We start from the raw sequence: 144179 nt of genomic DNA on the forward strand, positions 1-144179 counted from the left end.
TATATTACTTCATACAGTATAATGGGCACCATATATAATGTCATACAGCATAATGGTCCCCATATGTGACTTCATACAGTATAATGGGCACCATATATTACTTCATACAGTATAATTGGCACCATATATTACTTCATACAGCATAATGGGCCCCATATATTACTTCATACAGTATAATGGGCACTATATATTACTTCATACAGTATAATGGGCCCCATATATTGCTCCATACAGTATAATGGGCCCCATATATTACTTCATACAGTATAATGGGCCCCATATATTACTTCATACAGTATAATGGGCACCATATATTACTTCATACAGCATAATGGGCCCCATATATTACTTCATACAGTATAATGAGCCCCATATATTGCTCCATACAGTATAATGGGCCCCAGGGAGCTAGTCTGATTGCCGTATGTGGAGTCGGGAAGGAATTTTTTTCCCCAATGTGAAGCTTACTGATTGCCACATGGGTTTTTTTTGCCTTCCTCTGGATCAACATGTTAGGGCAAGTTAGGATAGGATATGGGTTGAACTAGATGGACTTAAAGTCTCCCTTCAACCTTAATAACTATGTTACTATGTTACTATGTCACTATATATTACTTCATACAGTATAATGGGCCCCATATATTACTTCATACAGTATAATGGGCACCATATATTACTTCATACAGTATAATGGCACCATATATTACTTCATAGAGCATAATGAGCCCCATATAATTCTTCTCCCCATACCACGCTGCTCTGGTCTCCTCAGTGTATTCTGATCCTCCGCACTGCTTGGCACAGGGACATCATTAACTTTACATTTATAATTGTCCACTTGTACTGATAATAATAGTGATTTGCTTGTACCCTGTTGTATGGGGTTGGTCCACTTTATGGGGGTGCTCAGGGCATATGATTATACACCAGTAAAAAGTATGAGAGGCACAATGTGACCAGTGTCACCTAGTTTCCAACCCCTCTTATTCTCGTCCTGTTGTTGTAGTTTGTGGCTATTTATACCCATACCTTTTGTATGTGAGTAATTGAATAATAAAGACTTTTGTATATTTTTATACTTACATTGTCAATTTTATGTACTATTTTCTTTCTGTTGATCTATGTGCTCCTGTTCTCCATTTTGTAGGATATGCTCACTGTACATTATGTAGGTCATACTGCTACGACTCTATAAATATTATATAGGCGATACTGCACAGTATTTCCTATGTATCGTATATACAGGAGTATCACCCATATATTGTATATACAGCATTCTGTACACATTATATAGGTGATACTACAATTATACAAAGCAGTTGCTGTAACATAGATAGACTGCTGTGTATAATTGCAGTGTCACCTACATGACATATATACAATAGTCACAGTATCACCTATATAATGTGTATACACCAATCTATATACATTATATAGGTGACACTGCTGTATATACATTATATAAGTGATTCTGCGACTACACACAGCATTTGCAGTATCATCTAAATAATGTATATGCAGTAGTCTCAATGTGATATATATTCAGCACATGCAGTGTCTTCTATCACATTCAGACTGCTGTATACACATTACATAGGTGATACTGCAACTGCTGTGTATAGTCTCAGTATCACTTATATAATGTATATACAGCAGTATCACCTATATAATGTATATAAATTGGTGTATATACATTATATAGGTGATACTGTGACTGCTGTATATATGTTATACAAGCAAACGAAAGAAGGCCTAGCTATTAGTGGCACTTCCACAATTAAACATATACCTACAAACGTACGGAAGCAAATGCCAAATATTTTTTTAAAATAAATAGATCTTTATTGAATAAAAAATTACAAAAAATGTAAAATTTCAATGGGAAACAAGTTACAAAACGGATCTGCAAAAGCAGGGGTAGCTATACCTAAAGTATATGGTATGTTAGGTATCACCTTTAGAAGTAATTAAAATTCTTTGTATATAAAGGATGAAAAGGTGGTAAAAATGATCAAAAAAGTACTTCCCTTGTGTGAATTTAACCCATATTCATTACATCAAGAAAAGAGGTTAGACTCTCTCAGGACATATATTTGCACGGTTAGTGCTTGTGAGAGTCAACTTGCAAAAACCAAGTCCCGTAGTCCTGTATCAAGAGTATACATAGTGCTAAGGTGCATGGTGCCACTATAAGTGCTAGCCGGTTAGGTAGATGGTAAGGGAGAGGAAAGCTCTTAGAAACAAAAGGTATACATGACCTGGTTGCATAGTAGCACCCTGATGCGAGTTTCGCGCTGGCTTCTTCCTTTGGGGGTCAGTGGTTGTGACCATGCACCTTAGCACTATGTATACTCTTGATACTATGGGACTCATCCCAGATACTATTTGCTGCCATTAACTTCATTTGGAAGCTTTGAGCATTCTAAATTATACCTTGTAGTATACTTTATCTATTGGATCTATAAGGTCTGTGTGCATTATTTTCAGTGAGGAGTAGGTTGCTCTGTACATCAACTTTATGAACACTAACCGTCATATCAAATATGTCTGATTGAATACCCATTTTTATTTCCTGGTGCTGAATTTCACACTAGTGTCCTCTCTAAATTAGACCTCCGCATTATTGCACTCAATTTGTGTCCATTTGGATATATACTAACTGCTGTTCAACATACAGCAATCTTTGGACTTCCAATGACTGCTATTAGGCCTTAAAAATTTCATCTGATCATATCAGAAAATCTCTTTTTTCTAGTACTTGGTTTTTGTACGTTGACTTTTTTGCTCATTTTTTACCACCTTTTCATCCTTTATATAAAAAGGATTTCAATTACTTCTAAAAAGTGATACCAAACATGCCATATATTTTAGGTATAGCTACCCCTGTGTTTGCAGATCTGTTTTGTAACTTGTTCTTCACATTGAAATTTTAAATTTTATGCAATTTTTTGTTCAATAAAGATTTATTGACTTTTTAAAAAAATATTTGTCATTTGCATCCGTATGTTTGTAGGTATATGTTATGTAGGTGACACTGCAATTAAACACAGCAGTCCATCTATATTACAGCAACTGCTGTGTATAATTGCAGTATCACCTATATAATGTGCCCAGAATGCTGTATATACAATGTGTAGGAAATACTGTGCAGTATCACCTATATAATGTATATAGAACAGTATTACCTACATAATGTATAGAGAGCAGTTTGTATACATCACATAGGTGATACTGCAACTGTTATTTATACAAAATATAGAGGATAGTGCAATTACATAAATCAGGAGCAGTATCATCTACATATTGTATATACACTGTTGCATATGCACTAGCAGTATTGCATATAGTATGTACATGGACACATTGATCTTGGCTGGGACTTAGGGTCCCGTCACACACAGCGATCTCGCTAGCGAGACCGCTGATTTAGTGACACATCAGTGATCTCGCCAGCGAGATCACTGTGTGTGACGGGGATCAGCGACCGGTCCCCCTGCCGGTTATCGCTGATCGTGCTCGAGCGGCCTGGGCCGTTTTTCGATCGCTGGTCTCCCGCTGCCCAGCACACATTGCTTCGTGTGGCAGCGAGAGACCAGCGATCAGCGACGCTGGACGCTGGTTTCTAATGTAAACGTCGGGTATCCAGAAGCAGCACGACTCCTGGATACCCGCTGTTTACTTAGAAAACATGCGTACACGCTGGTTTCCAAGGTAAATGTCGGGTATCCAGGAGTCGCGCTGCTCCTGGATACCCGAAGTTTACATTAGAAACCAGCATCCAGCGTCACTTGTCCTGATCGCTGGGGCTGTCTAACGATGTCCCAGCGATCCCATCATGTCGAATCATTGATGGGATCGCTGGGACATTGTTTAGTGTAACGGGGGCTTTACCCAGATCCTTGTGTTGAGGGGGAAAGCGATAAGGAGCTGCAGCACGTGCAGTGTCAGACATGCAAAGGAGAGGAGGCAGGAGGGGATCCTGAATTTTGCCGGTGACAGTGATCAGGGAAAAAATTTTTTACATAAAGCCACTGTGTGCGCTGTCCTAGCTGAGTGCCGTGGCATCACGGCCGCTGTGCACGCGTCACAACAAGTGCTGCCACAGTTGCCGTGTGTGTCATCAACAGAGGCCGCCTTGGCCGCTGTGCACGCTTTAGGGAGGGTCGGCACACGGCCTTGTCAGCGCGTGCACAAGAGACAGTGCACGCTGACCGGCTTCTTCAAAAGTTTTCAAGGGCCCGTGGCGAATTTGCAATTCAGAGCCGCCGGCCCACCGGGCAAATGCCCTCCTGGGCAGATTATCAATCCGGGCCTGGGCGACTATCCTTGAACGCTATGTGGTATGAATCGGGGATCACCAGCACCACACCTAAAAAGCGCTCTTCCTTTCCAGCTAACACACACCGAAGCGATTCAAGTATATCGCTCTCCAGTTAGTATATCTCACAGATGGCAGCGCACACTGAAAGCACTCACCTCTCTGACTTCACATGTCCCATTTCAACATCCAACAGGGTCGCAAGCAACACGCACCAGCTAAATTGTAGGTGCTGCGGGTAGCGTGCAGAGGCTAAATTCTAGTTGCTGCGGGTAGCGTGCAGAGGCTAAATTGTAGGTGCTGTGGATAGCGTGCTGAGGCTAAATTGTAGGTGCTACGGGTAGCGTGCAGAGGCTAAATTGTAGGTGCTGCTGGTATCAGAGCGTATATGCGGTCTCCTGTGCACAGCTGCCGCCTGCCGCCTAAGGCAACAGGCTCAACTTGCCTCATTATAGGTGTGCCCCTGGATGTACTCAATGGGAGACAAGTCCGGAGACATTGCAGTCATGGGAGCACGTTTAGGCCACGCATGCTGCTCACTGTAACACAAGTAACATGACGCCTTGCGTTATGGTGGATAACAGCTTCTGGAACACTTTGGAGAAATGGCCATAACACTGATTCCATTAATAAATCAATTTAATGCTCACCTCTTTTAATTGTTTCACATATGTGTATACTGGGACAATATAAAAAAGTTATAAATGTCAAGATTGTTTCTAAATTGACAAATTTGAAAAATTTGCAGAAAAGTTGGTTTATTATCCAAAGAGATTTTTAAAAATAGTGAAAATATTGGTGTAAATTTCTGAGGACTTGATCTCATTTATTTAACCCCTCTACCCCCAAGGGTGGTTTGCACGTTACTGAACTGGCCAATTTTTACATTTCTGACCACTGTCCCTTTATAAGGCGAATCTGGAAGTTATAAGGGTTAAAAGTTGACCAGCGATTTCTCATTTTTGCAACAAAATTTACAAAACCATTTTTTTGGGACCACCTCACATTTGAAGTCACTTTGAGGGGTCTATATTTCAGAAAATACCTAAAAGCGACACCATTCTAAAAACTGCACCCGTCAAGCTGATCAAAACCACATTCAAGAAGTTTATTAACCCTTCAGGCGTTTCACAGGAGCAGAAGCAACGCGGAAGAAAAAAATGAACATTTAACTTTTTATTTACAAAAATGATCTTTTAGCAACATTTTTTTCATTTTTCCAAGTGTAAAAGGAGAAAATTGACCCCAAAAGTTATTGTGCAATTTGTCCTGAGTATGCTGATACCCCATATGTGGGGGGGACCACTGTTTGCATGCACGGCAGGGCTCAGAAGGGAAGGAGCGCTGTTTGACTTTTTCAAACTAAAATTGGCTGGAATTGAGATCGGACACCATGTCGCATTTAGCGAGCCCCTGATGTGCCTAAATAGTGGAAACCCGCCACAAGTAACCCCATTTTGGAAACTAGACCCCCTAATGAACTTATCTAGAAGTGTGGTGAGCACTTTGAACCCCCAAGTGTTTCGCTACAGTTTATAATAAGCATTTTTTTCCACAAAAATTATTTCTTAGTCCCCAATTTTTAATTTTCCCAAGGGTAACAGGAGAAATTGGACCCCAAAAGTTATTGTCCAATTTGTCCTGAGTACAGGGTGCACTGGTTCAGCTTTGGGAATGGTGGGCGCTGCCTTATCTTCTGCCCTGGGGTGTTTGTGTGATGGCTCCGCAGGACCCGAGAAGGAAGATGAGGAGGAAGAGGAAGAGGATGAAGAATCCGAAAAGTGCAGAAATGTGGGATCCTCTCCCTTACTATCAGTGTCGGAGGCAAGGAAAGAATATGCCTCCTCCATGGAATAGTGCTGTTGGAACGAATTGACAAGCTGGAGAATTTTGGCGTGAATATGGTACTTTGTGTGTACTTTATTGATAACTATATGTGTATGTGTGGAAGGAGATAGTGATTGGTGTAACTATTCTGAAAGAAGAAGCTAAAAGAAAAAAAATGCCTGTGGAAAAAAAGTTTAAAACAGGAGGTCTTAGCTCTGAGAAGTGAACTTATCAAAATTCGGCGGCTGCTGGATGTGCGCACGGGGATGGCCAAAATAAAAGTGTCTAAAACAGCCAGCATGAGCTCTGATAAGTGAACTGTTTCACTTATCAAAGTTTGGCGGCAGCTGTATGTTCACACGGGGGTGGCAAAAGGGGGGTGAGGAAAAAAGGAAAACAGCAGTCACAAATTCTGGTAAGTGAACTTTGTCACTTATCAAATTTTGGCGGCTGTGGGATGTGTGTATGGAGTTGGCGCAAAGGGGGCTGAGAAAAAGCGAGTTCAAGTGTTGATTGGTGAACTGCGTCACCAATCAACGCTCGGTGGCTTCGCAAAGGGGGTAGGAGGGGGGTAATAAGAGAGGGAAGGGGGATGGGAGGATTGGGGTGGATAAGAGAGATCGGTCAAGGATCAGGGATCAACAGTTAGGTTTGTAGTCAGGTGGTGAAAGGGGGGGTGAAAAAAATGGAAAAAGGCAGGCACAAGCTCTGATAAGTGAATTGCGTCACTTATCAAAGTTTGGCGGCTGCAGGATGTGTGTACGGAGTTGGCGCATGCAAAGGGGGCTGAGAAAAAAGTGAGCACGATTGTTGATTGGTGAACTGCGTCACCAATCAACGTTCGGCGGCTGCGCAAAGGGGGTTGGAGGAGGGTAGGAAAAGGGGGATGGGGGATGAAGAGAGATCAGACAGAGATCAGGGACCAACAGTTAGGGTTGTAGCGAGGTGGCGCAAAGGAGGGGTGGAAAAAATGGAAAATGTGCACAAAGAGAGGTGGAGGGGTAAAAAGAGGTGGAAGGGGGATTGGGGGATGAAGATAGATTGGGCAGGGATCAGGGATCAGGTAACACTTACAGTTGTAGTGTCTTTTTTCTGTCTTCTTTCTTCAGCAGGTATTGTGGTGCTACAGGCTGTTGTAGCACCACAAAACCCAGCACAGGAGCTCATGCTGTGTGTGACCGCTCTGCAGGAATCCTCAGGTAGAGTGAGGGCCCTTGCAGAGAAGTCAGACACATCGATCCCACCAATCACTGCTGGCCCTGGTGACCATGGCAACTGCCTAGGTTCGGAGCTCATAGCTCCAGTTCCTAGGCAGGTCACAGCCAGTTCACGAGCAGGGCACAGAGCGGTCACAGCATGATCGCAGCTGTGCCCTGTGATTGGAGTGATCGACAATGACATCAATCACGCCAACCAGCTCCTGCAGGCCCTGCTGGGCCTGTCCTAGGCTCTGACCTAGAATCAGTGCTATTAAAGCACCGATCCAGTCTGGTACCGGCAGGGCACAGTGCGGTAATACTGCCGCTGTGCCCTGCAAATGGCGCAATCTATGCGATCGGCGATTGCGCCAATCTGGGGGGTTTTCATCGGTGCTCGATCCTAGCCTGGGACCTTATTGTTTCAGCCAATCTGATTGGCTGAAACAATGAGAGAGGCTGCGATTGGCTGTTTAGAATTGAACAGCCAATAACAGTGCTCAAGAGGCCGGGAGGGCAAAATCGGAGCCCGGGAGGTGGACCCCATCTTCCGTAAGGTAAGATGTTGTCGTAATTTTAATGCGATCACCAGTTGCGGTATCGCATTAAAGGGCATGACATACTATCCGGTCCATCGTCATACGGGCCCGGGTCACCTGGCCTGGATAGTACGTCAAATGTCAGAAAGGGGTTAAAGTACGGAGAAGAAAAACGCCGAGAGAAGTAAAATCGAATAACTCACTTATAAAACAGATAAAATGATATGGGGCTGCCTTTCTTTGCCCTCTCGCCCATTTATTTATTTTACAGTTCCTGTTAAACAGGTCGGGCACTGGTGCGCTGATCTCTTATGGAACAAGTACCACCCACCACTGTACAAGTTGTGATAAATAGCCCATGTGGAATTAGAAAAAAAATAGCTTGATCTTGGATGCTTTAACAGTGTGGAAAATGGTGCTATACGAGTTTTCTTTTTTCCTTTTTTCTACTTTATTTTATTTTGTAAACTGTGAATTGAATCTTAAAGTGTTTGAGAAACTGCAAATTTCAGAAAAATTGACTCAAACTTGAAACTCCATTTATCTCTAATCACCATATTTGTAAAGACTTTCTTGCGGCCAGGGCAGTTTTATTCCTCAATGAATGCCGTACAAAACCCCAAAAAATACGGAAGAATAGAAATTTGTTCGCGTTTTTTACCACTTATAAAAATAAGTCCCTTATTAGTTTTGTGTGTAAAGGAAGATAAAATGTTATTGCTCCAAGAATGAGGTGAGAAAGCGAGAAAGAAAAGAAAGTAGAAAAAATAAAAAATGGCCAAGTCTGCAAGGGTTAAGAGTTTTCAGATACAGTAGATAACAGGAATATAATTTACACATCAGTTGTGCAAGTATTTAATATATTATTTTGCTGCCTGTCTGGAACTTTAGGATGTTCACCTAAGGCTCTTTCTAGCCTGGAGGGGATAGATCTGAAGAAACCTTGGTGGAAATTTTGTACCATGAAAGCATAAATGAATGGATTGATGCAACTGTTAAGGTAAGCCAGACTGGTAATAATAGTGTGTACAATAGGGTATAGAAGGATAGAGTCATAATAATCAGATATTAGTGGCCAGATGTAATATGGAAACCAGCAGATGAAGAAACACAATATAACAGCGGTGATGATCCTGGAGGATCTCTGAGATCTCTGGGATCTCTTACTTTTTCTAATTTTGTAGAAAATGGTGACATAAGTGGTGAAGATTATCACAAAAGGGATCGAAAACATTATAACTAATCTGATCAGCTGAATGTTCCGATATAGCTCAGGGTTGTAAGGATGTATATAATAATAATAATAATAATGTACGCACCATTCACCTACATCACCTACACGGTATGTATATAAGTTATACACTAAACCTGTTAAAATTAAGCTCAAGACCCAAATGATTGCTGCAGTGATTCTCACCAGTTTGAAAGTTCTGTGAACTTTTGCCCAAAATGGCCTCATGACAGAGACCCAGCGGTCAATACTCATGGCTGTCAGGAGTAGAACACTGGCGCTCATGTTTATATTAAACAGAAACATGTTAAATGCACAATATGCAAAATCAAAGTTATATGACAAAAATGTAGCCCACTCAGCAATTCGCAGAGGAAGAGATGCACAGCAAAGGAAGTCCGCGATGGCCAGGTGGAGGAACCACACGGCATTGATTGTGTTTTTCATCCTGAATCCGGCAATCCAGATGACTAATCCATTACCGATAATCCCCAGAGCAAAAACAATGCTGTATAAAGTAATTGCCACAGTCTGTATAATGTACAGATTATAATGAAACTCCTTTAAGTATTCATCAGATGACCTGAGAAGACAGGGTAAGGTCGACATAAGGGAAATTAAGAATTTGTAGCTCCTTACATGTCTACCTAGTTTACAGGGGCTAATATCCACGTATGGTCACACTGTGAAGCTGGAAGTTATATACCATCATATTCCTCCCATTCTAGAACAGAACTCATTGATCATTTTGGCTTTATTTGAACAGAAAGACCCAAGGTACCTTTTGAAAATCCAATGAAAAATTGTGGGAAGGGTTGTGAAGCTAATATACAATACATGAGTCCAGAGTGACATTTAACCCCCTTACCCCCAAGGGTGGTTTGCACGTTAATGACCAGGCCAATTTTTACAATTCTGACCACCGTCCCTTTATGAGGTAATAACTCTGTAACTCTTCCTTGAATCCCGGTGATTCTGAGATTTTTTTTGTGTGACATATTGTACTTAATTATAGTGTTAAAATTTCTTTGATATGACTTGCGTTTATTTGTGAAAAAAAAACGGAAATTTGCCATAAATTTAGAAAATATTGCAATTTACAAATTTGAATTTTCATGTCCTTAAATCACAGAGATACTGTATGTCACACAAAATACATAATACATAACATTTCCCACATGTCTACTTTACATAAGCACAATTTTGGAACCAAAATTATTTTGTTGGGAAGTTATAAGGGTTAAAATAAAACAGCGATTTCTCATTTTTAAAACATCATTTTTTATTTGGGATCACATCACATATTACGTCACTTTGAGGGATCTATGTGATAGAATATACCCAAAAGTGACAGCATTATAAAAACTGCACCCCTCAAGGTGCTTAAAACCACATTCAAAATGTTTATTAACCCTTCAGGTGCTTCACAGGGATTTTTGGAATGTTTAAAAGAAAATGAACATTTAATATTTTTTCACAAAAAAATTACTTCTGATCAGATTTTTTTATTTTACCAAGTGTAAAAGGAGAAATTGGACCCCAAAAGTTGTTGTGCAATTTGTCCTGAGTATTCTGATATCCCATATATGCAGGTCAACCACTGTTTGGGCGCATGGCAGAGCTCGGAAGGGAAGGAGCACCGTTTGACTTTTCAATGCAAAATTAGCTTGAATTAAGATAGAACGCCATGTGCTGTTTGGAGAGCCCCTGATGTGCCTAAACAGTGGAAACCCCCAACAAGTGACACCATTTTGGAAACTAGACCCCCTACGGAACATATCTAGATGTGTGGTGAGCACTTTAAGCCCCCAAGTGCTTCACAGAAGTTTATAACGTAGAGATGTAAAAATAAAAAATCATATTTTTTTCACAAAAATGATATTTTTGACCACAATTTTTTATTTTTCCAAGGGTAAAAAAAGAAATTGGACCCCAAAAGTTATTTTGCAATTTGTCCTGAGTACGCTGATACCCCATATGTGGGGGTAAACCACTGTTTTTTAAAAAAATATTTGGCATTTGCTTCCATATGTTTGTAGATATATGTATGTATGTTATGTAGATGACACTGCAATTATACACAGCAGTCCATCTATATTACAGCAACTGCTGTGTATAATTAAAGTATCGCCTATAATATACACAGAATGCTGTATATAAAATGTATAGGAAACACAGTACAGTTTCACCTATATAATGTATATAGAGCAGTATCACCTACATAATGTTTAGAGAGCAGTCTGTATACATAATATAGGTGATACTGCAACTGTTATATTTACAATATACAGGTGATACTGCTGCTGATTTATGTAATTGCATGATCACCTACATATTGTATATACACTGTTGCATATACATTATAGAGGTGATACTGCTAGTGCTGTTCATACACTGCTACTACAGCATCACCTACATAACATATATACAGCACTAGCAGTATTACATATAGTATGCACTTGGACACATTGATCTTGGCTGGCACTTACCCAGATCCTTGTGCTGAGGGGGAAAGCGATAAGGAGCTGCAGCACGTGCAGTGTCGAACATGCAGGGGAAAGGAGGCTGGAGTGGATCCTGAATTTTGCCGGTGACAGTGATCAGGAAAAAAAAAAGTCCATGTGTGCGCTGTCCCCGCTGATTGCCGTGGCGGGCGCTGTTCATGCGCCGCGACAAGTGCTGCCACAGTTGCCGTGTGTGTCATCAACAGGGGCCGCCTTGGCTGCTGCGCACGCTTTAGGGAGGGCCGGCGCGCAGCCTTGTCAGCTCCTGCACAAGGGACAATGCACGCTGACCTGCTCCTTCAAAAGATTTCAAGGGCCCGTGGCGAATTTGCAATTCAGAGCTGCCGGCCAACCGAGCAAATGCCCTCCTGGGCAGATTATCAATCCGGGCCTGGATGACTATCCTCGAACGCTATGTGGTATGAATCGGGGATCACCAGCACCACACCTAAAAAGCGCTCTGCCTTTCCAGCTAAAACACATCAGAGCGATTCAAGTATATCACTCTCCAGTTAGTATATCTCACAGATGGCAGCGCACACTGAAAGCACTCACCTCTCTTACTTCACATGCCCCATTTCAACATCCAACAGGGTCGCAAGCAAAACGCAGCAGCTAAATTGTAGGTGCTGCGCGTAGCATGCAGAGGCTAAATTTTAGGTGCTGCGGGTAGCGTGCAGAGGCTAAATTCTAGTTGCTGCGGGTAGGAGAGCGCATATGCCGTCTCCTGTGCAAAGCAGCTGCCTGCCGCCTGAGGCAACAGGCTCAACTTGCCTCATTATAGGTGCACCCCTGGATGTACTCAATGGGAGACAAGTCCGGAGACATTGCAGTCATGGGAGCACGTTTAGGCCACGCATGCTGCTCACAGTAACACAAGTAACATGCCGCCTTGCGTTATGGTGGATAACGGCTTCTGGAACACTTTGGAGAAATGGCCATAACACTGATTCCATTAATAAATCAATTTAATGTTCACCTGATAATGTATTTTGAATAACAACCTTACATTATCCCACGGTGAACCATAATCCTGAGAGTAGGAACAGTGAGTAGAGATAAATTCCCATCAGTAGTGTCTTGTCTGTAGGAGAATGTTCCCTGCTCAGTTTAACTTTTAATAATTTAACAATTGTAGAGACAGAGTCTGAACTAAAGAAGATCTGTCACCATATCTTACAATGCTAGAGATGATCAAAAATGGTGAAGTGGATTTGGGTCTCCTGGAATTATGCTAATGTCTGCCTTTACCAAAATACAGATTTTTTTGTAATTCACTTTTGTGTAGATTCAGCAAATTGGTAGCACCTGGATGTAAATTTTCTTAACCATAAAGATCAAAATGAAGGATTAGAAAATAAAGGAATACTCCTTATAATCTCATTACTGCTCATCCTTCTGGCCGCTCCGTTCCTTCCATTAATCATCCGGACCTTGCTGCATCTTCTGATCACTTACAATCAAGCTGAAATCTGGTGAACGGTTCTGCACATGAGCACATAAGGTCACGGCACACGTCTTCATAATTCTGGAATGTCAACACGTGCAACGGTAATCAGGAGATATGGGGAAGAACGATCAGGTTATGGTGAGGAGTGCAGCAGCCAGAGATGTGAGTGGTAATGTGCGTATAAGGGTTTGTTTTACATTCATTGGGCTCTGAGGTCAGGAGAGACCCCAAAACATAATAAGGGATGTTAACATTTATGGAGCATAACTTCTCTTCGAATCAAATTCCCAGGAAAAATATGCGCGTTTAGGAAAATCCAAATCTTGCCTGAGTCGTTCATTTCTAGACAATATTTTTTTAGACTTTTTGGAGATGGTATACTATATAATCCTATCTTAGCTCTTACATTAAAATAATCATTTTATAAGTCATGTGACACCGAGAATATTTCAGATGACCCAAATTCTTCACACAATAAGTAGCAAAATACAAACACAGTAAAATCATAGTAAGAGGTGCTGTTGTTAGCGTTAATTTTTTAAACTTGTTAATAAACTCTGTGATTATTATAAAATGTATTTTCTCAGAGGAATTGTCTAATAATATTACTGCTCCAGAATTCTAGGCCAAAAGTTATCTCCTCTTTTATTGTTTCACATATGTGTATACTGCGACAATATAAAAAAGTTATGAAAGTCAAGAATGATTCTAAATTGACAAATTTGAAAAATTTCCAGAAAAGCTGGTTTATTTTCCAAAGTGATTTTTAAAAATAGTGAAAATATTGGCGTAAATTTCTGAGGTCTTGATCTCCTTTATTTAACCCTTTTACCCCAAGGGTGGTTTCCATGTTAATGACCTGGCCAATTTGTGCAATTCTGACTACTGTCCCTTTATGAGGTAATAACGCTGGAACGCTTTAACGCATCTTGGCAATTCTGACAATGCTATTTCGTGACATATTGTACTTCACGATAGTGGTAAAATTTCTTCTATATAACTCGCGTTTATTTGTGTAAAAAACAGAAATTTGGCAAAAATGTTGAAAATTTTGCAATTTTCAAACTTTGAATTTTTATGCCCTTAAAAGAGAAATATGTCACACAAAATTGTTAATAAATAACATTTCCCACATGTCTACTTTACATCTGCACAAATTTTGGAAACAATTTTTTTGTTAGGAATGTATAAGAGTAAAAAGTTGACAAGCGATTTCTCATTTTTATAACAGAATTTACAAACCCATTTTTTTTAGGAACCACCTCACATCTGAAGTCACTTTGAGAAATCTATATGGTAGAAAATACCCAAAAGTGACACCATTCTAAAAGCTGCACCCGTCAAGCTGATCAAAACCACATTCAAGAAGTTTATTAACCCTTCAGGTGTGTCACAGGAGCAGAAGCAACGTAAAAGTAAAAAATTAACATTTAACTTTTTATTCACAAAAATGATCTTTTAGCAACTTTTTTTATTTTACCAAGGGTAAAAGGAGAAAATTGACCCCAAAAGTTATTGTGTAATTTGTCCTCAGTATGATGATACCCCAAATGTGGGGGGACCACTGTTTGGGTGCACGGCAGGGCTTAGAAGGGAAGGAGCGCCGTTTGACTTTTTCAAACTAAAATTGGCTGGAATTGAGATTGGATGCAATGTCGCATTTAGGGAGCCCCTGATGTGATAAACAGTGGAATCCCACCACAAGTGACCCCATTTTGGAAACTATACCCCCTAAGGAACTTATCTAGATGTGTGGTGAGCACTTTAAACCCCCAAGTTCTTCACAGAAGTTTATAATGTAGAGCCATAAAAATAAAAAAATCATATTTTTTCACAAAAATGATTTTTCGCCCCCAATTTTTTATTTTTACAAGGTTAGCAGGAGAAATTGGACCCCAAATGTTGTTGTCTAATTTGTCCTGAGTATGCTGATACCCCATATGTGGGGAAACCACTGTTTGGGCACACAGTAGGGCTCAGAAGGAAGGAGCGCCGTTTGACTTTTGCATACTAAAATTGGTTGGAATTGAGATTGGACGACATGTCGCGTATGGCGAGCTCCTGATGTGCCTAAATAGTGGAAACCCCCCACAAGTGACCCCGTTTTGGAAACTAGACCCCCTGAGGAATTTATCTAGAAGTGTTGTGAGCACTTTGAACCCCCAAGTGTTTCGCTAAAGTTTATAATGCCCGGGCGTAATAATATTTTTTTTTTCCACAGAAATGATTTCTTAGTCCCCAAATTTTAATTTTCCCCAGAGTAACAGGAGAAATTGGACCCCAAAAGTTATTGTCCAATTTCTCCTGAGTACGGGGTGCGCTGGTTCCACTGCAGAAATGGTGGGTGCTGTCCTGGGGCATCTGCGTGGAGGTTCTGCAGGACTCAAGGAGGAAGATGAGGAGGAGAAAGAGGAAGAGGATGAGGATGAAGAATCTGAAAAGTACAGAAATGTGGGAACCTCAACCTCGCTATCAGTGTCGGAGGCAAGTAAAGAATATGCCTCCTCCACTGAATAGAGCTGTTGGGACGAATTTGATGAGCTGGACATTTTTTGTGTGAATATAGTTCTTTGTGTGTACTTCACTGATAACTGTATGTGTATGTGTGGGGGGAGATAGTGATTGGTGTAAACTATTCTGAAATGAAAAACCTAAATGAAAAAAATGTCTGTGGATAAAAAGTCTAAACCAGCAGGCCCTAGCTCTGATAAGTGATCTGCGTGTCAGTTAGCAAAATTCAGCTGTTGCTGGATTTGCACACAGAGATGGCAAAAATAAAAGTGTCTAAAACAGCCAGCATGAGCTCTGATAAGAGAACTGTTTCACTTATCAAAAAACGGCGGCAGCTGTATGTGCGCATGGGGTAGCGCAAGGACTTAAGTCGCAGTATCGCATTAAAGGACATGATGTGCTATCCCAATCATCGTCATACTGGCCCGGGTCACCTGGATGGGATAGTACGTCAAATGTCAGAAAGGGGTTAAAGTACGGAAAAGAAAAACGCCGACAGAAGTAAAATCAAGCAACTCACTTATAAATCAGATATAAAATGATATGGGGCTGCCTTTCTTTGCCCTGTCACCCATTAGTTTTACTTTGCAGTTCCTGTTAAACAGGTCGGGTACTGGTGCGCTGATCTCTTATGGTCCAAGTACCGCCCACCACTGTACAAGTTGTGATAATCGGTAAGATGCCAAAGCTGTGGGGCATTATGAAATAGCCCATGTGGAATTAGAAAAAAAAATATCTTGCTCTTGGATGCTTTAACAGTCTGGAAAATGGTTCTAGACAAGTTTTCTTTTTTCTCCTTTATTTCATTTTGTAAACAGTGAATCGAATCTTAAAGTGTTTGAGAAACAGCAAATTTCAGAAAAATTGACTCAAACTTGATCCTCCATTTATCTCTAATCACCATATTTGTAAAGACTTTCTTGCGGCGAAGGCAGTTTTATTCCTCAATGAATGTCGTACAAAACCCAAACTTGAAGCAAAGGGAGACACAAAGCGCAAAATAGTGTCTTATCACACAAACTAAACAGCGATTTTTACAAAAAAGCTGCTCACCTGGCATTCAGTAGTCAAAGCACGTATAGTAGGTATAGGCTGCTGCAGAACCACAGGTTGGTTATCAACTAGATAACACAGTATACTGCAGGGTAGGATGTGGATTAGAAATATGGAAGAATAGAAATTTTTTGGCGTTTTTTACCACTTAAAAAAAAAAGTCCCTTATTAGTTTTTGTGTAAAGGAAGATAAAATGTTATTGCTCCAAGAATGAGGTGAGAAATAAATTAAAGTAGAAAAAAATAAAAAATGGCAAAGTCTGCAAGGGCTAAGAGTTTTCAGATACAGTAGATAACAGGAATATATTTTACACATCAGTTGTGCAAGTATTTGATATATTATTTTGTTGCCTGTCTAGAACATTAGGATGTTCACCTAAGCCTCTTTCTAGCCTGAAGGGGATAGATCTGAAGAAACCTTGGTGGAAATTTCGTACCATGAATGCATAAATGAATGGATTGATGCAACTGTTAAGGTAAGCCAGGCTGGTAATAATAGTGTGTACAATAGGGTATAGAAGGCTATAGTCATAATATTCAGATATTAGTGGCCATATGTAATATGGAAACCAGCAGATGAAGAAACACAATATAACAGCGGTGATGATCCTGGAGGATCTCTTAGATCTCTGGGATCTCTTACTTTTTCTAATTTTGTAGAAAATGGTGACATAAGTGGTGAAGATTATCACAAAAGGGATCGAAAACATTATAACTAATCTGATCAGCTGAATGTTCCGATATAGATCAGCGTTGTAAGGATGTATATAATAATAATGTACGCACCATTCACCTACATCACCTACACGGTATGTATATAAGTTATACACTAAACCTGTTAAAATTAAACTCAAGACCCAAATGATCGCTGCAGTGATTCTCACCAGTTTGAAAGTTCTGTGAACTTTTGCCCAAAATGGCCTCATGACAGAGACCCAGCGGTCAATACTCATGGCTGTCAGGAGTAGAACACTGGCGCTCATGTTTATATTAAACAGAAACATGTTAAATGCACAATATGCAAAATCAAAGTTATATGACAAAAATGTAGCCCACTCAGCAATTCGCAGAGGAAGAGATGCACAGCAAAGGAAGTCCGCGATGGCCAGGTGGAGGAACCACACGGCATTGATTGTGTTTTTCATCCTGAATCCGGCAATCCAGATGACTAATCCATTACCGATAATCCCAAGAGCAAAAACAATGCTGTACAAAGTAATTGCCACAGTCTGTAAAGTGTACACATAATAATGAAACTCCTTTAAGTATTCATCAGATGACCTGAGAAGACAGGGTAAGGTCGACATAAGGGAAATTAAGAATTTGTAGTTCCTTACATGTCTACTTAGTTTACAGGGGCTAATATCCATGTATGGTCACACTGTGAAGCTGGAAGTTATATAACATCATATTCCTCCCATTCTAGAACAGAACTCATTGATCATTTTGGCTTTATTTGAACAGAAAGACCCAAGGAACATTTTGAAAATCTAACGAAAAATTGTGGGAAGGGTTGTGAAGCTAATGTACAACACAGAGTGATATTTAACCCCCTTAACCCTGAGGGTGGTTTGTGCTCTAATGACCGAGCCAATTTTTACAAGTCTGACCACTGTCCCTTTATGAGGGAATAACTCTGGAACTCTTCCATGGATCCCGGTGATTATGAGATTGTTTTTTTTGTGACATATTGTACTTCGTGATAGTGTTAAAATTTCTTTGATATGACTTGCATTTGTTTGTGAAAAAAATGGAAATTTGCTGAAAATTTTGAAAATTTTGCAATTTTCCAAATTTAAATTTTCATGCCCTTAAAGGGAATCTGTCACCAGATGTTGGAGGCCTATGTAAATGGCCTGGGTCCGGTCCGATGGGTGGTGTTTCTTCTTTTTTCTCCACCCCATCCGCTGTGATTCCCTTTACAAGATACTTAATAAGTAACTTTTCCCACATGTCTAGTTTACATCAGCAAAATTTTGGAACCAAAAATTATTTTTGTTAGGAAGGTTAAAGGGTTAAAATAAAACAGCGATTTCTCATTTTAACAACATCATTTTTTTTGGGACCACATCACATTTGAAGTCACTTTGAGGGGTCTATATGATAGAAAATACCCCAAAGTGACAGCAATATAAAAACTATACCCCTGAAGGTGCTCAAAACCACTTTCAAGACATTTATTAACCCTTCAGGTGCTTTACAGGAATTTTTGAAATGTTTAAAAGAAAGTGAACATTTGAACATTTAATTTTTTTTTCACAAAAAATTACTTCAGATCCAATTTTTTTATTTTAACAAGGGTAAAAGGAGAAATTTGACTCTAAAAGTTGTTCAATTTATCCTGAGTATGATGATACCCAATTTGTGCAGTGAAACCACTGTTTGGGTGCATGGCAGAGCTCGGAAGGGAAGGAGCGCCGTTAGACTTTTCAATGCAAAATTAGCTGGAATTAAGATAGAACGCCATGTAGTGTTTGGAGAGCCTCTGATGTGCCTAAACAGTGGAAACCCCCAACAAGTGACAACATTTTGGAAACTAGATCCCCTACAGAACTTATCTAGTGTGGTGAGCACTTTGAGCCCCCAAGCGATTCACAGAAGTTTATAACGGAGAGACGTAAAAATAAAAAAAATCGCATTTTTTTCATAAAAATGCTCTTTTCGCCCACAATTTTTTATTTTTTCAAGGGTAACAAAAGAAATTGGACCCAAAAAGTTATTTTGCAATTTGTCCTGAGTAGGCTCATACCCATACGTGGGGGTAAACCACTGTTTGTGCACATGGCAGAGCTCAGAAGGGAAGGAGCGCCAGATTTTACTGGTATGGTTTGCTGCTGCCATGACCCACTGGGAGAGCCCATGAGGTGCCAAAACAGCAGAACCCCCCCATGAGTGACTCCATTTTACGATCTACACCTCTCAATGAATTCATCTAGGGGTGCAGTGATCATATTGACACCGTGGGTGTGTCACAGAATTTTATACTATTGGGCAGTGAATACAAAATAACTACATTTTTACCTCCCAAATTTTGTTTTAGTCAAAGAATTTATATTTTCACATAAGAAGTGGGTAAAAATGGCAACAAAATTTGTCCCAAAATTGCTACTGAATGTGGCAATACCCCTTATGTGGCTGTACAGTGCTAATTAGCCATGTGGAGAGACTCGGGAGGAACAGAGCGCTATTTGCCTATTCAAGTGAATGGGTCTGTGCACATGTCAGTGTGTTTTCATGGACCGTGTGTCCATGAGCAAAACACGCTGACATGTCCGCTTTTTTATGTCAGCACGGGCAGCAAAACATCCAGCACACGTGCATACGCATAACACACATGAATGTCATCCATGTGACACACAGGGAAGAAGGGTTTAATTAAACAAATAATTTAAAAAAACAGCATGGGTACCCCTCTATTCTTGATAACCAGCTTGCTGAAGCTGACAGCTGAGGGTTGCAGCCCCCAGCTGTTAGTTTTGACTGGCTGGTTTTCAAAAATAGGGGGAACCCACATCATTTTTTTTATTACCATATTTATTTACAGTGCAGGAGCGGCAGTTGAATACTCCCATCCCCAGCTCCTGCTGTCACTGTTATTAGCATCAGCAGGGGTAGGCTGATGGGAGTAATAGTCCCATCAGCTGCCGCCTGCTGTCTCTTTTATTACTTAAATGTATCTCATTCTCCCCTGCTCACGCCGATCGCCTGCAGAGCAGGGGAGAATGATGAAAGCTGCGTTCTGCATCCGGCGCCGGAGAGCAGCGCTTACTGTAACACTTCTTCCCTGGTGCCTGTCCATATGGTACTGATGTGGCACACATATGCCACACGTGTATCGCAAGTATTACATACACGGACACTGACATCTCTGGTACCGGAAATATCAGGATGTGTGACGTGTTTTTATGTTTGGCAGCTGTCACATGCTAAAAGACGCTTTTTATTGCAAAAAATAGTTTTTGCATCACCAAATTTTGAGAGCTATAATTTTTCCATATTTTGGCCCACAGAGTTATTTGAGGTCTTGTTTTTTGCGGGACGAGTTGACATTTTTATTGGTACCATTTTCGGGCACATGACACTTTTTGATCACTTTCTATTCCAATTTTCAGGAGGCAGAATGATCAAAAACCAGCAATTTATGAATTTAATTTGGGTGGGGCATTTATACATTTCCATGTGTGGTAAAATTGATAAGGCAGTTTTTTTCTTCTGGTCAGTATGATTATAGCGATACCTCATTTATATCTTTTATGTTTTGGTGCTTTTATACAATAAAAACTATTTTATATAAAAAATAATTACTTTTGCATCTCTTTATTCTGAAAGCTACTGTATAACTTTCTTATTTTTCTGGTGATGGAGCTGTATGGGTTCTTGTTTTTTTGCGGGACAAGATGATGTTTTCAGTGGTGCCACGTTTGTTCGGTATGATGCTAAAGCATTGTTTTTTGCCTTTTTTATGTTGTTCACTAAAGGGGATAACTAGTGGGACAGTTTTATAGGTCGGGTTATTACGAACGCGGCGATACCAATTAAGTGTACTTTTATTGTTTAGATTTTTTTTCATTCAAATATTTATTTAGTGATAAAATATATATTGATTTTTTTTTATATTTTTACAATTATTAAATTTTTTTTATTTTTTTCTACCTTTTTTTTTACTTTGTCCCACTATGGGACAATAATTTTTTGCAGGCTAATCGCTTCCATAGCATGCAGATGAAGCAGCATCTGAATACCATAGAAGCTGTCTGCGCTGCACTGACAGTGAGAGACTTCCTGATCATGCACTGTGCATGCCCAGGAAGTTTTTTGGCTCTGGTGACCCAGATGTCATCATGAAGACATTGAGTCACCATGGAAGCGATCGGGACCCTGCGTCATGCTGCGGGGTCTCCGTTCCAAAGGCAGAGGGGCTGTCAGCCCTCTGCCTGCTCCCGGATTGCTGCGAACGTGTTCAATCGCATCATTTCAGGGGTTAAAGTGCCGGGAGAGGTCTCTGACCGCTCCTGGCACCTAGTGTCGGGTGTCCGCTGTGAGAATCAGCTGACACACCCGGGGCGATCAGACGCGCTCCCCCCATGTGCGCGACAGATCACTCAGATGTACTATTCTGTCCATGGGCAAATAGACCCAGGTCACATGGACGGAATAGTACGTCTGATGGCAGAAAGGGGTTAAGAGCTCGTACCTACAGATGTCTCCATTCTGAACTTTCCACCCATTTTTCATATATTTTACAACATGATAATTTTCTCTGTTTCAGTGATGATGATGTGCTGTACTGCACATGACTGCAACAGCCAAACAGTGGTGATGAAGAAGGCCACAGGTCTACTCCCACTCAGCAGGCTTTTTAGAGTCCTTGGATCAAGGCTCCATTTTGTCTTTGAATTTCTTTATGTGTAATGAACGAGAAGACACTTAGCGGTGTTACCGCATCATGCTTGTGTCCTAGCTACACCCTACCAATTACAAGTAATGGCAGAACACAAGCTCATACCACCAGGACTGCATATGTCATAAGCAGTAGTCTGTCTATGGTGATAAGAATGATAAGAATAAGCTGATAGAAAAGAATTGAACTTGTGGATTGGCACAGTAGTTGTTTTTTTATCATTATTATTTTATGACATTCTCTTCCCTTTGAAAACTTTACTTTATTCCATGGACTTCAGGCTATGATAAGATTTTATCTTATGGGGGATTATTTAAAAAATATTTTTTTTCAAAGAGATTTTATTGGTACAGCTCACCGTAGTAGGCATCTGTAGGTATTCTGAGCACAGGAATCAAGGCGTAGAGCAATCACAAAACAGGAGAAAATACAGCTCAACCAACTTGTGAACAAACTCCTTTCATTATTCACTAAAAGTGCTCAGCGGAGGATAAAATGGAATCAGCAATGTAAGTTACATGGTATGTGACAACGACACGTTTCAGGTGACTGCGCGCCCTTAATCTCGATAAAGAAAGAAAGACGTTTGGTCACAAGTAGAGTTGAGCGATACCGTCCGATACTTCAAAGTATCGTATCGGATGGTATCGGCCGATCTTTAAAAAAAGTATCGGTATCGCCGATTCCGATACCGGAAGTCCCATTCAAGTCTATGGGACTTCCGGTATCGGAATAAGAAAAACCCTTTCCTGCCCTTGTACAGCCTCTCTGGGGTCTGTACGGGCCTTTTGGGGGGCTGTGCCGGCCTGCCAGGGGGTCTGTGCAGGCTCCGGTGGTCTGTGCCGGCCTGCCGGTGGTCTGTGCAGGCTCCGGGGGGCTGTGCCGGCCTGCCGGGGGGCTGTGCCGGCCTGCCGGGGGGCTGTGCCGGCCTGCCGGGGGGCTGTGCAGGCTCCGGGGGGCTGTGCCGGCCTGCCGGGGGGCTGTGCCGGCCTGCCGGGGGGCTGTGCAGGCTCCGGGGGTCTGTGCAGGCATCGTCCGATGGGACTACAAGTCCCATCGGGCGATGCCTGCTACCATGACAGTGATTGACACATTAGCCAATGATGGGACAGTAGTAGTCCCATCATCCGGCTAATGTGTTAAATGTAAAAAAAAAAAAAAAAAAATTACATGCTACATACATACAACATGCATACTACATACATGCTACATTCATACTACATACTACATACATGCTACATACATACTACATATATACTACATGCATGCTACATACATACTACATGCTACATACTACATGCATGCTACATACATACTACATGCTACATACTACATATATACTACATGCATGCTACATACATACTACATACATACTACATATATACTACATGCATGCTACATACATACTACATGCTACATACTACATATATACTACATGCATGCTACATACATACTACATGCTACATACTACATATATACTACATGCATGCTACATACATACTACATACATACTACATATATACTACATGCATGCTACATACATACTACATGCTACATACTACATGCATGCTACATACATACTACATGCTACATACTACATATATACTACATGCATGCTACATACATACTACATGCTACATACATACTACATATATACTACATGCATGCTACATACATACTACATGCTACATACATACTACATATATACTACATGCATGCTACATACTACATGCTACATACATACTACATATATACTACATGCATGCTACATACTACATGCTACATACATACTACATATATACTACATTCATACTACATACTACATATATACTACATACATACTACATACATACTACATACATACTACATGCATGCTACATACATACTACATGCATGCTACATACATACTACATACATACTACATGCATACCACATATATACTACATACATACAATACATTCATACAATACATACATAGACATACAGTACATATAACATAGAGTAACATACTTACCAATACTTGTCACATTGTTCCCCGAAGCCATTGTCTTTTCCGGGATAAATATTAACATAACAAACCACAAAAATACTCACCCACGATCCGAAGCAGTCCACGAGTGTGTCCCACGACGATCTTGGGTAGAGAACTGCAGCATCAGATGATGCTGCCGTTCTCTACGGGCTGCAGGAATCCAATGACGGAAGGTAGGTATCCTTCCGCACTGTATTCCTCCGCCACTTAAAAAAAAAAAGTCCCTAGTCTCACTTTATGCCATTGCTGTGTGGGAAATTCCCACACAGCAATGGCATAAAGTGAGACTAGGGACTTTTTTTTTTTAAGTGGCGGAGGAATACAGTGCGGAAGGATACCTACCTTCCGTCATTGGATTCCTGCAGCCCGTAGAGAACGGCAGCATCATCTGATGCTGCAGTTCTCTACCCAAGATCGTCGTGGGACACACTCGTGGACTGCTTCGGATCGTGGGTGAGTATTTTTGTGGTTTGTTATGTTAATATTTATCCCGGAATAGACAATGGCTTCGGGGAACAATGTGACAAGTATTGGTAAGTATGTTACTCTATGTTATATGTACTGTATGTCTATGTATGTATTGTATGAATGTATTGTATGTATGTAGTATATATGTGGTATGTATGTAGCATGTAGTATGTATGTGGTATGTATGTAGCATGCATGTAGTATGTATGTAGCATGCATGTAGTATGTATGTAGCATGCATGTAGTATGTATGTAGTATGTATGTAGTATGTATGTAGCATGTATGTAGTATGTATGTAGTATATATGTAGTATGTATGTAGCATGTAGTATGTATGTAGCATGCATGTAGTATATATGTAGTATGTATGTAGCATGCATGTAGCATGTATGTAGTATGTATGTAGTATGTATGTAGCATGCAGCATGTATGTAGTATGTATGTAGCATGCATGTAGTATGTATGTAGTATGTATGTATGTAGCATGCAGTATGTATGTAGCATGTATGTAGTATGTATGTAGTATATATGTAGTATGTATGTAGCATGCATGTAGTATGTATGTAGTATGTATGTAGCATGCAGTATGTATGTAGCATGTATGTAGTATGTATGTAGTATATATGTAGTATGTATGTAGCATGCATGTAGTATGTATGTAGCATGCATGTAGTATGTATGTAGTATTTTTTTTTTTTTTTTTTTTTTTTTTTTAACATTTAACACATTAGCCGGATGATGGGACTACTACTGTCCCATCATTGGCTAATGTGTCAATCACTGTCATGGTAGCAGGCATCGCCCGATGGGACTTGTAGTCCCATCGGACGATGCTTGCACAGACCCCCGGACATCAGCACAGCCCCCCGGCAGGCCGGCACAGCCCCCCGGCAGGCCGGTACAGACCCCCACAGGGTGCACAGACCACCGGCAGGCCGGCACAGCCCCCCGGCAGTCCGGTACAGACCCCGGGCAGTCCACACAGCCCCCCGGCAGGCCGGCACAGCCCCCCGGCAGGCCGGCAGAGACCCCCGGAAGGCCCGAAATGACGGCGCATCATGATGCGCACACACCGCGCATCATGATGACGTCAGGCCGTCAATCAACTGAACTTCCGATTCCGATGCCGAATTCCGATATTGAAAAAATATCGGAAGTCGGTATCGGAATTCCGATACAGCAAGTATCGGCCGATACCCGATACTTGCGGTATCGGAATGCTCAACACTAGTCACAAGTTTGTTGAGTTGGATTTTCTCCTATTTTTTATTGGTGACAAGGGCAGCATTACTATGAGCACAACTCTGTTTATGGGGTGGACCTTATATCCAGATACACAAAAACTTATAGATATGCCCAACTTCCGCCAATTTTTAAGTTCTCTAACTTTTCAAAGAGAAGATCAGTTGACTCATGTGGCACAAACAGCAGGCAGCATTAATCATAGTCTAAAACAGTGGGCAGCACTAATCATAGCCTGGTTTTTAATGACGGACACTAAGTATAATGTTTTTTAAAACTCCCCGGCATTTCAGAGAAAGCATAGTTACAAGATCAGAGCCAGAGACAAGACTAGTCCAGCGCGGTCCCCGGATGTATTTTGCCAGTGCAGCTCCAAGTCTCTGACCGGATGTTCCCATTTGTTTTAGCTAGAGTTGAGCAAATTTTTAAAATTCAGTCCCGATTACAATCGGTAGCGAATAGTGTTGAGCGACTTTTGGTTTTTTAGGGTCGAGTTTCGTTTCATGAAACCCGACTTTTCCAAAAGTCGGGTCGAGCAAAATCGACCGACTATAGGGAAAAGTCGGGGTCGTCCCGAAACACGAAACCCAATGTAAGTCAATGGAGAATTAAAGTCGGCAGTGAGAGGAGGACAGGAAACACACCAACAGTGCCCATTTGAATGCCAAAAGCATAAATTCTTGTTACTGAAGCTTGTCAACCTTAATTAACTTCATAATACTAGTTACGCACTGAAAAATGGGGGTTATTTGGCTACAGTTGTGGGGGGGAGGGCTGGCTCCAGGTTTTCGTGGGCCCAGGGCCAAAGAGCGCCCCTTTAACACATACCACAACTCATGATGCTCCGATACGGCAGAGAAATAGCAGTATAGTACAATGAAAAATACTTCACTTCTTACATCTCATGACTGATATCCATTTTAAATTCTCCAATACCTTCAAAAACGGACAGTATATAACTCCATACAGTATTATGGCCAGCGCTTAGTGCGCTATACAGAGTAATGAGGCTCATATATTTCTCCATACGGAATCATTATTCCCATATAATGTTTCAAACCGTATATGATGAGCTCCACATAATGCTACAGTATATGTTGGTCCCAATGGATGAAGCTCCATTATCTTATGGGCCCAAATAATGCTCCATATATAATGGGCTCCATTTCTACTGCTCCAGTGCATAATGGGCCCTGTAAATGCTGCTCCAGTGTCTGATGTCCACCTTTGGAATGCTCCAGTGTATGGTGGGCCCCATATATCATTCACCAGAGTATAGTGCTCCCCAAAAATTGCTGTCCCAACATTGAAAACAATTACATAAGTCTCCTTGCTAGGGAATCCCTGCACTACTCTGAACTCCTTGTCGTCCCCATCTTCCATCTCACTGCACTTGGCTGTTTAGGCCCTCCCACCGGCAGGGACACTTTTGTGTACTATGCGGTGCCCTGTGCCAGTGCCATCGCCAATGAGTATGCCCCCCCCACCTGCTCAAGGTACCTGCACTTTCATCTGCACCTTCCTCTTTGTCACCGTGTAAGGTGGTATAGTATGCGGGAAGGGGAACCTGAGTTTCCTCTGGGTCAGATTCTGGCTGTGTAGAGTGCGAGGGGAATGTAGTGGTCTGGGTCAATGTACCAGCAGCATCATCCAGCAGTGGCTGCGCCTCAGTGCACTTGTGGGGTCCCCAAGAGTACGGTCGCCACTGTGGCATTGCCTTCCTCCTAGGGAGTGTGTTTTCAAGCTTGGGAGCAACGAAGGATCTCTCTAGCAGTAAAATCAACACACAACACATTTCCCACTCCAGGCCAGCAGGGAGACCTCTGAACCTGACTGCTGAGGAGCTGCTCTCTGTGGTCGGGAGGAGGTAAGTTAGGGCACTCTGTGCAGGGAAGGGGGAGTGTGTGGACGTGAGAAGGGGAGCTGGAGGATGAGCAGAGTTAAGGCTCACTCCTAGCTGGAGCGCATGGTCCGGGTTCCGGTCTCCGAGTTTGTAGGGACACTGACGTTCCTGCAGCAGAAACCGGGGGAAGTAGCAGCTATAAATGCTCTGTACCCAACTAAGGCTCGGAGGCCCCAGCATCGACGTGTGCGAGGCAGAAGGAAAAGGCTACAGCTGTCTGCCATACAAGTAAAGTCTGAGGAACATCTGTTAGACAGGAGGTGTTTAAGTGAACCACGGTCCTGTGAGTGCTTCCCCCACAAGTGCTAGAAAGGAGACGTTCAGGAAGGTACATGTTGACGGAGTGTTGGAAGGGAGTTTTCCATTCTGGTCCCAGAGGTTGGCAGAGGTCCTGACCCGGAGGACACAGCACGGAGGCAGGCATCTGTGTAACCTGCAGACTGTGAGTAAAGCTTTGGAACTGCACGCTCTGGTGTCCTACAGTTATTCCAGCACCGCTACATCTGGGTACCAGCACCTACACCGCCTGTGCCTTTCCCCCATCACTACATCTACTGTACACTTTCCTGGGACTCCAGCTCCACCTCTGGGGAGCTTCACCATCTTTGCTGCACAACACCATCAGTCCCATAGGATCTGCTTGCAGCGTCGGCCTAACATCTATGTTGCCGGACACCACAGGTGGCGTCAAACTGTCTATATAAACTCTTTACCATTACACCACGCCATTTACATGGGCGCCCAGGGCCACCGTCCGGGTCACCGCTGCTGTGACACATCCCACTGACACCGGCCCGGTACCGAGTACCCCACAGCCCTGGGAGGGCGACCCATATGCCGACTGCTGATCGGGCAGCGTTATTCCCACGAACCTCCAAACAGCGTCCCTGAAGGCAAAGTTTTTGGATTCCGGGGGCAGTATGATTGCAAAGCTGAACTTTAAAGGAATGTCCAAAAGGGCACCACCAGTAGTGGAGCCTGTGGCTTAATTGGACTGCACCCGGGAAACCACTACCATACAAGCTACAAAAAAGATGGACAGATTGCAAGCTTTGTCGATTCTGTGTGTGGTGTGGTATGTCCGTTTGTAGCTGTGCTAGCGATTTCTCAGCTTTATTCCGTTAACGACCGAGACTCAGGCATGGCCCCGCGGTACGCGTCAAGCTTACTAGAGGGATACGCGAGGCTGTGGCACGTGAGATCGAGCAATAACAGGTCTAGCATTCCAGTACATGTCCGGGGCTGCATGCACGCTACACTGAAAGGACCAGCTTTTGTCGCTTACAGGTGCAGATAACCTGCTGAACTCCGTTAGTGATGGGGATCTGGGATTCAGATTATTCCCCGCGAACGATGATTTCCCAGTAAGTTCAGGTCAACCGCAATTCCAGAGTTAGGCCTAACCGTCATTCCTGAAAAAATTATGTCTCCAAACCACAGGTGCTGTAGCTTGCTTAACAGGTCAGCAGCCGTTCTCAGGTCCAGTATGGATTCAACAACATTGTAGAAAGTTGATAAAGGGTACAGTTTCACCGGATAACATGTATATATGTAGCCTAGTTTACACATTAAAAATATATGTCTATAGATCAGGAGGCAGACTCAGATGGATTTGACCAGATTGTACAAAGTTGAGAAAGGGTACTTTATCACTGGATAGCAGGTATATATAGCATAGTTTAAACATGTAAAATCTCTGTGTTCTCAGTATGGATTACACAGCAATCTAAAAAGTGGAAAAAAGGAAATGCATTTGAGGCTTACACAACTATATACTTTTGGTGCTCTTTTTAAATCTTCATATATATTTCTGTCTCAGTAATACAGTCCAGCCTCTCCGCAATAGGAAATGAGATGCATACAATTAGTGACATAAAGGCTATTGATTGCAGAAATCTAGGAATTATTCACGGGAAAAACTTCCGTCACAATTCTCATAGGCGATGCTGACCCTCAAATAATTTGTGTGTTGAGACAGTGAAAACATTTTTTTGTGAATAAAGTCTTGCTGTATCGCACTTCCGTTGATTCCATCACTGTTACTCAACTCAATCCAATTTTTATCACAGGGAGCGATGTAAACATGGTGCTCACTGGCTATCATGATCTGTCACGTAACTTTGGAGTGCAAAAGACAGAAGTCACAGGCCGTAGGCGATTCTATTTGATTGGCATGAGAGGGCACATTTTGAAATGTGCACCGGAATGTCACACGTTTGTGAGTAGGAAAACTGTGAAAGCTGATGATAAACCACCACTGCATGTAATTGTGAGTCGACGTCCATAAGAAATGGAAGCCACTGATCATCTGGAGCTAGAGCCCGGCCAGCAGGACAGGGCATAGCTACATCTTAACCATCATCTTTCAGTTCAATCAATTTGTAGTGGCAGTCCCAGTGAAGGATTTGACAGCCCAGACTACACAGCGGAGGAGCAGGGAGAGGTAAACATTGCAAATGCTGGGGCCCTGCCCAAGCAAGGGGGGCACACTCGTGGGCATCGGTACTGGCACTGGGCCCCTCATAGTACGGCGGTGTCTGACGGCGGGTGTGCACCACCACTGTCAGAGACACTTGATTGTACTATGAGGGACCCTATGCCAGTGCCCGCGCCCAAGAGTCGGCCTACCCACCTGTCCAGGGCAACGGCACTCGCACGGTTTTGTGCGCTAGGTGGTGACCCCGGCCATGGGGGGGGGCGCCCACTTAGGGAGGTTTACAAAGTGGCATATGTAGATGTGGGTCATTCAGCTGCTGCAAAAGGCGAAATAGGTCAAGTTCGCGGAATAGGAGGAGTACCAAAGCAAGCCATTTTTCTGGCAACCTATGTGTCATCAAGGGAAGGTGAGACAAAGTCCTTGGAAACCCATGCATGGTTTATTTTAATGAAGGTTAGATCATCCACATTTTGGGTTGACAGACGGGTCCTTTTTTCTGTCAGGATTGATCCAGCTGCACTGAAGACTCTTTCCGATAGCACACTTGCAGCTGGGCAAGCGAGCTCCTGTAAGGCATATTGTGCCAATTCAGGCCAGGTGTCCAGTTTAGCGGCCCAATAGTCAAAGGGGAATGACCTGTGTGGGAGAACATCAATATGGGAGGAAAAGTAGTTGTTAACCATAGTTGACAACTGCTGTCTCCTGTCACTTTCCATCGATGCAGTATTACCAGTTGTGTGAGCGGTCCGTGAAAACTCAGTCCACAACATTGTCATGAAACCCCTGTCTCCAATGCCACTTCTACTGTGTGCACCACGAACACCTCTGCCAAGCTGCCCCCGGCCCGTACGGCTCGTGTGAGAACCATCACCGCTGCTGTGTGCTGGGAATGCCTCAACCAACCGGTTAACCAGAGTTGCTTGTTTAGTAGCCAATATTAGGTCAAGGTTCTCCTGTGGCATGATGTTTTGTAATTTGCCTTTATAGCGTGGATCCAGGATGCTGGCCAACCAGTAGTCGTCATCGTTCATCATTTTGGCATTGCGGGGGTCCCTTTTTAGGATCTGCAAGGCATAATCGGACATGTGGGCCAATGTTCCCGGTGTCAATGATGCACTGCGAGTGCTGGGTGGAGGAGCACTTTCTGGCAAATCCACATCCCTCCAGTCACGCACAAACCCTGTACCAGACCTTGCCATGCCAACATTTTCACTTGCCCCACAAGATGCATCCTCCTCCCCTAAGTAATCATCCCCATCATCATCCTCCTCCTCCTCTTCTTCCTCCACCTCGTCCAGGAGAGGTCCCTGAGCAGACAATGGCTGAATGTCATCAAGGATTCCCTCCACCTCTTCCTCCTCGTCAACATTGACTGCAGACGCCTGCTCCTTAAGGTGCGTCAAAGTTTGCATGAGCAGACGCATAAGTGGGATGCTCATGCTTAGGATGGCGTCGTCTGCGCTTACCAGCCGTGTGCATTCCTCAAAACACTGAAGGACTTTACAGAGGTCTTTCAGCTTCGACCACTGCACACCTGTCAACTCCATGTCTGCTCTCAAAGTGCCTGGCCGTGTATCCTCCCACAAATGCATTATGGCCTGCCTCTGCTCGCACAGCCGCTCAACCATGTGCAGGGTGGAGTTCCACCTTGTTGCAATGTCGATAATGAGGCGGTGGTTGGGAAGGTGGAACAATTGCTGCAGCTTCTGCATACGAATGGAGTGTACAGGCGACCGGCGGATGTGCGCGCACAGTCTTCGCACCTTCAGGAGCAGGGCTGTTAACTCCGGATAATTATTGAGGAAGCACTGCACCACCAGGTTCAAGGTGTGAGCCAAGCAAGGTATGTGGCTGAGTTTTGAAAGGGCTATGGCTGCCACAAAATTACGGCCGTTATCACTAACTACCTTGCCTGCCTCAAGATGTACACTGCCCAGGCATGACTCAGTTTGTCGCTGAAAGTACTCGGCCAGCACCTTGGCGGTGTGTCTGTCGCCCAAACACATCATCTGCAACACAGCCTGCTGACGCTTTCCACTAGTTGCTCAATAGCGGGGCACCTCGTGTGCTACAGTGGCAGCTGCAGATGGAGTGCTCGTACGACTGCGCTCTGTGGACGAGCTTTTGCATCTGGAGGAGGAGGAGGAGGAGGAGGAGGGTCGAACGCCTACAGCCAACTGTTTCCTATAATGTGGGCTAGGCAGCACTGTCCCACCACCGCTGTCCCCTGTGGACCCTGCATCCACCACATTAACCCAGTGCGCAGTGATGGACACGTAACGGCCCTGGCCATGCCGACTGGACCATGCATCAGTTGTGAGGTGCACCTTTCCACTCACTGACTGCTTGAGTGCATGGACAATGTGGTCTTTCACATGATGTGGAGGGCTGGCTTTGCGAGAGAAGAAGTGGCGACTGGGTAGGTCATAGCGTGGTACTACATAGGCCATGAATTTGCGGAAAGCTGCGCTTTCCACCAACCGATAGGGCATCATCTCAAACGAGATTAGTTTGGCAATGTGGGCGTTCAAAACCAGTGTACGCGGATGAGAGACTGAGTACTTTCTTGACCTACTCATAGTGTCTGGGAGGGTGAGCTGGACTTGAGAGCTGCATACGGTGACTGCTGTGGCCTTGCAACGACACCTCAACATTTGCTGCTGTGCTAACCGGTGGGCTTACAGTGGGGGAAACAATGTAGCGTTGCTGACTACCTTCTTTGTGATCAGTTGCACATGTGGTACTTGAGGTTTGGTGTTGTGTCCACGCTTGCAAGTGCATGCTAGTTAAATGTCTAAGCATGCAACTGGTATTCAAATTTTTCAGATTTTTCCCTTGGCTAAAGGTCTTTGCGCACTTCTTACAGATAACCTTGGCCTGATCATGAGGATTTTGTTAAAAAAAGTGCCACACTGCACTCTTCCTATTTTGACAGACATTTTGCGGCCTAGCACGCTGTGATATTTTGACCCTCTGGACAAGCTGTCCAGCAACTCTTTTGATTTTTGGAACCTGTCTTTGGAGTGCTCCGGGCCTGCCAGATAACAGCTGTTGCGATGTCGATGTCTGCTGTGGATGCTCCTCCTCCACATCTGAGCTATTGGAAGCAGCACCCTCTTCCCCCAATGGATGCCAATCTGGGTCAACAACTGGGTCATCCATCACCTCCTCTTCAATGTCATGTGCACCTTCCTCTGTGTCACTGTGTATGGTGGTATAGTGTGCGGGAAGGGGCACCTGAGTCTCATCAGGGTCAGAATCTGGCACTGTACACTGAGAGGACAATGTAGTGCTCTGAGTGAATGTACCAGCAGAATCATCTATCAGTGGCTGTGCATCAGTGCACTCCATGTCAGATTCATCTTGGCCTGGGTAATTCACCATTTCACTTGATAATCCAAGCATGGTATGTGAAAACAGCTCCATGGAGTAATCAGTAGTATGGCCTGCGTCATCCTTCAATCTTGGTTGGGGTGAAGGACACAAGGAAAGGTGTGGTTCATGAACATGAGCCTCAAATGACGACTCAGTGCTTTTATTTTTTACGACTTCAGAAGAGGAGGCGATAGAGCTGGAGGCTGAGTCAGCAATGTAAGACAAAACTTTTTCCTGAAGCTCTGGCTTTAAAAGCGGTTTGCCAACTCCTAGAAAACTAAGCCTTCGAGGCCTTGTGGAGCCAGACGATGACACAGGCTCAACACCTCCTGCATTCGGTCCTATTTTGCTTTTGCCACTACCATCAGATCCATCACCAACACCATCATTACCAGCTGCCAACCCCCGCCCAATTCCACGGCCTCTTCCACCAGCCTTCCTCATTTTTGGTAGAAATGTAGACAAAATCCAACAAACTATATAGTAATGTAAAACAAGGTACAAGGTGTCTATAGAACAGGGGAGATTTTGAATTTCTGCACACACTTGTGGACACTGGACACTTTTGGATTGTGTGAGGCCAACTGAATGTCACAGCGCTATGTCACAGGCTTGATGTCGCAGGTGTGAAAAATGTCACTAGAGGATAACGGAGATTTTGAATTTCTGCACACACTTGTGGACACTGGACACTTTTGAATTGTGTGAGGCCCACTGAATATCACAGCGCTATGTCACAGGCTCGATGTCGCAGGTGTGAAAAATGTCACTAGAGGATTACGGAGATTTTGAATTTCTGCACACACTTGTGGACACTGGACACTTTTGGATTGTGTGAGGCCCACTGAATATCACAGCGCTATGTCACAGGCTCATTGTCGCAGGTGTGAAAAATGTCACTAGAGGATAACGGAGATTTTGAATTTCTGCACACACTTGTGGACACTGGACACTTTTGGATTGTGTGAGGCCCACTGAATATCACAGCGCTATGTCACAGGCTCGATGTCGCAGGTGTGAAAAATGTCACTAGAGGATAATGGAGATTTTGAATTTCTGCACACACTTGTGGACACTGGACACTTTTGGATTGTGTGAGGCCCACTGAATCTCACAGCGCTATGTCACAGGCTCGATGTCGCAGGTGTGAAAAATGTCACTAGAGGGTAATGGAGATTTTGAATTTCTGCACACACTTGTTCGCACTGGACACTTTTGGATTGTGTGAGGCCCACTGAATATCACAGCACTATGTCACAGGCTCGATGTCGCAGGTGTGAAAAATGTCACTAGAGGATAACGGAGATTTTGAATTTCAGCACATACTTGTGGACTCTGGACACTTTTGGATTGTGTGAGGCCCAGTGAAAATCACAGCGCTATGTCACAGGCAGAAATTGACTAGTGTATGACAAACTACAAGGTGTATATAGAATTGGGCAGAATAGGAATCTCCCTAGAGTGTAGGTCTGTAAGAACGGAACAAGTCCTCGACTTATCCTTACAGAGCGACACACAGCTTCACTGTGGCCGTGATAACAGCCGTTACACGGTACTGAGAGAGGAGCGTGCACATACACGGCTGTCCGGTGTACGTAAAATTGTCAAGCTCCGTGTTTTTTAAATATACAGACTGACACACGCTGTCTGTCTATAGTTTTGAATGTGATCAAACAGCATATATATTTAACTGTTTGAAAACTAGACAAAACTAGAAGGTGCAGGTCTGTAAGAATGGAACATGTCCTCGATTTATCCTTACAGAGCGACACACAGATAACTTCACTGTGGCCGTGATAACAGCCGTTACATGGTACTGAGACAGGAGCATGCACGTACACGGCTGTCCGGTGTACGTAAAATTGTCAAGCTCCGTGTTTTTTAAGTATACGGATTGACACACGCTGTCTCTCTATAGTTTTGAATGTGATCAAACAGCAAATATATTTAACTGTTTGAAAGCTAGACAAAACTAGAAAGTGCAGGTCTGTAAGAACGGAACATGTCCTCGACTTATCCTTACAGAGTGACACACAGCTTCACTGTGGCTGTGATAACAGCTGTTACACGGTACTGTGTGAGGAGTGTGCACCGCCGTATGGTGTGAAAAAATGCACGCTCAGTACCTCACCAGGACAAAAAAAAAATTGGGATTGCTTTTAAAAAAGCAGTTTGCAGAACAATGAGTAAACAGCAATGCAGCCGTCAGGAAGCCTTAGAAGGCAGCCTACCAACCAACACCGCTGATCCAGCAAAATATAGCCTCCACTTGCACTGCACACACAGTGACTGGTGTGTTGTACAGGCAAAATCGCTAGCAGCAGAAGCAGTTTTTGGTGTCTTCTTCCCTGCCAACGCTCTCCCTACAAAATCATCATCAGCAGCAGCTCTCCCTATTCTGAGATCAGCATGAGTAACATGGCGGTCAGCGTGCACGCCCTTTTATACCCCCTGTGATGCCCACCAAAGCAAGCCAATCACTTGCATGCCCTTCTGAAAGATGGTGGTGACCCCTGCCTATGTCATCACGTTGCCCACAGTGTCCGTGGATCCTGATTGGCTGAAAAAGGGCGGAAAACAAACTTTTGAAACACGACTTTGGCGCTTAAGTCTCCGACCTCGTGGCCGACCGCATCCTAGGGTTGGGTTTCGTTTCATGAAACCCGACTTTGCCAAAAGTCGGCGACTTTTGAAATTTTTCGACCCGTTTCGCTCAACTCTAGTAGCGAATATTGTTTTTGCTATATTTACTGAACACAGCATTGGCGTTAATAGGGGTGGAAATGATTGAATATGTTCAAACCGATCATCAAACATAAATTCGGCACAAATAGGGTACCAATATGGCACGAATATGTCAAAATCAGATTCGGCGACCGACTCTGAACATATTCGCTCAACTCTAGTTTTAACCAGACAATTCCTGGAAAAGAGAACATCTAAAGCACCTTAGTAAGGAGATATCCAGATGTGACAGACTATTTGGCTGTGGATGTAGCAGATCTGGGCATGTCTGCTTGTCTCTATAGAATTTTCAACTAAAATAAATACCAATAAATATAAAATACTCTATACTGTGGCTCTGTGTTTTCCAAATAAATGAATGCAGTGAGAAAGTCTCTTTCCAGCTATGGTCACATCCGTGTTATTATACAGGAACCACAATGCAGAGCCGAATCCTCTGCACCACACCACCACCGACACCTGATGGACAGCACTGATGTGTGGTGAGATTTGATGGAATAAAGAATTGGGAATTTAAATTTACCAGTCTTCGTCCAGAGTTATATTAGATGTGGTCAGATTATCATCCTCACTGTCCATTGTGAGTATTTACCTACAAGATAAATAAATACGGTAATAATAAAATTAATATTACTTTTATTGGTAATTATACAGCATACATTTCTGTAATTATAGTTTCTGTGCAGAAGCCATGTCAGTTTATTAAAAAAAAAACCTCTAGGACATTTTTTATTTTACTGTCTCCTTTTTATCCACAGTAATGTGTGCAGAGAGTGTATTATAAATCTTACCAGTCACAGCGTCTATCTTTCCTAGTCTTGTTCTTATAGGATGAGGCCACCACCATCAGGGGCTTATCTACAGCATTCTATAATGCTGTAGATAAGCCCCCAATATGACCTGAAAGATAAGAAAAACAAGTTAGATTTATACTCACCGGGGGGCGGGGTCCGCTGCGGTGGGTGTCGCAGTCGGCGCCTCCCATCTTTATGCAATACCATCCTTCTCTTTGCTTCGTGCTGCGCTTCTGCGCAGGCGTAATTTATCTGCCCTGTTGAGCGCAGAGCAGAGTACTGCTGGCGCAGGCGCCGGGAGAGGACCGGACCGCGACACCCATCAGATTGGACCAGACGCCCGGGTGAGTATAATCTAACTCTTTTTCTTATCTTTCAGGTTACATCAGGGGCTTATCTACTGCATTACAGAATGCTGTAGATAAGCCCCTGATGGCAGTGGCCGCATCATATAGGCCGAAAATGGGGTGACAGATTCCCTTTAACTAGTAGCACTGAAAAAGTGGCCTCCAGATCACACAGGAAACGCCAAGTGAGTTGGCAGGTCATAACTGTTATTACAGTAGACTGGAGCAGCGCTGGAAACAGCAGAAGATGGTGACTGGTAAATATTGTAATACAGTCTCTACACATATAACTGATCACTAACGCGAGAGACAGAAAATGAGCTGCACACTATATAGTTCTTGGCAACTTACAGTATCCAGAAAAATGGTTGCTGGCCAAAGTATGTAAAATGTATAGAATAGTTATATTTTATTATTTCATATGGCAGTGTATGGACAATTTGCCACAAATCTACCTATATCATGTACTGCAAATACAGTATATCTTCAAGGACAGTTGGATCTCACCGCTGATAAAAACATCATTTTCTTTTTTGAATTACTTATTACAGTTATGTCTTTTATGATGAGCGATAATGATGATATAACACCCAAACCCATCAGTCAATATCCTTTTTGAAATGTCATAAGTAAAATCTGTCAGCACAATCCTCTCCCCAAACCATTTATATGGTCAAGTTCCTCTCCGAAAATAATGAAAAGACACAGCATGACCATGTACTGCATACTGTATGTGAGGGTGTAGGGGGCATAATTCTTAAAAAAAAGAAATTCCATAATAAACAAATTACTGGTATAATATATTGCTGCTCTATAAAAAATAGCAAAATAATAAATAGTGATGTGCTTGTTATTTCAGTTTGCCTACAGTGCTCGGGTACACACCGAGTATTGCAGATGACCGAGTGACATGTTTGCGTCCCTGGGGCCTCATATTTCGCAGCTGTTTTACAGCCACAAAACATGCAGAGATTGTTTGACAAGCCTGGACTATCCCCACATATTTTTTGGATGTCTATCAATGTGGAAAGCAGGAAAAAAAATTCAAGCGTGTTGAAATTGCAGTAAAAGTACAATTCCACAATAGTTTTGGGTTTTTTTTATTTACCATGCTCACTATCTGTTAAAAACAACCTGGCAATATGGTTCTCCAGATCAGTATGAGAATGCAGACACCAAACATGTATAGTTTAAATTTAATTCAAGCGGTGAAAAAAAGTGAAAACAAATTTGGAAATTTGTAAAAAAAAAAAAATGCTTTGCTTGTGTTGCCATTTTCCAAGAAGCGTAAAGTTTTCCTTTCTAGGGCTATAAGGCTGTGTGGGGGCTCATTTTTTGCGTCCTTAGCTTACGTTTTTACCTTGGGGTGGAGATGATCTTTTATTCGTGTCTTCTTGCATTTTATTGCAATGTTGTCTTGAACAAAAAAAAGTTATTTTGCCATCTGATTAATAATTTATTTTATGTTTTGATAGATTGGACTTTTTATGAATGCAGAAAGACCTAATATTTGTATTACCGGTATTTAATTTTTACAATTGTTTTATTTTTGATGGGAAAAGTGGGGGTAATTTGAACTGTTTTTGTTTTTTTCTATTACATTTAATAGTGCCTTTAGGAGACTATATTTTTTTCCTGACCAAGTGGCCTACACAAAATCATGGAGACATACCGTATTTTTCGCTTTATAAGATGCTCCGGATTATAAGACGCACCACAAATTTTGAGGAGAAAAATAAGAAAAAAATATTTTTTAATAAAATGGTGGTGCTTCTTATAATCCTTGCATCTTATTGCTTACCGGGTTTGGTGGTTACGGTGTAGCGGGGTCCCAGTCTTGCTGCTGGAGGAGGCAGGCGTGGAGTGATGCTGCAGGCCGCATTCAGGGATGAGCGGGGCTCTGATGTGTGTTGCTGCTGCAGGGGTCTTGTGCTGCTGCTGGGTTTCTCCGGGTATCCGGCGGTGCTGTGTGTGTGCCCGGCCCTGCCCGGGGCTCTGCCGACATTGAGCGACAGGCCAGATCCCCGGCATTTCCTCGGTTCCCTGTGTGTGTGCGGTGGTTTCGGGAAAAAATGGCCGCCGGCGCTTGCGCAGATTGGATCTCGGGACCCAGCTCTCGAGAGATGAGATCTCAGCGCTGAAATCTCATCTCGAGAGATAGATTCTGAGATCCCATCTGCGCAAGCACCGGCAGACTGACCAGGGATGTGATCTGAGTGCTGCCAATTTTTCATGCTACTAGATAGGAGAGGTTGGAGAATTTTCTTTATTTCTTTTCCAAGGAAAATTGATGAAACTCTGATAAGATTATGATCAAAGACAATGATGAAACTATGACCGATTTTATCATACATTAGAAAACGGATGTCTGAATGGGCCATTAGGTGTAAAGTCAAGTTCACACATCAGTGAAATACAGTCCTTGATTGACTGCACGGCCTTATAAAGTAGACTGTTTTATATATCAGAAAAAACAGCTGCCTCAATATTCCAATCAGAAGACTATCCATGTAAGGACTCATTCAGGCGTCCATTTTTTTCACTTAGGGTGTGTGCAAACACTGCGGAATTGGGTGCGGATTTGGCCACACGGATTTTGTAAAATCCGCAGGTAAATCCGCAGGTCAAAAGACCTGTGGTTTTACCTGCGGATTAGCCTGCGGTTTTGCCCTGCAGTTTTTCATCTCCTCAATGGAGGAGATGGCAAACCGCTGCGGATTCCGCAGAAAGAATTGACATGTCAATTCTTTCTGCGGTTTCAAATCCGCAGAAAAACCGTGCAGAAAAATCCGGACCGTCTACACTGCGGTTTTGTATTCCCATAGGGAATAATGGTACTGTACACCGCAGCAAAATCTGCTGCGGGGGCGCAGCGGCCAAATCCGCTGCGGAACCGCAGCAGAATCCGCAGTGTGTGCACACACCCTTATGAGAAAAATGCTCAGAGTTTCATCAAATTTTCAACAGAGTTTGGCAGGAGTTTCATCTTATTTTTTTAATTTTGAGAAAAAAAAAGTTTTCCCTCTTCTCCTATTCATGAAGATTGGACAGCATACAGATGGCATCTGGGTGCTGTCCTACTCTTTCACTGACCCATAGACTTCATTGATGAGTTTGATCTGGCTCTCGGATCAATTTCAGACAAGTCTCCTTGATTTTGTGCAGATCGCACAGTCCGAGGAACAAATCAGAGACTTGATTTATAAAGGCACACACCTGACTATATAAGACCTCACAGTGCATGACAGACCAAATGAAAACCATGAGGTCAAATGAACTGGCCAAGGAGCTCAGAGACAAAATTGTGGCAAGGCACACATCTGGCCTTGGTTACAAAAGAATTTCTGCAGTACTCAAGGTTCCAAAGAGCACAGTGGCCTCCATAATCCTTAAATGGAAGAGGTTTGGGACCACCAGAAGTCTTCCTAGACCTGGCCATCCAGCCAAACTGAGCAATCGTGGGAGAAGAGTCTTGGTGAGAGAGATAAAGAAGAACCCCAAGATCACTGTGGCTGAGCTCCACGGATGTAGTAGTGAGATGGGAGAAAGTTCCACAAAGTCAACTATCACTGCAGCCATTCACCAGTCGGGCCTTTATGGCAGAGTGGTCTGAAGGAAGCCTCTCCTCAATGCAAGACATATGAAAGCCCACATAGAGTTTGCTAAAAAAAACATGAAGGACTCCCAGACTATGAGAAATAAGATTCTCTGGTCTGATGAGATAAAGATAGAACTTTTTGGTGATAATTCTAAGTGGTATGTATGGAGTAAACCAGGCACTGCTCATCAACTGCCCAATATAATCCCAACAGTGAAACATGGAGGTGGCAGCATCATGCTATGGGGTGTTTTTCAGCTGCAGGTACAGGATGACTAGTTGCAATTGAGGGAAACATGAATGCTGCCAAGTACAGAAATATCCTGGATGAAAACCTCTTCCAGAGAGCTCTGGACCTCAGACTTGGCCGAAGGTTCACCTTCCAACAAGACAATGGCCCTAAGCACACAGGTAAAATAACAAAGGAGTGGCTTCAGAACAACTCTGTGACCATTCTTGACTGGCCCAGCCAGAGCCCTGACCTAAACCATTTGAGCATCTCTGGAGAGACCTGAAAATGACTGTCCACCCACATTCACCATCCAACCTGATGGAACTGGAGAGGATGAAAGGAAGAATGGCAAAGGATCCCCATATCCAGGTGTGAAAAATTTGTTGCATCATTCCCAAGACGACTCATGGCTATACTAGCTCAAAAGGGTGCTTCTACTCAATACTGAGCAATGGGTCTGGATACTTCTGACCATGTGATATTTCAGTTTCTCTTTTTTAGTAAATTTGCAAAAATTTCTATATTTCTGATTTTTTTCAGTCAAGATGAGGTGCAGAGTGTACATTAATGAGAAAAAATGAACTTTTTTGAATTTACCAAATGGCTGCAATGAAACAAAAAGTAAAAAATTTAAAGGGGTCTGAATACTTTACGTACCCACTATATATAAAATGTATTTTCATCAACAACTGGCAACAATTTATTTCCTTTTTTTGTTCAAAGCTTGCAAAAATCGAGTGATCAATTGCTTACTGATGTGTTAAAGAAAGACTAATTAAAAATACATGAATTTTTTCTTTCTGGAAAATAATAAATATCTTCAAACCTTGCAAAAAGTTTCTTTAGCTGTAAGAGGCATATAATTATGTGAAGGCATTGAAGCACATTTCAGTAACTTCCAGATAACCCTGTGAATACAGTTAGGGGTGTTCAGAGGTGGCAAATGCATTAAAACCCCGGTGCCTAAGTGGTCCCAAAAATCTTGTACCACTTAAGGATGCACAAGAAGAGTAATTGACACGTGAGAGCTGTTGGGGTTTTGGGTCTGATTTGTACTTTTATCCAAGGTGGAGTTGAGCAAAACTCCCAAAATTTGAATCCAGTTGAATTGGCTCAATCTGGGGGGGGGGAAGAGATTTAATTTGCATTGAATAAATTTGGTGTGAATCAAACATTCAAGTAAATGGGTTAAGAAAAAATATTAAAATATTCTCACTTCTCCTTGGCTCTCCTATTACGTGTAAACCTTGAAATTCTAATACTTAAACAGGTTGATCACGATAAGAAAATAACAATCTGCTATCATCCTAAAACAGTGCCCCATCTGTCCACAGGTTGTTTGTGGTATTGCACCTCTGCCCTGTTAACACTGATAACGCTGCGCTACATTACCAGACACAACCCAAAGACAGATGTGCTGTATCAGGAAGGAAACAGCCATGGTTGTGGACAATCCCTTTCATAATCCAAATTGGAAGTAGAGTGATCTCTTACCTGTTACTTCTGAAGAGATGGTGTAGAACGTTCTCTGTCTCCACAACTGAAGTTGTCACCGAGTTACTGAGAATACTTGCAGTGCAATATTGTTTGCTCCTTTATAAGTCACTGATGGGAGTGTATCACATGGCGGTACATCGTTGTCTGAGTCATCGTGCCTTATTGTAAGATTAGATGATCAGATAATGAAACAGATTTAGCCCTTGATGTAATAAAATAACTGCAAAATTTAAAGAGAATGGAGACAAAATGAAACAAGAGGAAACAACAACAAGGAACACCATCGTTACATCGACAGTCTGTCCATGACCTCTATCAAGCACCAACCATAGGTTACCTCCAGAGCAGCAGAAGACAAAACACATGGGTTGTGGAGGCAAAAAGTGCAGAATTTGTTGAACAAAGTATTTTAGACACTTTTTGGGACTTAAATGTTAGAAAAGGAAGGAGCATATTGCACTTTCTGACCTGCTCCTGCTCCTGAAGACGACTGCAGTTACATGTTTGCTTTTTATAATTTTTTTTATATGATCACTATCCTTCGCTTCCCCAAAAACCTCTAAGTACAAAACTCACTCTAAAAAGTCAACAGTGACTATTGCAATAATCTGCATTATTGGTCAGTCATGTATGTATAGGGAAGGTGACCTGACGGAGGGACAGACTGGTCAGAATAGAGAGAAAGGAAGGTTTGCAGTTTAGACAGGTGTCAGTTATTACAGTGGGGAAACAGCTAAGAAAGTGTAGTGGACGTGCAGTACCTTGGGTTGACCATTAGAGGGCAGGGAGGAGTGTGAGCAAAGGACTTGACATCAGCTTAGGGCTTATGAAACCATTGGTCATGGGGGGCGGAGTTACAGGGAACCGGGAATGATATAAATACTGAGGTAAGGTTCCAGAAAGTTCCAGTCCCCAGGGGGAGCTCAAGTGACAGGAGGACTACGACAGTTTGTGCACTCTGAGGAAAACCAAACCAGGGGGACTGAGGAGAGAGATCATCAGGGGGGTGGTCCTGACAGGAAAGTACCGCAGTATAGACGAGGCACCGAGGTAAAGCATACCGTATTGAGAGAGACGACTGTTCAGTAAAAGTACTGTTGGTTTACGGGTAGAACAATTTACCATGAATACAAAAAAAAATACAACATATATATACGTCATGTCTTAATCTCATGGCGCAGGATATGTCTCACCTTGGGATCAACATCTATATTAGAATTTGTTGTCCCCCATCCTGTGGGTAATTTATAAATGTCTGACATGATATTACCTCTATAGGAAACACAACTTGAAAAATAAGTTTAATATCCAGAGAGATGTTACAATTTCGACAATATTACAATTTTTTTTTTTTTATTTTTGTGTTATATAATATTTTTATTATTGGAACAGAGTGAAATACATCATACATTTACCTATGCAACTTTTATACCAAATACTTCTCCCATTACAGACATATAAGATGATTAGTAAGATGTAAGATGTAATATCAGTGTTACAAGCACACAATAAATATACTTGAAGTAATATTCTCAGGGAACAGGACACAGATAGTTCTTATCTTTGTCATTAACCTGTTAAATGCTTCTGTCAATCTTTGACCATGGCAAAGCACATAATTCTGTCCCGGTCAACATGATCATGGGTTGCCACTTGCCATGCCATCGGTGGAATATTGGATCTCCTGCGAGGTTCAGTCGCAGGATGGCAGTGATTTCTCCTATATAAACTGCAATATAGGCTGTTACTAGTACTCAGACATTTTCAGGTTTAAGCACAATAAAGGGACTAAAAAATAAAAATATAAAATTAAAAATTATTTTAAAAATAAAAATCATATCACGTTCTTTCCCAGATTTCAATATTGAAAAAAAAAAATCATGTTTGACATAATCACATCTGTTAGCCACATCAAGACCAGGGGATTTTTAGTTTCTGAGGTTTTCTTTATTATCTCCTTCTTCAAAGTGTCATAACTTTTTATTTTCGGATTAACATAACTTGTGTTTACAGAACAAGATATTTTTTTTTGTGGAACGAGTTGTGGTTCTGAAAGGAATCATTAATTTTAGCTTTCGATCTGCTGGAAAACATGAAAAAAAATCCAAGTGGAGCAAAGAAATGAAATTTAGCCATTGATTTTATTTGTGGTGATCAATGTAAAGAAAAACTGACCTGAACACTTGATGCTACAGTCAGTGCAATTACGGTGGAACCAAAGAAGTAAAAGCTTTGTTCATTTAAAGGGAATCTGTCACCCCATTTTAGCCCTATCAGCTGCCGACACCGCTATCAGGGGCTTATCTACAGCATTCTGTAATGCTGTAGATAAGCCCCCGATGTGACCTGAAAGATAAGAAAAACAAGTTAGATTATACTTACCGGGGGGCGCGGTCGGGTGCGGTGGGTGTTGCTGTCCAGTCCGGCGCCTCCCATCTTCATACGATGCCATCCTCCTTCTTACTTCTGCTGTGGCTCCTGCGCAGGTGTACTTCTCTGCCCTGTTAAGGGCAGAGTAAAGTACTACAGTGTGCAGTCGCCAGGAAAGGTCAGAGAGGTCCGGCGCCTGCACATTGCAGTACTTTACTCTGCCCTCAACAGGGCAGATAAAGTATGCCTGCGTCGGAGCCGAGGCAGAAGTAAGGAGGACGGCTTTGCTAGAGGATGGGAGGTACCAGAGCAGATGGCGATACCATCGGACCAGACCGGACACATGGGTGAGTATAATCTAACTTGTTTTTCTTATCTTTCAGGTTACATCGGGGGCTTATCTACAGCATTCTGTAATGCTGTAGATAAGCCCCTGATGGCAGTGTCAGCAGCTGATAGGGCTAAAATGGGTTGACAAATTCCCTTTAAGCAGTGAAAAAAATCAGAAATTTTCAACAAAAAAAGTAAAAAATGATTTTATGTCACTGTTTTCAGAGTCCAGTAATATATTCACTTTTCCATGGATGCAGATGTGTGAAGGTTTGTTTTTTCATTGATGCCATTTTCAGTTGGATTACATGTTTTAATAAGTTCTTATTGCATAATTTGGTTAAAACAGGAGGAACAGTTACAGGAGGAACTGTACAGACTCAGAAGAAATGCTGGGCGCAATAAGAAAAATAGTACTTCATTTGAACCCCAAAATGTAGCCATTACAATTTACAGCTTGGAATGCAAAGCTAAATTGAAAAGTTATGAGTAGTGATGAGCGAGTATACTCGTTGCTCGGGTTTTTCTGAGCATGCTCGGGTGTACTCTGAGTATTTTGGCGTTGCTCGGAAAAACCCGAGCAACGAGTATACTCGCTCATCACTAGTTATGAGTTTTGAAAAATTACAACACAATCCATTTTTTTCTACACTAAGGTCAGAATTTTTTTAAGCCACTAAAGATAAAATAACTAAAAATTTAGTGTCGCCATTAGAGATGAGCGAGCGCTATGAAATTCAAATTTGCTGATTTGAAAAAAGTTTGGTACACAGTGAATAAATTTGCTCAAATCTCAATATGGGAAAGGTTGTAATTGATTGCAAAATACTTGTGATGGAGAAGAGAAAAATACAAACCCACTGACCGTAAAAGCTTACACGCTATGACCTATAAGAGATAGAAACTTAGGGCTCTGAGCCAGACGACCATATAACTCCTGTGATAAACTGGTCTCGCACCTCTCCTGACCTGAGCAAGACAGTATGATGTATTCTTATGCAGCTATCAAGCTCAGGTCAGGAGGGCCGACAGCCTGCATGAGTTTTATAATGCGATTCTCACACGAGAAATATGGCAGACTGTCTCTGCCCTTACCCAGTGATTCTGGAGATAGAAAACAACTCGACTGTACAAATTGTGCTCCTCTGGGAACCGCTGATCTGTGATGGTCCAAGTCCCGACCACCACTGTACAAGGTTTGATAATCCATGAGATACCATAGCTGGAGGACATTATGAGAAAGCCCACTTGGCCACAGAAAAAATAAAAAGCAGGCTCTTGGATGCTTCAACAGTGTGCAAAATGGCGCTGGAAAAGTTAGCTCTCGTTTTATTCCTTTATTTTATTTTGTAAACTGCAAATTGAATCTTAAAGTGTTTGAGAAACTGCAAATTTCAGGAACTTAGACTCTAATTGATCTTTTACAGATCGATCCTTTCATCTCTAATCACCATAACAGTAAAGACCTGGGGACTTATGCGGTGCAATTTTATTTATCAATGATTGCTGTACAAACTAAGCCAAAAAAAGTGGCGAAGTTGCAATTTTTAGGTGTTTTTTACCATTTAAAAAAATCAGTCACTTATTAGTTTATGTAACCCTTTAACGACCAGGGGTATTTCAGTTTTTGAACTTTATTTTTTTGCTACCCTTCTTCCCAGAGCAATAACATTTTTTATTTTTTGGTCAATATGGTCATTTGAGGGCTTTTTTTTGTGGGACAAGTTGAACACTGCACTTGTACTGGAAAACGAGAAAAAAAATCCAAGTGCAGTGAAATTGCAAAAAAAAGTGCAATTCCATAGTTGTTATTTTTTTGATTTTTATTTTTTACCAAGTTCACTAAAAGCTAAAATTGACCTGCCATTATTATTCTCCAGGTTATGACGATTTCACAGACACTAAACATGTCTAGGTTCTTTTTTGTTTAACCCCTTTCTGACATATGACGTACGATCCCATCCAAGTGCCCTGGACCTGAATGCCCATGGATGGGATAGTACATCATACGCGATCAGCCAAGCTCACGGGGGAAGCGCGGCTGATCGCGGCCGGGTGTCAACTAATTATTACAGATGACACCCGGCACTATGTGCCAGGAGCAGTCACAGACCACTCCCGTCACTTTAACCCCCGTCACACTCAAACATGATTGCAGCGTTGCGGAGGCATGGGGAAACATCACGCAGGGAGGGGTCTCCCTGTGAGCTTTCCTGAAACCCTCAGAACAACGCAATGTGATCACTTTGTTCAGAGGGCCTCCTGCCTGCGGATCCAAGATGGCTGCGGGGTCCTTCCGGGTCCTGCAGGGAGGTGACTTGTAAGTGCTTGCTGATCTGACACAGTGCGCTGCAAAGTGTCAGATGAGCAATCTGATATAATAGATTGATGTCCCACCCTGCGACAAAGTAAAAAAGTGAAAAATAAAATAACATATGTAAAAATATATTAAAAAATTCCTAAATAAAATAAATATTCTCCAATAAATACATTTCTTTATGTAAAAAAACACAATAAAAAGTACACATATTTAGTATCACCGTGTCCGTAACAACATGCCCTATAAAACTGTCCGACTAGTTAACCCCTTAAAAAAGGCAAAAAAAATGCTTTATCATCATACCGCCAAACAAAAAGTGGAATAACATGGGATCAAAAAGTCAGATATAAATAAACATGGTACCGCTGAAAACGTCATCTTGTTCAGCGTTCAGGAAAGAACGAGCCGCCATGCAGAGTTATCAGCGAAAAAATAAATAAGTTATAACTCGCAGAATAAAGCGATGCATAAATAATTATTTTTTATATAAACTTGTTTTTATTGTATAAAAGTGCCAAAACATAAACAAATATGAATGAGGTATCGTTGTACTCATACTGACCTGAAGAATAAAACCGTTTTATCAATTTTACCACACACAGAACAGTATACACGCCCCCCCCCAAAAAAAGGAATTCATGAATTGTTGGTTTTTGTTCTTTTTGCTTCCCAAAAATCGTAATAAAAAGCGATCAAAAAATGTCAAGTGCCCGAAAATGGTACCAATAAAAACGTCAACTTGTCCCGCAAAAAATAAGAGCTTACATGATTCTGTGGACCAAAATATGGAAAAAATTAAAGCTCTCAAAATGTGGTAATGCAAAAACTTTTTTTTTTTGCAATAGAAAGTGTCTTTTAGCATGTGACAGTTGCCAAATATAAAATCCCGCTATAAATAGTATATCAAACCCCCCTTTATCACCTCCTTAGTTAGGGAAAAATAAAATAAAAAAAATTGTATTTGTTTCCAATTTCCCATTAGGATTCGGGTTAGGGCTAAAGTTAGGCTTAGGGTTGGGGCTAAAGTTAGGGTTAGGTTTGTGGCTAAAGTTAGGGTTAGGGTTGGGGCTAAAGTTAGGCTTGAGGCTAAAGTTAGGGTTAGGGTTGGCGCTAAAGTTAGTGTTAGTGTTGGAGTTAAAGTTAGGGTTAGGGTTGGGATTAAAGATAGGATTAGGGTTAGGGGTGTGTTAGGGTTAGGTTTGTGACTAGGGTTATGGTTTGAGTTGGGATTAAGATTAGGGGTGTGTTGGGGTTAGGATTGAAGTTAGAATTGGGGGGTTTCCACTGTTTAGGCACATCAGGGGCTCTACAAAAGCGATATGGCATCTGATCTCAATTCCAGCCAATTCTGCGTTGAAAAAGTCAAACGGTGCTCCTTCTTTTCTGAGCTCTGCCATGCGCCAAAACAGTGTTTTACCCCCACATATGGGGTATCAGCATACTCAGGAAAAATTGCACAATAACTCTTGGTGTACAATTTCTTCTGTTGCCCTTTGGAAAATAAAAAATTGAGGGTAAAAATATGATTTTTGTGGAAAAAAATATGATTTTTTATTTTTATGGTTCTACGTTATAAACCACTGTGAAGCACTTGGGGGTTCAAAGTTCTCACCACACATCTAGATAAGTTCCTTCGGGGGTCTACTTTACAAAATGGGGTCACTTGTGGGAGGTTTACACTGTTTAGGCACATCAGGGGCTCTCCAAACATGGAGTTTGACCTCAATTCCAGCCAATTTGGCATTGAAAAAGTCAAACGGCGCTACTTCCCTTCCGTGCTCTGCCATGCGCTGAAACAGTGGCTCCCCTCCACATATGGGGTATCAGCATACTCAGGACAATTGTACAATGACTTTTGTGGTCCAATTCCTCCTGTTACCCTTGAGAAAGTAAAGAAAAATTGGACCTGAATATTTTTTTTGCAAAAAAAAAGTTAATTTATTTTTAAACATTCAAAAAATTCCTGTAAAGCACCTGAAGGGTTAATAAGCTTCTTGAGTGTGGCTTTAAGCACTTTGAGGGGTGCAGTTTTTAGAATGATGTCACTTTTGGGTATTTTCTATCATATAGACCCCTCCAAATGACTTCAAATGTGATGTAGTCCCCCCAAAAAAATGATGTTGTAAAAATGAGAAATCGCTGGTTAACTTTTAACCCTTATAACTTCCTAAAAAAAAAAAAATTTGGTTCCAAAATTGTGCAGCTGTAAAGTAAACATGTGGGAAATGTTACTTATTAGGTATTTTGTGAACCATATCTCTGTGATTTAAGGGCATGAAAAGTCAAATTTGAAAAATTGTGAAATTTTCAAAATTGTCACCAAATTTCCTTTTTTTTCACAAATAAACGCAAGCTACATCAAAGAAATTTTACCACTAACATGAAGTACAGTATGTCATGAGAAAACTGACATTTTTATTGTTACCATATTGGTATAGATATGATCTTTCGATCGCCCATTATTGCATTTTATTACAATGTAGCGGAGACCAAAAAAAACTTAGTTCTATCATTTTGAATTTTTTCCTCGTTACGCCGTTTAGTTTTTTGTTTAATTCTTTTTTTATATTGATAGATCGGGCGATTTTGAAGGTGGCTATACCAAATATGTGTATATTTATTTTTTTAATTGTTTTATTTTGAATGAGCCGAAAGGGGGGTGATTTGATCTTTTATTTTTTTAATTTTTTTCAATATTTTTAAACTTTTTTTTTTTTACTTTTTGCATGCTTCAGTAGTCTCTATGGGAGACTACAAGCTGCAGTACTTTGATCACCTCTGCTACAGACAGGTGATAATCACATTTCCTGTATGTAGCAGTAATGCTCACTTGCTATGAGCACCGACCACGCCCACCATCTGGGGATTTATTCTGATGGAATATAGGCTGAACTGGATGGACAAATGTCTTTTTTCTGTCTTGCTATGTTACTATGCTACTATGCAATATGGCTATGACAACCATAGAGGTCTCTTCTTGCCATGTAGACCCATCCGTGACCTGACGGGATCACTGATAAACGGGATTTACCATGAGCATCCGTTAACCGCAAGTTAAATGCTGCTGTCAGAGACTGACAGTCGTATTTAACTACTTAATAGCCGAGGGTGTTGCAGGCACATGTCAGCTTTATAGATCAGCTGACATGTACTCAGAGAGGTGCCGGCTCAGCGCCGGAGCCCACACCAAACAGGGGGAGTCTGATGTGGGCATACTAATACACCCGATGTCAGAAAGGAGTTAAAGGAACAAAAAATGTTATTGCTCCAAGAATGACAGAAGACACAAAAGAAAGTGGAAAAAAAATGGCCAAGTCTGCACGGGTTAAGAGTTTTCAAATACAGTAGATAACAGGAATATATTTTACACATCAGTTGTGCAAGTATTTCATATATTTTGTTGCCTGTCTATATCATTAGGAGTTTCATCTAAGGCTCTTTCTAGCCTGGATGGGATGGATCTGAAGAAACCTTGTTGCAAATCTCGTACCATGAAAGCGTAAATGATTGGATTGATGCAACTGTTAAAGTAAGCCAGGATTTTAAAAATAGTGTGTACAATAGGGAATGCAAAACTATATTCATGATATTGAGATATTAGTGGCCATATGTAATATGGAAACCAGCAGATGAAGAAACACACTATAACAGCGGTGATGATCCTGGAGGATCTCTGAGATCTCTGGAATCTCTTGCTTTTTCTAAGTTTGTAGAAAATGGTGACATAACTGGTGAATATGATCAGAAAAGGGATTGAAAACATTACAACAAATCTGATCAGCTGAATGTTCCGATATACCTCTGAGTTGTAATGATGTGCATAATAATAAAACACACACCATTCCATTAGAGCAGCCTCATGGTATCTATATATGTAATACACAAAACCTGTTAGAATTAAGCTCAAGACCCAAATGATCGCTGCAGTGTTTCTCACCAGTTTAGACGTTCTGTGAACTTTTGCCCAAATTGGCCTCATGACGCAGACCCAGCGGTCAATACTCATGGCTGTCAGAAGAAGAACACTGGCGCTCATGTTTACTGTAAACAGAAGCATGTTCAGAATGCAATAAGTAAAATTTGTGTGAAGTGAATCAACTGCAACCCACTTAACAATTCTTAGTGGCAGAAATGCACAGCACAGGAAGTCCGCGATGGCCAGGTGAAGGAACCACACAGCATTGATTGTCTTCTTTATCCGGAATCCGGCAATCCAAATGACTAATCCATTACCGATAATCCCAAGAGCAAAAACAATACTGTATAATGTAATAGCCAGGTTCCGCATAATGACCCAAGAATATGGTGACTTTTCATATCTGTATGATGACCTGAGAAGACAAGATAGGGTAGACCTTAGGGAAATGAAGAATTTTTAGTTCTTTAAATGTATAGCTTTTTTACAGGGGGTTTTATGGAGGACTGAAGCTATCTTCCACGTGTGGTTACACTGTAGGGCTGGAGGTCATACCACCATATTTTTCTATCGTATAACAGGAGGTGAAAGGACACATTGATCATTTGGCTTTATTTGCCAGGAAAGACACTATAAACCTTTGCAAATCTATTGACACTTTTTTTAGAAGGATGTAGAATTTAAGGGGTGCTCACTGCTTGGTGGGTTATGGTACTCTGAAGAAAATTCCAATAATAACCAAATAACAACAAACTTCGGCACTCAAAAAGTCAGGTTTATTACCCAATATGTATATCCAAAAAGCTAGAACCACCATCATACAAAAATAAGGATAGACCCTAAGAAAAAACAGATGTGCTTCTGCAATGTTTCGGCATTCACATGCCTTTTTCAAGCCAAATCTGTTATGAGGTGGGGACTCTCATGATGGATGCAAATCCACCTGAATCCCTGGGTGGCGTGGTGTCTCCTGGGAGGGTGACTGCTGCAGGGCAACAGATTTGGCTTGAAAAAGGCATGTGAATACTGAAACGTTGCAGAAGCACATCTGTAAGTTACCATTGAAAAGTATTGATTCTAACTTTCTATCAGTAAAGCTGTCAGACATTAGTCTGGCAGGAAACTGTGTGAACAAGACTATCTGTTTGCATCTCCTTTTGATCCTCGATTGCAACAATCTCAACCTGCATCACATGGCTCGATCCTTATCATAACAGAAAATCAATTTGCCATGACAATTGCCTCAGAAGACTTGTGCCTACATGGAGCCATCACTACTGAGGCCAAGCTGTGATGAGAAGTAAAAAGTTTACCTCCGGTCACTGGTGTCAGCTGATGGGGATACAGGTCCCATCAGCTGACACTTGCTGCTACTAAAAGTGAAAGCAGGAGTGGTGGATGGGAGTACTAATCAGCGGCTCCTGCTCTGTAAATAAATAATTTAAACAAAGCCTGCATGGATTCCCCTGCATTTTTGATAACCAGCGAGGCAAAACTCACAGCTGAGGGCTGCAAACCTCAGCTGTCGGCTTCAGCAAGGTTGGCTATCAAGAATAGAGGGGTCCCCACACTGAATTTCTAATTATGACATCAACCCCCCTTAACTATGACCCCATTTGCCACAGCTACAGGGCAAGTAGGAAGAGCGAGGCTAAGTGCAAGAATTGTCACATCTTAGAGATGTGCTTTTTCTGTGGTGGCTGAGTGCTGATGTTTTTAGTCTGGGGGGCAGTATCCATGGCCCCTTCTTGGGCTATTATTGTCAGCAAGCAGCTGTCTGCATAGCTTTTGCTGGTGGTTAATAATAGAGGGATCCTACATCATTTTTTTTAGGGTCTCCCATTTTAATAGCCAGTAAAGGCTGTGTATAGCTGTGAGCTGATATTAATAGCCTGGGAAGCTCAATGGGTATTACCCCCTTCCCAGGCTATAACCATCGGCCCTCAGCCATCGCCTTTCGCTATACTAGTTAACAAAATTACGCGGGAGCCCATTGCATTTTTTTATGAAAAATAATCTTTTATTAATCAAATACATGTACAGTAAGCTGCACACACACTGTACGAAATGTATTTGTCACTGACACCTATAGAGCTACCTATTCTATTTGTATTATCTGTATGTAATCCATCTCTTCTATAATGTCAGCTCCTGCTGTGATTTTACACTATCGGGGGCTGCTGAATTGTCGGCTTTTCTTCCATCTTTGCAACATATACATGGGCGGTGTACCCAGGATCTCAACTAGGGGGAGGCAAGCCTTGGTCGTTCAGGTTGTAAAATTTTAGAGGATGAGTGATCTCATGGAGATCAACATCCGACACTGCGGAGACACCATCACATGTTTCTCAACGCAGTGATTCTAGAGCAATGCCCCCATCCCTTATGGGAAATATGCAAAAACATGTAAATCAACAGCCGCGGAGACACCATCACATGTTTCTCAACGCAAGCAATGACTAGCCAGGTCTTTCACCGGGAAGGAACAACCACGGGAAGGGCAGTCTCCAATGAAGGAAACCACCTATGCCAAAACATGGTATCCATCCACAGACAGCTGTTTCGGGGTATTGCCCCTCATCAGTGTGGAGTAGGAAACTGGCTAGTAGGAGCAATGCCTAGTAAAAGACTGCGAAAAGGAGGATGAGTGACCTCATGGAGATCAACATCCGACACTGCGGAGACACCATCACATGTTTCTCAACGCAGTGATTCTAGAGCAATGCCCCCATCCCTTATGGGAAATATGCAAAAACATGTAAATCAACAGCCGTGGAGACACCATCACATGTTTCTCAACGCAAGCAATGACTAGCCAGGTCTTTCACCGGGAAGGAACAACCACGGGAAGGGCAGTCTCCAATGAAGGAAACCACCTATGCCAAAACATGGTATCCATCCACAGACAGCTGTTACGGGGTATTGCCCCTCATCAGTGTGGAGTAGGAAACTGGCTAGTAGGAGCAATGCCTAGTAAAAGACTGCGAAAAGGAGGATAAGTGACCTCATGGAGATCAACATCCGACACTGCGGAGACACCATCACATGTTTCTCAACGCAGTGATTCTAGAGCAATGGCCCCATCCCTTATGGGAAATATGCAAAAACATGTAAATCAACAGCCGCGGAGACACCATCACATGTTTCTCAACACAAGCAATGACTAGCCAGGTCTTTCACCGGGAAGGAACAACCACGGGAAGGGCAGTCTCCAATGAAGGAAACCACCTATGCCAAAACATGGTATCCATCCACAGACAGCTGTTTCGGGGTATTGCCCCTCATCAGTGTGGAGTAGGAAACTGGCTAGTAGGAGCAATGCCTAGTAAAAGACTGCGAAAAGGAGGATGAGTGACCTCATGGAGATCAACATCTGACACTGCGGAGACACCATCACATGTTTCTCAACGCAGTGATTCTAGAGCAATGGCCCCATCCCTTATGGGAAATATGCAAAAACATGTAAATCATCAGCCGCGGAGACACCATCACATGTTTCTCAACGCAAGCAATGACTAGCCAGGTCTTTCACCGGGAAGGAACAACCACGGGAAGGGCAGTCTCCAATGAAGGAAACCACCTATGCCAAAACATGGTATCCATCCACAGACAGCTGTTTTGGGGTATTGCCCCTTATCAGTGTGGAGTAGGAAACTGGCTAGTAGGAGCAATGCCTAGTAAAGACCTGGCTAGTCATTGCTTGCGTTGAGAAACATGTGATGGTGTCTCCGCGGCTGTTGATTTACATGTTTTTGCATATTTCCCATAAGGGATGGGGGCATTGCTCTAGAATCACTGCGTTGAGAAACATGTGATGGTGTCTCCGCAGTGTCGGATGTTGATCTCCATGAGGTCACTCATCCTCCTTTTCGCAGTCTTTTACTAGGCATTGCTCCTACTAGCCAGTTTCCTACTCCACACTGATGAGGGGCAATACCCCGAAACAGCTGTCTGTGGATGGATACCATGTTTTGGCATAGGTGGTTTCCTTCATTGGAGACTGCCCTTCCCGTGGTTGTTCCTTCCCGGTGAAAGACCTGGCTAGTCATTGCTTGCGTTGAGAAACATGTGATGGTGTCTCCGCGGCTGTTGATTTACGTAAAATTTTAGAATGAAAAAGGTGAATGAAACTGCTCCATACAGTATAATGAGACCCATACCTGTATATACATCATCACCAGCCCCAGCTCACTGAGCCCAGCACCACCTGTATATACATCATCACCAGCCTCAGCCCACTGAGCCCAGCACCTGATTATACATCACCAGCTCACTGAACCCAGCACCACCTTTATATACATCATCACCAGCCTCAGTCCACTGATCCCAGCACTACCTGTATATACATCATCACCAGCCCACTGAGCCCAGCACCTGTATATACATAATCACCAGCCCACTAAGCCCAGCACCTGCATAAATCATCACCAGCCCCAGCCCACTGAGCCCAGCACCACTTATATATACATCATCACCAGCCCACTGAGCCCAGCACCACCTGTATATACATCATCACCAGCTCCAGCCCACAAAGCCCTGCACCACCTGTATATATATATTAGCGCAGCCACAGCCAACCCCCAGCCCCAGTATACGCATCAGCCCAGCCAGCCCCCAGTATATACACCAGCCCCCAGTCCCAGTATATACACCAGTCCAGCCAGTCCGTAGCCCAAGTATATATACCAGCCCAGCCACAGCCAGCCCCTGTATACATCAGCCACAGCCAGCCCCCATATACCTCAGCCACAGCCAGCCTCCAACCCCTGTATACCTCAGCCACCGCCAGCCTCTGTATACGTCAGCCACAGCCAGCTCCAAGCCCCTGTATACATCAGCCACAGCCAGCCCCCAGGCCCTGCATACATCAGCCACAGCCAGCCCCCAGCGCCTGTATACATCAGCCACAGCCAACCCCCAACCCCTGTATACATTAGCCACAGCCAGCCCCCAGCCCCTGTATACATCATCCACAGCCATCTCCCAGCCCCTGTATATATCAGCCACAGCCAGCCCTCTGCCCCTGTATACATCAGCCTCAGCCAGCCCCCAGCCATTGTATACATCAGACACAGCCAGCCCCTGTATACCTCAGCCCAGGCCCAGCTCATTACCTGTCCTGTCTGACACTGCAGATTGCTGCAGGAGCGCACAAGTATGCTCCTCCGGATGCCTGAGTCACTGACCTGATACATTCAAGTTCAGCAGCGTGCTGCAGCCAGGGGCGGGAGACGGGGAGAGCAGCGCGCTCTCTTTCTCTGGCCTCAAAGAACGTCCTGACGTTGAATGTCAGGACATTCTTATTATCCCCCTATGTACAGGGCACCCGGGCCACTGCGCGCACTTGTAAAGCCGCTGGCACCGTGCCCAAAGATTTAAAGGGCCGGCGGTAGGATAGGTGCACGGCATGCCACTGCTTCTGGGGAGGGCAGCTGCCCCCCTCCTGCCCCACGGTGGGTAAGCCCATGAACATATATACATACAGTATATATGTGTGTGTCACTGACATCTTTATACATATGTATTCTATGTGTACAGTATCTATCTATCTATCTATATCTATCTATATATCTATCTATATATCTATCTATCTATTATATGCATTTGACACTGTGGATCATCAGCTCCTCCTCACTATGCTCCGTTCCATTGGCTTCAAGGACACCGTTCTCTCCTGGTTCTCCTCCTATCTCTCTGACTGCTCCTTTACGGTATCTTTTGCCGGTTCCTCCTCCTCTCACCTTCCCCTTACTGTTGGGGTTCCTCAAGGATCGGTTCCAGGCCCCCTCCTCTTCTCCTTGTATACTGCCCCTATTGGTCATACAATCAGTAGATTTGGTTTCCAGTACCATCTCTATGCTGATGACACCCAATTATACGCTTCTTCTCCTGACATCATGCCAGCCTTTCTAGAAAACACCGGCGATTGTCTAAACGCTGTGTCTAACATCATGTCCTCACTATATCTGAAACTGAACCTGTCAAAGACTGAACTCTTTGTGTTTCCTCCCTTTACAAATGTACCTATACCCGACATTGCCATTTCTGTGTGTGGTTCCACTATTACTCCCCAGCAACATGCCCGATGTCTTTGGGTCATACTCGACTCCGAGCTTTCCTTTGCCCCCACATTCGATCACTGGCTCGCTCTTGTCATCTGCACCTCAAAAACATTTCTAGAATTCGACCTTTTCTTACTTTTGACTCTGCAAAAACTCTTACTGTTTCTCTTATTCATTCTCGTCTCGACTATTGTAATTCACTTCTAATCGGTCTCCCTCTTACCAAACTCTCCCCTCTCCAATCTGTCTTGAATGCTGCAGCCAGGATCATATTCCTCACCAATCATTACACCGATGCCTTTACCTTGTGCCAGTCATTACACTGGCTACCCATCCACTCCAGAATTCAGTATAAACTTATGACCCTCACCCACAAAGCCCTCCATGGCTCAGCACCACCCTACATCTCCTCCCTTGTTTCAGTGTACCACCCTACCCGCGCCCTCCATTCTTCTGATGACCTGAGGTTAGCATCCTCAATAATCAGAACCTCCCACTCCCGTCTCCAAGACTTTACATGTGCTGTGCCAATTCTTTGGAATGCACTTCCCAGGTCAATATGATTAGTCCCCAATCCCCACACTTTTAAGCGTGCCCTGAAAACGCATTTATTCAGACTGGCCTATCGCCTCAACACATTAACCTAATCTATCCCTGTGTGGCACAGCCAAAAGTTTCACCATAACCAGGTTCCCCGCATCATGTTCCTACATGCTTTATGCATCTGTGGCGCCCCTGAGGCTCAGTCGCCACAGAGGTACTGCACCTTCTCCTAAGGTGTGGTGCCCCACCATCCTGGTAAGTTGGGGGCTCCTTTCCACACTTCAACACCTGCATGCCACACACAGGATAGTTCAGCAAAGGACCAGATTGCAGCTCCATGCTTAAAGGGTAGCAGAGCACCTTTCGTGGGTCCTTGCTTCGTAACATGAGATGTGCTGGGAGGTGGGTGGAGTTTAGATTCATATAAAAGATTGGGAAGGTTTAGAATTACAGGTCAGTCCCTTAGAGGGCAAGTCCCTTAGAGGTTCAGTCTGACAGAAGGTCGGCGGAGTAGGAAGCCACTCAGTGAGGAGTGGGGATCCCTGGAAGAAGGGATGGAGGAAGGAGTGCTGCAGCTGCCTCAGTGACCTGAGCCAGCTGGCACGGGAAAGAAAGGTGGAGAGACGTAGACCTGTAACCTAAGCATCCATACGAAGGAGAGAGAAGTACGGAACGAAGGAGTAGAGAACAGAGAGGAGGAGTGGGTTGGATAGGAACCCTGCCTATAGGTTCTCAGCGCAAGGCCGGGGCCCGAGGTTGTATGGGCACTTATGGTTCTGCAGCAATCACCGGTGGAGTAGGAAGCTGTAAATGCACTACTCTGTTACACTGTGTTCCAAATTATTATGCAAAAAATACTTCCTCATATTTTCTCTAAATTACCTATATGAATTGCAGTCATTGTTATTTTCCAGTCATCTACTATTCCAGTATAATTGCAATGTTTTTGAACAAACTGTCCATGAAAACAGTATATTTTTAAAAATAATAAACACTCAAAATGCATGTTCCAAATTATTATGCACAGCAGAGTTTTCACCCTTTTTATTTTTATTTTGAACAAAAAAATGGTCAATTGTGAAATTATAAGCATTATCAGCTTATTACAAAATGAAATCAAACAGTTTTCAAGTCAAAACTTTATTCTAGGTGATGTTACATTTGCACATAGGACCCCTTGTTCGAAAGAAGCTTCTGAACTCTCTCGTCCATTGAATTTGTCAGTTTTTGGATGGTTTGTGCTTCAATTGTTTTGCATGTGGACAGAATACCCTCCCAGAGCTGTTGCTTAGATGTGAACTGCCTCCCGCCATCATAGACACTCCTTTTGATGATGCTCTAGAGGTTCTCAATGGGGTTGAGGTCAGGGGAAGATGGTGGCCACACCATAAGTTTGTCCTCTTTTATGCCCATAGCAGCCAGAGATGCAGATGTGTTATTTGCAGCATGAGACGGTGCATTATCATGCATGAAAATGATCTTGCTGCAGAAAGCACGGTTCTTCCTCTTGAATCATGGCAGGAAGTGCTGTTTTAGAAACTCCACATAGATTATGGAGTTCATCTTTACCCCTTCAGGGATCCTAAAGGGGCCCACAATCTCTCTCCCCATGATTCCAGCCCAAAACATTACTCCACCTCCTCCTTGTTGGCGCCTTAGCCGTGTTTTCATGGGTTGTCCATCAACCAGCCATCCTCCACTTCATCCATCTGGACCATCAAGCGTTGCACGGCACTCATCGGTGAACAAAACAGTTTGGAAGTCAGTCTTCATGTATCGTTTGGCCCACTGGAGCTGTTTCTGCTTGTGTGCAGTGGATAGAGGTGGTCGACAGGATGGCTTATGCACAGCTGCAAACCTCTGAAGGACCCTGCATCTTGTTGTTCGGGGGACGTTGGAGGCACCAGCAGCTTCAAAAACTGGTCTACTGCTATGACAAGGCATTTTTGCAGCTGCTCTTTTAACCTGACGCAATTGCCTGTTGGAAAGAGTCCTCAATTTTTCCTTATCAGCACGCACATGTGTGTGCTGGGAATCAGCTACATACTTCTTGATTGTGCAACGATCACAATGAAATGTCTTGGCAATGTTGATTGTAGCCATGCCTTGACCTAAATACTCCACAATTTGTTGCTTCTCAGCAGCCGACACATCCTTTTTCTTTCCCATTTTGGCAAAAAATGTAGGCTGCTTAATAATGTGGAACAGCCTTCTTAAGTAGTCTTGCCTTTATTTGGACACACCTGCCAAACTAATTTGCACAGGTATCTGCAATTGCTTTCAGTGATATAAAGAGCCCTGACATACATCACCATCAATGAGTTTAAATGACAAACAAAAAAATTCTAAATTTATCACTTCTAAACTCTTTTTGCATAATAATTTGGAACACAGTATATGAATGGGTCACCGAGGAGAAAAACTAAACAAGCGAAGTCACGGAAAACCAGAGAGGTTGGTAACTATGCAGATTGCAGACCCTTGATCCTAACCACACAACTAGCAGCAGCCGTGGAGCGTTCCGATGATGAATCTAGATGCCTCGTCACAGCCGGAGGACTAAATAAGCCTAAAGCAAGAAAAGGGGAAAACTAACTGCCCCAGAGCAGACCCCAAAGGAATAGACAGCCCCCACACATGTACTGACGGTGAAACAAGATGAAAACACAAACACACGCAGGAAAATAGGCTGAGCAAACGATGGGGCCCAAACTAACTAGAAAGGACAGGAAAGGAAAGACACTGTCTGCAATCTGCCCAAAAAACCCTACAAAAATAATGTCCAACACTTCTGATAACAAAATTAACCCTGAAGTCACAAGACTTCTCCCACTATATCAGCACTCTGAAATATTCTGAGACAGAGCAAAAAAGAGGCCAATCTAATAAGGGACAAAAAGCAAATTGGCAAATACAGATAAGAGTGGAAATTCAGCACAGCCCCAGCCGGGGCTGGCTGACCACACAAAAAACTGAATAGACCAACAAAATCAAGTGTGAACATCAGCAGAAACAATTAGCTTGAGATGACTGGAACAGAGCTGAAAACCAAGACCTGAAAAGCCAGAAGGAATCACCAGCACCAGAATAGGGCGTCGGCTGTCTTAAATCCAGTCTGAGATTCCAGAGATCCAATCGTTATCCTCATCATCAGGTGGCAGATCTCTACTAATTAAATCAACCTCACTACCTCCTGTTACCACCAGAGGGAGCCCGGAAGGAGAACTCACAACTGGTAGACCAGAAAATGAGTTCACAACACTACTCCCATCCAAGACTTGGGACACAACAGCAACACGGATAGAGACCCAGGATCCAGGAGCATCCCTGAGCAGGCTACAGCTGTCTGTCATACAAGTAGAGTTCTAGGAACATCTGGACAGGAGGTATTCCAGGGTAACTAAGTACTGGAGTGCTTCACACCACAAGGCGCATTGGCAGAGTCATTCAGGAAAGGCACATGTTGGCGGAGTGTTGGAGAGAGCCCTGACTTGCCCGGGAGGTTGATTGAGTCTTTACCCCAGAGGACACGGCACGGAGGCAGGCACCAGAGTGTACCATAAACTGTGAGTACACAACATAAAGAAGGATTTTTCCAGCGTCTCCAGGAGATAAAATAATAATTGCTTTATTGAGAATATAAAATCTTCATACCATCAGGTAAAAACGACATAAAGAGGCGTATGGAGGGGAGCAATTTCCTACGCGTTTCACCCTGAAAGGGCTTAATCATGGAATTATTAATGGTGTAGCTCCACCTGTGGGGAGCTACACCATCTTTGCTGCATCACACCATCAGTCCCAGCAGATCTGCACGCAGCGTTGGCTTAACATCTTACTTGCCGAACACCACAGGTGGCGTCACAAACTATTCACCTAAACTATACTACAAACCACCATTGATTTGGGCCACGGACTGGGTCACTGCTGCTGTGACACATCCCCCTGACACCGGCCCGGTACTGAGTACGTCACGGCCCTGGGAGGGCATCCCACATCCATTAGCCCTCTGTGTCTGTACTGCTACACACTTAACATTATGGCTGGTCCATACAATCAAGGCAACCATTACCACCCACCTTTCGTGTCTACCTCTTTCCTCATAGACTGTAAACTTGCCAGCAGGGCCCTCATTCCTCTTGGTATTTGTTATAATCTATGTGATTATTGTTATGCTGTAATGTCTATTGTCTTTACAAATCCTGGATTACCCTCCCAGGGCTGTGGGGTACTCGGTACCGGGCCCTATGAGCTTCAATGGGAGATGTCACGGCAGCTGGGACCTGGCCCGTGGCCCTGGGTGCCCATTGTAAAAGGGGGTTTGTTTCAGTGTGGTTATGGTGATGAAAGTTTATAAATGTTTAGTGATGCCACCTGTGGTGTTCGGCAATGAAGATGTAAGCCGACGCTGCAGACAGATCCTCTGGGACAGATGATGTGGTGCAGCAATGATGTTATAGCCCTCCACAGGCAGGGCTGTATTCCCAGGGCAGTGTAAGTGAAGTGACACTTGGATGGTGTAGTGTCAGGGGCAAGGGATGTAGCAGTGCTGGGCGGGTTGGGGCAGGAATGAGTGGAGGACACCAGGGCATGTAGTTCCAAAGCTTTACTCACAGTCTGTTGTACAAACAGGTGCCTGCCTCTGTGCCGTGTCCTCCAGGTCAGGGACTCAGTCAATCTCCAGGCCAGATGGAATACTCCTTTCCAACACTCCGCAAACATGTGCCTTTCTGAACATCTCCTCTTATAGCACCTTTAAATGAAGGACTCTTAGTACTGAGTTACACTGGAGTTCCTCCTGTCCGATGTTCTTACAAACTCTACTTGTACGGCAGACAGCTATAGCCTGCTTCGGGGACTCCTTGCTACTAAGTCCCGGCTCACTATCCAGTTGCTGTTGTGCCCCCAAGTCTTGTGTGGGAATAAAGCGGTCACAACTTCTATTCCTCCGGTGTCTGCTGCAGGACCATTAGTATCCATACAACCTTGGGGACCGGGCCCCGGCCTTGTGCTTAGAACTTCTAGGAAGGGTTCTCTTCTAACCCACATCCTCTGTTCTCTTTTACTCCTCACGTTCCGTACTAATCTTGCTTTCTATGGAAAATCAGGCTTTCAGTCTATGTTGCTCTCTCTCTCTTCCTTTCCTGTGCCAGCAGACCCAGGTCACTGGGATCTGCTGCGGCACTTCCATCCATCTATCCCTCTCTCCGGGGATCTTCTTCTCTCTCCAACTAACTAACCAACTGACTGACTAAAAATCCTAAACTCTTCCCGCTCTTTGTAATGTAAACTAACTCCACCCACCTCCCAGCATGTTTCGTGTTCCAAGCAGGGAGCCACCAATGGGTGCTTTGCTAAACTCCAAGCAGGGAGCCGCGGAAAGTGCTGTGCTACACTACTTTGTGGTGTGGGGTGCAGGTGTTGGAGTGTGGTCAAGAGTCTCCACCTTACCTGGACGGTGGGACACCACACCTCAGGAGGAGGTGCAGTACCTCTGTGCGACTGAGCCTCAGGGGCGCCACAATCCCCTCTGAAATGTAAAGTGCTGCGGAATATGTCGGCACTATAGAAATAAAATTTATTATTATTACATTCTATCTATTCTATGCTAACCTGTCAAGCTGTGATTTTACTGAACGCGGCACATGAATTGCTTTATTCTATTTTTTACCAACTTTTTCCAATTTTAAGAAAAATGTTACGGAGCACTAATCTGAATATTTGAGCCGAATTTATGTTTGGTGATCCTTTTCCAAACATATTCGCTTATCTCTAGTTATGCTCTTTCCTTCCTTATGAAAACTTTAGCTTATGTAACAAACTTCAGGCTATGATAAGCTTTTACGTTATGGTGGATTATTTAAAAAGTATTGATTAGGGCAGCTGTTATGGACTGACCTGGTTTGGAGTAGTGATATTGCAATCACTAGGGGCAGTACCGGCAGGTAGCATAGTCAGGGACAGCCATGGAGTCGGTACACAGGAGCAGCAATGTAGTTTGAAGGAATAAGCAGGAATTTGGCTAGAAACTTGGATATGGATGTGAATGGAGACTGCACTGATATCTCATGAGAAATAAAGATTTAGGAATAGAAACTTACCAGTCGTTGTCCAGAATTTTATTAGATGTGATCCGATGATCATCCACAGTGTCCATTCTGAAGATTTCCCTACAAGAAAAATAAATAATAATAAAATATTTATTATTTGTATTATTAATAATACAACAGACCATTATGTAACCAGAGTCTCTGTGCAGAAGTAGTGTCATTTTATTAAAAAAACTCTCTATTTCCTTTACTTTACTGTTTGATTTCTTAGCAAGCGCTGGAAACGGCAGAAGATGGTGACTAGTATGTATTGTAATACAGTCTCTACACACATTACTGATCGCTAACAGAGGGGACGAAGAAAATAAGCTGCACACTATATAGTTCTTGGTAACTTACAGTATCCAGAAAAATTGGTGCTGGTCAAAATATGCAAATGTATAGAATAGTTATATTTTATTATTTATACAGCAGTGCAGGGACAAATTGCCAGAAATCTACCTATATCGTGTGCTGCAAATATACAGTATCTCCAGAGAAAAATTGAATCCCACTGTTGATACAGAGATCTTTTACTACAGTTATATTATCATCGCTCATCATAACACCCAAAGCAATCAGGTTAATATTTTTTGTAGATGCCTTATAAGGAATCTGACAGAACAACACTCTCCAAATCCTGTTTATATGGTCATGTTTCTCTCTGAAAATAATGAACAGATAAAACAAGACCATGTACTGCATATGTGAGGGTGTGAGGGGTGGTTGCGACAGATGCCTTATAAGAAAATAAATCCCATAAGCAGCAAATTACTGTTATAATGTATTGGTGTTCTATAAAATTAGTAACATTATAACAAAAAAATGATTGAGAGATCAAATTGGCAAATTGCCAATAATTATATTTATTCACAAAATTGTATATCTTAAGTTTGCTAGAAAGATTGATGTAGTTAGATCGATAGATCATAGTCAAATAATAGATAGATAAAGAATAGATGGATAGATAGATAGATAGATAGATAATAGATAGTATATCAGAAAAAAACAGGCAGCACCCCTAAAATTAAAGTGAAAAACCGTGGCTTTACTGATCCATTAGCAACAATGTTTCGAAAGATTTCTCTGCCTTTCTCAAGCTTGTTTTTTTCTGATTTTCTATTTTGGAGGTTTGGACTTCACCTTAACCGGTTTTATTGCACCCGGCTTCTTTTGGTAGTGCTGCCAAATTTTCTTTAATTATAATAGATTGTATAGATAGATAGATAGATAATAGATAGATAGATAATAGATCAATAGATAGATAACAGATAGCTGATAAATAGATAGATAGATACAGTTGTGACCAAAAGTATTGACACCCCTGCAATTCTGGCAGATAATACTCAGTTTCTTCCTGAAAATGATTGCAAGCACAAATTCTTTGGTATTATTATCTTCATTTAATTTGTCTTAAATGAAAAAAAACACAAAAAGAATTGTCCTAAAGCCAAATTGGATATACTTCCACACCAAACATAAAAAAGAGGGTGGACAAAAGTATTGGCACTGTTCGAAAAATCATGTGATGCTTCTCTAATTTGTGTAATTAACAGCACCTGTAACTTACCTGTGGCACCTAACAGGTGTTGGCAAAAACTAAATCACACTTGCAGCCAGTTGACATGGATTAAAGTTGGCTCAACCTCTGTCCTGTGTCCTTGTGTGTACCACTTTGAGCATGGAGAAAAGAAAGAAGACCAAAGAACTGTCTGAGGACTTGAGAAACCAAATTGTGAGGAAGCATGAGCAATTTCAAGGCTTCAAGTCCATCTCCAAAGACCTGAATGTTGATGTGTCTACCGTGCGCAGTGTCATCAAGAAGTTTAAAGCCCATGGCACTGTGGCTAACCTCCCTAGATGTGGACGGAAAAGAAAAATTGACAAGAGATTTCAACGCAAGATTGTGCGGATGTTGGATAAAGAACCTCGACTAACATCCAAACAAGTTCAAGCTGCCCTGCAGTCCGAGGGTACAACAGTGTCAACCCGTACTATCCATCGGCGTCTGAATGAAAAAGGCCTGTATGGTAGGAGACCCAGGAGGACCCCACTTCTTACCCTGAAACATAAAAAAGCCAGACTGGAGTTTGCCAAAACTTACCTGAAAAAGCCTAAAATGTTTTGGAAAAATGTTCTCTGGTCAGATGAGACAGAAGTAGAGCTTTTTGGGCAAAGGCATCAACATAGTGTTTACAGGAGAAAAAAGAGGCATTCAAAGAAAAGAACACGGTCCCTGCAGTCAAACATGGCAGAGATTCCCTGATGTTTTGGGGTTGCTTTGCTGCCTCTGGAACTGGACTGCTTGACCGTGTGCATGGCATTATGAAGTCTGAAGACTACCAACAAATTTTGCAGCATAATGTAGGGCCCAGTGTGAGAAAGCTGGGTCTCCCTCAGAGGTCATGGGTCTTCCAGCAGGACAATGACCCAAAACACACTTCAAAAAGCACTAGAAAATGGTTTGAGAGAAAGCACTGGAGACTTCTAAGGTGGCCAGCAATGAGTCCAGACCTGAATCCCATAGAACACCTGTGGAGAGATCTAAAAATGGCAGTTTGGAGAAGGCACCCTTCAAATATCAGGGACCTTGAGCAGTTTGCCAAAGAAGAATGGTCTAAAATTCCAGCAGAGCATTGTAAGAAACTCATTGATGGTTACCGGAAGCAGTTGGTCGCAGTTATTTTGGCTAAAGGTTGTGCAACCAAGTATTAGGCTGAGGGTGCCAATACTTTTGTCTGGCCCATTTTTGGAGTTTTGTGTGAAATTATCAATGTTTTGGTTTTTGCTTCATTCTCTTTTGTGTTTTTTCATTTAAGACAAATTAACTGTAGATAGATAGATAGATATTTTTCCTATAAATAAATAATAGCGTTTTTTCAAGAGTCGCAGCAATATTGTGACTGATGGTGTCATAAGATGAATATAGTAGTGGCCTTATATGGTTTATGAAAAAACGCTGGTTAAAAACCTAATATGGATATGGATAAAGGCTTAATATGGATATGGATAAAGGCTTAATAGTGTTATTTGACCTTCTGCCACACACAACATGGTGTCTTTGAGGTGATGCAGAGAGAGGAAATGCCATACATGCTTTTCTATTGGCTGGCTACACATGACAGTGATGATGACTCATAGCACATGCTCAGTTGAGCTACAGGAACACCAGATATAGTGTTTTCAATGTTCATGGCGTCCTCCATGTAGTGGTATGGAAACCAAAGGGATTATGAGACACTGTAATACTGTATGACTAAATGTGCAATCACAAAAACACTAATAAGATGAAGTTTAATGCAAAATATAAAGATTGTATTGAGCACAAAGCACTTTTTGCAGTTTGCACATATAGAGCCTATTGACTATAATGAAAGATATTGTATGCACTGAATTGTAATTTCTTGTATTGTAGAATGATTGACAATTGAGAGATTGTTATATGGTCTATAAAATGACATTTTTCTGTAACACCCACTGCTTGAGAAAGGCTCAGTTGAGCCGAAACGTTGCCTTGATATGTGGGCTGAATGAAACTCACCTACCACTTTGAAAAAAGTTACTATGGAGTGCTGCCTTTTTTGGAATGAATAGATAGATAGATAAATAAAAAAATCCAAAAAGCAGGAACAGCACACCGATTGTTCAGGGTTAAATGAGAGCTGTTTATTTAGCCTGTAAGTGAGACGTTTCGGTTCAAGTGGCGAACCTTTTTCATGCAGCTTGAAACGCTGTTCCTGCTATTTGGATTTTTTGCATCATAAAGGTTTGGTACATGACTTTGGGAGCTTTGCACCTGGACTGTCTTTTGCATTTTTGTGCTGCTCTATTTCTTGTCTTAGATAGTTAGATAGATAGATAGATAGATAGATAGATAGACAGATAATTAAAAAAAAATTGGAACAGCACATGCAAACAAGTCGGTGCACAGCACTCCAAATTCAGCAAAAACTATAAGAATAGATTTTATTATGCCCACAGTTTTGGCTTTTGGAAGCCGAAACGTTGCACCGCGCTATGTGGGTCTAATAAAGTCCAATCATACTTTTTGCTGAATTTGGAATGCTGCTTCCCATTTTTTATTCCTAGATAGATAGATAAATAGATAGAAAGAAAGAAGGAAAGATAATAGATAGTAGATAGATAGATAGATAGACAGACAGACAGACAGACAGGGTGGGCCATTTATATGGATACAACTAGATAAAATGGGAATGGTTGGTGATATCAACTTCTTGTTTGTGGCCCATTAGTACATGGCAGGGTGGAAAGTTTTCAAGATGGGTGGTGACCATGGCAGCCATTTTGAAGTCGGCCATTTTGGATACAACTTTATTTTTTTCCAATGGGAATTAGGTCATGTGACACATCAAACTTATTGAGAAAATCCCAAGAAAGACATGAGTTATTTACAAGTTTATGACCACTTATAAAATGTGTTCAAAGTGCTGCCAATTATGTTGGATTGTCAATGCAACCCTCTTCTTCCACTCTTGACACACTGATAGCAACAATGCAGAAGAAATGCTAGTCTAAGGGGATCAGATTCCTTGTAGGAATGCTCGGACCTGACACCCACCACAACTACCACTAATATCCCACATCATCCAGTCAGAGCCACCGGACTACTATCACTAATATCCCACATCATCCCATCAGAGCCACCGGACTACTACCACTAATATCCCACATCATCCCGTCAGCCAGAGTCACTGGACTACTACCCCTAATATCCCACATCATCCTGTCAGCCAGAGCTACCGAACTACTACCCCTAATATCCCACATCGTCCTCTCAGCCAGAGCCACCGGACTACTACCCCTAGTTTCCCACATCATCCCGTCAGAGCCACCAGACTACTATCCCTAGTATCCCACATAATCCCATCAGAGCTACCGGACTACTATCCCTAATATCCCACATCATCCTCTCAGCCAGAGCTACCGGACTACTACCACTAATATGCCACATCATCCCGTTAGCCTGGGGTCAGAACCAGAGCACTGAGTGGAACTGTCCTAACTTCCATACCGGGGATTCCTTTAAGAGAGGCCTGGGGTCAGAACCAGAGCACTGAGTGGAACGGTCCTAACTTCCATACTGGGGATCCCTTTAAGAGAGGCGGCAAAATCTCTCTTCTCTCTCTCTCCCTCTCGCTTTCCCTCTCTCTCTCTCCCTCTCCCACTCCCACTCCAGCTACGCTCCCACTATGCTCCGCTTCTCTCATTGGCTGAAAAAAGTCACATGCTAGCTTTCGTCGAAACCTGACTTTGGTGCTTGGGTCGCTGACCGCATGGCCGACTTCACACTGTGGTCGGGTTTCGTTTCATGAAACCCGACTTTGGCGAAAGTCGGCGACTTTTGAATCTGACCGACCTGTTTCGCTCAACTCTAATAGGTGGTGCTGGGCTCAGTGGGTTGGTGAAGTATAATTAGGCACTTGGCTTAGTAGGCTGGGGATTGTGATGATGTATATACAGGTGCTGGGCTCAGTGGGCTGGGGCTGGTGATGATATATATACAAGTGATGCTAGGCTCAGTGGGCTGGGGCTGGTGATGATATATCCAGGGGTTGGGCTTAGTGGGCTGGGGCTGGTGATGATGTATATACAGGTGCTGGGCTCAGTGAGCTGAGGCTGGTGATGATGTATATACAGGTGCTAGGCTCAGTGGGCTGGAGCTGGTGATGATGTATATACAGGTGCTGGGCTTAGTGGGCTGGAGCTGGTGATGATGTATATACAGATGCTGGGCCTGATGATGTGTATACAGGTGCTGGGCTCAGTGGGCTGGAGCTGGTGATGATGTATATACAGGTGCTGGGCTCAGTGGGCTGGAGCTGGTGATGATGTATATACAGGTGCTGGGCTCAGTGGGCTGGAGCTGGTGATGATGTATATACAGGTGCTGGGCTTAGTGGGCTGGTGATGATGTATATACATGTGCTGGGCTTAGGGAGCTGGGGCTGGTTATGATGTATATACAGGTGCTGGCCTGGTGATGATGGAAAGGACACCATTGTAGGCATTTACTACAGGCCGCCTGTGCAAGCTGAAGATATGGATGAACTCTTTATGCATCAAATGGCCAAGTTCTCCAAAAAATATGACATAGTTGTCATGGGAGATTTCAACTATCCAGACATTTGTTGGGAATCTCTCTCAGGCAAAACTAACAGGTCAAGGAAATTCTTATACTCTCTTACTGACTACTTTATCTTCCAAAAGGTAGGGGAGAAAACAAGGGGAACTGCTACCTTGGATCTAATCCTTATAAACAGGGAGGAAATGGTCGAGGAGGTAAAAGTGGCTGGAACCCTAGGAGGTAGCGACCATGCTATTTTAGAATTTTGGATAACTAGAGGCGGAAGACCTGTGAAGACTCAGACGTCAAGGTTAGATTTCAGAAAGGCAGATTTTAAGGGATTCAGAAAGAGAATTGGAGGGATCCAATGGCTGGATATCCTTAAAGACAAAAACGTCCAGGAAGGATGGGAAATCTTGAAAAATGAAATTCTCAAAGCACAATTGTTAACAATTCCGAAAAGAGGGAAGAATAGGAAGCATTTTAGGAAGCCAGGATGGATGAACACAGAACTTAAGCACATGCTAAAAAGGAAGAAAAAAATGTTTATAAAATGGAAAGAGCAAGGCATATCGAAAGAAGAAAATAAAGCTGTCTGCAGAACTTGCAGGGCACAAATCAGATTAGTAAAGCTAACAATGAATTGAGGCTTGCAAGAGATGTCAAAAGCAATAATAAAGGATTTTGGGGATATGTCAAAAGTAAAAAAAAAGTCAAAGATGCTATAGGATTTTTACAGGATGAAAATGATGAAATGGTAAGTCAGGATGTTGAGAAGGCCGAACTTTTAAATTCCTATTTTGCATCTGTTTTCTCTCAGAAAGGAAATGCAACATCAACTGTTCTTCACTGTCCTATTAAGGGAATACAAGAATCCACGATATCTATAAACAGAAAGATAGTGAGGAAACACTTAGCTAACCTAAATGAATTCAAGTCTCCAGGTCCGGATGAATTACACCCCAGAGTACTGAAGGAGATAGCAGAAGACATTTTTGAACCCCTCTCCATAATCTTTGAAAATTCTTGGCGAACAGGAGAAGTCCCAGAAGACTGGAGAAGAGCAAATGTTGTTCCTATCTTCAAAAAGGGGAAGAAGGTGGACCCAGGCAACTATAGGCCGGTGAGTCTGACTTCTATACCAGGAAAGATCTTTGAACAAATTATTAAACAACATGTATGTCAGTACCTGGATAAGAATGAAGTGATTAAACAGATTCAGCATGGGTTTGTAACTAATAAGTCATGTCAGACTAACTTAATTTCCTTCTATAATGGAATCACTGATTGGGTGGATCAAGGAAATGCTGTAGATATCGTATATATTGACTTCAGCAAAGCATTTGACAAAGTATCTCATACAATCCTTATTGAAAAAATGACTAAGTATGGAATGGACAAGGCAACTGTTAGGTGGATTCATAACTGGCTTAGTGATCGGACCCAAAGAGTGGTCGTAAATGGCTGCACATCCAGTTGGAAGAATGTCTCAAGTGGGGTACCACAGGGATCTGTCCTGAGCCCTGTATTGTTCAACATCTTTATCAATGATTTAGATGAAGGAATTGAGGGTAAACTGACTAAATTTGCTGATGACACAAAGCTAGGAGGGATAGCTAATACTAGAGAAGAGAGAGAGAGTGTTCATTTTCCCCTTCACCATTGAGGTCTGATGAACTCGCTCTTCTGGTGAAGGAAGGTAGTGAGGCTGATTACCAAACACCTGAGCTGGTAGAGGATGACTGGGTGACGGGAATTGCTGACTGGATATAAAGCAGCCGACGCCCTTCTGCCTCGCTGGTGATTTCTCTGAGGGATTCTAGGAGACCAGTCTAATTCCTGCTCCTCAAAAGCTAAGTTTTCTGCCTTGCTTTTTGCATTTGTGTTTTGGTTTTATTTTGCCTTGCTTTTCTGGATTCTGCCATTCCCTGCTGGGGTGAGCTGAATTCCTTTGTGTCTTTTTGCTCAGTCTTCAGAAAATACCTGAGTACTGGCATAGTCTTTTTGAAGCCTAGTGTCTTCAGGGCCTTTTCCCTGTCAGTCTGTTGGCTCTTGTTTTGATAGGGTTTTTGGCGGATTGCAGACAGCAGCTTTTCTATCCTGTCCTATCTAGTTAGCTTGGGCCCTATCATTTGCTCAGTCTATCTTTCTATCTGTGTTAGTGTTTTTTCTTCTTGCTTCACCGTCATTATATGTTGGGGGCTGCCTATTGCTTTGGGGTCTGCTCTGGGGCAGTTTAGATTTCCCTTTCTGTCTTTAGGCTATGTAGTTCTCCGGCTGTGATCGAGGGGTCTAGGGCACCGTAGGAACCCCCCACGGCTACTGCTAGTTGTTGTTGATAGGTTCAGGGGTCTGCAATCCGATAGCTGCCAACTTCTCTGGTTTTCTGGACTTAGCTAGCATTTCTGTTTTTGCCTCCTATGGTGACTCGTTCATAACAGAATCACCAGCCATACTGCAGATCCTAGGGTACTCAATAGCAGGAAAGAATTGTAAAAAAAAAAAAAAAGGTGTGTACATTTTTTCCTCTATATCTCTGAGGCCGTAGGGGGAATTTTTTTTTCTCTCAATGGAGATAAAGCAATTGTCTGATCGTGTGGAGCAGCTCACTGCGGAAGTGCGGGGAATTTCTGCCTACCTTGCTCATTCACATGCTGCTGAACCAAAGATCCCTACTCCTGATGTGTTTTTTGGGGATCGGTCTAAATTTTTGAATTTCAAAAATAATTGTAAATTATTTTTTGCCTTGAAGCCTAACTCGTCAGGGGTGGAGCTCCCTGACGAGTTAGGCTTCAAGGCAAAAAATAATTTACAAGCAGGTTAAAATTGTCATCTCTTTGTTACGTGGCGATCCCCAGGATTGGGCGTTTTCTTTGAAACCAGATGATCCTATTCTGACTAATGTGAACGCATTTTTTCAAGCCTTGGGGTTGTTGTATGACGAACCTAATGCTATTGATCAGGCTGAAAAGACCCTGTTGGCATTGAGCCAGGGTCGAGATTCTGCAGAATTGTACTGTCAAAAATTCCGAAAGTGGGCGGTCCTTACTGCCTGGAATGATAATGCCTTGGCAGCTCTCTTTCAGAAGGGTTTGTCAGAAGCCGTAAAAGATACTATGGTGGGATTTCCTGTTCACTCTGGTCTTGACGATTCTATGTCATTAGCCATTTAGGTTGATCGGCGTTTACGTGAACTGCACGACTGCACGAGAGGTGTTACCACCTGTTGAACAAGTGTCTGAACCTATGCAATGTGATAGAGTTTTGTCCAGGGAGCAACGTCAGGAGTTCAGAAGGCGTAATAAGCTGTGTTTTTTTTGTGGAGATGCCTCGCATATTATTTCTGTCTGTCCTAAACGAGAGAAACGTTTTGTACACACATTTTCTGTGGGTGGTGTTCAACCTAAGTTTCTTCTGGCAATTACTCTGATCTGCTCCCTGTCCACATTTTCCGCCAAGGCTTTTGTGAATTCGGGAGCAGCCCTGAACCTAATGGACTTGGATTTTGCTAAACGTTGTGGATTTCCTATGACACCTCTGCGGACGCCTATCCCTTTGAGGGGGATTGATGCTACTCCTTTGGCGAAAAATAAACCTCAGTTTTGGACCCAGGTGGTAATGCGGGTCGCCCCAGACCATCAAGAAAATTGCAGATTTTTTATGTTGCATAATTTGCATGATACCATTGTTCTGGGGTTTCCCTGGTTGCAAATTCATAATCCAGTTTTGGATTGGAAATCTGTGTTTGTGGTGAGTTGGGGTTGTCGGTGTGCCCTTAGTGAGGCTCTGGTTTTTTCCACCTCTCCTTAGTCACATGATGTTCCTGACTATTTGGCGGACTTTTATGATGTATTTAGTGAGAATGAGTCTGCGTCTTTGCCTCCACATAGGAGTTATGACTGTGCAATTGAACTGAGCCCGGGGTGTAAATTTCCCAAGGGTCGGCTCTTCAATTTATCTGTACCCGAGCACGAGGCTATGCGATCCTATATTAAGGAGGCGTTGGAGAAGGGTCATATTAGACCATCCTCTTCACCATTAGGTGCTGAGTTTTTTTTCATGGCCAAAAAGGATGGTTCATTAAGGCCTTGTATTGATTATCGTGCCCTCAACAAAATTACTATTAAATATCAGTATCCGTTACCCCTGATTTCGGATCTATTCTCCAGAGTTAAAGGTGCTTGCTGGTTTACCAAGCTTGACCTCAGGGGGGCGTATAATCTTATCCGCATTAAGCATGGGGATGAATGGAAGACGGCGTTTAATACTCCAGAGGGACATTTTGAGTACCTGGTGATGCCTTTTGGGCTCACTAATGCCCCTTCTGTCTTCCAGTGCTTCATGAACGACATTTTCTGAGACTTTGTGGATAAATTTTTGATTATCTATCTGGATGATATTTTGATCTTCTCCAAGGATTGGGATTCTCATGTGGAACATGTTCGGACTGTGTTCCGGATCTTGAGGGAGAATTCCCTGTATGTCAAAGGATCGAAATGCCTTTTTGGGGTACAGAGGATTTCATTTTTGGGATTTATTTTGTCTCCGTCAACTATTGAAATGGACCCGGCCAAGGTACAGGCCATTTATGATTGGGTTCAGCCCACTTCTTTGAAGGCCCTCCAGAAGTTTTTGGGTTTTGCTAATTTTTATCGGAAATTTATAGCAAAATTTTCTAGTATTGCCAAGCCATTGACTGATCTGACTAAGAAGGGTGCTGATGTGTTGAATTGGTCTCCGGAGGCTGTTTCTTCCTTTCAGGAGCTGAAGCGAAGATTCACTTCTGCCCCGGTTTTGCGGCAACCTGATGTCTCACTCCCGTTCCAGGTAGAGGTGGACGCTTCTGAGATTGGTGCAGGAGCTGTTTTGTCCCAAAAGGATCCTGTAACATCTAAAATGAATCCCTGTGCTTTCTTTTCCCGAAAGTTCTCCTCATCTGAACGTAACTATGATGTGGGGAATCGGGAACTGTTAGCCATGAAATGGGCATTTGAGGAGTGGAGACATTGGTTGGAGGGAGCTAAACATCAAGTTGTGGTCCTCACTGACCACAAGAATTTGATTTACCTGGAGTCGGCCAAACGCTTGAACCCTAGACAGGCTAGATGGGCCTTGTTTTTTACACGTTTTGATTTTGTGGTCTCTTTTCTTCCTGGCACTAAGAATGTCAAGGCTGACGCTCTTTCTTGGAGCTTCTTGGCTGATTATCCTGTGGTGACCAAGCCTGCTACCATCTTAGGCGAAGGGGTAGTTCTTTCTGCCATCTCGCCCGATTTGAGACGTGCTCTGGAAGAGTTCCAGGAGTACAAACCTGAGCGTTGTCCCAGTGGAAAGTTGTATGTTCCTGACCAGTGGAAGAAGAGAGTGATGTCTGAAGTTCATTGCTCTGCATTGGCTGGTCATCCAGGTATTTTTGGTACTAGAGATCTGGTGAGTCGGTCTTTTTGGTGGCCCACCTTGTCTCGTGGTCAGGAATTTTGTGCAGTCCTGTGTGACTTGCTCCCGGTCTAAACCTTGTTCTCGTTCTAGTGGGTTGTTGATGCCTTTGCCGGTCCCCAGGAGGCCATGGACCCATATTTCAATGGATTTCTTCTCTGATATGCCTGTCTCTCAGAGAATGACTGTTATTTGGGTGATTTGTGATAGGTTCTCTAAGATGGTTCATCTTGTACCACTCACTAAGTTGCCATCTTCTTCTGAGTTGGTGCCCCTGTTTTTGCAACAGGTGGTTCGCTTGCACGGGATTCCTGAGAACATTGTATCTGACAGAGGTGTTCAGTTTGTGTCTTGATTTTGGAGGACCTTCTGTTCCAAGCTGGGAATTCAGTTGTCCTTCTCCTCTGCATTTCACCCTCTGACCAATGGGCAGACGGAGAGAACAAACCAGACCTTGGAGTCGTATTTGAGATGTTTTATTTCCGCTGATCAGGATGATTGGGTTTCATTTTTGCCCTTGGCCGAATTTGCTTTAAATAATAGAGCTAGTTCTGCCACTCTGATGTCACCTTTTTTTTGTAACTTTGGGTTTCATCCTCGATTTTCTTCAGGGCAGGTGGAGCCTTCTGCCTGCCCAGGTGTTGACACTGTGGTGGAGAGAATGCACCAGATCTGGGACCAAGTGGTGGATAAGTTATCTCTCTCCCAGGAAAAGGCCCAGCGGTTTTCCAACCGACATAGGACCATTGGTCCCCGGTTTAAGGTGGGTGATATGGTTTGGTTATCATCAAAAAATATCGCTAGGAAGGTAGCTTTTCCTAAGTTTAAGCCTAGATTTATTGGACCTTACAAGATTTTGGAATTCATTAATCCGGTCTCTTTTCGTTTGGCACTACCTGTCACATTTAAAATCCATAATGTGTTTCATAAGTCCTTGTTGAAGAGGTTTGTTGAACCAGTAGTTCCTGGGGTGGCACCTCCGGACCCTGTATTGGTTGAAGGTAACATGGAATATGAAGTAGAGAAGATACTGGATTCCCGTCTGGCTAGACGGAGACTCCAGTATTTGGTTAAGTGGAAGGGTTATGGTCAGGAGGATAATTCCTGGGTCTCTGCCTCTGATAGTCATGCCAAAAGATTGGTGCGTGCCTTTCATCGGGCTCACCCTAATCGCCCTGGTGGCGTGGATGAGGGTTCGGTGACCCCTCCTCAAGGGGGAGGTACTGTTATGAGTTCATTTTCCCCTTCACCATTGGGGTCTGATTAACTCCCTCTTCTGGTGAAGGAAGGTAGTGAGGCTGACTACCAAACACCTGAGATGGTAGAGGATGACTGGGTGACGGGAATTGCTGACTGGATATAAGGCAGCCGACGCTCTTCTGCCTCGCTGGTGATTTCTCTGAGGGATTCTAGGAGACCAGTCTGATTCCTGCTCCTCAAAAGCTAAGTTTTCTGCCTTGCTTTTTGCATTTGTGTTTTGGTTTTATTTTGCCTTGCTTTTCTATATTCTGCCATTCCCTGCTGGGGTGAGCTGAATTCCTTTGTGTCTTTTTGCTCTGTATTCAGAAAATACCTGAGTACTGGCATAGTCTTTTTGAAGCCTAGCGTCTTCAGGGCCTTTTTCCCTGTCAGTCTGTTGGCTCTTGTTTTGATAGGGTTTTTGGCGGATTGCAGACAGCAGCTTTTCTATCCTGTCCTAGCTAGTTAGCTTGGGCCCTATCATTTGCTCAGTCTATCTTTCTATCTGTGTTAGTGTTTTTTCTTCTTTCTTCACCGTCATTATATGTTGGGGGCTGCCTATTGCTTTGGGGTCTGCTCTGGGGCAGTTTAGATTTCCCTTTCTGTCTTTAGGCTATGTAGTTCTCCGGCTGTGATCGAGGGGTCTAGGGCACCGTAGGAACCCCCCACGGCTACTGCTAGTTGCTGTTGATAGGTTCAGGGGTCTGCAATCCGATAGCTGCCAACTTCTCTGGTTTTCTGGACTTAGCTAGCATTTCTGTTTTTGCCTCCTATGGTGACTCGTTCATAACAAGAGAGGATTCAAAAAGATATAAATAAACTGGAGAAGTGGGCAGCAACTAACAGAATGATTTTTAACAGGGAAAAATGCAAAATACTACATGTGGGCAATAAAAATGAAAAAAGCATATACAGAATGGGAGGAATAGGGCTAAGCAACAGCACATGTGAAAAAGACTTGGGTATACTAATAGATCACAGACTGAATATGAGTCAACAGTGTGATGCAGCAGCAAAAAAGGCAAATGCAATTCTAGGATGTATTAACAGAAGCATACAGTCTAGATCACGTGAAGTCATTATTTCCCTCTACTCCTCTTTGGTCAGACCTCATCTGGAATATTGTGTCCAGTTTTGGGCACCACATTTTAAAAAAGACATCAACAAACTGGAGCGAGTTCAGAAAAGAGCGACCAGAATGGTGAGCGGTCTGCAAACCATGTCTTATGAGGAAAGGTTGCAGGATTTGGAATGTTTAGTTTGCAAAAGAGAAGACTGAGAGGAGACTTAATAGCTGTCTAGAAATATCTAAATTGCTGTCACATTGTAGAAGGATCAACTTTATTCCCATTTGCACAAGGAAAGACTAGAAGCAATGGGATGAAACTGAATGGGAGGAGACACAGATTAGATATTAGAAAAAACTTTTTGACAGTTAGAGTGATCAATGAGTGGAACAAGCTGCCACGAGAAGTGGTGAGTTCTCCTTCAATGGAAGTCTTCAAGCAGAGGCTGGACAGACATCTGACTGGGATGATTTAGCGAATCCTGCTTTGAGCAGGAGGTTGGACCAGATGGCCCAGGAGGTCCCTTCCAACTCTACGATTCTATGATTCTATGATTCTATATACAGGTGCTGGGCACAGTGGGCTGGGGTTGGTGATGATGTGTATACAGATGCTGGGCTCAGTGGGTTGGGGCTGGTAATGATGTTTATACAGGTGCTGGGCTTAGAGGGCTGGGGCTGGTGATGATGTATATACAGGTATGAGTCTCATTATACTGTATGGAGCAGTTTCATTCACCTTTTTCATTCTATAATTATACAACCTGAACGACCAAGGCTTGCCCCCCCTAGTTTAGATCCTTGGTATGCCCATGCTAGGTAGAAAGATAGATAGATAGATAGATAGATAGATAGATAATAGAGAGACAATAGATGATAGATAGATAGATAATGGATAGGTAGACAGATAATAGATAGATAGATAGATAGATAGATAGATAGCAGATGATAGATATATGTTATTTAAACATCCAGATGTGTTGGTTTATACATTTTTTTATATATATATAATTTGTAATTAGAGATCAGCGACTTTGCCTTTTTTAGGGTCGAGTCGGGTTTCATGAAACCCGACTTTCTCAAAAGTCGAGTCGAACGAAATCGGCCGACTATCATGAAAAGTCGGAGATCCAACAGAAACACAAAACCCAATGCAAGTCAATGGGGAAGCAAAGTCGGCAGTGACATGCCCTTTTTTAAAGTGCGCATGCCTGGAAGATTTTCGCTGGCATGAATTCTCTCTTTCTCTCTCTCTCTCCCCCCCGGGCGCTGCTCATGTCATCTCATTGCCCTCAGTGTACGTACTTGCTCATTGGCTGAAAAAAAGTCACGTGCAAGCACTCTCGGAAATCCGACTTTGGCGCTCATTTTGCCAACCGCATGGCTGACTTCACGCTCTGGTCGGTTTTCGGTCGGCGAAACTGACTTTGGCATAAGTCGGCGACTTATGAATCTTGCCGACCTGTTTCGCTTAACTCTATATGTAATGCTTATTTTAATTTTTATGCAAGTATCTGCACTTGGGTCCATTATGAGAAAAGTACAATACAATAATTTTTCTTGTGGTTGTAATTAATGAGACAATTATGTGCATACTGATAAATTTACTGTCATGGGTGTATCATGTCCTGATGTGAGTCCTGGAGGATCTGGGATCAAAAGGTCGCACTCACAACATTTAATAGATCGCAGGCCCTCTTTAGGATCCATCTATCGTTTATCATGACCTGTGAGGAGTTACTTGCGTTAAGGACCCTTTCTCTTCTGGCTGTGAACTTGGAGCTTGAGTTCTCAGCTGCAGCACCTTGTGACCACTGCCTTCCGCTATATAAACCCTCTCTTATCTTCATTTCTTATATTTCATCTATACTGAACTATTTGAAGCAGCCAGTCTTTGGAGAAGCTGAGGCGTTCCTTACAGTTGCAGCATTGAAATTTCCTGTTGGTGAAGTAAAGGAGTGCTATTGGTAGTTTCTTTTCCCATTTTTTTGAGTACCATCATCGTGTGGTCTTTTTGTAGTAGTGGGGCTAGTGTCTCGATAGCCTATGCATTAGACCGGGTAAGTTCAGCGCTAACGAGGGCCTAGGCATGTGACCGCACACAGGGGAGGGACCCATATAGGGATGATAGGGAGTGCAGGGATCAGACTCAGGCTTATGTAAGGAGGTGACCCCATTTCCCTGCTCCCTATTGCCAGGGTCTTCCTTGTACATCTTCCCTAGTGTTGCGTCACACGCTGGGCATCCTCTCGTATCCAGAGTGACATTATAACCAGACCACTTTTTTTTTCTGGATATTAACAGGGATGCCAGATGGGTTTTCGGGGGAATGTGATAAGTTTGTTGTTTTCTGTTAAGCTTGCAAGCTCTGTTTTTGCCCTTGATCATCTAGTTATGAAGAACAATGGGTAGGGATAGTTATCTCCCTCTTACAGGGAGACCCTCAATCCTGGGCCTTTTTATCCTGTCCAACTCACAGTCACTCCAGTCAGTTAATGTTTTTTTGGCCTCTAGGCCTCATTTATGATGATCCTGACCATGTCTCTTTTGCTGAGTGTATGCTACGTAAGCTCCAGAAGGGGAGTCTGGCCGCTGAGGAGTTTTGTTTAGAATTCCGTAGATGGGCTTCTGATACCAGAAGGAACGACCCTGCCTTGAGAAGTCATTTTTGTCAGAGTCTGTCTGACAGGTTAAAAGACGCACTGGTACTCGATGAAACTCCTGAGTCGCTAGAGGCCGCTATGGCTCTTGCCATATGCATAGATAGACGCCTCAGGGAAAGACCCATGTTGACTCTGCTCCCAGGTGTACTTCCAAAACCAGAAAAGTCTCCTGTGTGCCCTAATGAACCCATGCAGTTAGGGCGGGCCTCTCTTCAGTATGGCTCCCTTGTGGTTGGATGCAAGACAGGTGTGTGTTTTTTTGTGGTGGAGATGGTCCTTTTATCAGGGTCTGTTCTTCTGTTTTTAATAACAGGTAACCATTGGAAAACTTCTGACTCCATGTTGTGTGGGGATTACAGCCTGGGGGTATATATATTGTAGGGATTCTCTGTGGTAGGCAATAGCAGGGTGGCAGTAACGAGGCAACACACAGGCATAAAGTCCAATTTCAGGGGTTTTAATGTCACTCAGTAACCAGCAGCTTAACAAAACATGAGGGAAATAAAACACATACTCCAGCTTGGAGAACCACTGGTCCCAGACTCACCCCTTGCACAGGGCGGGCATAACTAAGCGTCTGCCAGGTCCTGCGGCATCCGCCAGGTGCCATTCCCGGGGTTCTTCCGAGTCATGCTGTGATAGTCCTGCAGCACGGGAATCCTATATACAAGTTTCAGGCTGAGTCCACACAAATTCCTGTAGCTTCCAGAAACACACTCACACTGTGGCATTTACCAACCTTCATTACATAGGGCCTAACCCCTCCCACCAGTGAGGTAGACATCACATGGGCTGAACACGTGACCCTAACATCATCGCAGGTCCCGTCTTTAAGGAAAAACCCGGCCAAACTTTAATCTGCTAGGAGAAACATATCTTTCATCCAGTAAAACACGCTTTAATGTACCACATACCGCCCCCCTATGTTCAACCCTAGAGGGGTGGACACATGACATACAGTGAACTCTGGACAAGGCATATGCATTCCCCTGTAGTCTGCCTGCGCGATGTTCTACTGAAAACTTAAAGTTTTGCAGGGACAGGAACCACCTGGTGACTCGGGCATTCCTTTCCTTAGCTTGACTCATCCACGTTAGAGGGGAATGATCTGTCACCATCCGAAATGTTTTCCCCAGCAAATAGTAGCGCAACGATTCCAGTGCCCACTTGATGGCCCCTTTTAATTTTGTAAAGGCCTCCTCTAACTGATCATTCCAGTGGACCATCACAGATTTTTTCCTTTTAAACAATCTGTTAAAGGCGCGGACAGGGTTGCAAAGTTGGGAATGAATCGCCTGTAATATCCTGCTTTGTTGTGAGGGGACGGGGCCGGTTCTGAATTGCCTCGACCTTGTTCACTTAGGGCTTGAGAGCTCCCCTCCCAATGACATAACCCAAGTACTGGGCTTCCTCCAACCCTATGAACCACTTCTTTGGGTTGGCAGTTAGCCCTGCTTGTCGCAGGGAGACTACCACTGCCTGTACTTTTGCTAAGTGGCTTTCCCAATCGGTGCTGAACACAATAATATCATCTAGATAGGCTGAGGCATAGCGGCGATGGGGAGGGAGAACAATATCCATTAACCGCTGGAACGTTGCTGGAGCGCCATGCAACCCAAAGGGTAACACCTTATACTGGAACAGCCCCTCAGGTGTTATAAATGCCGTCTTTCCCTTCACTGCCTCTGTTAGGGGTACCTGCCAATAACCTTTTGTGAGGTCCAGAGTTGTAAAATACCGTGCTTGCCCAAAGCGCTCTATCAACTCGTCAACCCAGGGCATGGGGTAGGTGTCAAACCTTGAAATGTCAATGAGTTTTCTAAAATCATTACAGAATCTTAGAGACCCATCAGTCTTGGGTATTAGAACTATTGGGTTGGCCCACTCACTCTGAGACTCTTCTATGACCCCTAACTGTAGCATCATTTTTACCTCTTCCGAGATGGCTTGTCGCCGGGCCTCAGGCATTCAATATGGCTTTAATCGGACCTTGGCCTGTGGCTCTGTGACAATGTCATGTTGGATTAGGGAGGTGCGTCCAGGGAGCTCCGAAAAAACATCTGTATTTCGGCTGATGAACTCCCGGACCTCCTGAACCTGTTTAGGAGACAAAGTATCTGCAATTTTGAACGCGGGTTGGGCTTCTCCTGCCTCGCCCCGAAGTAACGGAGCCTTTTCCATCTGAAACGCTGGCAGCGGACTATCCCCACCAAGGTGCTCTCGTTCTTTCCAGGGTTTAAGCAAATTAATATGGTAAACCTGTTCTGGCTTTCTCCAACCTGGTTGGTGTACCTTGTAGTCTACTGGTCCCACCTTCTCCATGATCTCGTAGGGTCCCTGCCACCTTGCAAGAAATTTGCTATCTACGGTAGGCACAAACACCAAAACTCGATCCCCAGGGCTAAAGGTTCTTACCCGAGCCTCCCGGTTATAGACCCGACTCTGTGACCGTTGTGCTGCCTCCATATGTTCCCGGACCAAAGGTAGGACTGTCTCCATTCTCTCTTGCATTTTTGCAACATGTTCTATAACACTTTTGTGGGGAGTAGGTTGGTTCTCCCAGGCCTCTTTGACTATATCTTGCAAGCCCCGTGGATGTCTGCCGTAGTTCAAAGGGCGAGAACCCCGTAGATGCCTGAGGTACCTCCAGCACTGCAAATAACAAATATGGCAATAACAGATCCCAGTCTGTCCCATCTTTGGAAACTGCCTTTTTTAACATGCTCTTCAGTGTCTTATTGAATCTTTCTACCAGACCATCTGTTTGGGGATGATAGACCGAGGTACGCAACTGTTTAACATTTAGCAACCGGCAGAGTTCCTTCATAATTTTTGACATAAAGGGGGTTCCCTGGTCTGTTAAAATCTCTTGCGGAATTCCCACCTGTGACAACATACCCATGAGTTCCTTTGCTATAAGCTTAGCTGATGTGTGGAGCAGAGGAATGACCTCAGGATATCGGGTAGCATAGTCTAGAACTACAAGAATGTGTTGGTGTCCCCTTGCCGACTTATTGAGAGGCCCCACCAGGTCCATGGCCACTCTCTCGAAGGGTACCTCTATAATTGGCAAAGGCACCAAAGGGCTCCGAAAGTGATGCTGGGGACTGGTTACCTGGCATACTGGACAGGAGCTACAGTACCGTTTAACTTCTTCATGAACCCCTGGCCAGTAAAATCGCTGCAGAATTCGGTCGAGGGTCTTCTTATGGCACAAATGCCCCCCAAGTACATGCGCATGCGCTAAATCCATTACCAGCCTTCGATATGTCTGAGGTACCAGTAACTGTTCTACCATTTCCCCATGTATTTTCCCACTTGGTACAACAAATCCTGATTCAACTCAAACCGTGGAAACACCGTATCTGCCCCAGGTTGTTGGGGTTCCCCATTGACAAACAGTACATTTTCTCTGGCCCTGGCTAAAGTGAGGTCTCGGAGTTGCGCTGTACCAAAATTATCACCTGATACATTCAAGTCTGACAACTCAGGTTCCAGCGGCAAGTCTTCCACCTCTCCAGCCAATACTTCTATGGGAGAACTCTCCCCCTCCTCCACCGAAGGGAAGGTTATTCCTACCGCCAGCACTTCTTCCTCCGGGCCACCAGGTTCTTGCCCCCCTTCTGGAGAATGTAACCTGGTTGCCTCTGGTGCTGGCAGTTGCTCAGTGGATGGAACAGCAGACGGCCACAGCACAGAAAACAACGGAAAGTCTCTTCCAATTATCACTTCATAATGTAAATTAGTCACCACCCCCACGTCGTGGCGCCGCCTCCCTGCTGGTGTGCTGATTACTACTAGTGTGGTGGGATAGTCTTTTAAGTCTCCATGTATACACAACATTTTCCGACCCGTATACTCGCTGGTGTGTATCCAGCTGGCTCGTACCAGGGTTACAAGACTCCCTGAGTTCAATAGGGCCACAGCCGGGGTGCCCTCCACTTCCACCTGACACAAATGTTCCATATTGGGGCCTTTTGGGGTGCCCACTGCACACATTGGTTCGGCATAATGGGACTGGCGGTACCCAAAATTGGAGTCCATGGGCTCAGTCAGGTGGGGGCAATCAGCTCTCATATGACCTGGTTCATGGCACTGCCAGCAGATTATTGGGCTCCTTACTTCCCCAGATAAGTCCTGAGCGGCCTTCCTGGGCTCCGCTTGCCGAAGCAGGGGCGGGGACTTAGGGAACCTTCTGGTTACCTTTCGAGGGGTCCCTCCCTGTAACTCTTTGGTTGCCCCATACCTTTCTATGAGGTCTATCATCTTCATGGCATTAATAGGGGATGCCTCACCAACCCATGTCTGGAGGGAGTGTGGCAAAGCCCTCCAAAATTTATCAGTCACTATGTGGTCCAGCATGGCTGTGGGGGACAACACCTCAGGCTGCAACCACTTTTGTAACAGGTGCAACAGGTCATAATACTGGGACTGGGCCGGCTTGGAGGGGGTAAACTCCCACTGGTGTACCCGCTGGACCCGCAATAACACATTTACCCCAAGATGAGTCAGTATCTCACCCTTGACGACCGTGTAGTCCGCCCTTTGCTCGGTGGGTAGGTCCTGATACGCCTTCAAAGGTCCTGGGGTCTGAAACGGAGTGAGGACATCCGCCCAATGGTCCCGGGGTAGCTTCTCTCTCTCAGTGACTCCTTCGAACATCTCCAGGTATGCCTCCACATCGTCCGATTTCTCCATCTTGGGAATCGCTATACAAACCACTTTCCGGACCTCATGGATTCCCCGGTCAGCTCCTTTGGTCTGCGCTGCCGTGATATGCTATATCAACAGCTGATTGATTTGCTGCTGCATAGCCTGCTGCTGCATAGCCTGCTGTCGCATGGCCTCCTGTTGCTGCTGCCGCATGGCCTCCTGTTGCTGCTGCATAGCCTGCTGCTCAAAGAAGAAAAGAAAAGTCCAGCTCCAGGAGATAAAATCCTGAAACTTTTATTGAATCATGGATGAAAACAGATTCATGGCTGCTTGTGATCAAATGACGGCAAACATATTAGATTACCGCATGGGGATATTCCCTAGGTCTCTGTATGCGTTTCGAGCACAAGTGCTCTTAGATTCAGAGTAACTGTGGAACATCGGCTGGGCAGCATACAAAACTCAATCACAGGTGATAAATATCATCTAATCAAAAGTGCACAGAAAAAGTAACATCACAAAAAAGAAGAAAAAAGAAAAAACAAATATGTTATACTATAAAACATAAAAATAAACAAATAATATCAATAGTGCAACATAAATTCCCTTCTCAGATTTAATCCCAAAGGAACACGTGTATCAAGCATATAGATCCAATATGCCTCTCGGTTTCTCAGAAATTTTTCTCTGTCTCCACCTCGTACATTTCTTCTAATCCTTTCCACCGCATAAACCTTCATGCCAACTAAATCCCTGTTATGGACTGAGATAAAGTTCTTTGAAAGATTGGAAACATTTCTAGCAGTAGTTTGCCCGACGTCATAAAGATGTTCACGTATTCTCTCTTTTAGTTTACGGATCATTGATCCCACATATTTTAGGTCGCATTCAGCAATATAGATAACATAGTTAGAGTTGCAATTTAAAAACTCTTTAATTCTGTACACCTTGTTGTTGGCAGAATTAGAAAAAGATAAAGTTTTAGATGAAAACCGATATGTTTTACATGGTGATTGACCACACTTGTGATATCCAAATGTGGATAACCAGTTACTTTTGTTACTATTATAGGATTCTCCTGAGCGATACAGACTAGGTGACAGACTATTGCCCAACGTTAATGCCATTCTGGAAACTATTTTAATACCATTTTTTAATAATTCATTCATAGTATCATCTTTACGTAAAATATGTAAATTGTTGTTAATAATCTTACGAATTTGATTGCAGTAAGGACTAAAAGTAAGAATTAAAGTTGGACAATCACTATTTTTATTTTTGGGAATAGCAGAATTGGATTTAATGAGAGTATGCCTTGATTTTTTATCAATAATATTTGCAGCTCTCTGAATAGTCCAATTAGGATAACCCCTTTTACTCAAACGATTTTTGATAGAAAAAAACCTCTTTTTTATAATTATCCTCTGTGCTACAATTTCTTTTAGCACGTGTGAGTTCTCCCACAGGGATAGCTTTAATGGTATGGGCTGGATGGTAGCTTCAAGCATGAAGAATGGTATTACCTGCAGTTTTCTTTCTGTAGGTGGCAGTAGAGATGCATTGTTGCGGTTTTCCCATTAGACAAAGATCCAAAAAATATACACTATGTGAATCAAAAAATAAGTAAAATTTAAATTAAATTGATTCAAATTAATATAACCTATAAACATAGGAATAAGATTAATATCCCCCTTCCAAATCATTAACATATCGTCTATGTACCTAGCATACCATTCAATATGGTCAAAAAAAGGATTGTTAGTGTTAAAGATAAAAAGTTCTTCCCACCAAGCCATGACCAAATTGTCTACATAAGGTGAAAATTTGGCTCCCATAGAAACTCCATTGTTTTGCAGGAAGAACTTTTTATCAAAAAGAAAATAATTATGTGATAATAAAAACTGTAAAACCCCTTCAATATAATTTTGTAAATCAATACAGTATGGACTATATTTTTGGAGATGAAAACGTACTGCATTTTTTCTTTTTGTTAAACCGTTTTGTGCACAGTAAAACCTTTCTCAACCATTGACATGGATCCAAGCAGACGTGAACGTGCTGCACAAGTATTTCAATTTACTGCTAATACTTTGGATATTCCACCTGACCAACTCAGTCTTATTCATGAAATAGAAAAACTATCCTCTGGTGAAACCCTTGTGTGGTGGGATAAGACCACATTAGAGAACTACATTCAAAATAATATGATACCACGTGGTCTGAGAATTAAAAAGATACCAACAACGGTTTTCAATGAGGATTTTATACAGGCTTGGAATACTATTCTATCTGATTGCTCCATAAAACTGATGGAATTAATTATTAAATGCGAAGAAAAATAATTGACATGTGTTCGAGATGATTTGGATAAGAATTTGTCTTTATTAAAGTCTTCAATGGCAGCTCAATCATATGAGAATTTCCATAAGGATTTGAAACTAAAAACGCAAGCCATAGAAGATTCTATTGTTGATATCAAAAAAAGGAAATTTAATAGAGATATTTTTGATTATACTAACGACCAAGTTTATGAGTGGGGAAGGTGGGAAAGAATGAACCACAAACCCAAATCAATTCTAAAGAAACGTTCCCGTACTTTTGTGAACACTGCTCACAGAAATCAAGTTACTTTCTCTTCTTCGGATTTGGAGTCATCAGATATCTCCACTGATCCATCATGTGAATTCTCTGATACCAGCCGTACTAAGAAAAATAAATCTCAAACTAACTACTGCAAAAAATCACGAAGATTCTTATCAAAAAACGCACAAGGAGGGCAGGACGGAAACACACAAGATACACCGGTGTTTCTGAAATCTCGCCTGAGGAGCTACAGCAAAACACATCATTAGGCATTATTAATCTGTCCTCATTTTCTTTGTCTCCTGCCGAACTGAAATTATTATCTAAAGGATTAAACTTTGCCCCTCTTAATCCTAATTTAGATGTCTTTTCCACCTTGAAAGACATAAATAAATTTGTGAGAGATCTTACAATTAAAAAACATTTTTTTGCAGATAATGAACCACATGATATATACAAGGTTCCACAAGATAATGTTTTTCTTGGTAGGAATTTTTTGGAGCAGTCATGTTTGTTGAATATGTTTGATTTGGATAATTCTAATGATTCGTCTAATGCATTAACCTCATACTTTCCTTTTAGAACGAAAAATCCATTATTCTATCGCATCCAAGCTAGGACAAATGAGATGGAAATTTTTCAAGATTGTGTGGAGAGAGATATCAAACATTTAATAAATAATACCAATAATAACAATAGTGGTTTTAAATCTAACGTAACAATTGCAGAAAGGAAAGCCCTAACTAGCCTCAAATCTAATCATCAAATTATTATTAAGATGTCGGATAAGGGTGGCTCCGTTGTTGTCATGAATGAAAAAGATTATTTTTTGGCCATTAATAAAATGATTTCGGAAAATTCAATATATACACCCCAACAAGGTGATCCCACACATTTTTTTCTAAAAAAGATCAAGGATATAATCATTGAAGGGGAAAAATTGTTTTTTTTTTTTTACAAAAAAACAATCTGAATTTTTGTTAATTGATGATCCTGTAATCCCTATTATGCATGCATTGCCGAAAACTCACAAAAATGTTTTTCCTCCTCCAGTGCGTCCTATAATAGCAGGTATAGGGTCACTCAGTGAGCGACTAGGTGAATGGCTTGACTCAGTTCTCCAACCCCTGGTATATCATATTCCTGGCCACCTTAAAGATACTAAAGATGTACTTAATATGTTTCATGGTATTTGCTGGGATGTGGATTTTACATGGGTTACCTGTGATGTTGTTTCTTTATATACTAGCATCCCCCATAATGTCGCAATATCTGCAGTATGTTTTCATCTCCAAAAATATAGTCCATACTGTATTGATTTACAAAATTATATTGAAGGGGTTTTATAGTTTTTGTTATCACATAATTATTTTCTTTTTGATAAAAAGTTCTTCCTGCAAGACAATGGAGTTTCTATGGGAGCCAAATTTTCACCTTATGTAGCCAATTTGGTCATGGCTTGGTGGGAAGAACTTTTTATCTTTAACACTAGCAATCCTTTTTTTGACCATATTGAATGGTATGCTAGGTACATAGATGATATGTTAATGATTTGGAAGGGGGATATTAATCTTATTCCTATGTTTATAGATTATATTAATTTGAATCAATTTAATTTAAATTTTACTTATTTTTTTGATTCACATAGTGTATATTTTTTGGATCTTTGTCTAATGGGAAAACCGCAACAATGCATCTCTACTGCCACCTACAGAAAGAAAACTGCAGGTAATACCATTCTTCATGCTCGAAGCTACCATCCAGCCCATACCATTAAAGCTATCCCTGTGGGAGAACTCACACGTGCTAAAAGAAATTATAGCACAGAGGATAATTATAAAAAAGAGGGTTTTTTTCTATCAAAAATCGTTTGAATAAAAGGGGTTATCCTAATTGGACTATTCAGAGAGCTGCAAATACTATTGATAAAAAATCAAGGCATACTCTCATTAAATCCAATTCTGCTATTCCCAAAAATAAAAATAGTGATTGTCCAACTTTAATTCTTACTTTTAGTCCTTACTTCAAACAAATTCGTAAGATTATTAACAACAATTTACATATTTTACGTAAAGATGATACTATGAATGAATTATTAAAAAATGGTATTAAAGTAGTTTCCAGAAGGGCATTAACGTTGGGCAATAGTCTGTCACCTAGTCTGTATCGCTCAGAAGAATCCTATAATAGTAACAGAAGTAACTGGTTATCCACATTTGGATATCACAAGTGTGGTCAATCACCATGTAAAACATGTCGGTTTTCATCTAAAACTTCATCTTTTTCTAATTCTGCCAATAACAAGGAAACCGAGAGGCATATTGGATCTATACACGTGTACCTTTGGGATTAAATCTGAGAAGGGAATTTATGTTGCACTATTGATATTATTTGTTTATTTTTATGTTTTATAGTATAACATATTTGTTTTTTCTTTTTTCTTCTTTTTTGTGATGTTACTTTTTCTGTGCACTTTTGATTAGATGATATTTATCACCTGTGATTGAGTTTTATATGCTGGCACACTCATATGAATTTCGAGAGAAAACTGCACATAGCTGCTAATAATTTTTATTCAAAATTTTGAGCGGACCAAAGAATGAATGAAAAATACAGAAAAAATCAATCATAGCGTGTATGCCTTCCTGATGTCCAATACTAGTATACAGGCTATTCACATCTAATGTTACCAATCTGCTCCCAGATGGAATGGGCCCAATAGCTTTAATGCTCCCCAAAAAATCGGAGGTATCCTTGATAAAAGATTTAATTAAAGGTACAATTTGACATTGGAAGAGAAAAGATCATTAAATGATCTAAAAGAGAATAAAAAATTGGTTATAAAACCAGCCGATAAAGGCGGGGCATTGGTTGTCATGGATCGGTCGTATTATGTAGCTGAGATTCTTTCTCAATTGAATGATACTGACACATATATTCCAATTTCATATAATCCTACATATGATATAGCAAGGTGTATTAAGGGATTTGTTGATCTCTATTGCCAGTTGGGCACCATTGATCTTAAGCTCAGCGAGTATCTTATCAATACTAATCCCACTGTACCGGTGTTTTACACCCTTCCAAAGATACACAAAAATCTGTCAAAACCGCCTGGACGACCGATAGTCGCCTCCACTAACTCTATTCTTTACCCTTTGTCAATTACGTTGGAGAAGATTTTGACCCCCTATGTACCTTTAATTAAATCTTTTATCAAGGATACCTCCGATTTTTTGGGGAGCATTAAAGCTATTGGGCCCATTCCATCTGGGAGCAGATTGGTAACATTAGATGTGAATAGCCTGTATACTAGTATTTGACATCAGGAAGGCATACACGCTATGATTGATTTTTTCTGTATTTTTCATTCATTTTTTGGTCCGCTCAAAATTTTGAATAAAAATTATTAGCAGCTATGTGCAGTTTTCTCTCGAAATTCATATGAGTGTGCCGGGGTTATCTTTTTTATTAGTATTCTCTTTACCCCTGAGCACCCACTTTATTGTGGTGAGCACCCCATTACCTATACTATTGATAATTTTTTTGGTGTAGCTCCCATATTAAAAATAAGTATACCAATGTCTTTTTCTACTTTTTCATTTAATTCAGAAGAGGCCTCCAATATCCTCTCTAAGGTCAAAACTCCTGGTAATTTTCTGCATACTCCCTCGGAGGAGTTACGTACTAGAGATTTGGAGAAAGACTTACGGAGACTGACTGCGCTTGATTTACATTGTGCCACATTGGCGGAGTATCATAGGGTTAACCGTATTCCACGTGGTCTAAGGGTCTCTTTGAGACCCACATTATTTCAAGATAATACTGAATACTGCACTAAATTTGAATCCATCTTAAATAAATGTTCTATGGACATTATTTTATTAACTATTGATTTCTTGGAGAAAGAAATTATTGTTTTGGAAACCAAGATAACGGCAACGGAACAACAATTGGTTAATACTGCTTCTACAGAGGATTTCAAATCAATTAAGACTAAATTGGATCAAACAATTCTTGATTTTCGTGATAGTCTTCAGCTGAAGAAGAAAAACAAATTTCTGCGGGATACTGACGATTATCACAATAATCAAGTGTATCGATGGCGTTTTTCCAGTTCTTACAGGAATACTCGATCATTTCAGAGAGGATACAGTTCTTTATCCACCAGTTCAGACAGCGATCATGGAACGTCGCGTCAGGCTGCAACTTCTTTTTTAGGAGCACAACGGGAACGTCAGTACAGAGGAAGACGCGGAGGGGTAAACGACGATGTAACCGACCAGTCGAGAATGACAACGAGATCACAGGTAGGAGACAAAGAGATAACATCGTATACAGCATCTCGTCTGAAAACCTTTCCCCTTCGGAAATGACTTTGTTAGAAAAAGGTTTAAGTTTCTGTCCCACTTCATCATTTAACTCATTTCAGGTGGATCAGGACTTTCATAGGTTTTATAGAACGTTGCGCCTTAGGGTGCATTTCTCTGATCGAGTTCCTGCTACGAGTATGGATACCACTGATATGTTTACTAAATTTACATTATCTTCATTGAAATTGAGGTCTGTGAGTAATTTTATGCCACCACGGATTTATCATCCGGTAGAAACTTTTATCAGTCTTGTACAGCGTGATATTAATGAGGCATTACAGGTGATTAATAGGGGTCATTTACGTATTAAAAATAATTTGACACTGGAAGAGAAAAGATCATTAAATGATCTAAAAGAGAATAAAAAATTGGTTATAAAACCAGCCGATAAAGGCGGGGCATTGGTTGTCATGGATCGGTCGTATTATGTAGCTGAGATTCTTTCTCAATTGAATGATACTGACACATATATTCCAATTTCATATAATCCTACATATGATATAGCAAGGTGTATTAAGGGATTTGTTGATCTCTATTGCCAGTTGGGCACCATTGATCTTAAGCTCAGCGAGTATCTTATCAATACTAATCCCACTGTACCGGTGTTTTACACCCTTCCAAAGATACACAAAAATCTGTCAAAACCGCCTGGACGACCGATAGTCGCCTCCACTAACTCTATTCTTTCCCCTTTGTCAATTACATTGGAGAAGATTTTGACCCCCTATGTACCTTTAATTAAATCTTTTAATTAAATCTTTTAATTAAATCTATTAATTAAATCTTTTATCAAGGATACCTCCAATTTTTTGGGGAGCATTAAAGCTATTGGGCCCATTCCATCTGGGAGCAGATTGGTAACATTAGATGTGAATAGCCTGTATACTAGTATTGGACATCAGGAAGGCATACACGCTATGATTGATTTTTTCTGTATTTTTCATTCATGTTTTGGTCCGCTCAAAATTTTGAATAAAAATTATTAGCAGCTATGTGCAGTTTTCTCTCGAAATTCATGAGTGTGCCAGGGTTATCTTTTTTATTAGTATTCTCTTTACCCACTTTATTGAGGTGAGCACCCCATTACCTATGCTATTGAGTTTTATATGCTGCCCAGCTGATGTTTCACAGTTACTCTGAGTCTAATAGCACTTGTGCTCGAAACGCGTACAGAGACCTTGGGAATATCCCCATGCGTTAATCTAATATGTTTGCCGTCATTTGATCACAAGCAGCTGTCAAGGTGAAAATATATTTTCTTATATAACTTTTATATTTTTATACTGTGAAACAATAAGTTTTTCCTAATTGCTTGCTAATGCAAATGTAACTGTATTAAAGATGGCTGCCAGTGTTCACTTTCACTTAAATTCAGTGTCTAAAGAGTTAAGTTAAGTTTCATTTCTCCTAAAAAAGATAACTCAGGAATGTGAAGAAGAAGTAACCATTGGGAGACGTTTTGACGAATCAGAGAGAGACTGGACACTAGATGTATACTGCATAAACCCCGCCTAATGCACGCCTTCCCCTAACACTCAATATAGTATTGTGTATTTGTAAATAAAAGCCAGTTGTTGTACTGCTCCTGACAGGTGTGGATGCAGGACATTAGCTAAGACTGAATCAGCTGCGTGTCTGAGTCATTCTTAATCGGTACCAGATGTTTTGCGCTCGCACAATGATTTGGAATGACTGGTGAATGAGGATTCATTGTCGTTTACGACCCCGACAATTTGGAGCCCAACGGGGGGCGTGGACAGTGATCCGAGGCTCCTCTGGACCCATGTCTGGATGTCTGTGGATGATACCTGTAGTGGCTGACCTCGAGGACTGATCACCCTCCAAAACACGGTAAGTGAGATCATATACACTGTATGTGTCACACTTGCTAGTGTCTCAGCCGTTATTGGTTTGTCTGTGGTCTCCTTGGGTCTGAGGGGTGACCGGTCGAGTGGTGAGACTGAGTGCGATCCTGTGCCACGCTCTGAACCAGCAACTGAGAGACGTCGCATTCTGCGCGTCCTCGTGTACACCACACCTCCTCCACCGGTCATTGTACTCCATTCAACCACCCTACCCGTGACTATTGTCTAGTAGTGAAGTGGAGTGATAAATTGAGCTAGTTGCAGATTGTGGGGCAACCTAGAGGAAGGGATAGGAGACGCAGCCTCTGTGATATTGTACCAGCTAGGTAATTAAGACGTCCCGAGAAGGGACCACCTGTATTTCTGTGGAGGGCTCTCACTAGGAGACCGCCTCCCGACTGTTGGAATATCGTGGCAGGATAATCTGTTAATCACTGCTGTTCAAGGTTAGGGAAAGGAAATATTGAGCGCGAGGCTCTTTTCCTAGTACGTCGAACGTGAGGCTCCGTACTGTGGAACATCAGTGTTGATATCGCTACCAGTGGTTTTTCTGCAGAGAACCATAGTATTCTGTAAGAGTCATGCTGCGTATCTTAAAGCAGAAGAAGTCTGTGCCCCACAAGTTAGATGAGGATGCTGTGGAGGTCAAGGCAATAGTAGCGTCACGGGAAGGCAAGAAGGCAGTCAAGAATGTTGAGAGATTGTATAAGCATGTAGGATTGCCCTCGTCAGGGAGATTACAGCCGGCTATGTGGCATAATCTCATAGAGAACAAACGAGGCATGTTGAAAGATAAAGGATTGTTAGAACAAGCACAAGCTCATCTGCGAGTTGCGCGAGGCTTGAAGAATGAAGGATGGAAAGAGATTGATGGGGAAGGAGGATCAGACAATGCGGAACCTGTGTTTGGTTATAAAATGCCTTTGAACTGTGATCTTATAGATTGTAAAATGGCCGCCGTGCCACTGATGATGAAAATGCAGTCCCAACCACCGCCCTATAATGGCGACAAGACGAGCTCTCCAGAAACGTGGGTGTGTCCTGTTTGTGGCGTGCAGAATCCAACCTGGGTGGAAACCTGCCGTGTGTGTGGGGCGGGCCGTCCTTGGGGTTCCGCCCAGACCATGGACGGAAGTGGGGCATGCCACGCCTCCACCGGCAGCCATCTTGGTGCACCCGGAATTCCTCCCCAGCCACTATGTCCGCTGGTAACACTTTCCGGCGAGTACTATCAGGGACCACCGCTTCCTGAGAAACCTCCGGCACCGACCGATGCTGTTCCCACCTCTAATGTTCCTGTTTCTGTTCCGGCCTCTGGGCCTAGTCTCCCGGTGCAACCCACTGTGATATTTGTAAATACACCTGGTCAAGGTCCCTTCACTCTTGATGCCCTGACCGGCAGTACGGCTTTCCGGTCCGTAATGCGTATGAGGCGCCAAGCTATCGGAGATGATGAGGGATCAGAAGATTCTGACAATCAGGTTGCTACAATTCCCCCTGCCCCGCCACTGCTATTAGGTCCGTTCGAATCCCCCCAGCCCGGAAGGAGCCCACTACCTACCCCTCTCAACAAATCCTCTAGGTTGCCCCATGACCCTGAAATCTGGTTCCCCTGTCATTCACGCTATTACATCACACCTCAGGGCTCCCAGGTTCTTTTCTCAGTGGGGTATGGGGACATAGTTACCCACCAGGTAGGAGCCATAGTGAACCCAGCTAACTCTACCCTGTCGCATAGAGGTGGTTTGGCCCAACAGATAGCTAAAAAGGGAGGCCCAGCCATAACCCAAGAGTGTCAGGCCTACCTTGCCAATTATGGCCCCTTGCATCCAGGAGACGCTATGTCCACCCAGGGAGGGAATTTGCCCTGTGATATAGTGTTACACACTGCAGGCCCTATATATGATTACAGGACACCCGAGCATTGCCGTATCCCGGACAGATGCGTTATAGATATTTCAAATCTACATCTGAGACTGAATGAATTGAGTAAAGATATAGTTCGTGTTATATGTGGCATTACATTGTAAAGTTTCCTGAATGCATTTGGCCAGAAAAAGGGCAAGGCATGGTTAATCTCATTATACAGTTATCTGCTCTTACAGTGAAATCCCGTGATTTTGAGTTTCTTTGTAGAAATTGATTTTGATAAGTCTAAAGAACTACAGAATTCTGTAAAGGACGACGCTGCATTCTGACGGGAGGGGTGAAGGATGGCGCTGCGTAGTTTTTCTTCTCCCTTCGCTCTTATCTCTGCTGAGTGTGAGCTGTGCTCAAAATTCTCTGTAATTCTATCCGTAAGGTACACGCTGAAAGATTTGTGCATTTTAAAGCAACAGTACTTAATTGAAGATTGGAAGTTAAAAGTAAGATATGGTGCCTAATTTAGAAGGGAATTGTAAGTGATTGCTTGGTCATTAATGTGTTTGAACCTGCTTCTAGTTGTGTGATTGATTTGTATAGCAAATTGTGTCAAATTACAAGAGACAGAGAAGGAAGGAAGCAGTAAAACAAGTGGGACAAACATTGAAAAAGGCAAAAATACCAGAGTGTGAATGTTTGGATGTACAAAAAGGCACAGACAAGGGAAGAAAATAGCAAGTGAATAAATGATGCTTGAGAATGTGCAGCAGTATGGAAGGTGTATTATGAATGTTTGATTGACAAAGTGTAACCAGAGACCCAGACAAAACAGATGGACTTGTAAACACTGTGGTCAGACTCAGACAAATCCAGACTGAATAGCTACTTGTGTGACCTGTGCTACTGACCTAAGAGAATTGCACTAAATCCTATCCAGACAAGATCATAAGAAGCTGACATAATAGTGTGGATAGTGGGTAGTGGGGACATTGGCCCTTGAGGAGTAAGCTGACAGTAGACATCAGACGGCCAACCCCATCAGGACCTAGAAGTGTGACTAGAATAAGAAAGATACAGGTGTATTATCCCTGGAGCCCCTCTGACCAGCTAGCTTTGCTGAAGCAGCTGCCTGCCCCTGAAGACCAACCATTCCCGTTTTACAGACACATAAAGGAAGTACAGCAAACATATAAGTGTACCTGGGCAGACTTAGAGAGGTTGGTGAGTTTAAAGGCAGGTGACGCACTAGATCATATAATTAAGACACACAGATGTGACAAAGAATCAGGCTTGGGGCATGGATGATAAATCTGCACGATCTGGGGAGACGTACTGTGAGTCACTAAGACAATGGGCTGCAGTGGAACAATCAGAGCAGTCTGTACTCCTGACTAATGTGACACAGCAAAGAGGAGAGAGAGTAGAGATATACCTTGGACGGTTACAGCTGAAATGGGCAGACATGGGGTAAATTTGCATAAATCCACTTGATGTTAGAATACTGGTGAATGCATTCATTGACGGTATGAACAAAGACTTACGAGACGCAGTACAGACAGCCAGACCTGAATGGAGACATGTAGATCCGAAAGACCTCCTTAAGGTAGCTAAAGAAATTGAGCAAACAAGGACAATAAAACGACCTGTCATGTATGCTGGAGCACAAGGAAAAAAGTGGAGACGTAATAGGAAAGGCATGTGAGATGACACTGACGTTTCTTTTGACAATCTATTCCCCACATGACATCCATGCCATACTCCTACAAGTTAAACCAAAACATCTGTCTATGGCCAGACAGCTCTGACTTGAGTGTGCTCTACTAATTCCTGAGTATGTCACTCCTCAAAAGATGTAACGTTCTGAATCCAGCCACCCTCCTGCCTGTGGATTCAGAAAAGGGGGAATTGGTGACCATATTAGCGCGCGAGGAAAGATACTTTGACATGACGCATGAACATGTCTGCATAGAACTGATGAGTCAGGAGACAGTTGGGTTTGCACACATTCATGAAAAACCTGTTCCTAATGCAGACTTTGAGTTTCTTTTTTGTAGATGGCCCCAGATACCACCAGGATGGACGATTCTACACTGGATATGCAGTAGTATCCTCACATGAGGTAATCCGAGCGGAACCACTCTCTCCTCACATGTCGGCGCAGGAGGCAGAGTTGAAGGCACTCACTGAGGCGTGTAGAGCCGCTGCAGGTAAAGTCGCTAATATTTTCACAGATTCGAAGCCCATTAAAAATGCAGAGCTGGTGAAACAATTGATGGAGGCATTGATGTTACCAGTCCAGGTTGGCATTGTCAAGGTAAAAGCACACACAAAGGTGACTCCGTGGAGGTAGAGGGCAATAGAAGGGCGAACGAGGCTGCTAAAATAGCACAAGGCGGCCTAGAGAGAGCAGTGGACGGTGGTGGGGAGTCAGCGTATTCCAGCCACATTGGGTCTAGATGTCCTGAAATCCCTCCAGCAAAAGGCTGCCCAAACAGAGAAGGTACACCGAGGGAGACTGGGAGCTGAGCTGAACTCAAATGGAGTATGGGAGAATAAGGATAAAATGTGCCCACCAAAGTCCCTGTTCCCAATCATGGCGCAAGCAGCACATGGCCCCAATCACACCTCAAAAAGTCACATGTGTGCCATGGTAGATGCCTTCTGGATCGCTCCTGGCTTCAGTTGCGCAGCCGCGAAACTTGTACAATCATGCCTCATCTGTGCACAGCACAACCCAGGTAAAACAGTAAAAGTCCCTAAGAAAGCGACACCTAGGCCTCTCTACCCGTTTCAGAGACGGCAGATTGACGACATACAGCTACCAAGGTAGGAGTGTATGCAAATATCCTAGTATGTGTAGATCTCTTCTCTGGATGGCCAGAGGCCTACCCGGTGAAAACAATTGAATCAGACAGAGGTACACACTTTACTGCTGAGGTAATGCAAAATGTAATGCAAATGATAGGTGTAGAACAAGCATTTCATACACCCTACCACCCACAGAGTTCAGGGAAGGTAGAGAGAATGAACGGGACACTAAAATTGAAAATACAGAAAACCATGGAACAAACCCATAAACCATGGCCAGAGTGTCTCCCATTAGCATTATTCTCAGTAAGGTACACACCCACGGGGGAAACTAAACTGTCACCCTTCGAGATACTGTTTGGAAGACCACCGAACACAGGGTTGTACTACCCACAGGTCTTAACACTCAATGTGGATAATTTGACAAGTTATGTAATCCAGTTGCAAAAGCATTTAACTCAAATGCATTCTCTAGTTTTCTCTTCCATTCCAGATCCAGATAGTGTGGAAGGAACTCACTGTCTACAACCTGGTGATTACGTATATGTCAAGAAACACTCCAGAAAGACCCTTGAACCCCGATATCAAGGACCTTACCAAGTACTCCTGACAACGCCTACTTCTGTTAAGTTGGAAGGACGACCAACCTGGATCCACGCATCGCATTGCAAACTAGCCACAGGAATTAACAAAGCATAAGAGTGCATAATGTTTTGGTTTGGTTTTGTTGCATTATCTGTAATAATGGTAGCTGTGTGGGACAATCTAAATTCTCCAATGTCCTTGAATAATAAGTTTATACAACATCATGAAAAAATACTAAATGATTGGTCAAAAGACACTCAGTCTCCAGCAGATTGCTGGATCTGCACACATTCACCAATATCGGCCACTAGTATTCCGTTCCTTGTTATTCCTGTGCCACCCGAGGAATTATTTGCCTGGACCAGTTGTTCTGATACACTCGCTAATAATGCCACAAATAATGTGAAGTTATGGAACACAACTGTTGGAATACCTATTGTGGGATGGGTAGGATACCCTTGGTGGCAGGGTAATCTTTCAGGAAGTAACACATACCTTCAATATCTGGCATATAAAGGGGGGGCTTGGGTACCCAGGAATAGAACTCGGTTAACCTACCTGGGGCAAATTCCAATGTATGGCCTACAAGTTAGTTTTAATGTAACTTCCCACTCTACTGATGCCTTCAAACCAATACTGCTAGAAAGAAGGTTGCATAACACGTCCTGGGAGTATTCCAATTTATTTCCCCAGGGCAATAATGAAACTTGTTTTAATATTTCAGGTAATATACCTTGCAACGAGTCATCTGGATATGAGAAAGGAACTCCCACCTGTAGAAATCCCGATGTAGGGTATTGTAGCCCTTTAGGACAACTTCCAAATTGGTGTATGCTTCAGAATGTATCTGCGTTCATAGATTTAGTTCATAGACTGGTATTACAACATTCAGCCCTATGGGACCTACCTAGTGACATGTTCTGGGTATGTGGAGACAATGCATATAAATGGTTGCCAGTAGGGGTAAAAGGTGCTTGTACTCTGGGTCGTTTGACTCCAGCTACCTTTGTTATTCCGAATGACCAGTTGAATACTCAGAGCATACCTAAACACCACTGCCTGTGTCATGAATTTGTTGAAAGGTTTGAAGCCCACTGATTGCCCAGATTACGTCCCACTAATTCATAAGGAACCCAAACTAAAGATCCCAGGAGAAGTAACTGTATTAGCTGACAATTACACCTGCTATAATTCCCACGACACCACAGGTACACCAGTAGGGATCTTCGAGACAGGTTTCTGCAAAGAGAATAGTTCTCTAGATACTGACTTGTTAATCAAACATACACAATATATGTATGACATTTATTGGTTATGTGGAGATGGTAAGCTCCGTCCTAGGTTGCCAAATGCCTGGACAGGCCAATGCACCCTTGTTAAACTAGCTATGCAGTTCAAGATTCTACCCTGGGATCCAAAGATACCTGATGAACCTACCAGGAAAAGGAGAAGCCTCGATCAGCTCCATATGAGTTATGAAGAAGATCCACTAGTATATATTGATGCTATTGGAGTGCCAAGGGGGGTGCCTGACCAATTTAAAGCCCAGAACCAGATCTATGCTGGCTTTGCTTCTAAAATCCCACAGGTGCAGATTAATAAAAATGTTGAATGGATCAATTACATATATTACAGTGAACAAAGGTTTGTCAATTTCAGCCAAGATGCCTTCCAAGGTATAGTTGAAGAATTGGGCCCTAACACTAGAATGACACTCCAAAATCGACTAGCCCTTGATATGATATTAGCTGAGAAAGGAGGAGTTTGTGGGATGGTGGGAGAGGAGTGTTGTACCTATATCCCTCAGAACTCTGGAGTGAATGGAAAAACCATGATAGCCCTTAAAAAGATAACTGGGTTAGCAGCAGAATTGAAAACTAATGCTGGAGTAGACACATCTTTCTTTTCCGGCTGGTTGGGTGGACTCAAGGGATTCCTTCAACAAGCTTGTATAGTACTGATTGCCCTCCTTGTAATTGGATCAATAACTCTTTGTTGTGTTATTCCCTTGTATAAAAAGGTTATTGCCAAAGCAACTCCGACTGGCACCTTCCTCAATCAAGAAGTAGACCCACCAGAGTACGATGCTACTGATCTAGGGAAGATCCCTAAGTATATTCCCCTCAAGAGAGTAGACAAAACCCCCCATTCTCAGATGATGTTAAGAGACTTAGTTTAGGGACAGCGGGAGAACTCCATGTGAGGTTAGTGAAGGGTTCAGCTGCCTGGAGGCCTCTCGCTAGGGGAGAGCTTCTGAGGTGTCTGGATGAAGAAATCCACCTCCCCTTTTCCCATCACATGGACAGTCTCGAAGGATCTTTCATTAAGGGAAAAACTTAGTGTTTAGGGGGGATTGTCAAGGTGAAAATATATTTTCTTATATAACTTTTATATTTTTATACTGTGAAACAATAAGTTTTTCCTAATTGCTTGCTAATGCAAATGTAACTGTATTAAAGATGGCTGCCAGTGTTCACTTTCACTTAAATTCAGTGTCTAAAGAGTTAAGTTAAGTTTCATTTCTCCTAAAAAAGATAACTCAGGAATGTGAAGAAGAAGTAACCATTGGGAGACGTTTTGACGAATCAGAGAGAGACTGGACACTAGATGTATACTGCATAAACCCCGCCTAATGCACGCCTTCCCCTAACACTCAATATAGTATTGTGTATTTGTAAATAAAAGCCAGTTGTTGTACTGCTCCTGACAGGTGTGGATGCAGGACATTAGCTAAGACTGAATCAGCTGCGTGTCTGAGTCATTCTTAATCGGTACCAGATGTTTTGCGCTCGCACAATGATTTGGAATGACTGGTGAATGAGGATTCATTGTCGTTTACGACCCCGACACAGCCATGAATCTGTTTTTATCCATGATTCAATAAAAGTTTCTGGATTTTATCTCCTGGAGCTGGACTTTTCTTTTCTTCTTTGGACTGCTACATACGTCTTGGCAGAGACGTGTCCATGCTCGGAGCTTTCAATCAGTTCTTATGAACTTACTAAAGGTGAGCTGAAATTCATCCTTTTCAGTATAGCCTGCTGCTGCATAGCCTGCTGCTGCTGTCGCATGGCCTCTATGAGCATTTTTACCGTGGCCCCCATTTCTGGAAAGCTCTCCGCCTGGGTCTGAGCCACTCGTTTCACCCAGGACATAGGCTGGGGTGCAAATAAAAAAAAACAGCCTGGCCTCACTGCTTGTGCCCACATTCAGTCCACCAATTGTAGGGATTCGCTCTGGTAGGCAATAGCTGGGCGGCAGTAACGAGGCAACACACAGGCATAAAGTCCAATTTCAGGGGTTTTATTGTCACTCAGTAACCAGCAGCTTAACAAAACATGAGGGAAATAAAACACATACTCCAGCTTGGAGAACCACTGGTCCCATACTCACCCCTTGCACGGGACGGGAGTAACTAAGCGACTGCCAGGTCCTGCAGCATCCACCAGGTGCCATTCCCAGGGTTCTTCCGAGTCTTGCTGCGATAGTCCTGCAGCACGAGAAACCTATATACAAGTTTCAGGCTGAGTCCACACAAGTTCCTGTAGCTTCCAGAAACACACTCACACTGTGGCATTTACCAACCTCCATTACATAGGGCCTAACCCCTCCCACCAGTGAGGTAGACATCACATGGGCTGATCACGTGATCCTGACATCATCGCAGGTCCCGTCTTTAAGGAAAAACCAAGCCAAACATTAATCTGCTAGGAGAAACATATCTTCCATCCAGTAAAACACCTTTCCTGTACCACAAAATATATATCCTCCACCTGTTTATCTCAGTTTATGTTACCTGCAGAGATGGTTTTTGGTTCAAAAACTGAAATCATATCTGTCCTCTAGGATAGTGGGGTAAGAGCCATTATGATGGATGCTCTGTTTGCTCAGAGGCATGGTCTCTCCTGTAGCGTGCAAAGTCCATCCCCATATTTGCGATGGATTCTGGACCTCTCGGTGAGTGGAGTTTCACTCCACTTGTGCATAATATAAAATTACACATAGGGGCTCTCCATATGGAGCTCCTTTCCTGCTATGTGTTATGCGGGGCTTAGGTCATAGGAGGCTGAAATACCCGGGGCCCCTGCGGAGTCCCTCAAACTAGGGAAAACCCTGTCTGACCCTCAACCCAGGGTTTTTGCTTATGGTGCAAATGCCTGAGCCTCCAACCTTTCCTTATCTCCTGCTCAGCCCTAAGCTGAACCCTCCACCCTCCACCCAGTGAGTTGTCAAACCACCAAAGCCCACACAGTAATGACAGACAGGGAGAACTTAAACCACACCGCGCCGCAAACACACCGGACAATACTGTAATGTGAACAGGGCAAAACAAAGCACAAATATAGGAAGGCTAAAAGGTAACAACGGATCATACGACACCAGATATGAATTTCTCTCTCCAACACCTCTCCAGACCGGCACCACTTGGCATAAAACACAAGCTATAATCGGCAACGCCCACAGGCCAGCACGACTATTTAAAGACCGTGGGCGTGACCAAACATCCCACCTGATTTCCAGCTAGATTAACCCCCGATAACCTGAGTAAAATCAAGCCGGCGCCACTGAGGCTATAGTGGACGGAGATGGAACTACCGTTGCCTGCCGGACGCTGTGGTGTGAATAGCGTCCGACATGACAGTACCCCGTCTTCTACGAGGGACCCCTGGGCCCTCAAGACTCATAGGACCCGGCTTGTCCGGATGACGGCGGTGAAAGGAACTGACCAGCCGATCTGCATGTATGTCCGAGGCTGGTACCCAAGACCTCTCCTCCGGACCATACCCCCGCCATTGTACCAAATACTGAAGAGAACGGCGCAGTACTCGAGAGTCCACCACCTTGGAGACTTCAAACTCTAAATCGCCATCCACCATGACTGGAGGTGGCATCGGCGTCGTGTCCACAGAGCCTACCACCTTTTTCAATAAAGCCCTGTGAAACACGTTATGTATCTTGTATACCGCAGGAAGTTCCAACCGATAAGCAACTGGGTTAATGATGGCAGCAATCTTAAAAGGGCCAATAAACCTTGGACCCAATTTCAATGATGGAATTTTGAGTTTTATGTTTTTAGTAGCTAACCACACCCAATCACCCACACACAGGTCCGGACCTGGCATGCATCTAGCGTCAGCCACACGTTTGTACCTTGCACTCATGCTCAGCAATCGCTGTTTCACACTCCTCCAGACCGATGATAGTTGAACTCCTAACCGGTCCTCCTCTGGGACGCCCCCAGAGCCCCCCTGACGCAAGGTACAAAATTGAGGATGGTGCCCATAAACACAAAAGAACGGAGACTCTCCCGATGATTCTTGGCAGTGATTATTTAATGCGAACTCGGCCAAGGGAAGGAACGTCGACCACTCCTCTTGGTTGTCAGACACAAAACACCGCAAATACTGCTCCAGATTTTGGTTCATGCGCTCAGTTTGACCATTTGACTGCGGATGAAACGCCGACAAATGAGACAACTTGATCCCCAATCGTGAGCAAAAAGCTTTCCAAAACTTCGCCACAAACTGGGTCCCCCTATCAGACACTATGTCCGACGGAACTCCGTGTAGTCTGACCACCTCCTGCACAAAGACCTGAGCCAACATCTTAGCGTTGGGCAAGGAAGGCAACAACACAAAATGCGCCATCTTCGAAAATCGATCAACCACCACCAGGATGACCATGTTCCCCGCCGAGGCAGGCAAGTCCGTGATAAAGTCCATGGAGATTTCTGTCCATGGCCTACTAGGTATCCCCAGAGGCTGTAGAGTGCCAGCAGGACGGGTTCTGGGCGACTTGGCCCTGGCGCACGTGATGCAAGCTGTCACGTACGAGACCACGTCCTGCCGGATTTTTGGCCACCAGAAGCGGCGCGATACCAGCTCCAAGGTGCCCCTAACCCCTGGATGACCGGCCAGGACAGAGTCGTGGTGTTCCCCCAACACTTTAATAGGAAGATGAAGGGGTACGAATGACTTATTAGCGGGAAGTCCTGGCGGTACCTCCTTCTGGGCCTCGGCAATCTTCGCCTCTACCTCAGTCGTGAGAGCCGAAACCACTACACCTTCCTGGAGGATGGGTACCGGATCTTCCCGAGGTTCTCCCCCCGGAAAACACCTGGACAAGGCATCCGCCTTGGTGTTTTTAGCCCCAGGACGGTAAGTCACCAGAAAGTTAAAACGTGTAAAAAACAATGCCCAGCGAGCCTGCCTGGGAGACAGACGCTTGGCCGACTCCAGATAGAGCAGGTTTTTATGGTCGGTGATGACCGTGACCTGGTGGGCCGCACCCTCCAGGAAGTGTCGCCATTCCTCAAAAGCCAATTTGATGGCCAACAACTCCCTGTTGCCGATGTCGTAATTCCGTTCGGCAGGCGATAGCTTCTTGGAGAAGTAGGCGCATGGACGCATATTGCTCATGGACGAGCCCTGTGACAGTACTGCCCCCACTCCCACCTCAGACGCATCGACCTCCACCGTAAAAGGTTTAGATACGTCCGGTTGCACCAGAATGGGGGCTGAAGCAACACGGTTTTTCAGAAGCTCAAATGCATGCACCGCATCATCAGACCAGATAGCGAGATTGGTACCTTTTTTCGTCATGTCCGTGAGTGGTTTGGCTATAGTAGAGAAATTCTTAACAAACTTCCTATAATAGTTGGCAAACCCAAGGAACCGCTGGAGCGCTTTTAGATTATCAGGCCGTTCCCATTGCAGCACCGCTTGCACCTTCGCGGCGTCCATTTTAAACCCTGCGGCGGATACAATATAACCCAAAAAAGGCAACTCCTGAACAAAAAATACGCATTTTTCAAGCTTAGCATAGAGCTTATTCTCATGGAGCAACTGTAACACCTGCCTGACATGCTCTAAATGAGTGTCCTGGTCACTCGAATAGATGAGGATATCATCCAGGTACACAATCACAAATTTCCCCAGCACATGAGCGAATACATCATTTATGAAATGTTGGAACACAGCAGGCGCGGTTGTCAACCCAAATGGCATAACTAGGCTTTCAAAATGACCCTCAGGGGTATTAAATGCCATCTTCCACTCATCCCCCTGACGGACCCTTATGAGGTTATATGCCCCCCTAAGGTCAAGTTTGGAAAACCACTTCGCACCAGCCACCTGGTTGAACAGATCAGGGATCAGAGGCATCGGGTAGGGATCACGGACCGTAACTGGTTTGACTCCCGGAAATCCAGACACGGGCGTAACCCCCCATCTTTTTTCTTAATGAAGAAAAACCCCGCTGCTACAGGTGAGGATGAAGGCCGGATGTGCCCTTTACTTAAACTCTCCGCGATGTAGTCTTTAAGAGCTTGTCTCTCCAGACCAGAAATACTAAACATCCTCGCCTTTGGCAATTTAGCCCGGGCTTTAACCTAATCTCACAGTCATAGGCTCGATTTGGAGGTAGCTCTGAGCAACCCCTCTCAGAGAATACGTCCACAAAATCCAGCAACGCCTCCGGAAGGCTGGACTTCACGGTGGACACACATGTGGCCAAGCAATTTTCCTGGCAGAAACTGCTCCACTGAACTATGTCCTGAGTTCTCCAGTCAATCACCGGGTTTTGCTTGGACAACCATGGGAAACCCAGGACCATTTGTGCTGGGAGATTATTGAGTACCCTACATGTAACCCACTCAGAATGTAGGACCCCAATGTGGAGCTTAACCTTAGCTACAAACGCCGTAATCTCCCCCTGTGGGAGGGGAGTGGCATTAATGGTAACCACGCGAATAGGATGAGGGAGTTTTTCGATCTTAAAACCTGCCATGCGTGCAAACTCCTCATCCATGAGATTGGTGGTGGAACCACTATCTACAAACACTGATATGGGTAGCTCTCTGCCCGCAATAATAACCCTGGCAGGGAGCATACATTGAGATACCATCCTGGAGGATATGCATACGCTCAGTTGGGCCTCCTCCATACCCTCTGAGCTTACCAGTTTTCCGCCGGTGCGACTTTCTTTGATAGCACAGGACAAGCATCTACATAATGATCTCTTTTACCACAGTAAAAACATGCTCCATGCTTCCTGAACCCAGGAACGCGACGCTGCACATGTGATACCCCAGCGATTTGCATAGGTTCCGTGGGCTCACCTGCAGCAACCACACTTGCACCCCTGCTTTCCCCCAGGGGTAGCGTCTCCTGCGCCCCTTGCCGCAAACGGTGATCAATACGAATAACCAAACTTATGGCAGACTCTAACGATGCAGGAGTCTCATACATCACGAGGGCCTGTTTAACTCTTTCTGAAACCCCATGAATAAACTGACTCCGCAGCGCTAGGTCGTTCCACTGTGTGTCTACTGCCCAACGGCGAAATTCTGAACAATAGTATTCCGCCATACGTTCCCCCTGACGGAGGGCACGGATTTTAGATTCCGCCAAAGCCAATCTGTCGGGATCATCATAAATGAGCCCGAGTGCTGAAAAAACATTCTCAACCGAATGAAACGTAGCAGAGTCGGCTGGTAAAGAAAACGCCCATGCTTGAGGGTCCCCACTCAGTAATGATAACACCAGACCCACCCGCTGAGCCTCATTACCTGAGGAGACCGGGCGCATGCAAAAGTATAACTTGCAGGCCTCCCGAAAGATGACAAATTTGCTGCGTTCCCCAGAAAATCGTTCAGGCAGCGGAATCTTTGGCTCTGCACCTGCACCAGCAGAAGCCGCTTGCACATTAGCTACTACCAGGCCCTGCTGCTGAACGGCCCCCTTCAACTCGGTGACCTGTAAGGACAGCGCCGCCAACTGGCGGTTTATAGAAGTCATGGAGTCCATGGAAAAATGTTGGGCCGATTATAATGTTATGCGGGGCTTAGGTCATAGGAGGCTGAAATACCCTGCGGAGTCCCTCAAACTAGGGAAAACCCTGTCTGACCCTCAACCCATGGTTTTTGCTAATGGTGCAAATGCCTGAGCCTCCAACCTTTCCTTATCTCCTGCTCAGCCCTAAGCTGAACCCTCCACCCTCCACTGTTATGAATGAGTCACCGTAGGAGGCAAAAGCAGAAATACAAGCTAAGTCCAGAAAACCAGAGAAGTTGGCAACTATCAGATTGCAGACCCCTGAACCTATCAACACAACTAGCAGTAGCCGTGGGGGGTTCCTACGATGCCCTAGACCCCTCGATCACAGCCGGAGAAATACATAGGCCTAAAGAAAGAAAAGGGGAAATCTAAACTGCCCCAGAGCAGACCCCAAAGCAATAGGCAGCCCCCAACATATAATGATGGTGAAGCAAGATGAAAATACTAACACAGACAGAAAGATAGACTGAGCAAAGATGGGGCCCCAAAACTACCTAGATAGGAAAGGGACAGGAAGGCTGCTGTCTGCAATCTGCCAAAACCCTATCAAAGACATAAGCCAACCAGCTGATATGAAAAAGGCCCTGAAGCAGCTAGGCTTCAAAAACTGAATCAGCACTCAGGTATTTTCAGAAGACAGAGCTAAATGAATTCAGCACACCCCAGCAGGGAATGGCAGAAATCCAGAAAAACAAAGCAAAAACAAAGTCAAAGCACAAAAGCAAAATGCTGAGCAGCAAACTTCAGTAATGAAAGGGAAAATGAACTCACAACAGTACCTCCCCCTTGAGGAGGGGTCACCGAACCCTCAACTATGCCACCAGGGCGATCAGGGTGAGCCCGATGAAAGGCACGCACCAATCGTTTGGCATGAATATCAGAGGCGGAGACCCAGGAATTATCCTCCTGACCATAACCCTTCCACTTAACCAAATACTGGAGTCTCCGTCTAGCCAGACGGGAATCCAGTACTTTTTCGACCTCATACTCCATGTTACCTTCAACCAATACAGGGTCTGGAGGTGCCACCCCCGGAACAACAGGTTCAACAAACCTCTTCAACAAAGATTTATGGAACACATTATGGATTTTAAATGTGACAGGAAGAGCCAAACGAAAAGAGACCGGATTAATAATCTTCACAATCTTGTAAGGTCCAATAAATCTAGGCTTAAACTTAGGAGAAGCCACCTTCATAGCAATATTTTTTGATGATAACCACACCATATCACCAACCTTAAACTGGGGACCAATGGTCCTATGTCGATTGGAAAACCGCTGGGCCTTCTCCTGAGAGAGAGATAACTTATCCACCACTTGGTCCCAGATCTGGTGCATTCTCTCCACCACAGTGTCAACACCTGGGCAGGCAGAGGGCTCCACCTGCCCTGAAGAAAATCGAGGATGAAACCCAAAGTTACAAAAAAAAGGTGACATCAAAGTGGCAGAACTAGCTCTATTATTTAAAGCAAATTCGGTCAAGGGCAAAAATGAAACCCAATCATCCTGATCAGCAGAAATAAAACATCTCAAATATGACTCCAAGGTCTGGTTTGTTCTCTCTGTCTGCCCATTGGTCTGAGGGTGAAAAGCAGAGGCGAAGGACAACTGAATTCCCAGCCTGGAACAGAAAGTTCTCTAAAATCTAGACACAAACTGCACTCCTCTGTCAGATACAATGTTCTCAGGAATCCCGTGCAAACAAACCACCTGTTGTAAAAACAGGGGCACCAACTCAGAGGAAGACGGCAACTTAGGGAGTGGTACAAGATGAACCATCTTAGAGAACCTATCACAAATCACCCAAATAACAGTCATCCTCTGAGAGACAGGCATATCAGAGATGAAATCCATTGAAATATGGGTCCATGGCCTCTTGGGGACAGGCAAAGGCATCAACAACCCACTAGAGCGAGAACACGATTTAGACCGGGAGCATGTCCCACAGGACTGCACAAAATTCCTGATATCACGAGACAAGGAGGGCCACCAAAAAAAACGACTCACCAGATCTCTAGTACCAAAAATATCTGGATGACCAGGCAAAGCAGAGCAATGAAATTCAGACATCACTCTCTTCTTCCACTGGTCAGGAACATACAACTTTCCACTGGGACAACGCTCAGGTTTGTCCTCCTGGAACTCTTCCAGAGCACGTCTCAAATCGGGCGAGATGGCAGAAAGAACTACCCCTTCGCCTAAGATGGTAGCAGGCTTGGTCACCACAGGAGAATCAGCAAGGAAGCTCCTAGAGAGGGCGTCTGCCTTGACATTCTTTGTTCCAGGAAGAAAAGAAACCACAAAATCAAAACGTGTAAAAAACAAGGCCCACCTAGCCTTTCTAGGGTTCAAGCGCTTAGCCGACTCTAGGTAAATCAAAATCTTGTGGTCAGTGAGGACCACGACTTGATGCTTAGCTCCCTCCAAACAATGTCTCCACTCCTCAAATGCCCATTTCATGGCCAACAGTTCCCTATTCCCCACATCATAGTTACGTTCAGATGGAGAGAACTTTCGGGAAAAGAAAGCACAGGGATTCATTTTAGATGTTACAGGATCCTTTTGGGACAAAACAGCTCCTGCACCAATCTCAGAAGCATCCACCTCTACCTGGAATGGAAGTGAGTAGAGTTGAGCGACTTTTGGTTTTTTAGGGTCGAGTTTCGTTTCGTGAAACCCGACTTTTCCAAAAGTCGGGTCGAGCAAGATCGTCCGATTATAGGGAAAAGTCGGGGTCGTCCCGAAACACGAAACCCAATGTAAGTCAATGGGGAATAAAAGTCGGCAGTGAGAGGAGGACAGGAAACACACCTACAGTGCCCATTTGAATGCCAAAAGCATAAATTCTTCTTACTTAAGCTTGTCAACCTTAATTAACTTCATAATACAAGTTACGCACTGAAAAATGGGGGTTATTTGGCTAAAGTTGAGGGGGGGAGGGCTGGCTGCAGGTTTTCATGTGCCCTGGGCGAAAGAGCGCCCCTTTAACACATACCACAACTCATCATGCTCCGATAATGTAAAATACTTCACTTTTTACATCTCATGACGAGGCCCATCTATTTCTCCATACAGAATCATTGGTCCCATATAATGTTTGAAACAGTATATGATGAGCTCCACATAATGCTACAGTATATGTTGGTCCCCATGGATGAAGCTCCACTGTCTTATGGGCCCAAATAATGCTCCAAACATAATGGGCCCCATTTCTAATGCTCTAGTGTATAATGGGCCCTGTAAATGCTGCTCCAGTGTCTGATGTCCACCTTTGGAATGTTCCAGTATATGGTGGGCCCCATCTATCATTCTCCAGAGTATAGTGCTCCCCAAAAATTGCTGTCCCAACATTGAAAACAATCAAATAAGTCTCCTCGCTAGGGAATCCCTGTACTTGTCTGGACTCCTCGTCGTCCCCATCTTCCATCTCACTGCACAGTATTTCAACTTTGCAAGTGCTGTGATCCTGAGCAAGCAGGGGGGGCCCACTCGTTGGCGACAGCACTGGCACAGGGCCCCTGATAGTACGGTGGTGTGTCTGATGGCGGGTGGGCCGAACCTGCACTTTCATCTGCAGCTTCCTCTTTGTCACCGTGTAAGATGGAACTGTATATGGGAAGGGTAACCTGAGTTTCATCAGGGTCAGATTTAGGTCGTGTAGCGTGCGAGGGGAATGTAGAGGTCTGGGTCAATGTACCAGCAGATTCATCGAGCAGTGGCTGGGCATCAGTGCACTTGTGTCGCCCCAGGAGTACGGTCGCCACAGTGGCATTACCTTCTTCCTAGGGATTCACTAGTAGGACTTTTATGGATTAAAACGTGCGCTGCCAGACCATCAATCCTCACAAGTTGTGTACTTAATATATTTATTTCCCAACGCGTTTCGAGGTCATAAACCTCTTCCTCAGGGGATGACATGTCATCCCCTGAGGAAGAGGTTTATGACCTCGAAACGCGTTGGGAAATAAATATATTAAGTACACAACTTGTGAGGATTGATGGTCTGGCAGCGCACGTTTTAATCCATAAAAGTCCTACTAGTGAATCTGAAGATTTATGGCCACAGCGTGGTCATTTGGATGTGCAGCAAGCTGACCGCATTTCTTTATGCTTGTTACTCTCCTATATACGGTGAGTATAAATTACTATTTGATATCTTGGTTTTCTCAGATAAGACCCTATTGCGCTTTTTTTCCTTGCAGTTTCAATTCTTCTTCCTAGGGAGTGTGATGTCATGCTTGGGAGCAACGAACGATCTTTCTAGCAGGTTAACTGATTGGGCGGCGTTATTCCCACGAGTCATGACCCTCCAAACAGCGTTCATGAAGGCAAAGTGTTTGTTTTACGTGGGCAGTATGGTTTCAAAGCTGAACCTTAAAGGAATGTCCAGAAGGGCCCCACCAGGAGTGGAGCCTACGGTTAAATTCGACTCCACCTGGGAAACCTCAACCATGCCAGCTACAGAACAGATGCACACATTGCAAGCTTAATTCCGATAACGAACGAGACTCCGTCATGCCCCACGGTCCGAGTCCGGCTTACTAGAGGGACATGTGAGGCTCTGGCACATGAGATTGGCCAATAACTGGTGTGTCATGCCCTTACATGTCCGTGGCTGCATGTGCGCTACACTGAAAAGGCCAGCGTTTGTCGCTTACAGGTGCAGATAACCCGCTGAACAACGTTAGTGATGGGGATCACTGATTACAATTATTACCCGCGAACAATGATTTCCCAGTAAGTGCAGGTCAACTGCAGTTCAGGAATTAGGCCTAACCGTCATTCCTGAAAAAATGAAAAACTTACGTGTGCAAACGACAGGTGCTGTAGCTTGCTTAACAGCTCGCCAGCCGTTCTCACGCCCAGTATGGATTACACGTGATTGCACAAAGGTGAGAAAGGGTACCGTATCCCCAGATAACATGTATGGATAGCGTACACATTCAAAATATATGTCTATACATCAGGAGGCAGGCTCAGACGGTGTTAGGCCCAGTATGGATTGCACATGATTGCACAAAGGTTAGAAAGGGTACCGTATCCCCAGATAACATGTATGGATAGCGTACACATTCAAAATATATGTCTATACATCAGGAGGCAGGCTCAGACGGTGTTAGGCCCAGTATGGATTGCACGTGATTGCACAAAGCTTAGAAAGGGTACCGTATCCCCAGATAACATGTATGGATAGCGTACACATTCAAAATATATGTCTATACATCAGGAGGCAGGCTCAGACGGTGTTAGGCCCAGTATGGATTGCACGTGATTGCACAAAGGTTAGAAAGGGTACCGTATCCCCGGATAACATGTATGGATAGCGTACACATTCAAAATATATGTCTATACATCAGGAGGCAGGCTCAGACGGTGTTAGGCCCAGTATGGATTGCACGTGATTGCACAAAGGTTAGAAAGGGTACCGTATCCCCGGATAACATGTATGGATAGCGTACACATTCAAAATATATGTCTATACATCAGGAGGCAGGCTCAGACGGTGTTAGGCCCAGTATGGATTGCACGTGATTGCACAAAGGTTAGAAAGGGTACCGTATCCCCGGATAACATGTATGGATAGCGTACACATTCAAAATATATGTCTATACATCAGGAGGCAGGCTCAGACGGTGTTAGGCCCAGTATGGATTGCACGTGATTGCACAAAGGTTAGAAAGGGTACCGTATCCCCAGATAACATGTATGGATAGCGTACACATTCAAAATATATGTCTATACATCAGGAGGCAGGCTCAGACGGTGTTAGGCCCAGTATGGATTGCACGTGATTGCACAAAGGTTAGAAAGGGTACCGTATCCCCAGATAACATGTATGGATAGCATACACATTCAAAATATATGTCTATACATCAGGAGGCAGGCTCAGACGGTGTTAGGCCCAGTATGGATTGCACGTGATTGCACAAAGGTTAGAAAGGGTACCGTATCCCCGGATAACATGTATGGATAGCGTACACATTCAAAATATATGTCTATACATCAGGAGGCAGGCTCAGACGGTGTCAGGCACAGTATGGATTTGACGGCCCAGACTACACAGCGGAGGAGCAGGGAGAGGTAAAGATTGCAAATGCTGGGGCCCTGCCCAAGCAAGGGGGGCCCACTCGAGGGCGTCGGTACTGGCACTGGGCCCCTCATAGTACGGCGGTGTGTCTGACGGCGGGTGTGCACCACCACCGTCAGAGACACTTGATTGCACTATGAAGGACCCTGTGCCAGTGCCCGCGCCCAAGAGTCAGCCTACCCACCTGTCCAGGGCAACGGCACTCGCACGGTGTCGTGCGCTAGGTGGTGACCCCGGCCATGGGGGGGGAGGCAGCACAGTTAGGGAGTTTTAGAAAGTGGCATATGTTGATGTTGGACATTCAGCTGATGCAAAAGGTGAAATAGGTCAAGTCCCAGGAAGAGGTGGACCAAAGCAAGCCATTTTTCTGTCACCCTATGTGTCATCAGGGGAAGGTGGGACAAAATCCTTGGAAACCCATGCGTGGTTCATTTTAATGAAGGTTAGATCATCCACATTTTGGGTTGACAGACGGGTCCTTTTTTCTGTCAGGATTGATCCAGCTGCACTGAAGACTCTTTCCGATAGCACACTTGCAGCTGGGCAAGCGAGCTCCTGTAAGGCATATTGTGCCAATTCAGGCCAGGTGTCCAGTTTAGCGGCCCAGTAGTCAAAGGGGAATGACCTGTGTGGGAGAACATCGATATGGGAGGAAAATTAGTTTGTAACCATAGTTGACAACTGCTGTCTCCTGTCACTTTCCATCGATGCAGTATTACCAGTTGTGTGAGCGGTACTTGAAAAATCAGTCCACAACATTGTCATGAAACCCCTGTCTCCAATGCCACTTCTGCTGTGTGCAACACGAACACCTCTGCCAAGCTGCCCCTGGCCCGTACGGCTCGTGTGAGAACCATCACCGCTGCTGTGTGCTGGGAATGCCTCAAGCAACCGATTTACCAGAGTTGCTTGTTTATTAGCCAATATTAGGTCAAGGTTCTCCTGTGGCATGATGTTTTGTAATTTGCCTTTATAGCGTGTATCCAGGATGCTGGCCAACCAGTAGTCGTCATCGTTCATCATTTTGGCAATGCGGGGGTCCCTTTTTAGGATCTGCAAGGCATAATCTGACATGTGGGCCAATGTTCCCGGTGTCAATGATGCACTGCGAGTGCTGGTTGGAGGAGCACTTTCTGGCAAATCCACATCCCTCCAGTCACGCACAAACCCTGTACCAGACCTTGCCATGCCAACATTTTCACTTGCCCCACGAGATGCATCCTCCTCCCCTAAGTAATCATCCCCATCATCCTCCTCCTCCTCTTCTTCCTCCACCTCGTCCAGGAGAGGTCCCTGAGCAGACAATAGCTGAATGTCATCAAGGATTCCCTCCTCTCCTCCTCATCAACATTGGCTGCAGAAGCCTGCTCCTTAAGGTGCGTCAAAGTTTGCATGAGCAGACGCATAAGTGGGATGCTCATGCTTAGGATGGCGTCGTCTGCACTCACCAGCCGTGTGCTTTCCTCAAAACACTGAAGGACTTTACAGAGGTCTTTCAGCTTCGACCACTGCACACCGGTCAACTCCATGTCTGCTCTCAAAGTGCCTGGCCGTGTATCCTCCCACAAATGCATTATGGCCTGCCTCTGCTCGCACAGCCGCTCCACCATGTGCAGGGTGGAGTTCCACCTTGTTGCAATGTCGATAATGAGGCGGTGGTTGGGAAGGTGGAGCAATCGCTGCAGCTTCTGCATACGAACGGAGTGTACAGGCGACCGGCGGATGTGCGCGCACAGTCTTCGCACCTTCTGGAGCAGGGCTGTTAACTCCGGATAATTTTTGAGGAAGCACTGCACCACCAGGTTCAAGGTGTGAGCCAAGCAAGGTATGTGGCTGAGTTTTGAAAGGGCTATGGCTGCCACAAAATTACGCCCGTTATCACTAACTACCTTGCCTGCCTCAAGATGTACACTGCCCAGCCATGACTCAGTTTGTCGCTGAAAGTACTCGGCCAGCACCTCGGCGGTGTGTCTGTCGCCCAAACACATCATCTGCAACACTGCCTGCTGACGCTTTCCACTAGCTGCTCGATAGGGGGACACCTCATGTGCAACAGTGGCAGCTGCAGATGGAGTGCTCGTACGACTGCGCTCTGTGGACGAGCTTTCGCTTCTGGAGGAGGAGGAGGGTCGAACGCCTACAGCCAACTGTTTCCTATACCGTGGGCTAGGCAGCACTGTCCCACCACCGCTGTCCCCTGTGGACCCTGCATCCACCACATTAACCCAGTGCGCAGTGATGGACACGTAACGGCCCTGGCCATGCCGACTGGACCATGCATCAGTTGTGAGGTGCACCTTTCCGCTCACTGACTGCTTGAGTGCATGGACAATGCGGTCTTTCACATGATGGTGGAGGGCTGGGATGGCTTTGCGAGAGAAGAAGTGGCGACTGGGTAGGTCATAGCGTGGTACTGCATAGGCCATGAGTTCGCGGAAAACTGCGCTTTCCACCAACATAAAGGGCATCATCTCAAACGAGATTAGTTTGACAATGTGGGCGTTCAAACCCAGTGTACGCGGATGAGAGACTGAGTACTTTCTTGACCTACTCATAGTGTCTGGGAGGGTGAGCTGGACTTGAGAGCTGCATATGGTGGAAGTAGCGGTGGACAGGGCGGACTGAGAGAGGGTTGATGATGGTGATGGAGTTGGTGTTCTTTCTGATGGCCTAGAATCAGTCTTTCGTTGATATAACAGTGGGATTCCCTGACTGCTGTGGCCTTGCAACGACACCTCAACATTTGCTGCTGTGCTAACCGGTGGGCTTACAGTGGGGGAAACAATGTAGCGTTGCTGACTACCTTCGTTGTGATCAGTTGCACATGTGGCACTTGAGGTTTGGTGTTGTGTCCACGCTTGCAAGTGCATGCTGGTTAAATATCTAAGCATGCAACTGGTATTCAAATTTTTCATATTTTTCCCTCGGCTAAAGGTCTTTGCGCACTTCTTACAGATAACCTTGGCCTGATCATGAGGATTTTGTTCAAAAAAGTGCCACACTGCACTCTTCCTACTTTGGCAGACATTTTGCGGCCTAGCACACTGTGATCTTTTGACCCTCTGGACAAGCTGTCCAGCAACTCTTTTGATGTTTGGAACCTGTCTTTGGAGTGCTCCGGGCCTGCCAGATAACAGCTGTTGCGATGTCGATGTCTGCTGTGGATGCTCCTCATCTGAGCTATTGGAAGCAGCACCCTCTTCCCCCAATGGATGCCAATCTGGGTCAACAACTGGGTCATCCATCACCTCCTCTTCTATGTCATGTGTACCTTCCTCTGTGTCACCATGTATGGTGGTATAGTGTGCGGGAAGGGGCACCTGAGTCTCATCAGGGTCATAATCTGGCTCTGTACACTGCGAGGACAATGTAGTGCTCTGAGTGAATGTACCAGCAGGATCATCCATCAGCGGCTGTGCATCAGTGCACTCCATGTCAGATTCATCTTGGCCTGGGTAATTCACCATTTCACTTGATAATCCAGGCATGGTATGTGAAAACAGCTCCATGGAGTAATCAGTAGTATGGCCTGCATCATCCTCCAATCTTGGTTGGGGTGAAGGACACAAGGAAAGGTGTGGTTCATGAACATGAGCCTCCAATGACGACTCAGTGCTTTTACTTTTTACAACTGAAGAAGAGGAGGCGATAGAGCTGGAGGCTGAGTCAGCAATGTAAGACAAAACTTTTTCCTGATGCTCTGGCTTTAAAAGCGGTTTGCCAACTCCTAGAAAACTAAGCGTTCGAGGCCTTATGTAGCCAGACGATGGCGCAGGCTCAACACCTCCTGCATTCGGTCCTATTTTGCTCTTGCCACTACCATCAGATCCACCACCAACACCATCATTACCAGCTGCCAACCCCCACCCAATTCCACGGCCTCTTCCACCAGCCTTCCTCATTTTTGGTAGAAATGTAGACAAAATCCAACAAACTATATAGTAATGTAAAACAAGGTACAAGGTGTCCATAGGACAGGGGAGATTTTGAATTTCTGCAGACACTTGTGGACACTGGACACTTTTGGATTGTGTGAGGCCCACTGATATCTGAGCGCTATGTCACAGGCTCGATGGCACAGCTGTGACAAAAGTGACGAGAGGATAAGGGAGATTTTGAATTTCAGCAGACACTTGTGGACACTGGACACTTTTGGATTGTGTGAGGCCCACTGATATCTGAGCGCTATGTCACAGGCTCGATGGCACAGCTGTGACAAAAGTGACGAGAGGAAAAGGGAGATTTTGAATTTCAGCAGACACTTGTGGACACTGGACACTTTTGGATTGTGTGAGGCCCAATGAATATCTGAGCGCTATGTGACAGGCTCGATGGCACAGCTGTGACAAAAGTGACGAGAGGATAAGGGAGATTTTGAATTTCTGCAGACACTTGTGGACACTGGACACTTTTGGATTGTGTGAGGCCCACTGATATCTGAGCGCTATGTGACAGGCTCGATGGCACAGCTGTGACAAAAGTGACGAGAGGATAAGGGAGATTTTGAATTTCTGCAGACACTTGTGGACACTGGACACTTTTGGATTGTGTGAGGCCCACTGATATCTGAGCGCTATGTCAGAGGCTCGATGGCACAGCTGTGACAAAAGTGACTAGAGGATAAGGGAGATTTTGAATTTCAGCAGTCACTTGTGGACACTGGACACTTTTGGATTGTGTGAGGCCCAATGAATATCTGAGCGCTATGTGACAGGCTCGATGGCACAGCTGTGACAAAAGTGACGAGAGGATAAGGGAGATTTTGAATTTCTGCAGACACTTGTGGACACTGGACACTTTTGGATTGTGTGAGGCCCACTGATATCTGAGCGCTATGTCACAGGCTCGATGGCACAGCTGTGACAAAAGTGACTAGAGGATAAGGGAGATTTTGAATTTCAGCAGTCACTTGTGGACACTGGACACTTTTGGATTGTGTGAGGCCCAATGAATATCTGAGCGCTATGTGACAGGCTCGATGGCACAGCTGTGAGAAAAGTGACGAGAGGATAAGGGAGATTTTGAATTTCTGCAGACACTTGTGGACACTGGACAGTGGACACTTTTGGATTGTGTGAGGCCCACTGATATCTGAGCTCTATGTGACAGGCTCGATGGCACAGCTGTGACAAAAGTGACAAGAGGATAAGGGAGATTTTGAATTTCTGCAGACACTTGTGGACACTGGACACTTTTGGATTGTGTGAGGCCCACTGATATCTGAGCGCTATGTCACAGGCTCGATGGCACAGCTGTGACAAAAGTGACTAGAGGATAAGGGAGATTTTGAATTTCTGCAGACACTTGTGGACACTGGACAGTGGACACTTTTGGATTGTATGAGGCCCAATGAATATCTGAGCGCTATGTGACAGGCTCGATGGCACAGCTGTGACAAAAGTGACGAGAGGATAAGGGAGATTTTGAATTTCTGCAGACACTTGTGGACACTGGACACTTATGGATTGTGTGAGGCCCACTGAATATCACAGCGCTATGTCACAGGCAGAAATTGGCTAGTGTATCACAAACTACAAGGTGTATGTAGAATTGGGCAGAATAGGAATCTCCCTAGAGTGCAGGTCTGTAAGAACGGAACATGTCCTCGTTTTATTATCACAAAGTGACACACTGATAGTTTCACTGTGGCTGTGATAACAGCCGTTACACGGTACTGTGTGAGGAGCATACACCGCTGTATGGTGTGAAAAAATGCACGCTCAGTACCTCAGCAGGACAAAAAAAAAAAATTGGGATTGCTTTTAAAAAAGCAGTTTGCGGAGCAGTGGGTAAACAGCAATGCAGGAATGTCAGGAAGCCTTAGAAGGCAGCCCAACAACCAACACCACTGATACACCACTATATAGCCTCCCCTTGCACTGCACACACAGTGACTGATGTGTTGTACAGGCAAAATCGCTAGCAGCAGAAGCAGTTTTTTTTTCTTCTCAGCAGGACAAAAAAAAAATTGGGATTGCTTTTAAAAAAGCAGTTTGCGGAGCAGTGGGTAAACAGCAATGCAGGAATGTCAGGAAGCCTTAGAAGGCAGCCCAACAACCAACACCACTGATACACCACTATATAGCCTCCCCTTGCACTGCACACACAGTGACTGGTGTGTTGTACAGGCACAATAGCTAGCAGCAGAAGCAGTTTTTGGTGTCTTCTTCCCTGCCTAACGCTCTCCCTACAAAATCATCAGCAGCAGCAGCTCTCCCTATTCTGAGATCAGCATGAGTAACATGGCGGTCGGCGTGTACGCCCTTTTATACCCCCTGTGACGCCCCCCAAAGCAAGCCAATCACTTGCATGCCCTTCTGAAAGATGGTGGTGACCCGTGCCTATGTCATCACGTTGCCCACAGTGTCCGTGGATCCTGATTGGCTGAAAAAGAGCGCAAAACAAACTTTTGAAACGCGACTTTGGCGCGTAAGTCGCCGACCTCGTGGCCGACCTCATCCTAGGGTCGGGTTTCGTTTCATGAAACCCGACTTTCCCAAAAGTCGGCGACTTTTGAAATTTTTCGACCCGTTTCGCTCAACTCTAGAAGTGAGACATCAGGTTGCCGCAAAACCGGGGCGGAGGTGAATCTTCGCTTCAACTCCTGAAAGGAAGAAACAGCCTCCGGAGACCAATTTAACACATCAGCACCCTTTTTAGTCAAATCAGTCAATGGCTTGGCAATACTAGAAAATTTTGCTATAAATTTCCGATAAAAATTAGCAAAACCCAAAAACTTCTGGAGGGCCTTCAAAGAAGTGGGCTGAACCCAATCGTGAATGGCCTGTACCTTGGCCGGGTCCATTTCAATAGTTGACGGGGACAAAATAAATCCCAAAAAAGAAATCCTCTGTACTCCAAAAAGGCATTTAGATCCCTTGACATACAGGGAATTCTCCCTCAAGATCCGGAACACCGTCCGAATATGTTCCACATGAGAATCCCAATCCTTGGAGAAGATCAAAATATCATCCAGATAGATAATCAAAAATTTATCGACAAAATCTCGGAAAATATCGTTCATGAAGCACTGGAAGACAGAAGGGGCATTAGTGAGCCCAAAAGGCATCACCAGGTACTCAAAATGTCCCTCCGGAGTATTAAACGCCGTCTTGCATTCATCCCCATGCTTAATGCGAATAAGATTATACGCCCCCCTGAGGTCAAGCTTGGTAAACCAGCAAGCACCTTTAATTCTGGAGAATAGATCAGAAATCAGGGGTAACGGATACTGATATTTAACAGTAATTTTGTTGAGGGCACGATAATCAATACAAGGTCTTAATGATCCATCCTTTTTGGCTACAAAAAAAAAACCGGCACCCAAGGGTGACGAGGATGGTCTAATATGACCCTTCTCCAACACCTCCTTAATATAGGATCGCATAGCCTCGTGCTCGGGTACAGATAAATTGAAGAGCCGACCCTTGGGAAATTTACACCCCGGGCTCAGTTCAATTGCACAGTCATAACTCCTATGAGGAGGCAGAGACGCAGACTCATTCTCACTAAATACATCATAAAAGTCCGCCAAATAATCAGGAACATCATGCGACTGAGGAGAGGTGGAAAACACCGGAGCCTCACTAAAGGCACACCGACAACCCCAACTCACCACAGACACAGATTTTTAATCCAAAACTGGATTATGAATCTGTAACCAGGGAAACCCCAGAACAATAGTATCATGCAGATTATGCAACACCAGAAATCTGCAATTTTCTTGATGGTCTGGGGCGACCCGCATTACCACCTGGGTCCAAAACTGGGGTTTATTTTTAGCCAAAGGAGTAGCATCAATTCCCCTCAAAGGGATAGGCGTCTGCAGAGGTGTCATCGGAAATCCACAACGTTTAGCAAAATCCAAGTCCATTAGGTTTAGGGCTGCTCCCGAATCCACAAACGCCTTGGCGGAAAATGTGGACAGGGAGCAGATCAGAGTAATAGCCAGAAGAAACTTAGGTTGAACACCCCCAACAGAAAACGTGTGTGCAAAGCGTTTCTCTCGTTTGGGACAGACAGAAATAATATGCGAGGCATCTCCACAGAAAAAACACAACTTATTACGCCTTCTGAACTCCTGACGCTGCTCTCTGGAAAAACTCTATCACATTGCATAGGTTCAGACATTTGTTCAACAGGTGGCAACACCTCTCGTGCAGCTTTGCGTTCGCGCAAACGCCGATCAACCTGAATGGCTAATGACATAGAATCGTCAAGACCAGAGGGAACAGGAAATCCCACCATAGTATCTTTTACGGCTTCTGACAACCCCTTCCGAAAGAGAGCAGCCAAGGCATTATCATTCCAGGTAGTAAGTACTGCCCACTTTCGGAATTTTTGACAGTACAATTCTGCAGAATCACGACCCTGGCTCAATGCCAGCAGGGTCTTTTCAGCCTGATCAATGGCATTAGGTTCATCATACAACAACCCCAAAGCTTGAAAGAATGCGTTCACATTAGTCAGAATAGGATCATCTGGTTTCAAAGAAAACGCCCAATCCTGGGGATCGCCACGCAGCAAAGAGATGACAATTTTAACCTGCTGCGCAGAGCTCCCGGACCAGTTAGGCTTCAAGGCAAAAAATAATTTACAATTATTTTTGAAATTCAAAAATTTAGACCGATCCCCAAAAAATACATCAGGTGTTGGAATCTTTGATTCAGCAGCATGTGAATGAGCAAGGTAGGTGGAAATTCCCCACACTTCCGCAGCGAGCTGCTCCACACGATCAGACAATTGCTTTATCTCCATTGAGAGAAAAAAAATTCCCCCTACGGCCTCAAAGATATAGAGGAAAAAATATACACCCTTTTTTTTTTTTTTTTTATACAATTCTTTCCTGCTATTGAGTACCCTAGAATCTGCGGTATGGCGGGTGATTCTGTTATGAATGAGTCACCGTAGGAGGCAAAAGCAGAAATACAAGCTAAGTCCAGAAAACCAGAGAAGTTGGCAACTATCAGATTGCAGACCCCTGAACCTATCAACACAACTAGCAGTAGCCGTGGGGGGTTCCTACGATGCCCTAGACCCCTCGATCACAGCCGGAGAAATACATAGGCCTAAAGAAAGAAAGGGGAAATCTAAACTGCCCCAGAGCAGACCCCAAAGCAATAGGCAGCCCCCAACATATAATGACGGTGAAGCAAGATGAAAATACTAACACAGACAGAAAGATAGACTGAGCAAAGATGGGGTCCCAAAACTACCTAGATAGGAAAGGGACAGGAAGGCTGCTGTCTGCAATCTGCCAAAACCCTATCAAAGACATAAGCCAACCAGCTGATATGTAAAAAGGCCCTGAAGCAGCTAGGCTTCAAAAACTGAATCAGCACTCAGGTATTTTCAGAAGACAGAGCTAAATGAATTCAGCACACCCCAGCAGGGAATGGCAGAAATCCAGAAAAACAAAGCAAAAACAAAGTCAAAGCACAAAAGCAAAAGGCCGAGCAGCAAACTTAGCTTTGGAGGAGCAGGAATTCAGACTGGTCTCCAAGGATCCCACAGAGAAATCACCCGCAGGGCAGAAGGGCATCGGCAGCATTATATCCAGTCCGTAACTCCACTCAGCCAGTCACAATCGTCAGCCTCAGGTGTTTGACAATCAGGCTCACTACCTTCTTTTACCAGAAGAGGGAGTTCCTCGGGCCTCAATAATGAGGGGAAAATGAACTCACAACACTCCACCCAGTGAGTTGTCAAACCACCAAAGCCCACACAGTAATGATAGACAGGGAGAACTTAAACCACACCGCGCCGCAAACACACCGGACAATACTGTAATGTGAACAGGGCAAAACAAAGCACAAATATAGGCGAAAAGGTAACAATGGATCATACGACACCAGATATGAATTTCTCTCTCCAACACCACCTCTCCAGACCGGCACCACTTGGCATAAAACACAAGCTATAATCGGCGACGCCCACATGCCAGCACGACTATTTAAAGACCGTGGGCGTGACCAAACATCCCACCTGATTTCCAGCTAGATTAACCCCCGATAACCTGAGTAAAATCAAGCCGGCGCCACTGTGGCTATAGTGGACGGAGATGGAACTACCGCTGCCTGCCGGACGCTGTGGTGTGAATAGCGTCCGACATGACATATGTCTTATTAGATCTCACCTATTGTATTGGGGCTTCCCTGGTTGGTGATGTATAATCCTGTGGTTGACTGGAAGTACAGGGAAATACTTAGGTGGTGTGATTTCTGCAATCATAATTGCCTGAGTATCTCTACCGTCTCCACTAAAAAGCTACCCTCTTTTCTCTCCAATTTTGTGGATGTATTCTTAGAAAAGGGGTGCCAAGAAATGCCTCTCCATCGTGCATATGATTGCCTCATTAACTTGCGCCCAGGAGCAAAACTACCCAAGACTAGATTATATAACCTTTCTGGTCCTGAAAGGCAGGAAGTGAAAGATTACACCTCTGAGAGTCTTGCAAAGGGACACATTAGACCCTCCTCTTCTCCTGTGGCAGCAGTGGTCTTCTTTGCTAACAAGAAAGATGGGGGTCTGCCTCCCTGTGTAGATTGTGTTGATCAAATTACCATCCTATACCCTTATCCTCTTCCACTCATTCCTGATTTATTTAGTCAGATTGTTGATGCTAAATAGTTCTCCAAGTTGGATCTCAGGGGGCTATGATCTGATTAGAATCAGAAAGGTGGATGAGTTGAAAACAGTGTTTAACACTCCTGAAGGGCATTATGAAAACGTTGTTATGCTTTTTGGCCTGACTAATGCTCTCGCCGTTTATTCAGCATTTTGTCAATGACATATTGTCATCTGGTGGGTAGATATGTGGTAGTTTATCTCAATGATATTTTGATCTACTCAACAGATCTCACGACACATCATGTACAGATCAGGCAGGTGTTACAGATATTAAGGGATAATAAACTGTATGCAAAACTGGAAAAATGTGTATTCACTGTACAGGAGGTACAATTTTTGTGCTTCCTGATTTTAAGAAAAATGTTACCGAGCACGAATCTGAATATTTGTGCCGAATTTATGTTTGGTGATCCTTTTCCAAACATATTCGCTTATCTCTAGTTATGCTCTTTCCTTCCTTATGAAAACTTTAGTTTATGAAACAAACTTCAGGCTATGATAAGCTTTTACGTTTTGGTGGATTATTTAAAAAGTATTGATTAGGGCAGCTGTTATGGACCGACCTGGTTTCAAGTAGTGATATTGCAATCACTAGGGGCAGTACCGGCAGGTAGCATAGTCAGGGACAGCCATGGAGTCGGTACACAGGAGCAGCAATGTAGTTTGAAAGAATAAGCAGGAATTTGGCTGGAAACTTAGATATGGATGTGAATGGAGACTGCACTGATATCTCATGAGAAATAAAGATTTAGGAATATAAACTTACCAGTCGTCCAGAGTTATATTAGATGTGTTCCGCTGATCATCCACAGTGTCCATTCTGAGGATTTACCTACAAGATAAATAAATAATAATAAAATGTTTATTATTTGTATTATTAATAATACAACTGACCATTATGTAACCAGAGTCTCTGTGCAGAAGTAGTGTCATTTTATTAAAAAAAACTCTCCTCTATTTCCTTTACTTTACTGTTTCATTTCTTAACAACGATAATGTCTGTATAGTGTGTACTACAAATCTTTCCTAGTCTTGTTCTGAGTCTTTTATACTAACACTGAAAAAATGGCTTCCTGACCACACAGCAGACGTCGAGTGATTCGCAGAACAGTGATTACAGTAGACTGGAGCAGCGCTGGAAACGGCAGAAGATGGTGACTAGTATGTATTGTAATACAGTCTCTACACACATTACTGATCGCTAACAGAGGGGACGAAGAAAATAAGCTGCACACTATATAGTTCTTGGTGACTTACAGTATCCAGAAAAATTGGTGCTGGTCAAAATATGCAAAATGTATAGAATAGTTATATTTTATTATTTATACCGTAGTACAGGGACAAATTGCCAGAAATCTACCTATATCGTGTGCTGCAAATATATCTCCAGAGAAAAATTGAATCCCACCGTTGATACAGAGATCATTTACTACAGTTATATTATTATCGCTGATCGCACGAGACAGATCACCCAAACCAATCAGGTATTAATCTTCTTGTAGATGCCTTAAAGATAATAGATAGATAGTAGATAGATAATATATACATAGATAGATAATAGATGGATAAATAGATAGATACTGTAGATAGATAGATAATAGATAGTAGATAGATAATATATACTGTACATAGATAGATAGATAAATAATAGATACATAGATAAATAATAGATAGATAGATCGATAGATAATAGATGGATAAATAGATAGATACGATAGATAGATAATAGATAGTAGATAGATAATATATACTGTACATAGATAGATAAATAATAGATACATAGATAAATAATAGATAGATAGATAATAGATGGATAAATAGATAGATACTGTAGATAGATAGATAATACATAGTAGATAGATAATATATACTGTACATAGATAGATAGATAGATAGATAAATAATAGATACATAGATAAATAATAGATAGATAGATAGATAGATAGATAGATAGATAGATAATAGATAGCATATCAGAAAAAAAAAGGCAGTACTCCAAAAATTAAAGTGAAAAACCGAGGCTTTACTGATCCAAGAGCAGCAATGTTTTGGCAGATTTCTCTGCCTTTCTCAAGCCTGTTTTTTTTTCTGATTTTCTATTTTGGAGGTTTGGACTTCACCTTAACAAGTTTTATTGCACCCGGTTTCTTTTGGTAGTGCTGCCAAATTTTCTTTAATTATAATAGATAGGATAGATAGATTGATAGATAGATAATAGATAGATAACACAGGTCAACGAAAAAAAATTTTTTTTCTGGTGTCCAAAATATTTTAATGAATTTGGGGTATTTTTGGGGTGCTGATTCTGAATATGTCATCAGTTTTGCCAGATTGGCTCAAGTTTTTGAGATTTTTGGTATCTTATTTATAGCACTTGTTGGTAAATGCGACGCATCATCTCATTAATTTCTTTGGATTAGTACTTGAACTGAGCAGTTCTCAATATAGTTTTGTGTTAATTAGTGTTCTAAAAGTTTGTTCATAGCTTGATTTTTGCACTAACTTTATGTTGTTGTCTGTTTTCCAGTGAAAAGCATGAACTCATCATGAAGAAGTTGTCTTAACGATCCAGACTCATTCTGTTACATTTGTGGTGAATATACACTGCCAAAACATAGAAGAAACATAACACACTTCGTAAAAAAAGTGTATTTTGCCTATTTTGGGGTTATGCTTGGGGACCAAGACAAGTTTTGGGCACCACACATAGTGTGCAAAGCATGTATCGAATTATTACGAAAATGGAGCAAAGGACAAAGAAAAAGCTTCAAATTTGGTGTTCCAATGGTGTGGAGAGAGCCAAAAAATCATCATGATGACTGTTATTTCTGTGCAGTGCAAGTGCAAGGATTCAATAAGCATAAGAAACGAAAATGGGAGTAACATGGAATCTGCAAGAAGGCCTGTCCCTCATTGTGAAGATGTGCCTGTACCTGTGTTTACCATAAATAACAGTCATCATGATGATTTTTTGGCTCTCTCCACACCATTGGAACACCAAATTTGAAGCTTTTTCTTTGTCCTTTGCTCCATTTTCGTAATAATTCGATACATGCTTTGCACACTATGTGTGGTGCCCAAAACTTGTCTTGGTCCCCAAGCATAACCCCAAAATAGGCAAAATACACTTTTTTTACGAAGTGTGTTATGTTTCTTCTATGTTTTGGCAGTGTATATTCACCACAAATGTAACAGAATGAGTCTGGATCGTTAAGACAACTTCTTCATGATGAGTTCATGCTTTTCACTGGAAAACAGACAACAACATAAAGTTAGTGCAAAAATCAAGCTATGAACAAACTTTTAGAACACTAATTAACACAAAACTATATTGAGAACTGCTCAGTTCAAGTACTAATCCAAAGAAATTAATGAGATGATGCGTCGCATTTACCAACAAGTGCTATAAATAAGATACCAAAAATCTCAAAAACTTGAGCCAATCTGGCAAAACTGATGACATATTCAGAATCAGCACCCCAAAAATACCCTAAATTCGATGAAATATCTTTGGCACCAAAAATGCTGTTGACCAGTGTAATAAATAGATAGATAGAAAGTAGATAGATACTAGATAAATAGATGGATAGATAGATACTAGATAGATGATAGATAGATAGATAGATAGATAGATAGATAGATAGATAGATAGATAGATAATAAATAGATAGATAGATAATTAGAAAAAAATTGGAATAGCACATGCAAGCAAGTCGGTGCACAGGCCTCACGGCAATTAATCCGAATACTTGCCACATACACAGGAATAAAAATGGGAAGCAGTACTCCAAATTCAGCAAAAAGTATAAGAGTAGACTTTATTAGGCCCACATGGCGTGGTGCAACGTTTTGGCTTCCCATTTTTTATTCCTAGATAGGTAGAAAGAAAGATAATAGATAGTGAATAGATAGATAGTAGATTGAAAATAGATAGATGATAGATAGATGATAGATAGAAAATAGAAAAAAGATAGGAAGATAGATAAATTGATAGATAGTATAGATAGATAGATAATAGATAAATAGATGAATAGATAGATACTAGATAGATGATAGATAAATCGATAGATAGATAGATAGATAGATAGATAGATAGATAGATAGATAGATAGATAGATAATAGCTAGATAAATAGATAGTATAGAAATATGATAGATAGAAAGATAAGAAGATAGATAATAGATGCTAGATATATGGATAGATAGATAGATAGAATGAAAGATAATAGATAGTGAACAGATAGTAGATAGATAATATATATATAGAGAGAGATAGAAAGATACATAGAAAGGTAGGCAGATAGGTAGATAGTAGATATATAGATAGATTACAGATAGTGAATATAGATAGATTGATAGAAAGTAGGTAGATAGATAAATAGATAGATAGTAGATAAAAATATATATAGATAGATAGATAGATAGATAATAGGTAGATAATAGATGCTATATAGTTATATTTACTATAGAAAGATAAATAAATAGTAAATAGATATTATATATACGTATATATATATACAGTGGGGAAAAAAAGTATTTAGTCAGTCAGCAATAGTGCAAGTTCCACCACTTAAAAAGATGAGAGGCGTCTGTAATTTACATCATAGGTAGACCTCAACTATGGGTGACAAACTGAGAAAAAAAAATCCAGAAAATCACATTGTCTGTTTTTTTTTCATTTTATTTGCATATTATGGTGGAAAATAAGTATTTGGTCAGAAACAACATTTCATCTCAATACTTTGTGATATATCCTTTTTTGGCAATGACAGAGGTCAAACGCTTTCTGTAAGTCTTCACAAGGATGCCACACACTGTTGTTGGTATGTTGGCCCATTCCTCCATGCAGATCTCCTCTAGAGCAGTGATGTTTTTGGCTTTTCGCTTGGCAACACGGACTTTCAACTTCCTCCAAAGGTTTTCTATAGGGTTGAGATCTGGAGACTGGCTAGGCCACTCCAGGACCTTGAAATGCTTCTTACGAAGCCACTCCTTCGTTGCCCTGGCGGTGTGCTTTGGATCATTGTCATGTTGAAAGACCCAGCCACGTTTCATCTTCAATGCCCTTGCTAATGGAAGGAGGTTTGTACTCAAAATCTCACGATACATGGCCCCATTCATTCTTTCATGTACCCGGATCAGTCGTCCTGGCCCCTTTGCAGAGAAACAGCCCCAAAGCATGATGTTTCCACCACCATGCTTTACAGTAGGTATGGTGTTTGATGGATGCAACTCAGTATTCTTTTTCCTCCAAACATGACAAGTTGTGTTTCTACCAAACAGTTCCAGTTTGGTTTCATCAGACCATAGGACATTCTCCCAAAACTCCTCTGGATCATCCAAATGCTCTCTAGCAAACTTCAGACGGGCCCGGACATGTACAGGCTTAAGCAGTGGGACACGTCTGGCACTGCAGGATCTGAGTCCATGGTGGCGTAGTGTGTTACCTATGGTAGGCCTTGTTACATTGGTCCCAGCTCTCTGCAGTTCATTCACTAGGTCCCCCCGCGTGGTTCTGGGATTTTTGCTCACCGTTCTTGTGATCATTCTGACCCCACGGGGTGGGATTTTGTGTGGAGCACCAGATCGAGGGAGATTATCAGTGGTCTTGTATGTCTTCCATTTTCTAATTATTGCTCCCACAGTTGATTTCTTCACTCCAAGCTGGTTGGCTATTGCAGATTCAGTCTTCCCAGCCTGGTGCAGGGCTACAATTTTGTTTCTGGTGTCCTTTGACAGCTCTTTGGTCTTCACCATAGTGGAGTTTGGAGTCAGACTGTTTGAGGGTGTGCACAGGTGTCTTTTTATACTGATAACAAGTTTAAACAATGAGTAATGAGTGGAGGAAAGAGGAGACTCTTAAAGAAGAAGTTACAGGTCTGTGAGAGCCAGAAATCTTGATTGCTTGTTTCTGACCAAATACTTATTTTCCACCATAATAGGCAAATAAAATGAAAAAAAACAGACAATGTGATTTTCTGGATTTTTTTTTCTCAGTTTGTCTCCCATAGTTGAGGTCTACCTATGATGTAAATTACAGACGCCTCTCATCTTTTTAAGTGGTGGAACTTGCACTATTGCTGACTGACTAAATACTTTTTTTCCCCACTGTATATATATATATATATATATATATATATATATATAGAGAGAGAGAGAGAGAGAGAGAGAGAGAGAGAGAGAGAGTTGTGGCCAAAAATATTGACACCCCTGCAATTCTGTCAGATAATACTCAGTTTCTTCCTGAAAATTATTGCAATCACAAATTCTTTGGTATTATTGTCTTCATTTAATTGGTCTTAAATGAAAAAATACAAAAAGAATTGTCCTAAAGCCAAATTGGATATAATTCCACACCAAACATAAAAAAGAGGGTGGACAAAAGTATTGGCACTGTTCGAAAAATCATGTGATGCTTCTCTAATTTGTGTAATTAACAGCACCTGTAACTTACCTGTGGCACCTATAGTAGAAACACCAAGGCACTCTCTCAAATAGATAGATAACAGATAGATTATGATTATAGACAGATAACAGATATAGATAGATAATAGATATAAATAGATAGATAACAGATTGATAAATAGATAATAAATAGATAATTAATAGGTACCGTATATAGTACATAGATAATAGATGGATAATAGATAATAGATAGATGATAGATGGATATGCATAAATAGAAAGATAGATAATAGATTAATATATAGAAAAATAAATATTAGATGGATGAATAATAGATAAATAAATAGATAGATAATAGATAGATAAATGATCAATGATAGATAATAGATAGATAGATAGATGGATCGCTAGATAATAGATAAATAGTAGATATAGATACATATACACATAAAAGATAGATAATAGATAGTTTTCATTACCTTTCTCTTCCATCAGGATCTGATTGGTCAGTGAGTGAGGGTATATGTATATAAACTGCTCTGCCCCAATCAATCAGGCGCTTCCTCCAAGTGGCTAAGCACAAAGAATTGTGAAAGAATGGAATAATTGTTCTTTATATTATTTATTAAGCCATTATTACAATATCTCCAAATATGGAATATTTTGCAATATTTATTTGATTATACTTTTTTTTTAAGTAAAGTTTCTTTTAAACTTTTAGATAAATTATTCAAACATTAAAATAATGAAAGAATCATTTAACTCTTTTATCATTTATGTATTTGCATCTTTCCACTAACATCCATGCATGCATTCCTTTCTTCTCCACCAGGATCTCTTCTCTTTGGTTAGTTAGTTCAGCAGATCGTTTGTCTGTAACTAGCACTATTGTTGTGTATATATATATATATACGCAGCTCTGCCCCCAACCATCAGACACTTCTGCTAGGCACAAACAATTATCAAAGTAGATATGATTACTTTTTATATTACTCACTTTGTTGTTACATGAACATCCAGATGTGTTGGTTTATATATATATATATATATATATATATATATATATATATATATATATATATATATATAATTTGTAAACCTTTTTTCATTTTTATCTGCACTTTGGGTCCATTATGAGAAAAGTACAATATAGACATGAGCGACTTTGCCTTTTTTCGGGTCGAGTCAGGTTTCACGAAACCCGACTTTCGCAAGAGTCGGGTCGAACGAAATCGGCCGATTATTGTGAAATGTGGAAGTCCGACTGAAACACGAAACCCAATGTAAGTCAATGGGGAAGAAAAGTCGGCAGTGAGTGGAGAACAGGAAACACACCTAGAGTGCCCATTTTAATGCCAAAAACATCAATTCTTATTACTTAAGATTGTCAACCTTAATTTACTTTATAATAATAGTTAGGCATTGAAAAATGGGGGTTATTTGGCTAATGTTGTGGGGGGGTAGGGCTGGCTCCTGATTTTCATGAGCCCAGGGTCAAAGAGTGTCACTGGGCTCCTTTAACACATGCCGCAATTCATGATCCTTTGATACGGCAGAGAAATAGCGGTATAGTACAATGAAAAATACTTCACTTCTTACATCTCATGACTGATATCCATTTTAAATTCTCCAATAGCTCCAAAAACGGACAGTATATTACTCCATACAGTATTATGGCCACCGCATAGTGCGCCATACAGAGTAATGAGGCCCATATATTTCTCCATACAGAATCATTGGTCCCATATAATGTTCCATACAGTATATGATGAGCTCCACACAATGCTACAGTATATGTTGTACACCATGGATGAAGCTCCAGTGTCTTATGGGCCCAAATAATGCTCCATATATAATGGGCCCCATTTCTAATGCTCCAGTGTATAATGGGCCCTGTAAATGCTGCTCCAGTGACTGATGTCCACCTTTGGAATCCTCCAGTGTATGGTGGGCCCCAGATATCATTCTCCAGAGTATCGTGCTCCCCAAAAATTGCTCCCAACCTTTAAAACAATGAAATAAGTCTCCTCGCGAGGGAATCCCTGTACTCTGGACTCCTCATGATCCCCATCTTCCATCTCTTTGCACTTGGACTGTTTAGGCAGAGGGCGTACAGACGTGATGTCATCACGCTCTTTGACCAGAATGTCACTGTCAGGAAAAGTGTTTGGTTTCCGGGGGCAGTATGGTTGCAAAGCTGAACCTTAAAGGAATGTCCAGAAGGGCACCACCAGGAGTGGGGCCTGCTCCTTAATTGGACTCAACACGGGCAACCTCAACCATGCCATCCACAAAAAAGCTGCACAGTTTGCAAGCTTAATTCTGTTAACGAACGAGACTCAGCTAAGCCCCCGTGGTCCGCGTCCAGCTTACTAGAGGGACAAACGAGGCTCTGGCACGCGAGATCGGCCAATAACAGGTCTGTCATGCCCTTACATGTCCGGGGCTGCACGCATGCTACAATGAAAGGACCAGCGTGTATCGCTTACAGGTGTGGATAACACGCTGAACCCCGTTAGTGATGGGATCTGGGATTGCAATTCTTCCCCGCGAACAAGCATTTCCCAGTAAGTGCAGGTCAACCGTAATTCCGGATTTAGGCCTAAACAGCATTCCAGAAAGAATGTTAAAAAATTAAGTGTCCAAACCACAGGTGCTGTAGCTTGCTTAACAGCTGGGGTCCTCTTCTGAGTAGCACACAGTTCTTACATAAACAGGTGGCATAGCTTGGTTCACGGGTGGCCAACTCTGCTGAGTAGCATACACAATTACTTGGCCCAAAGTATAAAGTGGTGTAAATGCAGTCAAAAACTGGTTCTTTCATAAACAGGCGGCATAGCTTGGTTCACGGGTGGGCTCCTCTTCTGAGTAGCAGACACAGTTACTAGGCCCAAAAGGATTTTCAGGACAATATGCGGTAAAAAATTATTAGAAACACACACGGTGTAGCACCTTCACAGGTGTACTACACCGCTGGCTACCAGACACCGCTACTATGCCCTAAAACTGTCTATTATCATTGAAAACTATTATTAATGTGGAAAAAAAGATACGCTTTTGCTTAACAAAACGTTCTCGAACGGAAACTTGAACAGCCGAATTTTAATCAAAGTGTTGTAGTTCGATGAACGGATCTAACACCGCTCAAAACAGCTAGAATTTGAACTTGGCCCACAGTTCCACTCAAACACCACTCATCTGTAATCAGGAGGCAGACTCATACGGTCTCAGGCACAGTATGGATTCGACAAGATTGCAGAAAGTTGAGAAAGGGTACGGTATCACCGGATAACAGGAATATAGAGCATAGTTTAAACATTTAAAATCTCCGTGTTTATTTCCGGAGTATGACAAAGACACTCACAGCCTCAGTATGGATTAGACAACAATCTAAAAAGTAGAAAAAAGGAAATGATTTTGAAAAGTACATCAGTATACACTGTTGGGGTATTTTTAATTCTTCATATATATTTCTGTCTCAGTAAGACAGTCCAGACTCTCCGCAAGAGGAAACGAGATGGGTAAAAGTACAGACATAAAGTCGAGTGATTGCAGAAATTTAGGAATTACTAATCACGGAAAAAACTCCCTGGAGGATTTTCAGAGGCGATGCTGACCCTCAATTACTTTGTGTGTAGAGACAGCGAAAACAGTTCTTTGTGAAGAAAGGGTTGCTGTATCGCAGTACCGTTGATCCCATCACCGTTACTCATCTCCATCAAATTTTGATCACAGGGAGAGATATAGACATGGTCCTCACTGCCTATCATGATCTGTCAGGTAACTTTGGAGTGCAAAAAACAGAAGCCACAGGCTGTAGGCGATTCTATTGGATTGGCATGAGAGGGCACATTTAAAAATGTGGGCAGGAATGTCACATGTCTGTGAGTAGGAAAACTGTGAAAGCTGATGATAAATCACCACTGCATCTCGTTGTGAGTCGACGTCCATAAGAAATGGAAGCCATTGATCATCTGAAGCTAGAGCCCGGCCAGCAGGACAGGGCATAGCTACGTCTTAACCATCATCTATCAGTTCACCAAATTTGTAGTGGCAGTCCCAGGGAAGGATTTGACAGCCCAGACTACACAATGGAGGAGCAGGGAGAGGTAAATATTGCAAATCTGGGGCCCTGCCCAAGCAAGGGGGGCCCACTCGTGGGTGTCGGTACTGGCACTGGGCCCCTCATAGTACGCCGTTGTGTTAGACGGCGGGTGTGCACCCCCACCGTCAGAGACACTTGATTGCAGTATGAGGGACCCTGTGCCAGTGCCAGCGCCCAAGAGTCGGCCCACCCACCTGTCCAGGGCAATGGCACTCGCACGGTTGCGTGCGCTAGGTGGTGACCCCGGCCATGAGGGGGGGAGGCAGCCCAGTTAGGGAGGTTTAAAAAATGGCATATGTTGATGTTGGACATTCAGCAGCTGCAAATGGAGGAATTGGAGAAGTCCGAGGAAGAGGAGGACAAAAGCGAGCGATTTTTCTGGCAACCTATGTGTCATCAGGGGAAGGTGGGACAAAATCCTTTGAAACCCATGCATGGTTCATTTTAATGAAGGTTAGATCATCAACATTTTGGGTCGACAGACGGGTCCTTTTATATGTCAGGATTGAGCCAGCAGCACTGAAGACTCTTTCTGAAAGCACACTAGCAGCAGGGCAAGCGAGCTCCTGTAAGGCATATTGTGCCAATTCAGGCCAGGTGTTCAGTTTAGAGGCCCAATAGTCAAAGGGGAATGACCTGTGAGGGAGAACATCGATATGGGACGAGAAGTAGTTTGTAACCATAGTTGACAACTGATGTCTCCTGTCACTTTCAATCGATGCAGTATTACCAGTCGTGTGAGCGGGACTTGAAAAATCAGTCCACAACATGGTCATGAAACCCCTGTCTCCAACGCCACTTCTGATGTGTGCACCACGAACACCTCTTCCATGTTGCCCCCTACGGCTCGTTGGAGAAACATCACCGCTGCTGTGTGCTGGGAATGCCTCAAACAAACAAAGTTGCTTGTTTGTTAGCCAATATTAGGTCAAGGTTCTCCTGTGGCATAATGTTTTGGAATTTGCCTTTATAGCGTGGATCCAGGATGCTGGCCAACCAGTAGTCATCATCGTTCATCATTTTTGCAATGCAGGGGTCCCTATTTAGGATCTGCAAGGCATAATTTGACATACGGGTCAATGTTCCAGGTGTCAATGATGCACTGTGAGTGCTTGGTGGAGGAGCACTTTCTGGCAAATCCACATCCCTCCAGTCACACACAAACCCTGTACCAGACCTTGCCATGCCAACATTTTCTCTTGCCTCACGAGAAGCATCCTCCTCCCCTAAATAATCATCCCCATCATCATCATCCTCCTCATCTTCCTCTTCTTCCTTCACCTCGTCCAGGAGAGGTCCCGGAGCAGACAATGGCTGACTGTCATCAAGGCTTCCCTCCTCCTCTTCCTCATCCTCCTCGGCTGCAGACGCCTGCTCCTTAATGTGCGTCAAAGTTTGCATGAGCAGACGCATAAGTGGGATGCTCATACTTATGATGGCATCGTCTGCGCTTACAAGCCGTGTGCATTCCTCAAAACACTGAAGGACTTTACAGAGGTCTTTCAGCTGCGACCACTGCACACCCGACAACTCCATGTCTGCCCTCAAAGTGCCTGGCCATGTATCCTCCCACAAATGCATTACAGCCTGCCTCTGTTCGCACAGCCTCTCAACCATGTGCTGGGTGAAGTTCCACCTTGTTGCAACGTCGATAATTAGGCGGTGCTTGGGAAATTGGAGCAATCACTGCAGCTTCTGCATACGACTGGAGTGTACGGGCGACCAGCGGATTGGACCTTCTGGAGCAGGCCTGTTAACTCCAGATAATTATTGAGGAAGCACTGCACCACCAGGTTCAAGGTGTGAGCCAGGCAAGGTATGTGTCGGAGTTTTGAAAGGGCTATGGCTGCCACAAAATTCTGGCCGTTATCACTAACTACCTTGCCTGACTCAAGATGTAGACTGCCAGCCATGACGCAGTTTGTCGCTGCAAGTAGTCGGCCAGTACCTCCGCGGTGTGTCTGTTGTCGCCCAAACACATCATCTTCAACACAGCCTGCTGACGCTTACCACTAGCTGTTTGATAGTGGGACACTCTGTGGACGAGCTTTCGCTTCTGGAGGAGGAGGAGGCAGGTCGAACGCCTACACCCATCTGTTTCCTATACCGTGGGCTAGGCAGCACTGTCCCACCGCCGCTGTCCCCTATGGACCCTGCATCCACCACATTAACCCAGTGCGCAGTGATGGACACGTAACGGCCCTGGCCATGCCTTCTGGACCATGCATCAGTTGTGAGGTGCACCTTTCCACTCACTGATTTCTTGCATGGACAATGCGGTCTTTCACATGAAGGTGGAGGGCTGGGATGGCTTTGCGAGAAAAGAAGTGCCGACTGGGTAGGTCATAGCGTTGTACTGCGTAGGCCATGAGTTCGCGGAAAGCATCGCTTTCAACCAACCGGTAGGGCATCATCTCTAACGAGATTAGTTTGGCAATGTGGGTGTTCAAACCCAGTGTACGCAGATGAGAGGACGAGTACTTTCTTGTCCTACTCATAGTCTCTGGTAGGGTGATCTGGACTTGAGAGCTGCATATGGTGGAAGTAGCGGTGGACAGGGCGGACTGAGAGAGGGTTGATGATGGTGATGGAGTTGGTGTTCTTTCTGATGGCCTAGATTCAGTCTTTCGTAGCAATAACATTGTGATTCCCTGATTGCTTTGGCCTTGCAACGACACCTCAGCATTTGCTGCTGGTGGTGTGCTAACCGGTGGGCTTACAGTGGGGGAAGCAATGTAGCGCTGCTGACTACCTTCATTGGGAGCAGTTGCACATGTGGTACGTGAGGTTTGGTAGTCCGTCCACGCTTGCAAGTGCATGGTGGTTAAATGTCTAAGCATGCAACTGGTATTCAAATTTCTCAGATTTTTCCCTCGGCTAGAGGTCTTTGCGCACTTCTTACAGATAACCTTTGCCTGATCATTAGGATTTTGTTCAAAAAAGTGCCACACTGCACTCTTCCTACTATGGAAGACATTTTGAGGCCTTGCACGCTGTACTAATTTGACCGTCTGGCCTAGCTGTCCTGCAACTCTTTTGGTTTTTGCAACCCATTTTTGGACTGCTCTAGGCCTGCCAGATAACAGCTGTTGCGATGTCGATGACTGCTGCGGATGCTGCTTCTCCTCTTCTGAGCTATTGGCAGCGGCACCCTCTTCCCCCAATGGATGCCAATCTGGGTCAACAACTGGGTCATCCATCACCTCCTCTTCAATGTCATGTGCACCTTCCTCTATGTCACCATGTAAGGTGGTATAGTATGCGGGATGGGGCACCTGAGTTTCATCAGGGTCAGATTCTGGCTCAGTACACTGCGAGGACAATGTAGTGCTCTGAGTGAATGTACCAGCAGTTAAATCCAGCAGTGCCTGTGCATCAGTGCACTCCATGTAAGATTCTTCTTGGACTGGGTAATTCACGATTTGACTTGATAACCCAGGCATGGTATGTGAAAGAGCTCCATGGAGTAATCTGTAGTGTGGTGTGCCGCATCCTTTACTTTTGGTAGTGGTGAAGGACACAAGGAAAGGTGTGGTTCCTGACCTTGAGCCTCCAATGACGACTCAGTGCTTTTATTTTTTGAAAGTTCAGAAGAGGAGGCGAGAGAGCTGGAGGCTGTGTCAGCAATGTAAGCCAAAACTTATTCCTGAAGCTCCGGCTTTAAAAGCGGTTTACCTACTCCCAGAAAAGGGAGCCTTCGAGGCCTTGTGGAGCCAGATGATGACGCAGGCTCAACACCTCCTGCATTAGGTGCTATTGTGCTTTTGCCACTACCAGCAGATCTACCACCAACACCATCATTACCAGCTGGCAACACCCGCGCACTTCCACCGCCTCTTCCAACACACTTCCTCATTTTTGGGAAAATGTACCCAAAATACCACCAGCAATATGGTACTGTAAAACAGGGTACAAGGTGTTAATAGTATTGGGGAGAATTTGAATCTCCCTACAGACTTGAGGACACTGAATTAATATCTCAGGCCCAGTGTAGATTACACCTCAATATAGCAGGCTGAAATTGGATGGTGTATGAAATGTCTGTATAGGACTGGGGAGAGTTTGAATCTCCCTACAGACTTGAGGACACTGAACTATTATCTCAGGCCCAGTGTAGATTACACCTCAATATAACAGGCTGAAATTGGATGGTGTGTAAAATGTCTATATAGGACTGGGGAGAATGTTATGAATAAGTCACCGTAGGAGGCAAAAGCAGAAATACAAGCCAAGTCCAGAAAACCAGAGAAGTTGGCAACTATCAGATTGCAGACCCCTGAACCTATCAACACAACTAGCAGTAGCCGTGGGGGGTTCCTACGATGCCCTAGACCCCTCGATCACAGCCTGAGAAATTCATAGGCCTAAAGAAAGAAAAGGGGAAATCTAAACTGCCCCAGAGCAGACCCCAAAGCAATAGGCAGCCCCCAACATATAATGACGGTGAAGCAAGATGAAAATACTAACACGGACAGAAAGATAGACTGAGCAAAGACGGGGCCCCAAAACTACCTAGATAGGAACGGACAGGAAGGCTGCTGTCTGCAATCTGCCAAAACCCTATCAAAGACATAAGCCAACCAGATGATATGAAAAAGGCCCTGAAGCAGCTAGGCTTCAAAAACTGAATCAGCACTCAGGTATTTTCAGAAGACAGAGCTAAATGAATTCAGCACACCCCAGCAGGGAATGGCAGAAATCCAGAAAAACAAAGCGAAAACAAAGTCAAAGCACAAAAGCAAAAGGCCGAGCAGCAAACTTAGCTTTGGAGGAGCAGGAATTCAGACTGGTCTCCAAGGATCCCACAGAGAAATCACCCGCAGGGCAGAAGGGCGTCGGCAGCATTATATCCAGTCCGTAACTCCACTCAGCCAGTCACAATCATCAGCCTCAGGTGTTTGACAATCAGGCTCACTACCTTTCTTTACCAGAAGAGGGAGTTCCTCGGGCCTCAGAAATGAAGGGGAAAATGAACTCACAACAGTACCTCCCCCTTGAGGAGGGGTCACTCAACTATGCCACCAGGGCGATCAGGGTGAGCCCGATGAAAGGCACGCACCAATCGTTTGGCATGAATATCAGAGGCGGAGACCCAGGAATTATCCTCCTGACCATAACCCTTCCACTTAACCAAATACTGGAGTCTCCGTCTAGCCAGACGGGAATCCAGTACTTTCTCTACCTCATACTCCATGTTACCTTCAACCATTACAGGGTCACTACCTTGCTTTACCAGAAGAGGGAGTTCCTCGGGCCTCAGTAATGAAGGGGAAAATGAACTCACAACAGTGGCTACAAAAAAAAAACCGGCACCCAAGGGTGACGAGGATGGTCTAATATGACCCTTCTCCAACGCCTCCTTAATATAGGATCGCAAAGTTTCGTGCTCGGGTACAGATAAATTGAAGAGCCGACCCTTGGGAAATTTACACCCCGGGCTCAGTTCAATTGCACAGTCATAACTCCTATGAGGTGGCAGAGACGCAGACTCATTCTCACTAAATACATCATAAAAGTCCGCCAAATAATCAGGAACATCATGCGACTGAGGAGAGGTGGAAAACACCGGAGCCTCACTAAAGGCACACCGACAACCCCAACTCACCACAGACACAGATTTCCAATCCAAAACTGGATTATGAATCTGTAACCAGGGAAACCCCAGAACAACAGTATCATGCAGATTATGCAACACCAGAAATCTGCAATTTTCTTGATGGTCTGGGGCGACCCGCATTACCACCTGGGTCCAAAACTGGGGTTTATTTTTAGCCAAAGGAGTAGCATCAATTCCCCTCAAAGAGATAGGCGTCTGCAGAGGTGTCATCGGAAATCCACAACGTTTAGCAAAATCCAAGTCCATTAGGTTTAGGGCTGCTCCCGAATCCACAAACGCCTTGGCGGAAAATGTGGACAGGGAACAGATCAGAGTAATAGCCAGAAGAAACTTAGGTTGAACACCCATAACAGAAAACGTGTGTGCAAAGCGTTTCTCTCGTTTGGGACAGACAGAAATAATATGCGAGGCATCTCCACAGAAAAAACACAACTTATTACGCCTTCTGAACTCCTGACGCTGCTCTCTGGAAAAAACTCTATCACATTGCATAGGTTCAGACATTTGTTCAACAGGTGGCAACACCTCTCGTGCAGCTTTGCGTTCGCGCAAACGCCGATCAACCTGAATGGCTAATGACATAGAATCGTCAAGACCAGAGGGAACAGGAAATCCCACCATAGTATCTTTTACGGCTTCTGACAACCCCTTCCGAAAGAGAGCAGCCAAGGCATTATCATTCCAGGTAGTAAGTACTGCCCACTTTCGGAGTTTTTGACAGTACAATTCTGCAGAATCACGACCCTGGCTCAATGCCAGCAGGGTCTTTTCAGCCTGATCAATGGCATTAGGTTCGTCATACAACAACCCCAAAGCTTGAAAGAATGCGTTCACATTAGTCAGTAGTCAGAATAGGATTATCTGGTTTCAAAGAAAACGCCCAATCCTGGGGATCGCCACGCAGCAAAGAGATGACAAATTTAACCTGCTGCGCGGAGCTCCCTGACGAGTTAGGCTTCAAGGCAAAAAATAATTTACAATTATTTTTGAAATTCAAAAATTTAGACCGATCCCCAAAAAATACATCAGGTTTAGGAATCTTTGGTTCAGCAGCATGTGAATGAGCAAGGTAGGTGGAAATTCCCCGCACTTCCGCAGCGAGCTGCTCCACACGATCAGACAATTGCTTTATCTCCATTGAGAGAAAAAAAAATTCCCCCTACGGCCTCAGAGATATAGAGGAAAAAATATACACCCTTTTTTTTTTTTTTACAATTCTTTCCTGCTATTGGGTACCCTAGAATCTGCGGTAAGGCGGGTGATTCTGTTATGAATGAGTCACCGTAGGAGGCAAAAGCAGAAATACAAGCCAAGTCCAGAAAACCAGAGAAGTTGGCAACTATCAGATTGCAGACCCCTGAACCTATCAACACAACTAGCAGTAGCCGTGGGGGTTTCCTACGATGCCCTAGACCTCTCGATCACAGCCGGAGAAATACATAGGCTTAAAGAAAGAAAAGGGGAAATCTAAACTGCCCCAGAGCAGACCCCAAAGCAATAGGCAGCCCCCAACATATAATGACGGTGAAGCAAGATGAAAATACTAACACAGACAGAAAGATAGACTGAGCAAAGACGGGGCCCCAAAACTACCTAGTTTGGAACGGACAGGAAGGCTGCTGTCTGCAATCTGCCAAAACCCTATCAAAGACATAAGCCAACCCGCTGATATGAAAAAGGCCCTGAAGCAGCTAGGCTTCAAAAACTGAATCAGCACTCAGGTATTTTCAGAAGACAGAGCTAAATGAATTCAGCACACCCCAGCAGGGAATGGCAGAAATCCAGAAAAACAAAGCAAAAACAAAGTCAAAGCACAAAAGCAAAAGGCCGAGCAGCAAACTTAGCTTTGGAGGAGCAGGAATTCAGACTGGTCTCCAAGGATCCCACAGAGAAATCACCCGCAGGGCAGAAGGGCGTCGGCAGCATTATATCCAGTCCGTAACTCCACTCAGCCAGTCACAATCATCAGCCTCAGGTGTTTGACAATCAGGCTCACTACCTTTCTTTACCAGAAGAGGGAGTTCCTCGGGCCTCAGTAATGAAGGGGAAAATGAACTCACAACAGGAGAATTTGAATCTCCCTACAGACTTGAGGACACTGAACTATTATCTCAGGCCCAGTGTAGATTACACCTCAATATAACAGGCTGAAATTGGATGGTATATAAAATGTCTATATAGGACTGGGGAGAATTTGAATCTTCCTACAGACTTGAGGATACTGAACTATTATCTCAGGCCCAGTGTAGATTACACCTCAATATACCAGGCTGAAATTGGATGGTGTATAAAATGTCTATATAGGACTGGGGAGAATTTGAATCTCCCTAGAGATTTTAGCAAGCTGACAATGATGCTCTCAGTCCCATGTATGGCAGCAGGCAGCCTAATAAGCAGGACTGCTGCACACAAAAATGTGGAAAAATGAACGCTTGGTAACTGGGCAAAAAAGAGGATGAAAAGTATTTTTGCTTTTAAAAAAGCAGTTTGCACAGCAGTGTGAAAACAGCAATGCAGCTATCAGGGAGCCTTATAAGGCAGCCTAATAACCAACAGAGCTGATGCACCAAAATATAGCCTCCCCTTGCACTGCACATTAACTGGTGTGTAGTACAGGCAAAATCGCTAGCAGCAGCAGAACTTTTTTTGTATCTTCTTCCCTGCCTAACGCTCTCCCTACAGAATCAGCAGCAGCAGCTCTCCCCATTCTGAGATCAGCAGAAGTAATATGGCAATTGGCGTGCACGCCCTTTTATAGCCCCTGTGATGCCACACAAAGCAAGTCAATCACTTGCATGCCCTTCTCAAAGATGGTGGTGACCGCTGCCGATGTCATCGCGTTGCCCACAGTGTGTGTCCTCCATCACTGGCTGAAAAAGGGCGCTGAAGCATCATTTGAAACGTGACTTTGACGCCATGGTTGCCGACCTCGTGGCCGACCTCACGCTAT

General features: G+C 43.5%; 3 protein-coding genes across 3 annotated transcripts; all 3 read right to left on the minus strand.

Moving 5' to 3' along the window:
* Positions 1-8712: 8712 nt before the first annotated feature.
* On the minus strand, positions 8713-9720 carry LOC141084994 (N-formyl peptide receptor 3-like). Its single transcript, XM_073569920.1, has one exon. The coding sequence runs from the start codon at positions 9718-9720 to the stop codon at positions 8713-8715; it is 1008 nt and encodes a 335-aa protein (XP_073426021.1).
* A 7194-nt stretch (positions 9721-16914) lies between these two features.
* On the minus strand, positions 16915-36811 carry LOC141084995 (formyl peptide receptor 2-like). The gene is made up of 2 exons (XM_073569921.1): positions 36756-36811; positions 16915-17910 (listed from the first exon to the last, which is right to left on the minus strand). The coding sequence occupies exons 1-2, from the start codon at positions 36809-36811 to the stop codon at positions 16938-16940; spliced, it is 1029 nt and encodes a 342-aa protein (XP_073426022.1). The 3' UTR covers positions 16915-16937.
* Positions 36812-51108: 14297 nt separating this feature from the next.
* Positions 51109-52008, minus strand: LOC141084996 (formyl peptide receptor-related sequence 1-like). Its single transcript, XM_073569922.1, has one exon. It carries the CDS (start codon positions 52006-52008, stop codon positions 51109-51111), a length of 900 nt encoding a protein of 299 aa, XP_073426023.1.
* Positions 52009-144179: the final 92171 nt, after the last annotated feature.

Source organism: Dendrobates tinctorius, unplaced genomic scaffold, assembly GCF_039654945.1.
Source record: "Dendrobates tinctorius isolate UK_male_01 unplaced genomic scaffold, ASM3965494v1 ptg000028l, whole genome shotgun sequence".
Taxonomy (NCBI): Eukaryota; Metazoa; Chordata; class Amphibia; order Anura; family Dendrobatidae; genus Dendrobates; species Dendrobates tinctorius.

Excerpts from the sequence above, each read along its gene's own strand:
- LOC141084994 (XM_073569920.1), bottom strand. The coding sequence starts at position 9,720 with ATGTCGACCTTACCCTGTCTTCTCAGGTCATCTGATGAATACTTAAAG.
- LOC141084995 (XM_073569921.1), bottom strand. The coding sequence starts at position 36,811 with ATGGACAGTGAGGATGATAATCTGACCACATCTAATATAACTCTGGAC. Across the intron at positions 17,911-36,755 it reads ATAACTCTGGACGAAGACTG|GTCATCTGATGAATACTTAA; the intron begins GTAAATTTAAAT and ends CTGTCTTCTCAG.
- LOC141084996 (XM_073569922.1), bottom strand. The coding sequence starts at position 52,008 with ATGCGGAACCTGGCTATTACATTATACAGTATTGTTTTTGCTCTTGGG.